The sequence below is a fragment of the Podarcis cretensis genome (genome assembly GCF_951804945.1).
Source record: "Podarcis cretensis genome assembly, chromosome: 2".
In the NCBI taxonomy this organism is placed as follows: Eukaryota; Metazoa; Chordata; class Lepidosauria; order Squamata; family Lacertidae; genus Podarcis; species Podarcis cretensis.
The window spans coordinates 69612819-69719161 of record NC_137171.1 but is presented as its reverse complement, the minus strand read 5'-3'; the positions used below and the strand labels follow the sequence as shown (position 1 = coordinate 69719161).

General features: G+C 47.4%; 1 protein-coding gene across 3 annotated transcripts; it reads right to left on the bottom strand.

Moving 5' to 3' along the window:
• Positions 1–25346: 25346 nt before the first annotated feature.
• FGFR4 (fibroblast growth factor receptor 4) lies at positions 25347–73430 on the bottom strand. 3 transcript variants are annotated; one of them, XM_079968209.1, is made up of 19 exons: positions 73159–73430; positions 72750–72874; positions 46728–46868; positions 38559–38825; positions 37054–37143; positions 36437–36603; positions 34881–35004; positions 33867–34057; positions 32754–32892; positions 31562–31755; positions 30982–31127; positions 29376–29497; positions 29147–29257; positions 28723–28913; positions 28017–28139; positions 27461–27531; positions 26567–26704; positions 26350–26455; positions 25347–26209 (listed from the first exon to the last, which is right to left on the bottom strand). In XM_079968209.1, the coding sequence occupies exons 1-19, from the start codon at positions 73413–73415 to the stop codon at positions 26063–26065; spliced, it is 2850 nt and encodes a 949-aa protein (XP_079824335.1). In that variant the 5' UTR covers positions 73416–73430; the 3' UTR covers positions 25347–26062. The 3 variants fall into 3 exon arrangements, with proteins under 3 accessions (XP_079824335.1, XP_079824337.1, XP_079824336.1); XM_079968211.1 differs by lacking the exons at positions 72750–72874; positions 73159–73430 and adding an exon at positions 72890–72910; XM_079968210.1 differs by lacking the exons at positions 72750–72874; positions 73159–73430 and adding an exon at positions 48285–48636.
• Positions 73431–106343: the final 32913 nt, after the last annotated feature.

Here is a 106343-nt window from a genome sequence, read left to right as displayed (position 1 = left end):
ATAGAGAAGCCACTGGTTTCCTTGTTGGCAGGACCAGCAGTCATGCCATCTCAGGAGCAAACCACTTCTAGGGGACAACCAAACTAGCGTCACATTCTTCCTATGTTACAACAAAACAGGTCTCCCTTGAAGGAGGTTTTTCCCCAGGAACCATTGTGACTGATGGATGAGGTTTTTGCTTTAAAGAATTACTTGGTCCGTTCAGCCTGAGTCTAGCGCCCCCTGGTGCAAACTATTAGAAGAACAACAAGGTTGAAATAACCCTTAAAAATGTTTGAATGAGCTATTGAGGAGGTGTGTGCAATAAAACCAGGAACGTGCTCAGAGCATGGGCTACCACCGGATGCTGCTTCCACAGCAATCCCCCCTCCTTCTTCTTATGGTTTCTTTACTGAAGCAGTAGCTCTCAAACCTGGTCCAGCCTGCTTCTTCAGCAGCTCCAGCAAGGCATAAGATTTTTTTTATTTTTTATTTTTTTAAAGTAAGAGTTGAAATGAAAACTCAGAAGAGAATATTGGCTCCGTAAAACAGAACTGGGGAAACTGAAGTTCTCTAATAACAATGCACTACTTGTGTTCCTTTGATTTATTATTGCCACTTCATGATTTCAAATGGTATTTATTTGTGTGTGTTCAGATTTAGGGGTCATAATTCATTTGCGTTGTGATTCCTCAGAAGCAAGCCCCACTTTTTCCAAGGGGTCTTGCTCCCAGAAAGGTACAAACAAGGTTGCTTCAGTAGACTGGGCTTTCTCCTCTCAGCAGATTAATTATTTGCTCAAGGAAGTGCTTCCCTTCCCCCCTGAAAATTGCATGGCTGCCTCTAGATGAGAGATGCTTTATTAAGTGCTAATTGCTATTGGGATGCAATAATCAGTGTGTCATGTTGCTGGCTTGTCAGAGTGTGTGTTAATTTCATTTAAGTTGCGTTAATGTGGCTCCTTCTGGCAATTTCACTTTAACCACCTCTGCTACTGCCAATGTGGCAATGAAGTTTCTGTTGAAAGTACACGTGGTGAAAGAAGAGATCGGAAGGAAGTTTTTTGTGGCCTGGGCCCAAACAGTCCTGCTCTTTCACACACATGTCCATTGACTACAATCGTTAACATGCTGGATATTGGAGGATTAATTACACAAGTGTAACTGGAAGAAACAACCACCACCAAGTATGTGAAGTTAGTTGTTGTTATTATTTATTTCCAGGGCTTTTGATTCAGCTGGAACTCAGTTCCAGCACCTCTCAGGTGGGCGCTGTTGCCATTATTATTATTATTATTATTATTATTATTATTATTAAATTTTATTTTATTAAAGATTTTGTTGATTTACAAAAGTGTGTGCAATGTCTCTCTCTCGTATTTTCCCCCCCATATAACATTTTTACAAATCAGTTTCATTTGTTGAGACATTAGGAAGAAAAGGGGGAAAGAGATAGAGGGGGTGAAAGATGGGTGGGGGTGGAGTCAGGTGGCGACGTTTCTATTTTACTTACTATATGTAGGGGCACCGTTGCCATTATAAGAGTGCAAGGGTGAATTCCAATACCTCTTTTTCTAGAAAAATATCACTGTTTATTCCTCATACTTCTTATACTCCTACCTGAAGAGCTGAGAGCGGCACGTTTCCCATACAGGAGGTAACTTTCAGGGCAAGACCTGCCTTAGTTTCAGCAGGTGACAATGGGAGCTCCACACGACAATGCAATTGCTCAGTTATTATTGGCTGCCAATGACACGGGAGCAGGAGCTGAACAGCAGGCCACACATTTGTGCTCCCTTCTCCTCAAGAAACAGACAGCCTCTTGCTCAAGAGGCTGTGTGTGGAGGATCAACATTGAGTCAAAGACAAAGCTGTGATGCTCCCCACATCCTGTGGCTTAGGAAGTGGGTGCTTGAAGAACCCAGCCTGGGAAGTCATCAGTATTTGTAGACATTCCGGTTCTCTTGCCGTATCTTGTTGCTAAAGGGCTGGCCCCACACCCTCCCATCGCAGAGCTCTTACTGGGGTGTGAGGGGATGCTGTGATCACAGTGCTGAGTGCTTGCTGAGGATCACAGCTCTGGTGACAGCCTGCATTTGATGGGGTCTGGGTGCTGGCATGAAGCAAACCAGCTGGCCAGGCTTCTGAGGCCACAGCAGGTCTCCTGCTAATGCCTCCCCCCTCCTGGCCTGCCCAGTTCTGACCTGGAGGGCTCCAGCAGTTGGTCTGGAAAGGAAGGAGACAGAGCTTAAGACCTGTAGATTCCCAGAACTTTGCCCATCAGCAGCCACGGGGAAGCTGGACGTGGCTGCAAAGTGAGCCTGTCCAAAGAGTGGAGCAAAAATACAGGAAAGTATTGAGGAGGGCAGGTTCTCTATGTTAAGAGGAGGCATTGCCCTGCCTCTCAAAAAACACACGCACCTTTAATTGATTAGTCGGCTCAATTAATCCGCTGAAACACTCTCTGGCTGACTAAAAAGACATTCCCAAATAGTGCAAATTAATTTAATATAAGTATCGATCATTAAATGCTAATAACAGCAGGTGCCAATTACCATTGTAGAAGAGGCAGCCCACTTTTGTTCTAATTTCGGAGGCTTCCTCTAGAATGGCATCCGCCATTTCAGAACACACACAAAAGCCTGGGCTCTGTCCCCCCCCCTTGTTGAAATATATTGTTTTATAGTCTTGTGCATATTGATTTGATTAATCAGTTCAAGGGGCTTTAGGTGAAAGACCACCCTATAGAAACCTGTGTTGTTAAAGTCAGGTAAAAGAGTGTGTCTTCAATCCAGGGCCCCACTCTAACCTGAATCTGTGTTTGATATCTGTGGACAGCGTAGCCATAAATGACAGAAAGATGACTGCCCCCTTTTTCTTTCTTGTAGTCTGCCATCCCCTTGCTAATGAGAGAATCATGGAACTGCTGAGTTGGAAGGGAGCACGAGGGTCATCTAATCCAATCCCCTGCAATGCAGAAACCCTTTTGCCCAACGTGGGACTCAAGCCAGTGACCCTGAGATTAAGTGTTTCATGCTCTGCCGATTGACCTATTGCAGGATAAGTTTAAAATATTTATTCTGAGCTGCTGTTTCAAATGGTAGCTTTAGTGGCTGCCATGTACAAAAGGGAGGGAAGTCCTCCCCTCCCCCAACATGTAACTTGGTAGTTTCACCCAAAGTGGTCTTGGTTCACAGAGAAAGCAAAATTGGACTCGGTTGTTGTTGTTGTCATTTTGCATTTGTGCTCCCACCTCCCCGTGTCTCTAACCAAATATTATATATTAGTCCCCACAGTGCAAAAGTCATGTGGGCTGCGGAATCACCGCTTTTGAAATATGTTGCAGACCAACAAGTGTTCATTGTTATAGCAACAAATTAGTATGCATGTTTGCTCAGTGCACTGAAATGGGAAACCTTGGTTGAAATCAATTATTGAAATTGGTCTCATTTAATTTAATGGTGAGTTAGACCAGTGATTTAAAATTGCCTTGACTTAAATGAAGCCATCTTTACAGCCCAACCTTTGGCAAACTTATATAAGAGTTAGTTGCCTTTTTGGGAGGCAGCATTTTTATTGGTTTTTGGAAACATGTAATGCAAGTAAATAGCATGGAAATGTAAATAATAATAAAAAGGAACTGAGAAAACAATTTTCCCCATCAGTGTTTTAATCAATTTGGTTGATTTAAATTCAAACATAAATTATTATCTTCACTTGAACCCCGACTCCCATGTTCATCATTATACCAACACTTTATGTTGTTTCATTGGTAACATAAGAGGAAAAATGACTATTACTCATATTTCATCTAAGCACAACCACAAGGACTCCTGATTAGGCGTTTGGCTATGTGATGTTGAATGCCATCCGTTAACTGTTCTATCCTGTTTCCCCTTTGTTATTATTTTTGTTTAAATCAATTCATGAACCAAGAACTTATACATTGGCCACCAAGAATGTACTGAAGGTATTACTGCAAATTTACTGTGCTATTTTTGTGATCAGCACATGACACGGCACTTGGTCTATTTATTTGTATCATTTAGTATTCCTATTATCTTTGTTTATAAAACCCAATAAAAAGTTATTTTTCAAAAAGGAACTGAGAAAAGTAGAGAAAAATTTCCAGTATATGGCTATCACAAATCAGATAAGAGTCAGGCAAAATGGGATGCAATGAGGGGTGAAACTTAGAAATCACTTTGCTGATGAGAAATAGGACCCGTGTGCCTAGGAAAATATCCTGTTTCTTTAGGCTTCTTGTGGTCTACTGTTAGTTTCTCCACTGATGTATTTGCCAGGTTCTCTTAAATAAGCTCTAACCTGTGCATTCCAGGGGGTTCTTCCAGTGTTTAGCCATTTCCACTCTTGCTGCTATGAGCAGGAATAACATAGGAACATAGGAAGCTGTTAGTATAAGTATCAGACCCATCTGTCCATCTAGCTCAGTATCGTCTACACTGACTGGCAGCGGCTTCCCAGGGTTTCATGCAGGGTTCTCTCCCCGCCCTCCCTGGAGATCCTGGGGATTGAACATGGGACCTTCTGCATGCAACACAGCTGCTCTGCCCTTGAGCTACAGCCTTTCCTTATAGCTTCCTCATATGGGAATTGATCGTGAAGGTTTCAAAAGACTGATAACAGTGCCAACACTGGGTCTAGGTGTATCAGTTGCTGCACCGTATCTGAGATAACGCCAAAAATCTATTCCCATAAGATTTCTATCATGGAACATTTGAAAGAGAGAGAAAGAGATACACACACACATGTGCTCATTGCACCAACTACAACATATAAGGGAGAAATATTTGCTTACATGATGAGTTTTACTGGAGTAAGGTGCCATCTGTGTACGGCTTTTAGGGATGGTTTACAAGGGGCTGCTGCTGACGTGTTTCTTATAGGCTGGTAAAACAAATGGGGTCCCATTCCAGGTCTGGTTTAGAAACCTGTTCAACTTTCCACCTGGATTCCAGTCCCTCTGTCTGACTGAGGCTAAGCCTTTCATTCAAGGAGTAGGAGTAAGGCTCATTGAATTCAATGAAGCCTACTTCCAAGCAAGTACATGAGCTGTTATGCTTTTCTGCGCCCTTCAAAGACCCATCATATCCAGATCAAGGGAAGTAATAGCTCAGTACTAGACTAGATGGAACGCCCTCTCTTCAGATGTCAAGGAGACAAAAAATTACACAACTTTTAGAAGACATCTGAAAGCAGCCCTGGGAGGTTTTTAACACTTGATGTTTTATGTTTTTAGATATTATGCAAGCTGCCCAGAGTGGCTGGGGAAACTCAGCCAGATGGGTGAGGTATTATTATTATTATTAGGACCAAGGGAATCAATAATTTAGAAGGGTTTTTCTTAAAGATTTCTGCCTTTATTCTGAGTGTCAATATTTGTGAGACCCCTGATCTCTGAGGGATGGGCACCATGTACAACAGGGCTGGTACAATACATTTGGCTGCCTGAAGCAAAGGACAAGGTGGCACCTCCCTAGATGAATCAACTGGCAGCTGACTCTAAAGGGACAATGTCCTCCGACCTGAGGGCAGCTTAGACAGCTCAAGGCGCACACAGCTTTGCCTTTGCCTCACAGCATCTGCTGCTTGAGGCAGCCTCCTCACTTTGGCCAATGGAAGGACTGGCCCTGATGAGCAAGAAGGAGAGAGAGATCTGCCTGCCTGACCTCCTGCTAGCAAAAAGTAATGTGAATCTGCCGCATAGTCCACAAGGGGTGCTATTTTCCAGATTCCAACCTCAGCCCCATGATCAGTGTGTCATTTAAAACATGAGAAGGAGAGGGGAGTCATTTCCACTTTTCACTCCAGATGAGGAAATGCCTAGGGCTGATGCCTGAAAGAGTATTTCTGAGCATTTATAAGGTGATCTACTCACTCGAGTCCAAATCGGAGGTGGAAATGGAAAAGGACATACAATAAACTGTTGTAGGGAGTATAAGCTGCCCCTGGGCTTTATAGCAACAGCAGACCTTGCAAAAATTGACCATCAGCAATGGTCCTTGAGGAAAGGACGCCTTATTATGCTCCCTGATCAGGGCTGATTGATGGGCCATTCTGGCAGGCTCATTATGTTGTGGGGGTGGGAGGGGAGGTTTATTCATATGCCAAAACCACAGCTCTGAGGCCCCCAGGGCAACATGAAGCACCAAGCTCGGTGAAAGGAAGGGCCCCTTTGCTATGCTGCCCTGGATGACAAAGGGCAGCTCTAAACATCTCCCTTATCAAGGCACAGTGAGGAATTGTCACTGAAGCAGACCTGGCAGCTGTGATCCCAGAATTGTGAACCTGGATTCACCTCCAGAAGCCATCACTTCTTTTTCAATGGCAGCTGCAGTGCCTGGAGACGGGCAGTCAGGTTGTGCATCCACAGCATGACCAGAGGAGGAATGACCGCTGGGAGGAGCACAGAGAATTGCAGCAGCACAACTGGATGCCCTCATCTGCTCCAGCTGCAACAAAACATGTCCCTCCCATATTGGACTCTACAGCCACAGCTGGCACTGTAACTCTTCAACAGTTGGACTTCACCCGCAAAGGAATACTTCTTCCATTGTCTCCTGAGACAGATAGATGCCAACTTTATTTAAAAATGGTATCTAATTATTTGCAGAGGATCCACTGATCCCTCCTCAGCAAGGCTTCTTTTTTATTTCTTTCTATAGGGTGGGGTAGGGACGCAGGTGGCGCTGTGGGTTAAAGCCTCAGCGCCTAGGACTTGCCGATCGAAAGGTCGGCGGTTCGAATCCCTGCGGCGGGGTGCGCTCCCGCTGCTCGGTCCCAGCGCCTGCCAACCTAGCAGTTCGAAAGCACCTCCGGGTGCAAGTAGATAAATAGGGACCGCTTACCAGCGGGAAGGTAAACGGCGTTTCCGTGTGCGGCTCTGGCTCGCCAGAGCAGCGATGTCACGCTGGCCACGTGACCCGGAAGTGTCTCCGGACAGCGCTGGCCCTTGGCCTCTTAAGTGAGATGGGCGCACAACCCCAGAGTCTGTCAAGACTGGCCCGTACGGGCAGGGGTACCTTTACCTTTACCTTTATAGGGTGGGGTGCAGCCTCAAACCACTCAGCTGGAAGGAAGCCAGTCCTTTTGCCACCCTACTTCCTTCTCTTCTGAGAATCCAAGCTCCTTCTCTAGCCATGGGATGGGATGAGGTGAGTGACTAAGTCCAGGCCTCTCTCTGCCTTTTTTGTCCGATTTCCCCAGCCACATTTTGCCTCACTTTGGGGGAAGCCTATATACATCTATTGCTACCATGACTCAAAAGGAGAACTTTGCTCCAATTGGTTGGCTGCTGTGGGAACAGGATGCAGGTCTCGATGGGCCTTTGACCTGACCCTGCTGGGCTCTTCTGATGTTCTTAATTGCTTTGTGCCACCAGAGAGACCCTTTCTCCCTTTCTCCTGGGGTGGCCAAACAGGGTTGGGGAGGAACTGTCTCCCTGTCCCCCAATTCCATGGTTCCTGCTTTCCTGCTAACTCCTCATTCAGCTTGACCCTCCTTGTTTTTCCTACCATTCTGTGGTGGGCTTCGCTCTTGCCTGTGTTGTGGGGTAGGCCACATCATAGTAGTGTTGCCCACATGTACCTGGACATTAAAACTTCAGCCATTTTAACCAACTGATCTGAGAAGTTAGGTCTGTGGTCTCATAATCATTTTTTTATGTTTATAAGCACGCACGCACGTGCGCACGCACGCACGCACACACACACGCGCACACACACACAGATGTGAACTTTGAGGAACGCTTTGGGTCAATGTCACCACCTGTCAGAGCTGCCCAAGGTCCCAGCTCGCAAAGGACCAATGCCAGTTCTTGCTATATACAAAAGTCTTTATTAAGGTTCAGTTTCCATTTCAAAGCCGCGGCGTGCAGCTCTACGTCTCAACCCTAGACCGCTGAAGCTCCATCTGAATCTCCTCCCCCTCGACACCAGTTCAAGACCCTAGCCTTGCTCCACCTCCTCCTCTGCTCCTTTCTCCTCTGGGTCCTTCTGCCCTCTGGGGTGTCGCCCTTTCTGGACTCTTCTGATGCTGATTCCCCGGATTCTTCCCCCTGCTTCCGGCGTGCTTTAGGACCTGGCTCCCAATCCGACCTCCCTGCTGTCCCGCGCTCCTGTACATTTGAACTTGGCGCGCGCGCCCAGCCGGCAACCTTCCTCCTGACCGTTACACTGCTCCTGTCACTGCTTCCCCCTTCGGGGGGGCTAGCTGGATCTGACTTCCCCTCCGTTCCCTCACTCAGTGATAGGGGCGTGGTCAGCCCTGCCTCATCTTCTCTCCCCACTGGAGGGGAAGCCGGCCCTGACACATGGGACTCTTCCCCCCCACTACGCCCTGGTGGGGAAGCTGGTCCCGATCTCCAGCTGCTGCTTTGGGAGTCGCCGCTGGCCCCTTGCCTCTGGTGCGTCCCTCCCGGGACCCCCCTTGCCCTGGCCATCGGTGCCCCCTTCTGGGAATCTTCCGAATCGCTGGAGAAGCTCATGGAATCTCTCGGCCCACTGTCATACTCTCCTACGCTGCCCTCGGATTGTTCCCCTTCGCTCTCCGCTTCCTCTCTCCCCTGTGCCTCTGCTCCTGAACCCCTGACACCACCCAACCCTGGCAATTTGTTACTTTTAAACTTGTCGGTGAGGCAAAGTGAGCAGATTCAGTCAGCTACTTAAGCTGCATGCCTTATTCTCCTACACTATTCGTTACGGTTAAAAGGGGCTGGATCTGATTGGACAATGGACCTGGTTTGGGATAGTCCGGACTCAGTTGATGTATATTTTTATGCTGGCACTTATGTATGCCTCCCTACCCTCTCAACTCCCCACTGTCTCCCCGGGGTTTTCCCTACAGTTCATTGTGTTTTATCTATATTATTTTGGCAAATAAAATGTCTTTGAAATTACAGATGCTTCAGGTTACAGACACTTCAGGTTACAGACTCCACTAACTCAGAAATAGTACCTCGGGTTAAGAACTTTGCTTCAGGATGAGAACAGAAATTGTGCGGCAGCAGCGGGAGGCCCCATTAGCTGAAGTGGTACCTCAGGTTAATGAATTAAGTTCTTAACCCGAGGTATCACTGTATTATTTTTTGTGATTTAAAAAAGGGAGTGGTACTGGAAGGGAAATTTTGGACAACTATTAAAACCAGGAGCCATTTGGGCACTATTTTCAGGTGGGATTCAACAAAATACTGGCAAAGCCAGCTTGTTTAATTAATGGAGTTGATGGCGTCCCTCTAGCATAGGGGCAGCCAGATGTTGGTGGACTACAACTCCCATAATCCCTGACCATTGGCCATGTTGACTAAGGCTGATGGGAGTTGGAGTTCCCCAACAGCTGAAGAGTCGCATATTGGCTACCTAGCTGATGTTCTTCTTAAGTTCTTGGTTTTCTGTGGTCATAAATCCTCTACAGGCCACTTTAGCTGCTGCCCACTGAAAGAGCCTTGAGAACCTATTGAAAGGAGGAGAGAGAGAGAGAGAGAGAGAGAGAGAGAGAGAGAGAGAGAAGGAAAGAAAGAAAGGTCCTTCTGCTTGGTGTAGGCACAGTCGCCCCTCCAGCTATGAAAACAAAAGTGTCAGAAATTGCTGTGTTTTGACTGGGGGGTGAGTCCTGGGAATTGGGCTGGGGTTACCTGCCCAAGAGAGGTCAGCAAGCCCTCACTCGGGTTTCAGGATTTAATTATTTAATAGCCACTCTCTCTCCTCCCTGTTGGGCACTGGAGCAGGATTAACTAACGGCTCTTTTTGCCAAAAAGGAGGGGGGGTGCCAGAGGCATAGCTGAAGCAATCAACAGCCTGTTGTCCCAGGTGCTGCCCGAGTTCAAATTTCTGCACTTGGAAAATAAAGAAATATTTCCTCAGATTAATGGCCCTGTTTCACCCTCCCCCGCCCCATTCCCAAAGAGAGCAACACAACTGCATCCTCCTCCCCCCACTACTCCCAATGCTTCCTTGCAACACAGATTCCTTGGGATTCAGCTTAATTCCCCTCCAACAGATGCAGACGTTCCTTTCGGTTTACTGCCTGAGTATCCAGCACAAGGCACCTACTGAAGCTGTGCCAAGAGGTGAAGGATGTAGGCATGGCAGGTGGAGGCCAGAGGCTTTAGGAGAAAGTGCGCAAGGTTTTTGGTTTTTTGCACGAGCGCAAGGTGTGGGAGAAGGTGGCTGCCTGGTGTTTGCTGCCTGTCATTCACAGCCGCATTGTGGCTCCCAAAGTCTGATTGGGCATCTTCTCGACTTAACTCTTGGCTCCCATCTGCTCAAGAAGAGCTGTGTGCTTTCTTCAGAGGCCAGCAGCTGTGGTTGTGCCTGAGGCACCGCTGGCACCTTATAAAAGGAGGAATCAAATGGTGAGCGGGGTCGTACTGAAACTTTGTACAAACAGGCTAATTGCAAGAAAGCCATCTGAGATGACGGCAGGGATATATTTCGACAACGAGACATGTGAAAACACTGCCGGAGCAAAGCAAGGGTAATAGTGCCGGCTGGCAGGCTCACAGGAACATCACTTGCACTGCGGAGAAATGGGGTGTTGATGAAGGAGATGCTATAGATCCAGAGAAGGCAAAGGAAGCCCAGGATGCCACTGGGGCAGGAGCTCCCTTTTCATGTCCTCTCCATCACAGCGGGGTAGAGCATGAAAAGCACAAGCAAAAGACAGGCTGCCTGCTACCTTAGAATCAAACTGGACCAGATCAGCCTCCACCAACATGGTGCCCTCTAGGTGAATCCACCTTCCATCGTTCCTCACCATTGGCTATTTGGCTGAGACTGATGGGAGTCGGAGACCACATTGGTGAAACCTGAACTAGACCAGGGGTCTAGCCAACATAGCGGTTTGACTCTGACTCCCATCAGCCCCAGCCAGCATGCCCAATGCTGAGGGATGATGGGAGCAGGAGTCCAGCAACATCTGGAAAACATTATGTTGGCTACCTGTGGACTAGACAGGTAAAGGTTGGTTTTTGTCAGAGATCTTTGGTGAATCCTTGTCTGCAGTCAGGTTGGAGACAGGCCACTTATTGTTAGTCCAGTATGCAAACTATATTAACCAATGAGGAAAGCTGCCCCAGCTAGAGAGGCCATAATGGCACCTGCCCTCAAAGAAGCTGGTTCAAAGCAAGGGTTGCCAGAGAGTTTCATGGACAGGACAGAAATGGTCAATTTCAGGGGAGGGCACCATATCCAAAGATGGGTCTGGAGCCAGGGCGACTGGTCTGCGTCTTTAAAAGACTGGCCTGGCCTATAGGCACAACCAGATTTTGCAAGCAGAATTCAATTTTATTACTATATTGACATTAGTAACATTTTCCTGGTGACCAATGCACCAGTCAAGTCGTAGAAGAGAGGCTTGTAAGGGAAAGAGCTGCTAATGTGGACGCAAAGCCTAATGTCATGCCACAAAACCCCAATGCATTTCTCACCTTCCCCAGTTTTATTTTCCTAGCTTCCAGGCCTCCAGAAATAGCCAAAGCGAAGACCTACTAAATAAATGGTCAACATTGGTGGCATTTTTCTGTGTTGAGGAATAATTTTGTACCTCCTCTAAAATGGCTCCTGATCACTCAGTATGGTGTCAGAACTGGCTGCACATCCTCAATTTAAAAAGACCGTCAGAATGAATAGGGTCAATTTAAAATCAGGAAAGAGACATTACAGTAGGAAGAAGCTAATCGGACTGGAAAGGGTTAAGCCAGAAAGGTGCCAGATGAGTATGTGCGTATGTGTGATGTGTATATGTGGAGAGCAGTTGGGACAATGGGCTCATTCACTAGCCGTGAGGGGCTGCTGAATTGTATTTGTATAGCTAGGTAACTGCAAATAGCCCTTCACTGATATGAGCACCTTTGCCCCAACCTCTGCCCCATTCTGGGGCCAAGCATCTATTCTGAGGCAGCCCCTTCACATTGCAGCCTGACATATGTACAGAGCAGGTGCTCGGAACCTCACTTTTTAAATTTTTACCTCAGAAAGTTTCACACCTGGATTGCAGAGAGGAACAGTCTTGTCTGAGAGTTTGTCTTTCTCAGTGTGGTTGATGCCTGTCTACAGGTAAGAGGTTTTTCGGGCTGATTGCACTGCATGGCATTGTTTGGTTGCTGACTGAGTGGACACAGCTGGAGTGTGGGTGTGGCCCACAGCCTGCCTTGGTGTAAGGGCAGGTGTAGTCCCTGAAGGGGCTGACACCAAAGGGTCTTTTCTCTTTGGACTGCCACCATTTTGTGGAATTGTGGACCAGATGTTCTGGGTGACAGGCCTATGAACCTTACTGGGGAAGAGGGGAAGTTTGGTTTGGGGCTGTTCCCTCTGAGTGGAGAGGCCTACCACAATCATGGTGGAGGCTTAGATATTTGTTTGGTTGCTGGCCACCCCCTGTTTCAGCCCTCCCATTCCTATGCTTATGAAAGACAGGTCAGTCCACAATAACACCATGTCCATCCATGTCTTGATTGCAGTTGAAGGGGCTGACTTGGCATGCATTACTGACACCTGGATGGGTGAGCTGGGTGGGCCTGACTTAACTCTGAGTACTTGGTTACTAAGCTAGACTTGGGCAGGCGGGCAAGGGGTGTGTGCTGCTATTGTCCCCCTTTACCAGACGGCCTAGAGCTTAGGATAGATCATGGACTTGAAAGGAGACAGATTGGGGATGCTACTGGTCTATCAACCACCCTGAGTGAGCTGGCTGAGGTGATCTCATGGGTGGACCATTACTTGCTGTGGTTTTAGAGGGCCCCCAGAAGACAACATCCACACAGAGGCAGCTGTTGTGTTGGCACAGGATTTCATCGGTTCCGTGAGAACCATGGGGTTGTCTTAAGTGGTCATTAGTTCAACACAATGGACAGGGCACCTTCTATTATTATTTATCAATGTATGGATCTGTATTCATCAGTGTAAGTTGTCCTACAAGAAAAATGCTATGTATGAAGCAGCCGTTTCCTGTTTTCTGAGTACCGTGTTTCTGCCTCCTTTGCTGACTTTGCAGTGATTTGGATGGGTGCCTGGGCCCAGCCTCCTGCCAAAAAGCTTGGAAAAGAGCTTCCTGCTGCCCAGGGGGTAACCCTGATTGATCGCCCAAAGAGCAGAGCGACCTAGTCTGTGTCAATGCAACCTATTTCTCAGAGAGCCCAAAGTACTTTCCTCCCACCCGCTTTCGCTACCCCACCGGGTCATCCTTTGGTGAGAGCTTTGAAATCGCAGCTCTGCTGTTTGCATAGGCTGTGCGTTATACGGATTGAAAATGGCTGCCCTGCCCACTGGCAGCCATTCTCTAGGGAAGCACAGCGTAAAAAAGCACACCAGTTGCTTCTTGAAAGAACAGATGTGGGAAGAGTCAACTGACACGTTGGCGGGCGTGATGGTGAAGGAAAGAGAGGGAAGCACACATAACAAAGCACTCTGTAGATTAAAGGTAAAGGTACCCCTGCCCGTACGGGCCAGTCTTGACAGACTCTGGGGTTGTGCGCCCATCTCACTTAAGAGGCCAGGGGCCAGCGCTGTCCGGAGACACTTCCGGGTCACGTGGCCAGCGTGACATCGCTGCTCTGGCGAGAGCCAGAGCCAGAGCCAGAGCCGCACACGGAAATGCCGTTTACCTTCCCGCTGGTAAGCGGTCCCTATTTATCTACTTGCACCCGGAGGTGCTTTCGAACTGCTAGGTTGGCAGGCGCTGGGACCGAGCAGCGGGAGCGCACCCCGCCGCAGGGATTCGAACCGCCGACCTTTCGATCGGCAAGTCCTAGGCGCTGAGGCTTTAACCCACAGCGCCACCTGCGTCCCACTCTGTAGATTACTGTGTGACAAAGAGATATATAATAAGGCCCAACCTCTCCCACTCCAAGAGCATCTTCTGAGAAGGAAGAATGCCTGTGGCCCTTGCTCTGTGGGGCTAGTGGGCATCGCTCTTCCCTTTGTGGTGGGCAGGACCTGGCAGCTGGGAGAGTGTGTGTGTGGGAACCCCAACTCAGGAAACTAGCTGGATTTACTGGGCTACGCTCTAAATCCCCCCTCACAAAAGATGCCTGTTCAGTGAGAACAGGATGCCGAGGATTCAGCTGCATTTGTTTGGCCAGTAGAGCCTGGTGGATTACGGACAATTGGTTCAGCCCTGACAGAAAATATCAGGAATGTTAAACAATAAAACGGCCTCCAGTTGTTGTGGGCTCGGAGGGGCCTCCCCCCCCCCCGCTGTCCTGGGCAGGCCCCACATGTGCCTCTTGCTTCTGCTTAATCTGTAGCCTTTCCACTAGGAAAGCATGGCAGCTTTTGCTCTTTTTGGTTTATTGATTATTTTGCTGAGTAGCAGCATGGGCTACCCTGGTGACACGGTTGTTGTCAGCCTCCAGCTAATCGGTGTGTAGCCCCTCTACCGAAGGGTTTGGGAGAGCAAAGGATTGTGAAAGGTATTGCTCAGACACTGGAGCCTTTCTTGCAAAAGTGGGACCTATGGAAGTGTTATATTGCGCTGAGAGAAAGAGAAGTGATTTTTATCTCCTCTCTTCTTCTTTTTGCTTTTAGAGGAGGAATGTGCACACCATTTCCAAGTGAACCCACACAAGAGGAGGGGTGAAATATGTCCCAGTATTTGGCAGGGGAATATAGGTACATTTATTTTATGGCAGGGTTCATTAAGTGGTAATAAGCAAGTCAAATAATGGGGTCAGGTTGCTCTGCTAGTTAATTTAGTTAGTTTATAGGTTTTCTTGACAACCCTGAAAGCAAGTATTTGTATTTGGGTGCCATAAATGTGTATATTCTGTAACAAAAGCTATAAAAGAGTCCTATGGCACATTAAAGGCCAACCAATTTATTATGGCATGGATACATGCCCACTTCACTAGATGTATGAAGTGCAATATTTGCTGGCAGGTTTATAAAGGAGACAGTTGTAAAGTGGGAGTTAAGCGGCAATGAGGTATAAAAATTAGTCGGTGATAACTAGAGCTTGAGTATATGTTAAATAGCCACACCTTTCACCCTTTACTGAGCAGCAGTTTGGTGATAATTGCTGAGATTAGTGTATTAAAAGCTGTAGTGGGGCAGGGAACCATTTGCAAAACAGTCATAGATAGCACCACTATCTTGTCATTGGTGTTAGCATGATAAAACAAAACTGAACTTCCTCATAACCTAGAATATGCAAATGTTCAAAGTTTTAAGATGCAGTACATGAGATTCCATTAGTGCTACTCTTTTTTTTTTTTAAAAAAAAAAGATTTAGTGTAACATTGTGAGAGAAATTCCCAGATAAAGCCGATAGTCAATTGTTAGCCAATTGTTTCTTGAATCTTGGTCATAATAATTAAACTGTGACTTTTGAGGCTAATTGTATAAAGCATATTAGTATGTGGGCTTCCAGATACAGATATAGCACAGTTTGTGAAGGTACCATTTGGTTGACCATTGGGTTTTTTTTAATACTAACAGCTTCCTCATAGGAACTGAAACAAAAAACAAAGTTCTCTTATGTCAGAGCTTTCTGAAAGACTAATATTCAAAACAAAGGCAGATCAAGAAGATAAGACACCCCTCCCAAGTTGCGAGCAACACGGGCAAATGGCTGGGAGAAGGTTGTGTGCTCACTAGTAAATTATTTGTAGTAGACTGTAACAAGCCAGGTCTGTTTGGAATCACTCAGTGGTTTCATGGGAAGAAATTCCAGCTGAGGCTAAAGTTTTTTGGGAGTTACTCACACCAACTAGTCATTAATTATCCACAGATTCTGTCTGGTGTCCTATGGCATCACTTTATTTCTGCTCCTTGCTTGCCTAAGGAATTTAGGAATAGCAGAATGGAAGTCAGAGCTATTTCAAGAAGGAGCTGAATAGTCTGGCAAACTTTTCTGCAGTCTTAGATTAACATAGACAACCACAAGCCTTTCACTTTCTGAAAACAAAATTAGGTCAGAGAAATGGTGGCCAAATGGAAGAGGCAGAAGTCACATCTTGGCGTTCTCATTTTCACGCCATTGGCCAGATTAGTAAACAGGAGGTGTCTTGGTTGCCTATGGCAAGTAGGATTTCTTCTCAGAAAATATTTGCCTTGGGTGGTGTATAAACTCTGATAATAAAATTAATACATTGTAAAGCACCTGTAGGCCTTGATATGCCTTCAGTCAGAAATGGGCTTTACTCTAAATCAGTGGAATTTAGATAGTAGGTTCTCTACTGGCTGATGTGGAGTTGCAGGCCCTTCAGTCATTACGGCATTAAGGCTCCATTTTGAGCTGCCTCAGAAGCGGCCCAGGATTTGATGAAACAGAAGCCCAGTCATCTGTTGTCTGTTAAACCTTGACTCAACACAGGTGTTGGTAACTTAACTGATTTATTTACAAGGTTATTGTTACATGAACCCCAGCCTCAGTGTGGTGAGAGATTTCAGAGGTGTTGGTGTATAACATGGGTTTGGTTTTCTCAAAAGGACGGACGCTGGAGAAAGTGGTGTGATATGTGGTGTATATATACAGTATACAGTATACATGCATACAGGCTGAGGCTGCATCCAAGATGGAAGGACTTGCAGCAATAACACCACAAAAGATACTAGCCCTTTGCTAGGTTTCTAGTCATCTGGATTCTGACAGAGAGCAAAATCAGGCCTCTGTGTTTTCCCAGTTCCAGCTGGAATGAGATTGGCTATTCTCCTTTCACTCATCCTGATGGGAAATTAAGCTCGGCCCTGATTCCCAAGTGGCCCTCTCCTTTCAGAATAAGTTTCCCATCTATTGAGAGGCATCTCCTTAACAAAGGAGGGGCGAGGACACACAGGAAGCTGCCTACCAGTGGTGCATCTAGCTCAGTACAGCTCACACTGGCTGGCAGTTGTTCTTCACGGGTTCCAGATGGATGCTGTGCCCCTGAGCTACACACTACTTTCCCAGGGCCATGGGGTAACCTCCAGCAGCTCTGCTTGTTCCATTCACTCTTTCCTGTCTTACAACCAAGAATCACAGTACTGTGAGCAATGCCTCAGATAACATCTAGACTAATATTCCCTATGCATCATATAACTATAGGTAAGGTAAAGGTAAAGAACCCCTGGACAATTAAGTCAAGTTGAATTCGACTATGGGGTGTGGCACTCATCTTGCTTCAGGCCGAGGGAGCCGGTGTTTGTCTGCAGACAGCTTTCTGGGTCATGTGGCCAGCATGACTAAACTGCTGCTGGTGCAACGGAACACCGTGACGAGTGTCAGAGCGCACGGAAACGCCATTTAACTTCCCACTGCAGCAGTAATTATAACTATAAGATATCAATGATAGGGCTGCTTCCACAGCCCTCTGCCCTCCAGCAAAGTTTCCTCTAGTCTAAGGGCAAGAGAGATGGGGTCCCCAAGAGCATATTCAGAGGCTGCAATCAGAGCTGTTGTGTGGGCGTCAGCATGGGAGGCCAAGAGATGGGTCCGTTTTTTTAGCGGCTCTGGCTTGGTTCTGGAATGCCCTTCCAACTAAGTTGTGTTTGGCCCCCTCTCCGAGCCCTTTTAGACGGAAGATGAAACCCATTTGTTTTGGCAAGGTTTTAAAGGTTGATTGATCATGTTGCTGCTACGGCCTCGGTTTCTAAGTTTTCCCCCCTTTAACATAACTTCAATGATTGTTTCGTTGTATTAAAAAAACACACCACAAATTAGTATTTTTCTGTTTGTTTTGGTATGCCACTCTTGGTGTGAATGCAGAAAGTGGGATGAAAATAAATAAACATTATAATGGCTACTGTGGGGCTGTACTTATGGATCAGTGTACCGTTTCCAGTGTGCCTGACTGCAAGCCACATGCCTTGGAACCATCTACTAGCACTGATATACAAAGGGCAGCATTTGTACACACACAACTTCCCTCACTCACTGACGAAAGTGGAGCATTTTCCCCACCCACCCCTTCCTGGAACTCCTGTGATGTTTTTTCTGGTATTCTAAGTTCTGTGATTCATTTTGGGTAAAATATTTGTCTGAAACTTCAGAATGCTTTTCTGATAGTCTGCACCTACCTAATCCTTCCTGCCTACTTTCATCAGGTTCTGCAGGCCAAAGTAGACAACACAAGAAATGTGTGATTGCATTTCACATGTCTTGCAATAAAGGAAGAAAGAAAACAGCAGGTACATAGGTAATCAGGATTTGGATCATGGCAGGCGGGCAGGTTTTGGTGGGGTTTTTTTGTTTTTAACACCCCTCTCTGCAATGCTGCAATTTTGATTAAAATCACCTCCCTCTGAATCTTGCCCAGGAAGAATGCTGCCATTAGCTACCCACATCCCAAACAGAGTATGGTCTAACTGCTGGGCATTTGGGCTTGCTATTTGGGCATGTTGGTGTCACATAAAGCTGCATTTAAGTCAGGCCTATGCAAATTATTATAAACTGGGTACCATTCATGAATGAAGGATGGGGATCATGCCTGCTGGCTTTGCTACTGACCTCCATGGATTGATTAGCTTTTCTGCAAACATGGAAGCTGCACATGCATAGCCTGTCTATGTGCGATTTGTACTCTGTGTATATAAACTAATCTATCTGCCAAACTCTGGAAATGAATAAAATATCTCCTGGTCTTTCTGTAGACAGGTCTTCTAGTCCCAGGCCCCTTTGCCCAACTCTGCTCTTATTCCACACAAATTACTCTTCACACCTCATTAATATTCTACAAAGAAGTAATCAGTGCCTCAGAGCAGAAACAAAGGAGAAAGTGCTTTGAACAAGGAAGCTAATTTGATGTCCAGCTTGGAGCAGCTGGGATTGCCTCCCTCCTGCCCTAACTGTGGCCCAGGGTCAGAGGGATTCAGGGAAAGAACATCTGCTCTCCTTTCTAGGAGCACCGGACCTGCTCTCCTGAGCTCCTATCTCAGAGCTCTGCCAACCACAATCCTGTGCACTCTCCCAGCTGTACTTGCTTCTTTAGAACAGCGCAGGCTTCTGGAATTTCTACCCAATTCTGGAGCTTAGTTGCTCCAAGCTGTAATATTTAGAGAGGCACCCAATACCACCTGCCTACCTTGGGAGCTAGATTGGATAATTCTGATGCTGATTCAGAAGCATTTACATACCCTCCAACATATCTCTGATGAAAATAGGGACGTCCCATCCCATAAGAATAATTTTCCTATTTATACCCCACACATCTTACTGGGTTGCCCCAGACACTCTGGGCATCTTCCAACATATATAAAAACATAATAAAGCATTAAACATTTTAAAAAACCTTCCCTATACAGGATTGCCTTCAGACGGCTGGGGGGTTGGATAACTCCATACTCTCCAACATTTCTCCAATGAAAACAGGGACACCCTAAGGAAAAGTGGGATATTCCAGGATCAAATCTGAAACTGGGACGGCTTCTCTAAATCAGGAGCGCCCCTGGAAAACAGGGACATTTGGAGGGTCTGCATTTAGGATTTTGCAACTGAACATTTTTGGGGGCGAGGCGAGGGGATGTAAAAAAAAATAATGAGCTGATTTGTAACATTGAAACATGAACACATGCTTTCTAAAACGGAGGGAGGCCCGAAAGTTTAAAATTAGCATTTCAAAATGGTTTTTAATGACCACGGCATTTGACTTTCTCTCTCTTCTAGTATGGAACCCTCTCTTAACATAGACTATTTGTATTTCTGTCTTTTGCATGTAAAATGCTGGCATATTTCTTTTTTTACTCCATAGGCTTTGTCACAAGGAAATCTATAAACTGGTCCTTCTGTTCCGCTTTGCTCTTTACAATCGGGACAAGGCAGAGGACCTGTGTTGCCAAAGTCAATACTTCACATCTGTGCCCATGGGGCAAGTTTCATGGCGCCAGCGGGGGCTTCGATAGCATTTCTATTCCTGGGCTGGTGGCAAACTGCCTTCTATTCTGAGTCATGGAGGCACACGGGTCCCATTTCAGTCCTGGCTGCCTCTGGCTTGGGTGGGCAGAGGATGCTGAGCAGCTCCCCAGTCAGTGGCGTCCTTTCTCCAGCATCACTCCTGAAAGGCGAGGTCTGTGTGTGCTTAAAATGGCAGGGACAGGATGGGTCTGAATGGGGAGTGTGTGAGCACAAGCCCCACACTCTTTGGTGGCCTGCAAGCTTCTCACACACACAATCTCCTCCTTGTCTCCCTCCACCTGGCTCGGAGCTTGCCTTCAATATTAATGAACTCTCCTCCTTGCCTCTGTAATTGACCATGGCGCTGTTTTCCAAGGGGTTTTGGCAAGGTGGAGAAAAAGGGAATAAGGGAAAGAAAATGTAAAAAGAGGGAAAAGAAAGCAATAACACAAACCAACAGGGTGAGCGGAGTGAGCTTCGAAAACCACATCCTTCCCCTGAAATAGAGATCATTTATTCACCTGGGCCCACGCAAAGCTGGGACAAGACACCATTGTTGGGTGCTGCAAAGGGGGCCAAAGATCCAGGCGGGGCTGGAAGAGGTGTGGCAACGAGAAGCTTAGGGACAAGGGCGCGATTCTGCAAAGACGATGCTGAATAAGATGCTATGCTGAACCATCTCCTTCCCCAATACCTTCCTCTTCACCTCCACCCTTCAGGGTTTAGTTTATTTATACAGAAATTTATAAAATGGCACAGAAAGCTTTAAGCAAACACCCTCGAGCCCCTCACCCCGCTCCCCTCAATCCGGAGTGCCTGAGGTTGGAGCAAGCTGTTCAGGGCTGGGCAAGAAAGCCCCTACTGGCAGCAATTTCGCCAGCTTTGCTCAATGGACTCATTCACTGGCTGTGATGAATGCATTGGTTCTGGCACATTAGCAGGCAGCTGGGCTTTTTCACTGAGCCACTAAGGCTGCTGGGGCATGGCAGGAGTCACACCTGCTGGTGGTCTGTCTGCTTTACAAGGGGCAGTGGGCGGGGGAGAGAGAAGGGGCCTATGGGTCTCCAGGCGAAACAGTTTCCAGTCCCCCAAGGTCCCATAGTATGGGGCCACTCCTAGGCAGAACAGGGCTGCAGATACCAAATACTTGTCTGATCACTAATGATGCTAAGCTGTTGCAAGTAGTTGCTCCCTTCACGCCTCTTCTTCTGCTTCTTGTTGAGTTTCTGCTCTTTTAAGAAGAATCTGCACTATAAACGAGCAGCAAAATTTGCAAGACTTGTTTACATGAAGCATGCAAAAAACACCCCCAAATGCTAAATGAGAATGGCAATTTTAAAATGCCTAGCTTCTGCATCACCTGTCAAAATTACCAAAAGGAAAAGCCTTGAATTTGTTAGTGGATTTGCAGTTCTATAGGTCAAGGAATTAATACGAATTGGGTAGTTTAATCACAGAGCATCGCCATGTTGCAGATTCTACAGGCTTCCCCACATACATGCCATAACCTCTTGTAGCAATGTGGCACAGCAATACTTTGCATCTAGGCAGAACCTGTCAGGATCTTAAGATGTTTATTGTGGAAAGTGGGCTTATAGAATCTGAAATGGATTTCTGTGTCTGTGTGTGTGTGTAATGTAAGGCTCTGGAGTAAAATCAATCAATCAATCAATCAATCAATCAATCAATCAATCAATTAATCAAGGTTCTTGCAGAAGCTAGAGAGTCCACCATTATCAGTTCTGCCAAAAGGTATCATAAAGCACATGGTGAAGGATCCAACTCTGCCTGTTTCACTCACTTGCCAGGAAAATTCAGAGGAGGGTAATAACGTGCTTTAGGCACATATAACCCCCTCACAGCTGGATGAGGACCTATGATTGATTGCACAAATATTCAAGTGGACCATTTGTTCAGGGGGCCCATGCCCTCAGCATTTGCACACCTCTGGTGAGAACTATCCAACCAGAAAGGGAAAGGTGTGCCATGTGTCTGACCACATGGCACAAATAGCTAACGCTCCATCTTGTGGGGAGCTGAAACTTGCTGACAAATGCCAAGTCTGGAATACCACCCAGGTGCACAGGTTCAAAGTTTTTGGTGGGTGGCATAAGCGTGTGAGTTCTAGGAAATCAGCTCTGTTCTGCCCTCAACCCTGGAGTTTTTGGCATCCTGTGCCACTCTATTCCAGCGTTTCAAATAACAATTTCTGATTCCCAGTGCCAGTGCTTCCCTTGCTTTTAACTGGGGAAACCCACCAATATATTGTGGTCCTCCTTTGGGACCCAGCTGTCAGTTCAAACAGGAGCAAAAGCCCCATTAATTCTTTGTGCTGAGCTATCCCAAACACACACTGCTTCCTGGTGGGTTGGCAGCTGGTTGGTTCCAATCGGCCTTTCTAGTGGCTTCCGTGGTTAAGAGGATTGGCATCGACCAGGGGCTACATACTCAACCGACTCCTCTGAATAGGTTAACATGTCTCTTCTACTACCGAGGGCAAAGAGGACGTCTGCCTTTCAGAAGCCCTGTCAGTTCCATTTCAGATTAGTTACATTGTTTTGGCAGAAAAAGCCATGTAAGAGCTGTCAACATCTCAGGGAAAAGGGCCTCCAAGGACTTGTTAGGAGCTGGTATGATCTGCGCTGGATGAGATGTGAAAAGTCACAGGAAGAGCAACCTTGCCAGTTGGATCATTTGCAGATCCCAGCAGCGAGTCGCCTGTTGCTGGCCCCAGCCTCTCAGCAAAGTGCCAAATCCCCTCCACACTGTAACCAGGCAGATGTTTGATAATTTGCCCCTATTATAGCTTCATTTTAACTACTTGTAGGTGCCTGGAAACAAGAGTGTGAACATCCTCTGGCATTTGCTGTACCAGTTCTGGTCGCCATTCATCCCCAAACATCTCTGACTCTTGCTGGTTTTCGTCTTGGACATCATTGAGACACACTTTGAGCTCAGCAAACTACTCGCCTACTGCAGCGGACTAGGCATCCAACCGTTTTCGAACCTGCCAGTTTCACAGCATACCTCCTCCTCCAAGGAGCAGCCTTTGACCTACTTTTCTGTCCCATTCAAGGCCAGTCTGTTCACGGGGGTAACCCATACATTTGCCCTGGATGGTGGCAGACAGCAGTGGTTTGAATAGGAAATAGCAGCCATGGGATAGGAAACCAGGAAAACACATGGGGGAGACTAGGCAGGATAGAGGACTATTTGGGCTGCATCCAAGTCAGGATTCAACTTAATTAAACCATTTGGTCATCATAAGTATGGGATGGAAACAACAATTTGCAAGTGTGACCACTTGGACGTGTTATTACTGCACTGGATATGCCAAACTCCACAATCAGGAAGTTCAGCAGTATAAAAATTAGAATTTAATAGAAAAAGCAACTTTTTGCACCAATGAAATTTGCTTCTCCAATTGTTTGCACCTGCAAAAATTGGCTCAAATGTAACTTAACTCTGATGCTGTACATTCCTCACAGGATCCGTTATCTGCTAAAGGGGATCCAAACATATATTATAATGGAAGTGTTGACTCTTTAAGAGCCCCACGAGTACTAGCTTTTTTGCACTGGAGTGTGTAGGATGAAGCACAGTTGCATCTGCACGTATTTCCAGACTCTCTCCCTCCTCCCTGCAGCTTGTCACCAATTAAGCTCAGCCTCCAATGTCATCCATGTGTCTTGCTTGGAAGATGGCACGGGACAAGCTGAAACATCCATCATGCTGGCTTACAAGAGTGAGCAAAGAAGCAACTGGATTAACATGCCTCTGGAAGCTGTTAGTAGAAGCTCAGGGTTAGATTTCCCCAAGTGCTGCAGTGGCCCATACTGGTGTACGTGCAGGACTGAGTCTGAAGACGGTAACAGAGGATGCTGACGGGATTAGCAAGGACTCATGTCTTTGCACCTGTCACAGCATCTCCTGTGCCCTTGGGCAAAAGCCTTTGTGCTGCCCTTTGGAGTCTGTGCCCCGAGGCCCATATACATGATCCAGCTGCCTGCACACAATCATGGCAGCAGCATACAGATGCATGCTCCACCTCATTCCAGCACACCCCCTTTGATGGGAACCAAGCGTAGGACGACAGGCAGCTTCTGGCGCTGTGTTTCTCATCCCTTCTCATCCCAGCTGGAGGGGGAACGATGGGCTACAGCTGGGAGAGAGGAAGCAGCGCAGGGGGAAATGGCCCATTGAAACCCTATCCCCACTGGGACAGCAGGGGTTGCAATTCCTTCACAAGGTCTCTTGTGAAACTTTAAACCAAGTGGATGGGGCAGGGTGGGGGAGACGGACAGCTGCAGCTACCTCCTGGGGCTGAGCCCATGCTTTGTGCATAGCTCAGGGGCGGGAGGAAGAGCGGGCAGGCACCGGGGCATCGCGCATGCAAAGGGGGCTGGAGTCGGAAGCAATAAATGGTCAAATGCTTCCCTTAAATATCCTTCTCCAGCTTCCTGGCATGCCAGATCCTCTGCAACTACGATGAGGCAGAAAAGGAGGATTCTGAGGGCTCCCTTTGAGATCATTGTGCTCAGACCAATAGCTTGGGAGGGGGAGGAATATTCCCACTGGGCTCTGCTGTATCCAGAGATAGATTCCCAGGCTCTGAAAGAGTGGCCAGTTGCTGGATCAATTTCAGGGAGATGCTGGTAGCAGAGTTCACGGTGGCTTAAACGGAACAGCGGTTAATGCAGAACAGATGGGGGAGTGCTTTGTGCATGAGCAAGCTGAGCAGGAATGGAAGTGATGCCCCTGCCTCCCCCCCCCCTTCTTTGGCCTGCTCCACGCTACGGGAGAAGTACACAGGTGCACACTCTGCATGCAAGCAGACAGTACAGGTGCCTGCTTGGGCTCAAATCCACCCAACCTTTGATGACGGACATAGAAGCTGAAGCAACATAGGCTGAATGTGTCGTAGGTTGTGCCAGCGCTCACTGCTAGGAAGAGCCAGCCACCAGCAAAACAGGCTTGCAAGGACTCTTCCAAGGGTCAAAGGCTTCATTCACCACCACCCCTAGACAGATGTGCTTATATTCCCTCCTCCTTAGTCTTTGGGGTGTTGCAAGCACTGTACTTCCTTGGTTTACAGCTGGCCCAAGATCTGAAGGCTTCGATGGGGCACTGAGAGAAGGATCCAACTGGCCAATCAACTTCTCTCTGGCAGTTATCACAGAAAAGGATAAGAACCACAGACTGTCCATCAGAGAGCACTTCCACAGCATCCACCTAGACAAAAGCCCAGTTAAGTTGCAGTAGTCCCACTTGGCCTTGACATACGATTGATGCAGCCAGGCAAGTCAAGACCCAAGTGGTCTGAGCTGTCTTCCCAGCCCTATGGGAGAGATGGTGGTACTTCAAGATCCACTTCCCTAGCATAGAATCATAGAATCATAGAGTTGGAAGAGACCACAAGGGCCATCGAGTCCAACCCCCTGCCAAGCAGGAAACACCAGCAGATGGGTCCCAGCAGAGGCTAACACTTCCTTGGAAGCAGGTCATACCTTTCCCTGGAGAAAATAAATGCCCTAGGCAGAAGGCTCTATTCCAAAAAAATAATTTATGGGTGTGGATAATTCATGTGCATTAGAAATGATATGTACATAAATATTTATCTCTAGGGTTATGTACAGGGGACAGCAGGAGCCAGGAGGGAAGGGCCACACCCCGCTCAAAACGTCTGTCCTTGTGGTCGTGTGTCCAGGTGCGGGTGGGGTGGGCCTGAGAAAGCTGGCTGGCTCCTGCCAAATAATGAGATTTCATAAAAATATTATTAAATTGGGAATAGTATCAAACAAACAAGCAGGGCGCCCCATGGCTGGGGGGAATGGTCCCATGGGTTGGGTGAAGGGGGAGCCCAGGCATGTCGAGAGTGCTGCTCTCCCTGGGATTAGGTTCCTCCCTGCTTATCTGGTCCTACTTCTCCTCAGACAGCTGGCAGCATCCAAGGCTCAGCTAGAGCAACGGCTTTGGGGGAACCTGAGATTATAGGGCAAGAAGGCACCAGCATGAGTGCTGGGAGCACCTGCAGCAGTTTACAAGGAAGGCATCCAGTCCTCGCCAGGGAACCTTTAAGTTGCGGGTGTCCAGCAGGCTCCAGGACCCTGAGATGCACCCTCAGCCCCTGCTGATATGGCTCCCAGCATTTTCTTCCACCAGGGACAATGTAAGAACTTCTGCTCCCAAGCTGCGTAATCCTCTAGGAATAGAGAGAGAGGAAATCCTGCCCTGGGGGGGTCCACTGCCTACTACTCTCCTCATGTCCGCACATTGTGGTAGGGGAAGAGGCAGGGGGTGATGGGCAGAGGGTCATGGGTGAAGACAGAGTCGTCGGAGGAGCAGGTGCTGGTCGTGTCCTCACAGGATGGAGAATACTGTTCAAAGGGCATTGACAGGTCCAGATACTGGAGGGAAAGAGAGAAAGGACACCCTGTCAGCATTCACAAGGGACAAAGGCTTGGCTCCCTCTACTTCTGATTCCGGGAACTTAAAAGGGTTTCTGAAACAGCTGCCTTCGTGCCTCTTCTTGGTGGTCTGAACCTACCTCTTCAGAGACAGCAACCAAGACCTTATCCAGTCCCTCTACCAGCTGCTTGAAGGTGGGCCGCTGGGAAGGCACAGCATGCCAGCACTCGCGCATCATCATGTACCTGTTTGGGAAAAGGGGAGGGGACATCTCAGGCTAGAGCATCCCATAATATGGATGCAGGTGCTGTGGTTAAGATCAAGCCCACAAGAGGCACACACATGACGGCACTTACAGTTCGTGGGTACAGTTGGAGGGCTTGTCCATCCGGTGACCTTCTCTCAGGAGCTTGAAGAGTTCTTCCACCGGGATGCCCGGATATGGAGAACCACCCAATGTAAAGATCTCCCACATCAGAATGCCAAAGGACCACCTGGAAGCACAGTTGAGGGTCAGGGAAAATAAAGGGGCAAGAAAGCCATAAAGAAATTCGAGGTGGATATGTCCAGATTAGCCCTACACTACCACCAAGCATCAGAAGGTGGACCTTGCCTCTGTGGAATGTGCACTACTTCAGCAAAATCTCACAAAGATGGATTTGTGACCACAGAGGTGGCATGTATTGAAGTTACATATGCTGGAGACAGGTTACAATGATGGACCACTTTACAGGGAGCAAGCAATTCTATGCTTCTTGTCATCTTTATGCAGGCAGGTAGGGCCATTGCACCCTGGCTTTTCCATGCCACTTATGGTTCATCTAGTAGGACTGACAAATAGGCCCATTTATTCTCCATACAGCCAGGATGGTTGGGAAAGGGCTGTAGCTTGCATGCAAAACACCCCAAGTTCAATTCTTTGCATCTTTAAATAAAAGTAGGAAAGACCCCAGAGAGCTAGTGTATGTCAGTGTTTCTCAAATGTGGGTCTCCAGATGCTGTTGGAGTACAACCTCCATCATCCCTGACTACTGCCCCTGCTAACTAGGGATGATGGGACTCGTGGTCCAACAACAGTCGGGGACCCAAGTTAGAGCAACACTGGTAGGCAGTACTGAGCAAGATGGATCAATGCTCTGCTTTAGTATAAGGCAGCTTCTCCCTTTTAAAAACACAGTAGCTCAGCTGCTCTGCCAGATATAGCTGTGTAGGCTGATGTGGCTGCGAGAGCCTTGCAGAGTCATACTTACACATCACTCTGGTGGGTGTACACCCTGTCAAAAAGAGCCTCTGGTGCCATCCATTTTACAGGTAGACGACCCTGGGGGGAGAAAAAAGAAAAGCTCTCAGTTCATTGACACTTTCCCTGGGCAATGTCTCCTCTTCTGAGTTCTACCCTCTAGCATCCACTGAGCAATAGCCACATATCCACTCCCATAGATGTGCTCATTCTAGTTTCCTACAAGACCCTGGATTCATTGAAAGTAAAAAAAAATATCTCTCTTCACTAACAGGGTAGTGTAAGAATGTGTGTATGCACACACAAAGGGCTATGAAGGTTTCTCTACTACTTTATACTACATAATTATTTAAAAGGTTGATATGCCACCTGTCAGTGTAGCTACCCTCCCAAGTTGGCTTCCATACATTGTTAACCATTTATTGTTAAGAAATACAGAGCACAGTAATTGCTCTCCCCCAGTGCCCACCCTTCTCTCTTTTTCCCAACTGCATTGCGTATTTCCAAAGCCTGTTGCCAATTCTGAGTCTTCCCCTCCTGTGCCTCTCAAATACCATCTCACTCACATTGCTGGTTTTCTTGTAGTAGTCAATGTCATGAACACCCCGGGCCAAGCCAAAATCAGCAATTTTCATGACGTTTTCTTCGGTGACAAGGACGTTGCGAGCAGCCAGGTCCCGGTGAATGCACTGCAGAGAGAGAGAGAAGAGATGAATCCTCTCTGAGGATCCGGAGAGCCCACTGCAGCCCAGACTGCAGTCCAGAGTCAGACACATCTGGGCTAGTGGGTTGTTGCTGCATCTACCATGAGAATCAGGAGGAGCTTCGCTGCCTCTCTGCCTTGCCATTCACTCATTCATCACATGATGGCTGCCCAGGCCTGGTACATACATACCCCTCTCCTTTGGTAGACCTAACCCTCATGTAGCTGACCCTCATGGGCCAGTTAAGAGCCCAGCAAAAGCTTTAGAGTGCCAGTGCCTGGCTTAGAGCCTTCACAGTTTTAGGGAAGCTTTTAACTATTGTATTTTAATATTTTGTTGGAAGCCGCCCAGAGTGGCTGGGGAAACCCAGCCAGATGGGCGGGGTATGAATACTAAATTATTATTATTATTATTATTATTATTATTATTATTATTATTATTTTCACTGTTGGCACTCCAACAGGACCTGCCAATGCTTCAGATGACACTTGCCCATTGGGCAAGTCATTTCTGCTTAAGTATGGATCCTGCTAGGGTTGGTGAGCCGTTTGGGCCAGGCTGCTCTTACCCGCTTGGACTCCAGGTACTCCATGCCACGTGCCACCTGGTAGACACAGGAGACCAAGTCTTTGAAGGACAGCTGCTCCTCAGGCATCTTGGTGATATCAAAGGTGTAGTCTGGTGTGGGAGGGCGACGGGCGCGCAGGTACTCCCGCAAGTTCCCCTTGGCAGCAAACTCCACAATCACATAGAGAGGCCCTGCAGTCAGGAGTTATATGTGAGCCTGTGCTCTCAGGTGCAGCCTTCATAAATCCCGCACAATGTCTGCTCCTATCCTAGAACATCAGAGCCTAGAACCATTGTTCAGTTGCAGCATCCTCCTATTGGCCCCACAAAGGTTCTAGTCTCTCCTGACTTCCCAAACGTCCCTGCCTCTTTCCTCACAGCACCTGGTATCCTCTGCTTCCCAGCCCAAAGAGGCAGTCACTTACCATCCTGCGTACAGACTCCTAACAGGTTGATTATATTCTTGTGTTGGTCCATCAGTTTCATCATTTCCATTTCTGAGATGAGGTCAGCCAAGTCTTTGTCAGTGGCATTATCTGGCAAGGCAACAGAAGGAGGTCAGACTGGGGCGTCCCATGATCTAGACTAGAATCCAACAGTGGAAGGACTGAAGCCCAATGATTCAGCTCTCTTAACCCTGTATATTGTGTTTACCTTTGAGCATCTTGACAGCCACAGTGATGGGTCGCTCTGGCCGTTCTTGATCGATGCCATAGGCTTCTGCTCTCACCACTTGCCCAAAGCAGCCCTCACCCAGTGGCTTGCCCAGCACAAGCCTGAGGAAAAAGAAGGGTAGAAAGCCTCCTTAAAAGGACAATCTCATGTCGTCATGGGTACAGATGCATTTGGGTGGGTGGGACCTAAACTCATGGCTGTATCCAAAAGCTGGCAGGTCCCCTGCAGTGGGGCAGAATCAGATGTTAGCACCAGGTGCATTTGCAGGGCCTCAACCACAACATAGAAATCTGACCCAATGTTCTCTCCCAGGCCCATGCATCAGCTATCCCAAGTTGTGAGGTGAGGTGATATGTACAAGCATCATTGGGGGGCGTTCATCAATGTCTACACAGTGCATTGACTAACAAATTCCTTTCATTTCCAAGAATTTGCTAACAAGTTCATTTCCAAGAGACTGTAGCAGCTGGAGTGGGAAACCTTTTCCAGCACAAGGGCAGCATTCCCTTCTAGGCAATCTTCTGAGGGCCATATGCCAGAGACAAAGGTCCATCTTGTCTGTGAGTCCTGGAAGACCCGCTCCCTGCTGTGTCTGCCCTTTCCACCTGGCCTGGGAAGGTGGGGCCCTGACTGACTCCAGCTACAAAAGCTGAGGCTGCTGAACAGACTCTTGGCCTGGAGTATTGTTTGGGAGGATGGTTGCTGCCATTAGTTTTTTTGTATTTTATTTTAGATTTTGTTGCATTTTATGTGGAAATTGTTCAGTTTGGTTTTGTGGTTTTTTATTGTTTAATTTATTGTTTGTGACTACTTTTGTTGTGTTGTAGTTATGTATTTTGTTCCATGTTGTAAGCTGCCTTGAGCATGGTTTGAAGTATGGAAAGGCAGCATACAATAAAATTATGTGTGTGTGTAAAAGTGAGTGAGGCAATGGATGTAAATTTTGCCATTGTATAGTAGCTGACGTACACACACACCTGGCCCCTCAGTCTGAGGTTCCTTACCTTTGTTCTACAGGCAGCAATTCAAGAGACAAACTGCACGGCTTTTGATACCAGACAATTTTTATAGCTAGCCCCTTAGTCACAGAGCTAAGCAGGGTTACAATGGTTTTGTAACCATTTGTTCTTTGAAGAAAGCAGTACTCTCATTCACTCTACTGCCTTCCCTCTTTGTGGTACTTGGCCACTCTACTTGCTGTGCTTGCCCTCACTTGTGAGGGGGACATAACATGTGAAACTGAAGCACGTGCGTACCAGGTGGTATGTGACGGCTGTGATGCCATTTTTGGAGCCACTGTGCTGGTGGGAACAAGAGTCCTGTGCAGCCAGGCACACGTGAACTTCCAGCTCACCTGGTGCTTCCTCTCTGTGAACACAGGCAAGCATGGCCACTGACAATTGGGCAGCTGTACCACATGTGGAAAGTAGCCCTTTGTGTTAATAAACACACATTTTGATACAAGTTTGGTGAGAAGGTGGTTTTGCCATTCTGACACTGGGCTTGTGTGAGTCATGTGAGAGCCTGGCCAGCATCCTCAGTGGCACATGCAGAAGAAAGCTACGCTGCACTTCACAAGACTTACCTGTCTCGTGGGAATTCCCACTTGGAGTCCAGAGGCAGCTCCACTTCCATGACCCCAGCCAGCATGGGTGTGCAGCTTGAGGAGAGGCGGGTGACACGCATCAGTGATGTGGTGGACTTCCCTGAGGAGCTGGATTCCAAGGAGAACTGTGGAGAAAGACCCAACATTCAAATAGATTGCCCCACAGACACTGCTTTACTCCAGAGCAAGAACGGACTAGACAAGGGCACAAAGGACACAATGAAACAAGGGACAGGGCAGAACATGCACACCTAACAGCAATAAGAGCCATCTACAATGCAAACAAGGTCCATCTAGCCAACCAGATGCTGCCCTGACAGTTTAGCTGAACTTGGGAGAGCTGTTTTCGGATATCTGCATGGTCTGACTGGGATTTTACTACCCTGAATAATTTGTTGTACTCCAAGGATCTGAGTACCTCACTTTGTCCATTGCTGACTCTTGGTCTGAGCCAGCAGAGAACATTGTGGGCCCTTGAAAACCACTGCAGTGGCACAATGGATCCTTCTTTAAGGTTACTGGGTACTTTAAGGTTAGTTCTGGGTCTTTCAGTACCTACCTGCCGAATGAGCGGGAATTTGGAGAGTTTGTGTACGGCCATGGGCTCCAAGGGCTGCTTGCTCGGCTGGGTTTGCATCCGGCACAAGACAACAATGACAATAGCCATCGCGATGGCTAAAGACCCCGAAGTGTAGATAATTATATCGGTATACTTGATTTCAGAGGCATTTGCCTCTTGCACTTCTTCTTCTTCTGCAATAGCAAATAAATCCACAGTTAGCGTGCTTCAGGGGGGTTAAACCTGCTTTGACCACAGCAGGTAGCCAGCTGGGCTGGAGGGAACATGGCTGTGCTGCACGGTGTGTACATTGGCCTGCAAAAACAGCCTGTCTGTACCTGGCTGCAGAGCCTATCAGTACCATAAACAAAATGCATCCCACTGATTTCAATGAGAGAGCCTAACATATGTTTAGATATGAGCCATCACATAGCCATTTTAAGGCAGTTGCCTTTCAGTGAAAACCTAGAGCTTTTGCTAAACAGAAATTTCCTAGCTCTTCCACATTTTAATTACATATACAGTGTGCTGTTTTCAAGCTCTAGCCATTCAAAGCCTAGGCAGAATTCATTTCATTACAATTCCCCACCCCACCCCACCCCTTAAGATGTACTTAGGCCTTTTTGTTTTTAATCAGTGGAATAATAGCTATGTAGGAGTGTTGGTCTACACAACTATTCAAGCTGCAAGGGCCCTGTCTGATTTTTCACCTGCCTGTCCTAATTCTCCATTCAAATCAAGGGACTTAAAAGTGGCTGGATTCTTCCTTGTACAAAGTGGGTCCAAAATCCAGTCTGTCTTTTCAGGATTTATACACTGAGAAGTGCAGCATCTCTTTTGATGGACTGAAGCTGTCATATTGTGATTGATATATTGACAAAAGACAACAGTAGATTGTTCTGTATAATTCTACAGTGAATAGATCTGTCATGTTGACTGATTGATTGGCAACTTAATGCTCAAGTGGGGCAGTGTGTCTTGCAATTTGTTTTCAGCCATTTATCTCTCTGTCTCTCTCTTTAGCACATTCATCTCATTGGATATTCTACAGGGGTACGACATGCACAGTATAGTCCCCACCCCCAAGCGTCTCCATTAGGAAAGGTAATCTCTGCTTCTAGCTCTGCAAAGGAATACCCTACTACCATTATCCATCTTTCCCCCCATCCAATCATCCACCGTCCTTTCTCACCTGGAAGCACAGTGAGCCAAGCTGACTGGTATGACAGGCCAATGGAATTCCCTGCCAGGCAGGTATATTCCCCAGCATCTTCCATGGAGACATTGCGCAGGTACAGCACTTCCACCTCCGAGCTGTTAATATCTGCAGTCTGCCAAAATAAGTTGCCAGTGGGAGGCAGGGAGAAAAACATTAGTTCTTGTTGACACAAAAAGGTTATTCAAGCTTCTCATTGGAAGGGGAACATCTTGCTTGCTGCCAATATATCTTTCAAGGGTGCATCTTTATCTCATAAATGCCTGATTAATGGTCATGTACCCCAATCTCTGGTGAGGATGCCCTAAATAAGTGCACCACAGCCATTGCTAAGTTTTATTGCTTCCAAGCGACTCTTCTACAGAAAATCATGTATGAAGCCTCTGGGCTTGAGACACAACAACTCTGCTGTGAGAATAAACAACCCAACTGGGACAGTGCTAGACTGATGATGCAGCTCTTTGTGTTTGCTTGTTTTCTGGACATATACTCTAAGCCACATCTTTCCAAACTGTGTGTCACGACACTCGACTGCAGTGTGTAGGTGTGATGTGCAAACACTCCCCATGTTCCTTCTGGGGCTGGAAAGGGGTTAGTTTAATTTCTGGTTTGCTTGTAAAACTGAATTACTTTGTCACATAATGATGCATGTCTAAAAAGTGTGTCACTAACATGAAAGGTTTGGAAAGCTATGCTCCAAGCTTACAGAGTTAGTGCTATTGAAAGTAGCATCTCAGCCAGTCTTGGACCTCCTCTCTTTCTTTGCAAATAAACACAGCAATCACTCTTGTAAAAGCCTTCTTTTAAGATAAACATTTGGTTTGAAAATGTTAGCTTAGGCGCATATTGCAACATGTGCAATTCTTAATATGGGTAATAGGCTATATATGCCCTTGGCTCCACAGACGAGGGGTCAGCAACTAGGGGCCCCTGGTCTAAATCTAGTCCACTGAAAGGTGCCACTTCCTATCCAGCCCCTGCTCCCCCCCACTCCGTAACCTCTGTTGTTTGCCTAACAGTGTGGGGAAAAGCGACCTTTCTGGCAATGAAAATCTCTGCAAAAAATAAAGGGGGGGGGCCTCTGGTTACCTTAAGCACTTGCACATAGGGGACTCCATCTGGGCCGTAGCTGCTGCCATTCACTTCAATGTGCTTGAGCCACTGTATGTGGGGCTGGGCGTCGCTGTAAACCTTGCAGAAGAACTCAACGTCGCTGCCCACCACTGCGGTGGTGTTGGCCGGCAGCCCGGCTTGCAAGATAGGCCTGTGCGGAGATCTCTCTGCCAGGAAGAGAGCAGGGAAAGTTGTTGTCCAGCACAGCTGAAGACTGCCAGGTCCCCCCCAGAGGAGCTAAGGTCATGCTCTACAGCACATAAATCACTGCACACGGAGCTGATAGTGCTATCACAGCCATCCGGGAGTGCAGAGGCGCAGCCAACTGTCAGGGAGTTACCCCATCTATCAAAGCGCAGCACTTTCTTCTCAAAGCTCCCTAGTACAGCAGTATATGCAGTCCCGCCTAAAGGCCTGGTGGGATCTGAATGTCTCTCTCCCACCCCCCCACCCCCCCACTGCCCGCCATCTCCTTCCAGCCCAGCAGATCTGATATTACTTAATGCCATGGGCTGAACTCCCACCCATGACTGGCTCCAGAGCCTCTTTCCGGTGATTACAAGTAAGCCCAGAGAAGACAGATAATGAGGGGCTGAGAGATAAGGGAGCAAAAGGCTTAGAGCTAGTCCTATAGATCTAGGCAGGGCTAATTAATTTCATCTGACTTTATGGCCTGGGAGATCTCCAACTCCCTTTGAAGTCAAAAGCGGGTTCGGGGCATTTTCCTTCTCTTTGGGGGTGCCTGAGGTCAGGGTGGCGAGCCTTGTTCCTTCCCACAGGAACCTGGCAGGCTGCCAGGGAACTGGGGTCTGGCATCCCACACAGACTCAGAAGCACTCATCGGCAAAGGAGTAAGGAGCTTTTCAGGCTGAAGGTGGGGGAGTGGGGGGGGGGCAGCCCACTTTCCTTGTCTTTTTTTCACATGTTGCTGCAGAGGGGGGTCCACATATCTAGATTTGGAGCAGTATGGCAGGGAGAAGGCCACCTCACCTAGCACATCCAGGAAGTAGCTGTAGCGGATGCTGCCAAACTTGTTCTCCACCAGGCAAGTGTAGTTGCCTCGGTCCGAAGGCACCACACTCTCCATGACCAAGCTCCAGTGTTGATGCCTTAGCTGGGTGGAAAGAGGAAAAGGCAGAAGCCAATATTATCACCTTCTTTTAAAAGGGCTGTCCATCAGGGCCATAGCTGTCAACGTTTCCCTTTTTTAAAGGGTAATTCCCTTATTCCGAATAGGATTCCTCGCAAGAAAAGGGAACAAAAGACACAAATCCTTTGAGCTATATACTAAGGCCAGCAAATATTTCTTCATTTACAAAACTATTTATATACTGGTGTATCATAGTAACATATCAAAGCTGTTTAGTATCTATATATTAAAAAACATGTAACAATTTAAAAAACAGAGACCATCAGCTAACTGTTGTGAAAAGATGTACAGTCATACCTTGGATTCTGAACGCCTTGGTACTCAGACATTTTGGCTCCCAAATGAATGTTCCGGTTTGTGAACGTTCTTTGAAACCCAAATGTCCGACAGGGCTTCTGATCGGCTGCAGGAACTTTCTGCAGCCAATTAGAAGCTGCGCTTTGGTTTCTGGACATTTTGGAAGTCAAACGGACTTTTGGAACAGATTCCGTTTGACTTCTAAGGTACGACTGTATTCTGAATTGCCTGCATAATCATGGCAGAATAAAAAAGTTTCCCACAGGTGTTTAAAGGTCGAGGCAGAAGCTGCCTGCTGAATCTGTTGGCAGAACACTCCACAGGCCTGGGCTGTTGACACTAAAGGCTCTTTTTCATGTTGGTGTCAAATGAGCCTTGCCAGTGCAAGGGACAACTAACAAAACTCCTGCAGCTTATCTCAGTGATTGTGCTGGCATACAAGGGTTCCAGCAGCCCCTAAGGTGCCCTGGACCTACGTTCTTCAGGGCTTTGTAGATTAATACCAATCAACCTTGAACCTGGCTCAGTAGCAAATGGGCAGCCGGTGTAGATATTTTAACAATGGTGTTTGCATTATGTGTTCATGCTCCATTGTTAAGGAATGGGGCACGTCCATAGGCTGACCTTTTTTAACAATGCACTGAATTGAGCTAGGGAGCAGAAAGAGGAGAAATGCAGGCAAAAGAGGTGGAAATGTCTAGCAGCTGCTCTTTTGATGGAAGCAAACTTTTGCAAATTAATATATTGATCTGGCAAGGCTAGGGCAGCCAGAGCAAAAGGGGATCAGGGGCACAGCAAGTCCTGAAGAGGGTCCTGGAGTCTTTGGACAGCAGGCTGAATTCCCCAAACTCACAGAGGTGACCCTTGGTTCTCTGCTGAGTGGCTTGTGCAATATTGTGGATTCCTTATAGCATATTCCCTTGTGCCCCTCTCTCTCTCTCTCTCTCTCTCTCTCTCTCACACACACACACACACACCCCTCAAATCCTAACTCATAAAAACCTGGTGGGCAAGGCAGCTGCGGTCCCAGCCAGGTGGATGAAAAGGGAAAGGAGGGCAAGGGGAGAGATGGCAAATCTCTAAGGGGCTGGGCACTTACCCTGATCCCTCCAATCCGGTGCTCCCCTCGGAATTCCCTCCCATTCTTCAGCCAGCGGATTGTCGGGTTGGGGCTCCCAGAGGCTGGGCAGCGGAACTTGACTGTGTTCCCTGCTGGGACTGCATACAGCTTCTTGTCCATTCGGTGAGGGTGCGTCCAGTAAGGTGCTGAAAAAGGCATCACACTATTAGCTCCAGCTTTTAATTCAGGCTCAGGGGAGGCTCACACCTGATGGTGGCAGCAAACCCTGGATTGCTCTCAGAGAAAGGATATGCCAATGGGATATGGGAGAGTTCAAGGGGAGAGCAGGTGTCTCATAGGGACCTAGGGATGTGCCAAAATGCACAACAGCAATCCTTCCACTGAGGAACCGCAACGTTCCACAAGAAATGAGTGTGCTTTGGGATATGCGCCAAGCTCAAGCAGAGCTCCCTAGTTTGCAGGCAACAATTTGGGGACACATCGACAGCAGAGGAGGCTTGGGAAGTAAGAAAGGAAGATGTCTGGCCACCGTGAGTCCATGTACTTACTAAGCACCCCTTCTTCACCCAGTTCCCTCTCCCAGCATGCAGCAGCACCCAGAACTGAGTGAAGCACAGCCAAGGAGGCATACTGACCTCGCCGGGTATGTATGGGCTCCTCAAGGGAATCGGCATGGGCACTCTCCACACCGCTGTCTTCATCGTCATCACCAGATGCCAATGAATCTGAAAACAAAATGGTAATTCTTTGTAGTCTTGCTTCTTAAATAACCATAGGGCACTGAACAAGTGGCAGTTATCAAGGGAGCACCTGACTACAGTGGACCAGCATTTTCTTAGCAGGAGTGTAGAGTAGCAGGCAAAATGCTAACTGGAGTGTGTTCAAAGGTGACTGGGGGGAGAGGAGGACAAACACTGTTGGCTGCTACAGTTCTAGCTCATTTGTTTGCTTATTCTTTATTTAGTACATTTAATTACGCGCCCTTCACCAAAGGTCCCTGGGCAGGTGGACAACGCAATACAAACAGTAAAATGCAATCAATAGCAAAAAATTAAACCACCACCAAACAATAAAAGCCTATACAGAAAGTAATCACCGTGCACATTTCCAAAAGCCTGCATAAAACCCCAGCGTTGATATCAGGAGTACATCAGGAGGCAGAGAGTTTGGGGGCCACCACAAAAAAGGCCTTCTCATGTGACACTGTCCCCTGGACCTCTGAGGGTGTCAGCAGACCACCACTGGGGCCTCTCCTGCTGATCTTAAATCCCAGGGCAGAGTACAAAGGAGGAGGCAATCTATCAGGGTTTTGTTTTGTTTTTTTAAACCAAAGTCATTTGGGGCTTTACATGTTGAAGACAAAACCTTGAACAGGCCCGGAAGTGATTAAGCAGCTCGCGCAACCTTCACAGAAGGGGTGTAATCTGAGATCTACCAGCTGTTCCAGGCAACCGTCTAGTTTCATTGTGAAAACCAAGGCTCATATTGTAGTGTCCTTTAGGAGGAGCGCCAAGTTAAATAAATTCTTGTTCCTTTGACCAGGGGACATGCGAGGCACGTGTGGCAAAGTCTGTGTTGACTAGGAGCTGTAGCAGAGCAGATGCTTTGAATGCCAAAGGTCCCTGGTTCTCTGGCATCTCCAAGTTAGGCGAGGATGGACTCTGGAGACCCACTGCCAGTCACTATGAACCAAGGGTGGCTGACCTGCGAGTTGTGGATCATGTCAAGCCCCAGAAATGTTTCCAAGTGGTCCCCTAAGACTTTTTGCCCTTTTTATTTTATTTTTTAAAACCCACCTCTGTTTGCTGCTTACTTCTCTTACGCACTAGTCTTTGCTAGCCGTTTGGGTTGTTTCTGGGTGTCCCTAACACTTCCGTCCCCTTCTTACTCTTAAAAAGGGACCTCTTCTCCCCTTGGGGTGCTGACATGGCAAGAATGTCATAGAGCTGTTTCCTCAGCTCTTAAGACCTTCCTCCACTGACACCGCTTCTCATTTTTCCATTCCACATTGGACTAGGAGGAGAGATCTTTGCCCTGAGGAGCAGAAACATTACTGAGCAAACATGTGCCATACAGCCTTCCCTCAAACAAAAAGAAAAGGGTTGCCACCGTTCTGAAGAGAGGCCGGAACATCTCTTACCCACAACAGAGATGGTGAAGTTGCGCAGGCTTTCCCCGGTGCTCTGCGCTCGGCAGGTGTACAGGCCCGAATCTTCATAGGTGGCTTCCACAATCTCCAGCATGCTCTGCCGCATGTGGATGCGCCCGCTTGGGAAAAGCTGCTTGGCTTCCTTATACCATATGATCGCAAGGCTGTGGTTGGTGCTGCAGTAGAGCTTCAGCAGACTCCCCGGGTCCAGTAGCAGGTGCTCCTCCTCCGTCTCCAGCATGTGGCTGTCAAGCATCTCTGTCCAACGCAAAAAGAGGGTCAGTGCAAATGACAGTGTGAGCTCACTTTAGAAACAGCACATGTTTAACACCCGTAACTCAAATGCTCTGGAATATGGGATAAGTAGGGACTCCCTTTACCCCAGACAGATGCTAGAAGACACCAACATATAACCCCCATTTCCTCCCTCGACCACCAGAAGGCATGCTTGAAAGTGTTGGAGCATGAGAAGAGTGACCCTCTAGGAGATGGTTGAATGGGTTGGTCTCACAGGCTTCTGGTTGTCCTGTGCACAAGAACAACCAGCCACCAACTGTGCCACCCCAAGGGCAAATGCCAGAGCTCAAGGCTGCCTGAATTCTCCATCCTCTGACCTGGAAGCTTCATCAAGCTTTCCCACATGGAACAGGATTGGTTTTTTCATTTGGGAGAGGAAAGTACTCTGCATATACATGGCAGCAACCATTTTACGTGCGTCCGATTGATGTGTGACCGTGCGCACACTCATCGCCGCAGACCCGGAAGTGGCCTGGAAATGGGGCACAATGGGGCACAACAGAGTGGGGCAGGCTTATGCTCGCTCTGCCTATGTACGCAGGCACCAGGAATTCAACCCCCCCGTGGAAACAGAGAGTTGCCAGTATGCCCATAACTTTTGCTGTCTCACTTGTTCTCAGAACACAAGTCGGTCAAGCCCCTTACAGGCGGATCTTCAGTGTTCCCATAGTGGGCTAGCACTTGGAAGCTGATCCAATTTGGGAGTGTCTGTGCACTAAGCAGACCTGATCAACAGGAGAGCAGCTTGCTCTGGAGCAGAAATGGGAAGGTCTGGAGTAAGGGGGGGAGGGGAAATTGGACTTTGCCTCAACTAGAAATATTAGTGATTTGGGCAGGGGAGCTCTATGTGGAATATTTTCACCTTCAACATGCAAAGTGAAACACTTCTCAAACCTGTGTTTTAAAATTGTTACACAGGCAGAATTATTAGATCCAAGATTTTAAAGGAGTGGTGCCACTTTCGACTGAATTACTAAAGAAGCAACACTGTAAGTTCAAACTCTCAAATGCTTCACAAAACAGAACGTGATCAGGTATTTGATGCAGGAGGGCAATCTGGGAACCTATGGAGCCCATCGCTTCTGCAACATGGTGGCGAGGCATTTGCACAACAAAGTATCTGATGTTTCCTGCTTCAGATTTCTGTATCTTCTACATTGGGAAATAAACTGCTGTTTGTATGTGGAAATACACACAGAACTAGCAGCAAAACTGTGTCGAGCTTTTCGCTTCAATTCCTGCAATTTTTCTGTTTTCTGAATATGACACTCAAATTAATTGAGAGAGTGGTTCCTGAACAGCTTGGTAGGTTTCTGGAGGAAACATTGGCTTTAGATCCATTTCAGTCCAGTTTCCGTCCTGGTTTTGGGACCGAGACGGCTCTGGTTGCCCTAACAGACGATCTCCGTAGACAGCTGGATCGAGGCGGGTCAGGACTGCTGATCCTTTTAGATTTGTCAGCAGCCTTTGACATGGTCGATCATGATCTTCTGGACCACCGCCTCGCAGACGTGGGGATACAGGGCATAGCCCATAACTGGTTGTGCTCTTTTATCTCTGGTCGGGGACAGAGGGTGGCACTAGGGAGGGAAATGTCGTCGTGCCACTCCTTGGTGTGTGGAGTGCCGCAGGGCGCAATTCTCTCCCCGATGCTTTTTATCATCTTTATGCGCCCCCTTGCCCAGATTATCCGGAGCTTTGGGCTGGGCTGTCACCAATATGCTGATGACACTCAGCTCTATCTGCTGATGGATGGCCACACAGACTCGGCCCCGAACACACTGACCAGATGCTTGGAAGCTGTGGCTGGATGGTTTCATGGGAGCCGATTGAAACTAAATCCTTCGAAGACAGAGGTCGTATGGCTGGGTCGGGATGGCATGGGGATGAGGGACCAACTCCCTTCTCTTGCGGGGGCCCAATTAGTGCCATTGCCTTCCGTTAAGAGTTTGGGTGTAATCCTTGACGCCTCCCTTTCCATGGAGGCGCAAGTTACAGCAACAGCCAAGGCGACATTTTTCCACCTTCGCCGCATCAAGCAGTTGGTCCCTTACCTTTCCCGCCCCGGCCTGGCCACAGTGATCCATGCGACGGTCATCTCCAGGCTTGACTACTGTAATTCGCTCTATGCGGGGCTGCCCTTGAAGCTGTCCCAGAAACTCCAGCGGGTGCAGAATGCTGCAGCGAGACTCCTCACGGGGTCCCTGCCATGGGAGCATATTCACCCAGTGCTTTTCAAGCTGCACTGGCTCCCGGTGGAGTACAGGATCAGATTTAAGGTGCTGCTTTTGACCTTTAAAGCCCTTCACGGCCTAGGACCCTCGTACCTACGGGACCGCCTCTCCCGGTATGCCCCACGGAGAGCCTCAAGGTCCATAAATAGCAACACCCTTGTGGTCCCGGGCCCTAAGGAAGTTAGATTAGCTTCAACCAGAGCCAGGGCCTTCTCAACTCTGGCTCCGGTCTGGTGGAACGCTCTGCCTCACGAGACCAGGGCCCTGCAGCATCTGATTTCTTTCCGCAGGGCCTGTAAGACAGAGTTGTTCCGCCTGTGGTCCCGGGCCCTTTGGCTTGGAGCCAATTTGATTCCCTCCCTCTCTTTCTTTTTTCTTTTCCTTCTCCTTCTGCGATGAGGCTACATTTTAATATTTTAATGTTTCAGTATTTTAATGTTGTATTTTTTAATTTTGTTTTTAAGTTGTAATCATTTAACTTGTTTTTATTATTGCTTGTAAGCCGCTCTGAGCCCAGCCTTGGCTGGGGAGGGTGGGGTATAAATAAAAATTATTATTATATTATTATTATTAAAGTAAGATCAGAATATGGATCGTTCAGACATTGATTCTGCTTAGAGAGATGAAGTTAAGTTGTCATCAATGATATGTTATGAACTGGGATGGAAACTAATAAATAAGGACAACTTTTTATCTACAGTGACTATGACTCTTTTAACACAGCCCTGTACATATTTATTCAGTCACAAGTAAGTTCAAAGGGACTTACTCCCAGGTAAATGTGCAAACAATTGTGTATGATAATGAAATAACATTAACTTCTTCAGTATTCTGGAAATTGCAGAATGTGTCTATCCAAATATATTGCTAGTCCTCAAACTGCATGTTACGGGTGTTTGTGTTCTCTAGAAATATGAGTTAGTTCCGTTTCTGCATGATAACGTCTAGATATTGCTCGAAAGTCCAGATAATAAAATCTATTTTTCATTTGCTCAAATGTTGATGTCATCCATTAACAACTTTTCCTATTTTCCCAACTGACAAAAAGATATAATGTACTTGGGGTGCAACAACTGCCAATGAGAGCTGTAACCTATAAATAATACTGTTATTGCCAAGGCATTTCATATATGTACCAAACAGCAGTATTTTTCATAGCAAGGTATATACAATATATTTTACATCCTTACACCACAGTCCTATTCATGTCTACTCAGAAGTAAGTCCCAATGAGTTCAATGGGATTTACTCCCAGGTAAGTGTGTACTGTATTGCACCCTTGATCCTTGGTGGTTAGGCTCAATATTAAAGTATCACATACCCTTCAATTTCCCCCTAAATTTCAGTTCCTCCCAAAGAAAGATCCAACTCTCCCTCCCCCACAATATGCACACGGCTTCAAGATTTCTGAAAAACTTGCAATTTTATTCGGGAACCTCTAGAACACCAAATTTACCAAAAACCATTAAAAGTGGGGCAGGGGCGCAGAGGAAGATTCTCCTGTTTCATCCCTGACCACTACTGACTCTGTGGGGAAACACTCCAATTTTAGGGGGATTTTAGCTTGTGCTAGAAATATTTTGTGACTGGTTGAACATAGGATGCCAGGTGTACAAAAGCCAGTGATTGTATGCAGATTCTATAAATGTTGATTTGGGCAGAGGAAGCGATATATTTGGGGCTGGTGCTCACAGGGTGTTGGCGGCAAGCGACTGCTTAAGACCGAGACAGAGAAAGAATGAGTGGGATTTCTAAGGACTAAGTAGAAATCGCTAAAAGTATGGACTACAGTTTGAGGGGAAATGCAGTCACAATGTGTGCTCCCCCCCCCCACCTGCCACCTTCCTGGGGATCCTCTGAGCCCAGCTCACAAGCCCCTTTGTCCAGCGCCCCCTCCTTTGCCTCTTGTTCTGTGGAGCAATGATGTCATCAAAGCCCCTCTCCTGCCAGTCCTGGACAGGAGAAAGGATCCTGGCGGACACTGACGCATGACTTCTCTGCTTAGCTCTCCCTCTCTCCCCCGGCACCACATGCCACCCCGCCCCTTCTCTCTCTGTGGGGGCCCTCGATTGAGTGGTCACTCTCAGCGCCCAGAGTGACTGTTTTGACAGATTCCAAAATGAACATGTCAGGAAGCCCGCGACCGCTGCCCCTCCCCCCCCCAGAGCCCCTCTCCCCCAATCACCATTGTCCCAGCCATACTGCTCCTTTCCCGTGCTCTCTCTGCCCCGACTTACAATAGGGGCCAGTCCCCCTTTCAGCAGACGGGGCTCTGCCTTTGCAGGATTGGGCGAACGGTCATGTGAGGGGGGGGAGCCGGAAGGATGGGAATGAGATAAGCAGCCTCCCCTCCACCCTCTTCGCCAACAGGAGACTCATTTCCCCTCTCCCCTTTTCATTTAGCTCCATTCCTCCTGCTCGCTTCTCTCATGCTCAACACAAAAGGCCTTCCCTCCCCATGGCATGAGTGGGAGTGAGAGGTTTCACACTCAGCTGACTCCACAACTTCCCACCTCCCTGTTTGTCTAACCTGGATTTGAACTATAATTGCTTTGGTGACCCATCCTCCTTCTCCAAAGTTAGCCTGGGTTGCGTGGGAGCCCTGCCAGCTCCCCCTTCTCCCCACCCCTCCCCACAATGCCTCGAACCAGCTCAGTCACAAACCAGACCCATTCTCCCAAGTTTGACTGATGCTAGGTCTTCCCAGCTGATGAATGCTGGCCTCCCTTCATGATGCTCTGGGACAGAACTCTGGCTGGGAGGTGGGTGGGGTACCCTGATAGGAAAATGCTGCCAACCAGCAGAGACAGCCATGAGAATGCTGTTATCATAGAACTGGCTCTTTCTTACTTTACATCCACCATCACTGTCCCTCCAGCAGCATCAGAGGCCTAGGTAACCCTGCAAATCGTGGACAGCAAAGATTCTTCTTTCCATCCTGAACCTTGGAGCTTCTTCATTTTAAAACAAACAAACAGCCATACCGGGCAGCTTCAGATGGCAGCTGGGTTAGATGCTACTTGGAAACTTCTAAGAAAAAAATGGTATGTGCAGGGGGACTCCATAGACACATCTATCTCCAATTTAGGGAAACTCTTGCACAACCAGGACTGGGAGGCTTTGAATCAGCAACTAATGCAACCTTGTGAATGTTACTACCTGGAGTGGACATCTCGCTTGCTTGCCTTCATCACTGACCCTGAGAATATGCTCCTGTGCAGAGACGGGGGGGGGGGATATGTTCCCCACAGCTGTTCTTTACTACCGAAGCACTTAATGTAATTGCCAAGGGTAATTTAAGAGTTTTCTACGAATATGGCTTCAGACCGAGAAAACCATTCTGATTGGAAGGGAAGCAAGCCCCCACCTTTAGGAGAGCTTTAAATAGATACAGAGCCCATTTGATTAGGAGTCTTTTAAGAGACCCATAGAGCAAACAGAGGCTGTTTCCAGAGTAGCATTTCAGAGGGCGAAGAGTGTTCAAACAACAAAGTTTGCATCCTGAACAAATCTGGAAAAGATTTCCAACTGGAGGACCCGATGGCGAAGATACCATCGTTTCTCTACCCTTTGTCAAAATCGCACTTGAGAATAGCTCACTTTAATTCACTGAAGGGTCTGCATCCTTCTAAACAGTTTGGTGGGCCTCTTGCCCCCATGAGAAAAATCACGAACAAATATGGAGCCTCCCAGTTCCGCAGGTATAACTTGCACAAAGGGTGAAGATATGCTAAATGTGTCTTCTAAAGGTTGTATGTTTAGCCCTGCCTCCTGTGTGACACAGCTCCTCCTATCCCAGGGGATAAACATCAGAAGTGGGGGGAGCCTGCCCTTGGACCATGGGGTTCTAGGTCACATGGGAAGCCTCACATGCCAAACAGGCTCCCCACTTCAGAAGTTTACGGCTCAGCATGGCAAGAGAAACCACAAAACTTTAGGGATGGGGCTAAACATGCAACCCTGTAGCCACTTTCACAATGCTTCCTTCCTTCACAGAGTAGTATCTGAAGAGCGCTTAAGGGAATCTAAATACTAACACCTGGGAAAAACACCCGGCCAAATTGACTTCAAGGAATTTCAAGTGCTAATACATAGGATAGGCATTTGAAGCCCCTGTCCAGAACATCACCCCCACTTTTCATCACCCACCTTTTTCTCTTGAGTATATATGGTGCCTTCTGAAAACAGAATACAGAGAATAGCCTATATGCCAACTGCTACAATAAGCTTAAGCCCAGGTAGCCAGGTAGGTGATGGTAGAGCATTACAGTGCTCAGGGTGACAGCAGGAGCAGGGGCACATAGGCACAAATAACAATATCCCCATCTGTTTGGTGGCAGGGCCAATAGCAGGATAAATGCCTTTTCTCAGGCATGAGGGATGGTGCCAAGTCCCTGGCTTGGCATTTTACCCTCACTCTGCCAGAGGATGCTGAAAGTACAAAGCTAGACCGAAGGATCAGCAGTCCTAGCAAATTTGATTACTCGGAAGGGGCCAGTCATCAAAAACGCAGACCACATTGGCCAAATAACAAAACCAAACTACACAAATTCCAAATGTTGCCTTTATTGCAGGGTTTATCTGACAAGTGGAATGCCTGCATTGTGTGTCTGGCTCCCTTGCAAGGGCTCCACAAAGCAGAACTGTAGTTATTTTGACAAAACACCAGATCAGACAACTTGTACAAGCGACATCAACCCTGCTATATATGTCTAACAACGTATTTGTACTATACTCCTATCATACACAAATCCATACACAGCTGTTTGGCTGCGCTTAGTTCCGTCTACTTAAAGGACTAGACAATCAGGAGGGGGAAAATTAAACTAGACCCAAGGGAGAACTTTGGTCCTGGTTTGTAAAGCAGGAAAGCACATGACAGAGACACCCAGGGCAGCCAAGGGGAAATTAGGCCCTATCAAGACCTTGCTCTCACAGGCTGGTTACTATGGAAAAATCTTCCCCTTCCCTGGCACAAAGTGTTCCCAGGGAATTCGGGCTAATCTGGAGGAAATTGGTATTTAGATTGTGCCTTAATGTACAAGTAGTATCTGTTTGAGGCTGGGATCTCTTATACGCTGGAGCACAAAGCAAACACCTATGTGAGCGCTCTTTGTGCCCCCTCCACCAGCACAAGGACAGCCTTTCAAACTGTACTTTCGACTCTGCAGCCATCACCGCTGCCTGCGCTCTGTGTAAGCTCAAGGAAGGGGTGGAGGGAAGGAAGAAGCTGGGAACTCAAAAGCACCGTGAGCCATTCCGATTGATTCCAAGCCGATGCTGCCGCCTACACACACCACTCCAGAATAGGGTGGACGTGCTGAACACACAGAGAAGTTAAGGCTAGCAGGTTAGAGGAGAGCAGGCTTGCAAGACATGGAGGCACTACACGTATAACATGAATTAGGCCAGTGTAGATGGTGCATTAGATGTGGGAGGGCTGGTTTCCATCTCTGCCATGGATCTCTCTCTCTCTCTCTCTGTATTCCCATGTCACGGCAAACACAGGAGAAAACCATACAAGCCTCAGAAAATGAAAAGTGTCCTATAAACACCAAACAGTCATAGCCCCTGAATAGATGGCCACCCTGACTCTTGCACCCAAACACACCCTAATCTTTCTGCTCACCTGGTTTCATCATTCCTTCAGCAGAAGCAGCTGCCCAAGCACATGTTGTTGCCACTGCCAGGAACCTGAGAAGGCCACACAGCAGGGCTGTCATCCTGTTGTCTCTTCTTGTCCCGCGGCTCCCACTTGGATCCTCCAAGCCTAGATTGAGAAGGGAAAGGGGTTGTCACTCCATCGAGTTTTCCATTGCAGTGCAGAACGATTGTGTATCCTATGTCCACAACCATCTAGAACTCCCAATAATACATTGGGGAAGAGGTAGTTATTAAGACAGCAGTACCTGTAGCCATTCTAGGCTGCTGGACATTTTCTTTGGAAGGAGGGAGTTGATTTGCCAATCAGCACAGAAGAATCTGTTTGCAACAATCCCAGAATATGCCCAGTTCTGCTCGTGAGTGAGCCATTGTACCTCAGTGGTAAAGCCCAGCAGCACCAAGTAGGGCTAGGAGAGGTTTCTGTCTGAAACCCTGAAGAGATGCTGCCAGTCAGTGTAAACAATACTGAGCTAGAGGAACCAGTGGGTCTGACTTTGTAAAAGGCAGCTTCCTATGAGATGCTGATGTGAAACAAATTCATTTCCTGGATAGAACACTGCCTACAGCATTGCACTAGAATTCTACAACCCTCATCTTGAGCATGAGGTGGCCTCCCAGGGAGATGCACTACAGAGGCTGGGTGTCACCTAGCCAGCTCTTCATGGCCAAAGTCCACCAGTTTATCTTAAGATAGTTCCTGCCTGGAAAAGACAGCCCCTTGCTGGCCAACTCCTGCTCCTATGCCTTTCTTCCCCCCAAATCTCAATGGTACAACCTTCTCATGCACTTTGATAATGACCCAAGGAGCAGAACAAACCATGGGGTGGGGAGGAGAAGAAGAAATACAAAGTGGGGCAGCGAAAGGAATTCTCGTGCAGGACGAAAGCGAGTTTAAGTTTGAACACGTGGTGCTTATTGGTAATAAACTCACGGCCGGAGCGTGCGTGCGTAAAGGCACTTCCACTGCCCAGCTGCACACAGCCCAAAGCAAAGTTAAGAAGCCGGTTTAAAAGTGCCGCCGAAAGCCACGAGGTTCGAGAGCACGGTTAGGAGCACAAGCCCCGTTCAATTAACGCAAGATTTCCAATTGCGTTTGCGGCCGTGGATTGGCGCGGATGGGCAGGCGCGTCCAGGGCGCGCGTGTCGGTGTGAACGGTGTGAGTGCGCCGCGCCTAGGGACGCGTGTCTTGCGTGCAACCTGCATATCTGGGTGCCTGTTCCCTGGGAAAGGAGCGTACGTGGTGCGAGTGCAGAGAGCAGCGCCCGAGGACAGGCTCTCGGGGGCAGCTTAATCTTTAATCCGAGCGACAAAAGAACCTCTGCGCGCCCGGACAGTTTGGTAACAGATTTACAGACCCTCCCGGTCAAAGTCCACCGCCTCCCAGGGCGCGGGGAGAACAGCCCTTCGCCCCGCCACACCCCGGGGAGCCTCCTGGGTCGCGGCGGACAAGAGACCCGGATCTCTCTCCCCGGGGGCCATTCCTAGCCCCGCAGCGGACAACGTAGACGGAGTCCACCTCACCTCTTGCCGCCGCCGCCGCCGCTTCAGCGCTGTCCCGCGGCTCCGTGCTGCGGCGCGCTTCGCCCGGGCTCCATCCCTCGCCGGGCAAGCCGGCTGGGAAAGGGAGCGAGGCTCCTCCACTCCCTCGCTCGCTCGCTCCCCGGTGCCGGCGAGTCGCGCGGAAAGTGGCCGAAGAATAAATCCGACGGCCGAGCGCGGCGGGCTCCACAAAGGTTCTTCGCCGGCTTGGTGGGAGCGATCAGCCCGGCCGCGCTTGGCTCTCCCCGCCTGCAGCCCTCGCGCCTTCTGTCGGCTCCAGCAACAGGCGCGGGGACTTTGTAGCGAAAGCTCTCGGGTTACACCCCCGCGCCGCGCGCCGCCGGCCCGCTCGGAGCCAACAATGGGCCGCGAAAAGAGCCAGGGCCGAGGGGGAGGGTCGCAGGGGCCCCGCCCCGCCCCTTGTCCCCTCCCCTCCCCCTGCGCCCTCCCCCGCCCGCGCCAGGGCCTTTTCACACTCACATTAGCTAAATTCTCTCCCCCAAAGCTCCGGCAAAGGGGATTAAGCGGAGTTCATTCTCTGCCGGGGCTTTGCTTCCTCTCTGCTGGCAGCGGTAACTGGAGACACCACTCATTAAACTCCTGCTCACAAGGAGCGCGTCGTGGAGAGCGTGGGGGGGCCCTTTCGGAAGACAGAAACGCTGCGCGGGGATGTGTGTGAAAATAATTAAAACCCCATGGAACCCGACGGGGCGAGGAGAGGCAAAAAAAAAAAAAAAAAAGGATTGTGCACTGGTGTACATTCAATAAAGCGTTTCTTAACTGCCCGCCAAAAAAGCAAGAGCTTGCATTTGTAGGCAGAATGGAGTTCTACCTGTGGAACTCACGGCTGCATGATTTTTATTAAGCAACGGAGATAAATTCGATTCTTCTGTCTTTCTTTAAGGGTCCTGGGAATATCCAGATTCCACCTACCAACTCCATAAAGTTTCTAGGTCTGATGGTAACCAGGATCTGTTATCTGCTGCTTGTGAGAGACATGAGTGTTATCCCATATGGAGAGATAGAGGCAACACAGAAAAGAAGCTCCTCAGCTTGATGCCAGGAGGCCAGCATGTCTCTGAACACTGCATAAAGTTTGGACCCAATTAACTACATCACTTAGCTTAGTGGGAGGATGTGTCAGAGATGACTTGTCGCATGTTAAGCCAAAAATCATTATGGGAACTTGGAAGCAGCTGCAGTTACCGGGAAGCAAATGGTTAATATGTATGCAGACAGCTGCACATGGACACAGCTAACTGATTCTTTCTGCAAGACCCTCTGTAACCCAACCAGGAATTCTAGGCTTTGGCAAGGAAGGGCTGGGAGAGTAAGTTCTGGTGGGGAAAAGATGCATAGAAGTTGTTTTAGTGCAGAGCTCAACACACACAAGAGCATTGTGTGTCAGAGTGTGTGAAGAATGCTTCCCCATTATTACAGCTACAATATAAGCGACTGTGTCTAGCTTAGTTGGAGTAGAAAGTGTGGTTTTTACTTTCAAGCTTTGGGCCTTCTTTCTTAAAGTGGTGTTGTGAGATATACCTCTAACCTACACCAAGGCTCTCATCATCCCTTGCCATTTGGCCATGCTAGCTGGGGCTAAAGGAATTTGGAGTCCAACATCAACCAGAGGGCCACAGGCACCCCACCCCTGATCTACAGGATCACAAATTGAGTTGGAAGGGACCTTAAGAGCCATCTAGTCCAGCCCCCTGCAATGCAGGAAACTCAGCTAAGGCATCCATGACAGATGGCCATCCAACCTCTGCTTAAAACCTCCAAGGAAGGAGAGTCCAGAACCTCCCGAGGGAGTCGGCTGAATAATACTTCCCTTGATCTGGACACTATACATCTGCTGACACAGCCTAGAATAGCACTAGCTTTCTTTGCTGCTGTATCACATTGTTATTTAAAATTCATCTATTGATAAGTGCATCACATTTCCTTACAGCAGCATTACCAATATCTTTGTTTCTGGCAGCACACATTATCCCCTCATTCAAAAATCTGGATTGGGCAAAATTTGTTTTGATTCTGATGGGCATGATGCTTTAAAACAGGGGTTGGCAAGGTTTACCGGCAATGGGCCGGATCACTCCCATGGAGATCGTCCGTGGGCTGGACTGGTGCAGCACAATGCCGGAAATCGCGTCTGCACATGTCTGCGGCGCCAAAAATTGCTTCTGCACATGCCCAGATGCCAGAAATCGCACCTGCGCAGAAGTGATTTTTGGCATCTGGACATGCGCAGATGCCATTTCCGGCGCCACTCAGCGAGTCCCCGCGCCGTGCTGGTTTAGCACAGCACACAGGGGACTTGCCGAGCGGGTGGCTCGGTTTGGGGGCAGCTCGTGGGCCGGTAAAACGGTTCTTCATGGGCCGCACGTTGCCGACCCCTGTTTTAAAAAGAACGTAAGAGCCTACTGGATCAGGTCAATGACCCATCCAGTTTAGCATCCTCTTTTTGCAGTGGCCAACTAGATGCCTATGGGAAACCCAAAAGCAGCCCCTGAGCACAACTGCCCTCTTCTCACTTGTGATTTCCAGCACCTGGCATTCAGAAACATACAACATTCGACAGTGGAGGCTGAACAGTGCCTTCATGGTTAGCTGCCACCAAAAGCCTTCTTTTTAATGGTTTCCTACCCCACCTTTTGGAGAATATACCCTTCCAAGGCAGATTCAAACAAATCAGTTTAAAAAACATTACTATTCCTGTTATACAAAATAATGGGGGGGGGGATTACAATGTTAAAGCAGCAATGGAAAATAGTTCTTTAGACACAACCACCATAAAATCATCCATGTGTAGACTGCATTTTTTTATATATAAAAAGCATTATGTGTGGTCCTAAAGAACAATGGAGAGGTGTGCATATGAATTTTCCTAGAAAGAGAGTTGCAGAGAAACTGAGACTACTACCAGAAAGAAGTCCCTGTCCTTGGCACTTCTGGAATAGCTCAGTCAGTAAAGCATGAGACTCGGGGCATGGGTTCAAGCCCCAAGTTGGACAAAATATTCAGGACCCTCATGGTCCCTTTCAACTCTACAATTCTATGATTCTCTAGACTCACCAACCTAACCACTTTCAGCAGTGGACCAGAGAGATACCTGCATTAGATGATCCTTATGGTCCCTTCCAACTATGGGATTCTATGTTACTCACCAAACTAACCACTTTCCGTGGTGGGCCAGAAAGATGGTCTCAGATGCTGAGCTGTAAGAACCATCCTACACTTGGGGTCTATGGCCAGGTGCTAATAATCTGGGATTCAGATGCATGTTTGGAAAGGGAAACAATGGGATGACAGTGAATTATCAGACCCCACCCTCCCCCCACCACACACAATCTTTTCAAAAGAAAAAGAAAAACACCAGCAGAGGCTTTCTCTGATGCTCTATCACACCAGGAAGCCTCCAGAGGAGCCACATTGTCTGTGCTTGTTATCACAATGTGGGGACGGTTATCCACATGAAGGAATTTGCCTCATTGCTCTTCCCAAACAGTTAAGCAATGAACCATCCATATTTCTCACCCCACATCTTCCTTGTGTTATAAAAAAACTAGGGTGCAGACATATAGCAGACACACACTCCACAGAAAACCAGTCCTTCACCCGTCAAAATTTAGGGAATACTCCCTGAGAGAAATTACACTTTATTTTAGCACACAGAACAATCCCCAAAAAAGACATATTGGCTCTCCTAGTGACTCTAAATATTTCTTCTGCAGAAGGAAATACCTTGGAGAAACCTTTCCCAATAGTTCTTTCACCCAACCTTTCCCAATAGTTCTTTCATTCAAATCCTGTCTTAAAAGCATATTTTGTGTATGAATAGGGTGGGCCTGTGACTTGGATTCAAGAACTAAAGTATTTATCATCTCAAAACAATAGCCAGACTGCCCAGGTAATGCAATCATTATCAGGTATCTTGGCAGGCAGGAGAGAAGCCTAACTCTCAATTTTTTGTGGTTGACTGCCTCTTTCTGTGATGCATGCATGATGCTTTAAGGGTGGTTCTTGGCAAAAGAGTTGGGCAATGTCTAAAGCCTTTAAAGGTTCCTGCACACTTTGTTCTTGTTCTCTCGCCTCCTTGCAAGGAAGGGGGGAACTCTATTGCAACAGAAAAATAAAAATCTGCTTTGCTTTCACTGGATCCTGCCTCCATCCATTCTTCTCTGACCAATCATGGACTTGGGGGACTCAGAGTCCCTTGATGGGAAGTTGGGCTGTAAAAGCCAACCCCCATTTTTCCTACAACACTCGCACTGCATTGTTTGGCAAGCACAACTTGGATGGATCCACCCAGTTTTGGGATATATATAATCTATCCAACAGCAGCTCCGAAGCTTCCAGGTTGGCTGTAGGAAACACCCTTTGGAGCAACTTGCCAATATGCTCTCTGCTGCTGCCTTTGCCCATTAGCCATTGTCTTTTGGTGGCAAACTGCAGATGGAAGCACTGGTGGGGACAGAGGGAACAGTAAGGCTGGTTAATATAATGAGCCAGGGGCAAGCTGCCCCTCCCCTCCGCTGTTTTGTCATGGAAAAGCTATCACAAGATAGCTAATTAATCAACAGCAGTGGCAGCCTCCCAACTCAGTTTTCCATGCTGAACAGGGGCTATTGAAACTGCTGATTAAATCTCTCCCTTAAAGTGAAGTTGCATCCAAACAAACTCACATTCCAAACCAACTACTCCCCCCTCCCTCACCAGCTATTCTTCCTGGGCAGATCTTCATCTGTGGAGCATCCTCCTTTCAGGCAAAGCTTTCCATATCAATAGGCTCCCAGAATGGGGGGATTAGCTATGGCTCCCCAGTCCCCAGGTAACTGTGGCCTTTGAGCTTAGTGGATGAGCTTGCTTGCCGCACAGCCTTCCTTGGGTTTTCTTCCTTCCTTTCTTAAAGGGTAAGAGCAACTGGCGCAATAGTTTTACCTGGGGTATAATATGGGGAAGATGTCCTCTACCCCTTTACACCCTCTTGAGATCAGGGAAGGGTTGTATTCAGGCAGAGATAGCTCAGTTGGTTAGAGTGTGGTGCTGATAACCACTAAGGTTGCAGGTTTGATCCCCATATGGGACAGCTGCATATTTCTGCTTTCAGGTGGTTGAACTAGATGAATCTCAGGGTTCCTTCCAACTCTATAGTCCCATGATTCTATGAAAGAGGGCAAGTGCAAACGCCTCCATCACATTATGGGTTACAATTTTTAGGTGTGTCTGTCTGTGAATTAGCATGAAACGTTAATACTGAGTCTCAACTGCATGGGTAGGTTATTGCTGTTGTTTTGCTGCAGGGTTATATACACCCTAGGAATGTGAGGTCATTTGTGGCTTTCTGTCACATGCACAGCTTCATCACCATAAACAATGACATCTTGCGTACTTTTCCAAGGGAATTCAAGGTGGCTAACAATCAGAAACTACAGCCACAAAATATAAAGCAATTCACAATAAAACATGAGCAGAAAACCCAAAACCCAATAATAATTACAAAACAGCCATCTGAACGGAAAAATCCAAATACTGTACCCTAAGGAGGAAATATTCAACCAAAGGCCTTTTTAAACAAACACATCTTCACCAGCCATCTAAAGGTGGAGCTCACTTGGCAAAGGCTTTCTACAGGGTGGGGAAAGGACAGAAAAGGCCCTAGCCAAGTAGGCCTCATAGTTGTGAGGGGTGCAGAGCTGGGGCAGGGTATCCCAAACTTGGGTCTCCAGCTGTTTTTGGACTACAGTTTCCATTATCCCTGACCACTGGTCCTGCTAGCTATAGATGATGGAAGCTGTAGTCCAAAAACAGCTGGAGACCCAAGTTTTGGAAACCCTGAGCTGGGGGATGATTGGAGCAGGTGGAAGAAGGCTGTCATTCAGTGAAACAGGTCCCAAGTGACAGAGGGCTTTGAAGACTAACAGCAGCACCTTGAAATGAGTGCAGAAACAACTCACCAGGCAATGCAGGTCACAGAAAACTGGTACAATAGACTCAGTGCCTAACACCTGTCAACATCCCACCCGCAGCATTTTTCACTAGTTGCAGTTCCCAAAGGGCAGCCCTATGGAAAGTGTATTGCAGGTCACTAGGGGATGAATGACTCTAGCAAGGTCTGACATTGTCAGGAAAGGTCACAGCAAACTGGCTAAAGCTTGGAAAAGGCACCCCTTACTACTAACACTACTGGCATGCCTAACAAGAGCGCCAGGCCATGGAGTATCCCCCAAGCTATGAACCTGATCTTTCAGAGGCAGCAGAACCCCTTTCGAGAGTGTAAACGCAAACCTATGGCAGATGGTTCTACTGCCAACAGCATTTCAGCTTTGTCTGGATTAAGTTTCAGCTTGCTCAGTCCCATCCAGTCCTTCCTAGCTACCAAGCAGCCATTTGGCTTTTGACTGACTCCCTCAGATCAAATGAAAATGAGAGATAAGAGCTGAATGGCATCAAGTCACATGCACTGAAGACCCTGCAGGTTCAGCCCTGACATGTTGTGCAATCCATGTGTGGGTTTTAACCTCCTTTCTAAGGAGAATTGCTTTCCATGGTGGAATTATGGAACACATGAAGTGATTTTATCTGAGAGGAAGCCTGTTGGGGGAGAGGAGAGAAGGAAAATAACCCCCCTTCTTCTAGACCGTCCAGCCTAAATGTGTGATATTGGCCTCCCTGAAGGGGCCAGAGGGCTTAGCCCTGGAATCTGCGGCCAGGGCTTAACTCTGGAACATGCGTAAAAATCGTAATAATGCCTCTGAGTGCCCAATGTTGTAGTGTGTTTCTTTCACCATTGAGTAAATAAGAGCAGTCATCTGGGATTAAGAGGGAAAACACTTCCAGGTGAGACCAAATTGACTTGCAACCTCCAGCACTTTAAAACTTTTTTTTTTAACCCCTCTGTCTGGAGAGTTATCTGTTCCTCATAATCTTTTTGCTAGTAAAAATATGCTGCTAAACATGGGCTATGGAGTCAGTGGCAAAACTGCATGGCATCTTGTGCTGTCCCCCATCAACTGCTTCTAACAGGTCTAAGCCCTTGCTGCTGCTGCTGCTGTTTTTTAAAGAGCAAAACATTTCTGGGTCTTCTGGAAGTTAAGAGCTTTCTTGATGCGAGTCCTGAACCGCAGCAGCTGCCTGATGGACATGGATAGGAGGCAGAGGGGATTGTGTAATTAGGCAGAGAAATAACAGAGGCAGAGAAGCGTATAATGTGCTCATATTCATCTCCAGGGCTTGTGTTTGCCGCTGGAACTTCCATCGCGTCCGGACAGCAAAGCTTGCAGGCCTTGTTCTGAGGCTGCCTTCTACATTCCAGCGTAGCCCTGTTGCTCGCATGCTTTGTCCACTAGCTCTGAGAGCAACCTGGATTTACAATGCAAATTACCCCACGGGTTATGCAAATCACGTTCTTCATAAAAGCCACATACATTGCCCTGGGGCAATCCGAGCCCATGCTTGGTTTTGCTCTGATCCCACAGGAAGTGCTGCACTGCCAGTAGGGGTCTGACACACAGAAAGCAATTCAACACAAGCGGCCCTTTATTATTATTAACAAACATTATGGCAGCTCCGAGGGGCCTCCGCTGAGATTGGCACTCAAGTGGCAGGGCACTGCATGCTACAAAGAAAGCCAAACACAATCCCTACCTCAAGGATCACGCCAGCAAAGGACAGAAAGGGGGAAGGGCAAGGGCAAGGGCTGAGCATAAACTGCGGCTCAGGGAGGGGACACACATGGGTCAGCGGACACAGGAGGTTGGGGATGGGATCCAGAAGCAAATGACAGTGGAAAAGGTGGAGAGAACACCAGCTTGCAGTGTTACTCCTCGGCTTAAGCAACCCGGGTGGAAAAGCTCAAGCTATATAAACTGTTTGACACTGGCGCGGCACAATCTCTCAGCAAATGCATGTTCCAAAACAAAAAGTTTATACAGTGCTAAGTGCTATAATTACTTTGAAATTCAGGAACTCTTACTCGCACGCAGACATCGGGTGCGCACATGCTCTGCCGCGCTCTCCAGAATAGAAGCACTATTTACGGAAATGTCCCAGACTCTGGGTGTTAGATAGGAGAGTGATCTGTGCAATCTCTCCGCTGGGTAGATGGTGCGTGGTGGGTTGTCCCTCCCCCCCCCCCCCGTGATCTTTAAAGTGCTGTGGCCTGACACACCAAAAGCACTGCAGTAAACAGCCCTGCTTTGTTATTATTATCAGACATTATGACAGCACACAGGGCGCCATCTGGGCTTGATACACTGCATGGGCCTCCAGTGAACTACTCTGAGGCTAAGCACAGAAAGGGCAGGAGCACAGTCAGTCAGTGCCAGATGCAGGAACGGAGATATATATCTCCATATATATATATATATATATATATATATATATATATATATATATCCCTGCATATATATATGCGCACATGCATGCCTTTTGGGGCCATAGCTTCAGCATTCCAGCATACTTTTATCCCTGCAGCACACTGCCCGCTTGCAATTACTGTATCAGTTACAAAACCATTATTAACTACGTTTGTATGTTATCGTACATCACATATTATTGTCATTTCATGCATTTTATTATATGTTATTGTACTAGCATCATGGTCACTAGCTTCCACTGGGTGGAAAGGTAGGATACAAATTTAGCAAGCAAATACTCAAATGCATGGCTTCAACCATAGCTCCTGTCCCTGAACAATACCCAGCAGCATCCTGCGAGTGCCGCCCTTTTGGTACCTATCGCAATCCTAATCTCAGACTCAAGACTATATATTTCCAACCCCTGGTCTGCTCATGATCATATAGTTCTGCAAGATTGATGTGTGTAATGCATGCTGAGTGCCCTAAGCATATCAGTCCATGGATTGGGATCTTAGTTAAACTATGGAACTCGCTCCCACAAGGAGGCAGTGATGGCTGCCAACTTAGATGGTTTTAAAAGAAAACTAGAACTGTGTATGCTGCCTTCAGCTCATTGGAGTAAAAGCTGGGACATAGATGCTGTCAACCAACCAACCAACCAACCAACCAACCACTCCAAGCGCCATCAGGTAAAGCAGAACAAACCCTGCTCTTTGTCCCCTGAACATCTAGGAGAAAGGCTGGGAACACAGGAGGTTGCTCTCCACCAGATCAGCCTGCCTGTCCAGCTAGGCCAGTATCATCTCCTCCACTCTGACAGGCAGGGTCTTAGGCTGAAGAAGTCTTTCCCCTCACCACCTGATGCCAAGTGCTGAACCCTGGGACCTTTTACATGCAAAACATGGGCTCTGCCAGTGAGCTATTTATTACTTGCAAGGAAATCTCCGTGCCCCAGTTTTGTTATATAGGAGCATTCAGAGTGTGATTCTCCCACTTGCATTCCGAAGTGGTACAGTCTACTGCTACATGACCATGTAGTGTGTAGACCAGGGGATGTCTCCTCCTTTATCTTTCCTTGCTTTCCCTTTTCCAGTGGTGGACTTTGGGGTCTCAAATTTTAGCAGTGCCCTGTGTGACGCCAAAATTCAGCACCCATCCCGCCTCGTGCCTCCCAATCTTCGTCATAGTTGTGGTGCTCCCAAGGCTCTGCGCCCAGTGCAAGCAAACCAGTCACACTCCCCTAAATCCGCCTCTGCCTTTTCACTTTCTTTGCTCTGCTCTTGGTGTTCTGTTTTGTCCTCTATTGGGCAGGGCAGAGAACCCTATTTGCCTTATTCTCAGTGTAGAACCCATCTGATTCAGCAGCACTAAGGAGTTCATGGAATAAATCCATTTTTTCCAGATTCTCCCAGGACAGCTATCCCTGGATGGAGGGTGGATGGGCTATGGACAGTCCATGCTGATGAGATGAACTCTGCACATGCCCAGGGGCCCTCTCTCCACATATTTCAGGGCTAAGGCCTAGCTTTGAAATTACATTGTGTGTTAGCTGAACCGCAGGTCACCTTTAGCTCTGCTCTAACACATGAGCATTTTGCTCCACAGCCAATACAGTTTTCTCCAGCCTGGGAAAGAAGCTGCTACTAGCAGAATAGCAAGAAAGGTGATCTGGGAGGGAAAGAGCACACTGTTCACATTATATCTGTCTCTTTGCCTTTGCTCTGATTCAAGGTCTTGCGCATCAGGTCTACCTATCCTTCCTGTCCTTTATGGCGTGCCCTGTGGTGGAGGCAGCTTGTTTGCAAATTGCTGTTGTAAGTAGCTGGGTGTTATCACTGCCAGCAACACCATAAAGTGGCTGTGACCCTCATTAGAGGGTCTTTAAAGACTGCCATAAAAAACTAGGCAAATGTGGGAGCCTGGGGTTAAACAGCTTTAATCCCCCCACAGTAAACACATTGAGGCTGATTTCCTGTCATTGCAGTTAAAGCTCGGAGCTCTCTGCTTGGGCTAATTGGACGCAGCAACCCCCTGGACACCACCTAGTACCATCAGGCTCGTGCCTCTAGTCCCGCCACCCAGACCAGGTTTCCCTTCCATCCTGCAGCATCTCAGCTGCTGTCGTGTAAAGCAGGGAGAAGAGCTTGCTACTTATTCTAGCACACATGCAAGGTGGCAAGAAATTTCTGTTTGGGGGTTGCTGGGATTCACATAAGCCGATCCTACGCATATTTCCTCGGGGGGGGGGGGAACCTCTCTGGTTTTGTTCAAGCTAGCACAGTCTTGGAAGACACCATCAAAGTGATTGCTTTCTACCGGTCCCTTTTCAGACGCTCAAGACTGGAGATCTCAACACCATCCGTCTCCTCTCAATCTCCTCTTTTCCACTATACCTTATGAGCTGCTCAAGTTCAGGTCTTTGACATCAGCAGCACTGCAGCCTGCAAGCAAACTTCACTCAGACTTTTCTAGCTCCATCCCCTTGGTGGTGGTGGTGGTGGTGGGGCAGTGGCACAGGAGTGTCTGCCCTGAACCAAGAGCCCCGTAAGATGCCTAAGTATTTCTGCCTCCATAGAGTCTGAATTTCTACAGCTGACCAGTTTCCATCTGTACCAGGTAGCAACACAACAGTCTGTGTTGAATTTGTGTCAGTCCAGGAAGTACAGTCAGGATATGAAAGACCAGCTGGACAGAATAAGAGGAACATGGAATTGCTGCAAAGGAACAGCTCCCAGGTGGAGGATCTGGACATGCACATGTTACACCTGATTCCAGCCACTTTCTGCACACCATGCATAGTCTTATACACCTTTACCACTGTCCCCTGTAAACTAAAAAGTCCCACGTGTCCTCATAGGGGAGTTAGTTCCTCCAGTTTGGATATGTAAGGGCATCTCAATCAATCAGTCAATTTATTGTGCATAGCCAAAGGCCTTTACAATGTACTGCAGAGGGCAAGACAAGGTTTTCCTCTGAAATTGCATGACATACTCTATAAAAAAATTACAGCTTAAAAAGTTTACAGTATGAAATTTTAAAATTAGAGAGCATTAACATATTCAGAAAGGAGCTTCTTAGCTGACAGAGCAAATTTGGCTTCCAGGTGTGTAATCTGTAGATCTTTATCAGCTATATCAGCTAGGTGCTTGACTGTCACCTCCTGGGGGGAATCGGCCTGAGAGGCAGTCAAGAACAAGTGATAATTTTTTCCCCTCTGGGCATTGAATATAAGGGGCAAAGGAGCAGGTAATGTAGGACATCCTCAACCTTTCTGCATCCATAAATGCACCCGTATGGGGAATTCCCAGGTATCTCCCCTCTAAATATGCTGAGGGCATCTGTTGGAACCTTAGTTCAACAAACACCCTACGCACCTGTGGGAAAGTCTGTGTCTCAGGGTAATGTTGCCTTAAGTGGTTGATCTTGATCTGGGGGTACCAAATAGAATACTGGGCAGCCATAATGGATGCTCTATCTTGGTTGGTTGGCGTCCTGATCAAAGATCCAATTTCTTAAGTCATGGGGACTGAGGGAAGGGCATCTCAGAAAGGATCCTTTCCTGGAGGTGTGGCTGTTTAAACTGAGAGTGGGCCAAAGCCCTGCCATTTTTTTTTTACTGTTCCCTTAGCCACTGTTTTGAGAAGGCTGGGTGGGGACGGGGACATGATTTAGCTAAAATTGTCGGAGTCAGGTGAGGCTTTCAGATTTCACAGAAGATGCCTTTGCACAATCTCTGTCTCCTTTAGTGACCTGATGTCCACACTCATCTTATGACGGCATGCATGGTGTGGGTTGCCAAATTAAAGGGAAGCAGTAGCCTTGTTTTTCTCCCTGAGAATCCTATGCATTTTGAATATCTGAAGTCATTGGCTCATGGACTTCTTGGGAATCAAAGAGGGGCCTTTCTAGCAGCATAGCTAGCCGCTTGGTCGTGATGCACGCCATGTAGCCTCCAAGGAGTCTGTCCACCGCTTCCCCCTTAGCTGTAGGATGGCTGAGGTGGAGACGGTGGGCTGATGCAAGCCTCAAACTATCTTGGGCAGTGCGGAGCCTGCAGGCACCGAAGCCACCACGTCACTCCCAGGAGAGATGTGTGGCTTGGGTGCACTGCATGACCCATGGTAAGTGCCACCCCCTAGTGTACCCCCCCCAACCCCTAGCTACGCATCTGGGTCTTTCAGCCTCCTAGCAGAGGATGGTTGCCACAGGAGAAAAGTGCTGCGTGAATGCACCCTAGAGACATCCAGCTCCTTCATTCTTTCCTTCCTTGGTAAATTCTTTATCATTATACTCATTCTTTGTGGTGAAGTCTCAAGTAATCAAAACGTTCAAAATCTGAACAGAGTACTGCAGCTGTGGTCTAACCAGTGCTGAGCAGAACGGAACAATCTTATAGGAGGATTATATCCGTGGGGCCAGACGCAATAATAATAATAATAAAAACAGCCTCAGAGTGGAGAGCACAAGGAATTATAGCAAGGATCTAATGGGATCAAGCTAGGGTTCAAGAAGTTTTAGTCCTGGCTAGTGCCTGTGATGTTTGTACAAAGGGGAAATGGGCACATCTTTTTTGCACGTCTGGATATTTCAACTTGAGTTAGTCTCTCTCTGTGTAATGTTCACCTTGAATCATCACCACACTAGTTGTAATTGCATTTATATCCCACTTTTCCTCCAAGGAGCTCAAGATAGCATGCAAGTTTCTCCTCCTCTCCATTTCTGTATGTTGTAGGTTTCACAGCGGCTCCATTCATACTTGCGGGGCTGTGTTCCCAGACTAGCTCTGTCAGTTATGTTGTGGGGTGCCTCAGGCCACTATTTTGACTCCAATGCTATTTAACATATATAAGAAGCTGTTGGGATCAGTCATTAGGAGATCTGGGGTGTAATGTCACCTATGACACTCAGCTCTATTTCTCAGAGTCAGTAGAGGTTGTGCATGACATGAGCTGTTTTCTGGGTATAGCGGTGAGATGGATGTGGTGAAGGGAAGCTGAATCCTGGTAAGGCTAAATGCTTGTGGCTGGGTGGTTCATAGATCTGGAATTTGGGAAGACTGTTCAGGATGCGGTTACGCTCCCTCTGAAAGCGGGTGTCTGGGGGTGCTTCTGAAACTATCACTGTCACTAGAGGAGCAAGTAATCTCGGTAGCTGCAAGGGCCTATTACCAGCTTCAGTTGGTGTCAAAACTCTGCTCTTACCTGGACAGGAATAGCCTAGCTGCTGTGGTTTGTGCACTGGGAACTTCCCATGTGGGTTACTATCACATGCTGTACATGGAATTGCCCTTAAGACTGGTTCTGAAACTGCAGCTAGTGCAGAATGCAGCAGCAACGGTCCTGTGTGTTGTACCTGGCTGTACTTGCATGTTACACTGTGGTGGCTGCCTGTCAGCTCCTGAGCCAATATTCAGAGGAGGCCCTGTTAGCGGTACTGCATTTTACAATATGTTGCTTGGCGACGACACAGAAACAGGCCTTCCTGTGGTGGTGCCCACTCTCTGGAACACTCTCCTCACCCCCACTTTACAGCAGGCACCCACAGAGAACACACTTGTTTACTCAGGCTTTCCCAGACTAGGTTATTGGCCCATTTTAGATATTGGCTTGTATCCAACGCCGGTCCTACTCAGAGTAGACGTGCTGAAGTTATCATACATGAGAAATTTAATGTCATTAATTTCAGTAGGTCTACTTGGATCAGACAAGCATAGAAGGCGATTCATTGTGCATCTCCCTGATGCTGTTTATTGTTTGCTGTTGATTTTATGTATATTTCAATACTTGTTTGATTTGATATGCTTTTAACATGTTAATGCTGGAATTTTATTTTGTAAACCATTTCAGGATACTTGGATAGGAAGTGGTCTGCCATCGAGCTTAATAAGCAAATATATATATGAAAGTTGCAGGAGCCCCACCCCCCACCGCTTTAAGTCTCTGAACTGGCTTCTGTTTCATCCTTGATATACAAAGTGGGCATACTTTCAAACTACAGTGGTACCTTGGGTTAAGAACTTAATTCGTTCCGGAGGTCTGTTCTTAACCAGAAACTGTTCTTAACCTGAGGTACCACTTAAGCTAATGGGGCCTCACGCTGCTGCCACACGATTTCTGTTCTCATCCTGAAGCAAAGTTCTTAACCCAAGGTACTATTTCTGGGTTAGCGGAGTCTGTAACCTGAAGCATATGTAACCCGAAGCGTATGTACCACTGAGGTACCACTGTATGCGTATGTACCACTGAGGTACCACTGTAGTTAACTGGTACAAATGTCCATATGGCATTTCCCCTATTCTACGATAGTTCAGTTGTTAGAGCAAGAAACTCTCAACCTCAGGGTTGTGAGTTCCAACCCCACGTTGGGCAAAAAGATTCATGTACTGCAGGGGTTGGACAAGATGGTCCTTGTGGTCCCTTCCAACTCTATGGTTCTATGATTTGAGATGGCAGAGAAGGCTGTGGAGAGTGGATGTGTTTCCATGCTCCATTTCAAGTTTCAACTGCAACATTACGAGGATGTTATGTGGGATGGCTGCAGGAGCAAACATGGACCACTTAGATATTTGTAGAAAATGGAGAGGTATATACACGCTTTTCAATAAATAAAATAAACAAGAATTACATGACTGGGGGTTGGCTCGTATTCTCTAACAACAGAAGAAGAACTGAATATCAGACCAACTGCTTGCTGGTGAGACATCGTAAGACAGGGCTGCCTAAGGGAAACCTGCAAGTGGGACATGAGCACAAGAGCCTTCTCCCTACTTGCTCTTTCCAGCAACTGGGATTCAGAGACATGCAGTCTTTGACAGTGGAGATAGAACATAGCTATCCTGGCTAGTAGCCATTGACAAACTTATGCTCCATGGATTTGTCTAATTCTCTTTTAAAGCCATCCACGTTGGTGGTCGTCACTATGTCTTGTGGCGGCAAATCCTATAGCTTAATGCACCCAAGAAGAGGCCATCACTTTTGTTGGGATACTACAAGAAGAGTTGGAGAAGTGAGCACCACACAGACATAGGGACCCACCTCTAAGTTCTTCACTGTCAAGTCCTGTCCACTTTTCAAAGCTTGACCTTGGCAAGCATTTTTCATGGTCCAAATTCATCTTAACAATCCAGTAGGTCCTTCACAGGACCTATTTTCTAAAACCTGTTCGGTGAAGTCCTGGGAAACTGGGCCCTTCCAGGCATTCACAAAGGCCACGCAAAGCTTGCAGGAGGCCTCCCTCCTGAGTGTTTAACAGGCATGGAATTTGTTTGATTCGGACAGCTCAGTGTAAACAACCAGGGAGGGGGACAGTGGGGGGGATGGGTAGGGAAAGCACACTCCTTTAACATCTCTCTCCCTGATCTGTATTTATCTACACCCCATTGGGATGAACACAAGGGGACAGAGTGTGTGAGGGAATGCAGGGCCTAGTGGATAATCCCGGGGTTCAGCTGGCTTTCCTTCTACAGCAAAAAATAAATAAATCAATGGACCTCCCAAATATCTATGTGGGGCGGGGAAGATAGATAAGATAAAAGGCTTATAGTGAGTCAGACCATTGGTCCACCAACTCTGTACTGTCTTATCTCTCTGAGGTTTCAGGCAGGAATCCTTCACAACTTTACCAAGGTTGGATCGGGGGGCCTTTTGCACACAAGGCATCAGCTCCGCCACTGAATCAGTCATTCCCAGCAAAGTTGAGCCAGTTTAGGAAGCTAGCAGGCCACTCCCAAATGGGAACAGAAGCCTTCCTAGGTATCTGGGATGAGCCACATACATGTTAGATGTATGTGGGATATTTTTTTTAAAGCAGCCTCAAGAGATGGAGGAGTACAGGGGAAAGCTACTTATAGAATCATAGAACTAAAGAGCTGGAAGGGACTCTGGGGGTCGTATAGTCTAACCCCTGCAATGCAGGAATCCCAACTAAAGCATCTGTGTCAGGTGGCCGTTCAACCTCCGCTTAACCTGATTCTGCTCCGAATGCTGTCTCTGGATCTCTTTCCCCCACCCCTCCCTCCATGAGTTACTGGAAACAGTTTTAGGAATATAGAAAGCCGCCTCTCACAAAGTCAGTGGTCCAACTAGCTCAGCAATGTCCACACTGACTGGCAGTGGCTCTCTAGGGTTTCAGACCCGGCGCATTCCCAGCCCTACCTGGAGATGTCAGGGATTAAACCTGGGACATGCTGTGCATGCAGAAGGTCCCAGGTTTAATCTGCCACTGAGATGCAGCCATTCCCCAGACAATGAACACCCTTCAGAATGTAAGAAAAAAAGCCCTGCTGGATCAAGTCAAATGCCTGCTTCACCCAGCATCCTGTTCTCACAGCAGCCAACCAGATGCCCATGAGAAGTCTGCAAGCAGGACTTGAGCGCCACGGCACTCGCCCCACTTGTGATCCCAGCAGCTGGTATTCAGAGGCAACCTGCCACCAACAGTGGAGGTGGAACAAAGACATCGTGGCCAGTTGCCATTGATAGCTTTTATTCTCCATGAATTTGTCTACTCCTCTTTTTAAGTCAAGTTGGTGGCCACCACTACTTCTTATGGGAGCAAGATTACGTGCAGCTGTTAAGCAGCCTTCCCTTTCATCCCCGCTCTCAAAATGGCAAGTTTCTGAAGCTGCTTTTCAATTAATACTGTATATAATTTGCCCCTCTTGCTCTCCCCTTTGCATTATAGTCTGGTGTGAGTCCCTTCATCAGCCCATTCTTTGCAATGCAGCAAATTGGTCCATCATGGCTCCCCCAAAAGTATAAAGCAGGACAGTATGCACTAAGAAGAAAGAGTTAGTGAGCCAGATCCCCACATCATGGGTGTGTTTTAAAACCCAGATTTTTCCTTTTTTTCTGAGGATAAAGATGTGGTTTCTCTTAACACTCCTTTCCTCCACTGTTCCAAATGTGGGTATCAGTTACAGTATTATTAAATCTTCCTGATTTAATGTGAGGGAGGTGTTGCTCTTTAGTTCAGCACTTACTACAATAAACATGTTTTCTTTTCTTTTAAAAATTCAGCTTAACAGAGCGAGGCTTCTGCTCTGACTTTTTTCCAGCACTCGCTTGATGGGACAGTAGCACTCAGTCCCAGAGAGACTCTGCTACTGTTTTCCTGTTGGCAAAGGTTGGGAAACAGTCAGAAAGTGGTAAGAAGCAGGTTCCCCTCTGTTCGTCCAAAGTTTCCCATCTGCTGATCCTTGTTGAACATAAGTGTTTAACGAGCACTTTGTTCCTGTTGCCAAGCAGCAGATTGAAATACGATGTTATTTTCATGCACCATGATGTCATCATGGTGCAATACTGGCGTTGCAAACTCTTGTGATATTAGCACACGTCTAGAGTAATTTAATGTTTCTGTCTTTCCTGGTTAGACAAGCTGAGCACAAATCAAAGGAGCAGAAGCTCAAAGCCAAAAGCATCAGCACCCTAGTCATTAATTCCCAGTTCTGAATGTGAAAGGTTTTCAACCACAGTTCCCCAAAAGGTTGGGATTGTTCCTGCCATGTACATTTTCTGGGGCTGGAACTCTTTTCTGTCCCACAGATGCTGCTGGGCTGCAAAGAGACCTGGGTGCAGTCCAGCTGCAGGACAACAAATACCATTCTCGGTTGCTTCTCCCCCGCTCCTTTTTAAAATGAAAAATAAAATCATTGCTTCACTTTCTTTCGGGCCACGCAGAGAGCAGCAGATGTGGCCATCATCGCCCTAAGCCAGCACTCTGACCTCAGCAGAGCAAAGGGCAGGCAGCTGCTGTGACAAGTGGATGGGATGGGGGTGGAGGGGGGGGATAGTGGGAGGCACTTCAAAGCCCTAAGTTGTTGGCGATCTTCAGAGGCGAGTAGGGCTAAGAGGAGGACAGGCTGCTCAGGGAGGGTCTGGCTCAGCATCGTCTTCTGGGGTTTGTGCTCTCAAGCTGAGGCATAAGGGGAAAGGGTTTAGAAAGAGCCTGGCCTGTACTCTGCCCTTATCCCTGCCAGCCAGCATCCATTCAGAGGAACCCAGATCCCTTTGCAACACAACAGCAGCAGCCTCCATGTGCTCAAGAGCTTCCCAATGCACCTTTGTCCACCAGGGATCCCTGAGAGAGGTCCCTCCTTTCCACAAAAATCTTATGGCAAAAGGCAGCCCATACATCAAGCCATGTGAACAGAGAATGAAACGCCACAGAATAAGAGCCTGGGGGGTGGGGGTGGGGGGAGAGGGAGACAAAGTCAGTCCTGACCAGGTCAAACCACAATGCCTTTGGAACTGAAACTACACTAGGCTACACCCCTCGGCAAGAGATAATCCAAGGAGCTTTGTTAAACATTAATCAAGACCTGCACATCTAAGCACAACTCCGTTCATTGAATCTAATGGGTGCACTGGCAGCTCTCAGTCTCTTAGCTCTGGAGCAGGCTTTTAGAAAACAGTAGGCCTGCTCTGGAAGGGTTGGTTTGATGATCACAGCTGGACTGAGGCTCTGCATTTAAAAGGATGTCATGGGGAAGGAGGGGACACTGTTTATCAGGCCAGGAAAGAAAATAATAGGTTTAAACAGCAGGAATGTAGATTTAGCGAGGGGAGACCTCGCTAAATAAGGCAGGTTTAACTGCAAAAAAAGCTACCTAAATGGCGGTTGTGGGATGTCTTTTCTCAGGTCTCGAGAAAATGCTGGACTCGCACTGACATTGGCATTTTACTTAAGAAACAGAGCCAAGCGAGATGACCACTGTAATTGGGCTTGACATCATTAAAGACATCACATGGAGGCTTTCAACTACACCATCCTGAGGCATCAGTTTTCAGAATTAAAATAAAATAGATGCAGCCTGTGTCCTGGTCTCTTGAATGAATGTGTGGCTCTGGATCAAATGACTTACAGGGATAGTTCCCAACTTTTCACAATTGATCCTAAAGTCACCTTTTAGTCGAAAGTCACATTTTACCAATGCTGTCATTGTGTGATGGAAAGTTGATTTTTACATGCACATATGTACATCATAGTCAGAAGAGCTGGTGCATTCAAATTACAGAAGCAGGAAAAGATGCTTGAAGACTACAATCCTTTGGGAACACTTAAGTGGGAGCAAGTAAGGCCTGCTTTGGAGTAAATGTTCACTGGATCAAGTGGTGCATGCCACTTGTGAAAATGACTTCAGAGTACTAGGTGGCAAATTTGGCTCTCTGGTTCCAAGAGCAGTGCTACTCGTACCTTGAATATGCTGGAGACTTCCACCTGACTCCTACAAAATGCCATCCTGGTTGACACCAGCGGAAGGAAATTTAAACCAGCGGCAAATCTAGCACTTTGCCAGCTATCCGAGCAATGGCAATTTGGCTAGGCATTTCAGCTTATTGAATTCGTGGGCAAAGCTGCTTTGCACCAGGTGTGATTACAGCCCAACTGGCATGAGCTGAAGGTGACAAGCCTTTCTTTTAGGTAAGCAATGACCCCCTATTCATTACAGAAAGAACACTCCCTGGCACCAGGGGGTGGTTTAGCCTGCCTGCGGATGTAGCCATGCACTTCTGGATTACAGCAGCTGCTGGGTATGAATGTTATCTGTGCCCCTGGAGACAGCATTGCATCCTGTGATTTGCAAACTGCACAGTTCGCAGAGGGGCACCCGCAGCCAAGCCGTTGTGTTCAAACAGATAATTGGGGCCTTTACACGAAGGCTCCCAGTGCAACCGCCAACTCAGGAGAGGAAATTAAGGGAGCACAGCTATTTGGTGGGGAAAGCCAAAACACAAGCCAGCATCTTTTCCATTGCAATTGCCGGCTCAGTCACCCTGTGGCTGGCTCCGTCTCTGCCTAGAGGAGGATCAGAGAGTCTTCCTTCTCTTTCGGGAAGCTGCCAGCAGCTCTTGTCTCTCTCCCATCCTGGATCCAAGTGGCTCTCAGCAGGCGAGCCCCTCCTCCTTCCCCCTATCCAATTATAACCAGCTTTCTAATCATTTGTTTGGAGCTGAAGCCAGGCGCCTGTGGCTGAGCTCAGGGGTGGGAGAGAAAGGGGGGCGCGCGAGGAGGGGAGTGGGGGGGTGCTTTCCCCCATCTCTTCTTTTTCCTGGATTGCTGCTGCCCACAGAGTGGCTGAGTTTTCTCTTGCCTGTTCCTGCATGGCCTATGCCTGCCCCTGGATGGGTACTGCCACTCTGGCTGGGGAGGAGCAAAGGGTCTGCTCTTTGGGAATGGGAGACGAAGGCTGCTTGTGGCTCTGGAGTCTTTCCTTGGACCAGCCAGCTCTGGCTACTGCTCACTACCCTTAGGGCCTCACCCCAGTGGGACATGTGGGCTCCCAGCCCAGCTGCTACCATCCTTACTAATTTTTCACTCTGTGATGGAGAGCCTGCTCTAAGCATTGCTGCTGGCCTCTCACCCTGGCTTTACAGCCAGCTAATGGGCCATAGTCAGAAGCAGTGGGTGATTTTAAGGTAAAGGTAAAGGTACCCCTGCCCGTACGGGCCAGTCTTGACAGACTCTGGGGTTGTGCGCCCATCTCACTCAAGAGGCCAGGGGCCAGCGCTGTCCGGAGACACTTCCGGGTCACGTGGCCAGCGTGACATCGCTGCTCTGGCCAGAGCCAGAGCCAGAGCCGCACACGGAAACGCCGTTTACCTTCCCGCTGGTAAGCGGTCCCTATTTATCTACTTGCACCTGGAGGTGCTTTCGAACTGCTAGGTTGGCAGGCGCTGGGACCAAGCAGCGGGAGCGCACCCCGCCACAGGGATTCGAACCGCCGACCTTTCGATCGGCAAGCCCTAGGCGCTGAGGCTTTAACCCACAGCGCCACCTGCGTCCCTGTGGGTGATTTTAGACTCCTTTAAATGAAAAAAATTGCCTCCAATTTAATAAACACCCATGCTGGTGGGGGGTGGCATAAAGTAGGAGCGGAAGTCCATATTCCCCAAACTGTTTGTCCATGTGACTGTTAGGGCTTGTTATTCCCCTTCCTGAGCTGCATAGCCCATCATGGAGGATATAGTCGCTGTAAAAAGCAGACTTAAAAAGAACATCATGACTTTGCTGAATGTAGGGTTGCCAGCTTTTTTATTGGCCTCTGCTCCTTGCCCTGCAACAGCAGCTTGCCCTGCAAACAATAGCAGGAGGTCATGCTTAGCTCTTCACATTTCTGCAGATCAAACTGCTGCTAGAGTACAGGAGCTGTCTAGGCAAATTATGCATCTGATCAGTTGGCAACCTTAACTGCAAGAAATCTTTTGGGGATGGAAACCAGTCTTCTATATATTGTTAGTTGTAATGGATCCATAAAGAAGTAAAGCAAACTTTCCAGGTGGGGCAAGACTCTTCAAAAGGGTGTGAGACACCATTGGCTTTAGTATGTGTGAACGAAGACTTGCTGTGCCTAATAATGTGGGTGGGTGGAACAAGCTCATAATGTGACTGATACTGCTGTGAGCTACTGTATGAATGCCATGGGAAAGAGTGTGCAGATCCCCTTCCCTGCAGTTCCTGAACTGCCACTTGACTTGCCAACCCCTGGCATATAAGGTTGCCAATTTTTTTGACTGGTCCCTGATCTTGTGACATTAACGGCTGCTTGATCTGCAGACATTAGCAGATTATCATCTTCAGCTTTGTCTGCTAGTTTTTGGCAACCCCACCAGCATACTCCCTTTTGGTATAGTGCCAACAGAGTCCCTCCTAATGCCATTTCCTCAGCTCTGCAATGGGTTCTCCCTCAGCTTAGGCATCCCATCTGTCGACAGCACACTGCGTTGCCGAGAACCTCTGCCTCCAGGCCACCCAGCGAGGGTCTAGCAAAGCAAAGGGCCTAGCTCTAGATGCTGCAGGCTCAGGGCTTGGATGTGGTCTCTTCCTCTCTCCTCCCCTGCAAGAGGGGCCAGGGCTGGGGCATTGCTCCTGATTTATAGTACATAACTGCAGTCAAACAAAAAGCCCTTCATGGCAGCGCGGCAAGCTTGCTGCCTCCCTGGTTTCAGCACATACCAGCGTCACCACATCCCTCTGACCACAACCCCCTTCCCGTGCACCCCCCTGCCGTGTCCCACAGCTCAGCACAACAGGGAATTGTGCACTGAGACCCTCCATCTACTCTCCGCTCTCCCCAGATGCAAACAGCTAACCCCACCTCGCAAACAAAATACTCACTGCCGCTACACAAGCTCCATATCCCATCCAAACATCAGCCCTCAAATACCAAACACTCTCCTCTGACTATCCAAACACTTTCTAGGTTGTCAGACCTGCTACTTCCCAAGATGCAGCCAATCCTGCACTATAGCCTCACATTTCCTCCTTGAAATACAAACACAAATCTCATATCCCGATCTATCATTCCCTCTCCCCCCCCCCGCCCACCTAAATAACGTTATGGTCCAGCACAAATTCTATGCACCTCTGTCCCCAAACATCTCATAAGTACCTCTGCTCACACACATATTCTTTTCAGTGAGAACTCTCTCACTGCCAGAAAAAACAAACAAATATAAACAAATAAATGTTTTCAGATCTGAAAATGCAGAGCCAGGGGGATCATAACTTTATTGGGACTAAGGCTGCAGTTCTATTCCCACTTGTCCTGGTAACTCAATGGAACTTTCTTCTGAGTAGACAAGTACAGAGTTGCCATAAATAATGTTGACAATACAAGTAAACTTTAAAATAACACATAATCCTTTGTTTAGAAGGATTTCAAGGAAAAGAAAAAGCTACAAATGAATTTTCATGTGAAAGGGTTGCGCTTGGCTCTGCAGTCCAAGGTGAGATACCTTGTGGGTTCCATAGACCTTAAGTGTCCTGAAATCCAGTATGTGATCAATATTTTATTTCCAAAATGAAAGTTGCTAGGGCTGAAACCTACCTTGACACCGCTCCTTTGACCTTGGATGTATGGAGGGCAAAGTACTCTGCATAGGCTCAAAGACACTCCTCATAACTACTTCACAGGCTCAAGGACTGATAGGTTCTTCCTTTTCTCTACAAGTTAAGGGTACACCCAATCAGAAATGAGCCCACAAACTGCTTTAGTTACCCTGTTGTTTTACTGGGAAAAGTCCAGGGCAAGTGTGACCACATACTCTTTGACAATAGCTTGTGAAACCATCAGGCATGCTATTTTTCTGCATAGGTTGTTTGGACTGGACACACAGTCCTACCTGCAAGCCAAATTCTAGAACGTGATGCTAGGTGGTTGCTGTTTGGCTCTGTAGCATCCCACAGGGTTCTATCTCGTCTCCCATGTTTTACAACATCTACATGACAATGCTGAATGAGGTCATCTGGAAATTTGGAATCAGGTACCACGGAGTACGTAGCAGATACCTATTTCTCCTTTACATCTGATTTAAGTGAGGCAGTGGAAGTGCTAAATCAGCATCAAGCATCAGTAATGGGACTGGATGTGGCCTAATAAACTGGCAGAGAGAGCATTATGGGTCATTGTCTCAGAGAAGATGCATTCTAGACAGTGTTTGACACATGAGTGTTTGATCAGTGTTTGACAAATCCAGCTGTGTCACTGGAAGCTCATGTGCCTTTCATGGGATGGAATGCCTTCCACCATCTAAAGCTGGTACAGTCCATCCCAGATAGAGAAAACTTAGCCAAGTTAAGCCATGTGCTACAAACCTCCAGATCAGACTACTGTAATGTGTTGCAAATGCATTCTTTCCCCCCTAGCTAGAGTTCAAGGTGTAATAATACATAGTTCTCCATCTTCTTAATTTGTATCTGCAACAACCCTGTGAGGTAGGTTAGGTTGAGATCCTGCAACTGGCCTAAGGTCACCCAGTGAACTTCATGACTAGTTGGGGATTTGAACCTTGTCTCCCAGGTCCTACTGTGACACCAGGGGTGCCAACCTGAATAAAATATTGGGGGCGGGGAAGCAAGCCCTGCTCCACGTAAGTGTTCACATGCCACGCTGCATACACACCATTTGAAAGGCAATGCCCATAAACTGGGGGGGCAGCCCCCCAAATATTTTATTGGGGGATGCGAAGGGACCTCGACTGCTAGGAGTTGGCTCCTATGTGTGACTCTCTTAATTACTACTCCTTTTAAGCCTCTTGAAGACGGTATGTTTATTTCTCTCTTTCCCCCGCAAATGCTGCTGTTGTACCTGCTGTTTTCACTTCCGACATCGTTTCTTTCTCGGCTTTATTGATTTCATTTGCGATTGCTGCCTGTGGGCCGCCGCTCTGGAAATGCTTGCATTGACTGGAGGCCGACGGGGAGGAAATAAATCTGCAAAATAAATACCTCAGTCAACGAACCATGCCGGCGCGCCTGCCTGCCTGCTCGCTCGCACATCCCGCCCACGCCTCCTCCTTCCCCCTCCAGGCGCCCGGTCCCCGCGCGAAGGACGAGCCCTTGCTTCCCCTCCGTCCCCTCCTCGAAGGCCTCGGCCGGCAGCCGCGCGGGATTCCCCGCGCTAGGGACGCGCTTGGGCCGCGCAGGCGGGAGGCGGGCGGGCTGGCAGCGTCTGGCCGAGGCCTAGCTGAGGATGCTGAAACGCTTGTGTCACTAACCGCGAGAGACACGGCGTCTCCAGCACCGGAGGAGTCGCAGCCAGGCGCCTTGTCGTGCGGGATGGGGGTCGCTCGGAGGGGACTGGCTTCGCCTGCCACCCATATGGGGAGGAGGAGGAAGGCCCAGTGCGGGAAAAGGGGGGCGCCAAAGCGGAGAGATTTGGCGTGGGGGCTCTTGATGAAACCCAGACCGACGGTTCTGAAGGACAAAGTTGGGGGTGTTGCGGATAGGTGGGTAAGGCAGAGAGAAGCTCCATTCCGCGTTTTCTTTGCGCCAAATCGGGGCCCTTGCCCACCTCCACTCTGCTAGGGCTCCTCCGTGTGCATCGCACAGCGGGATCCTGTGCTCAGTGAGGCTTTTCTTTCTAGGAAGGGTGCTTAGGGTTGCAGCCTCTGCAATGATTGCTCTTCTTGAGGGCAGAAGTGGGAGGGCATTAGGACTTCCACTCGCTCAGCATTTCCCTCCCGCTCCAATCCCCAGAAAACAGCTGCAGGCAGAAGTTCAACACATGGTGCAACTCCAGCCTGGGACAACTACACATGACCAATTCCCCCCTGCTTTAGTTTTCGGATGGGGGTGGGTCAGGGAAACAGCCTGAAGGCTGAGTGAGAGGTATGTGACACTTCATGCTTGCAGGGTGAATTGTCACCCCAAAGTAATACAGGGTTCTGGATCTCATCCTCCTCAAATTAAGCAGTGTTTTTTCTGTGGCAAAGACATTCCAACTCCAAGGGTGTAACTGCAGCTAGGGATTCCTGCAGGCTTCACCTGCAACCACTTTCTGGTACCTTTCCTGTGAAGCTATTCCGAAAGGGGTGCCTTTGAACATGTGATGAGTGCTTTCCTACCACCACTGCTTAAACACAGCCAGCCAGTCCCACATCTGAGATGAAACACTCTCAAGGATGACTTTCTCAGCCTTACCAAGTTACGCCTGTATTGGCTGCCTGCCCATGGTGTTCTGGTTGGGTGCTGGCATAAGAGAGCACAGGGTTTAGCTTTGCATGCCAAAGAGAGCTTGGCAGTGGTGTGTTAAAAGCGCCAGTGTATGGTGGCAGTTACAGACCTGGCTTAACCACATTAGAATTCTCTTTAAACAAAAAACAAAAGAAACCCCATAGAATTGTTAAAGTAATGAATTTAACTGGATTTTTTCTTTTTAAAAAATCAGTACAGAATAAGGATGTGGTCATTATTCCACTTTAACTAAAACATAATTATAAGAACATGACCATGTACATATATGAGTATCATAAGTTAGATGTGGCTTTATGCTGGTGTTTCTGTATGTATGTGTATATCTGTATATAAATGCTCCTGTGTATCATCATGAAAAGGAATAGTGTTTTGTGTGCAGTTGCGTGTGTGTGTGTGTACATCTCTGTTCAAGTGTACACATACGGGGGAGGTAAGCACAGCACCCTCTGTGGGGGTGTATAGATGTGTGGTGGTGGCCTAAGTTAGCTTGTATTTGATGGAACAGCAGAGGTGTGTGTGTGTGTGTGTGTGTGTGTGTGTGTTTTATTCAGATCAGTATGCAAGGGGAAGGCAGCCTGGAACAGAGTACTGTGGGGGGGGGGGGAGGGGGCTAACCACTCAGCCCTGCCCCTGTACAGTAGGGCCTGCCCCCAGCTATGAAAGCCCCCGTGTCTGGCTGCCAAAGTAGCGAGCCTGCCTGGTGCCAACAATATTTCTCTTGGCCAGTGGCCGGGCTTCAGGGAACACAGAGCCCTTGTAGTAGACTCACTCCGGCTGCCTGTGTCCCTGAATCCCACCGGGGTTGCACCTGTAGGTGGAACAGCGGCACTAGAGGGCTCTTTCCTTCTGGAAGTTTCTCTTGGCGTCTTCTGAAACCCATTGTTTTTAGGCACAGGCTCTCTTTTTTGGTACCCAAGTCAGCCTCCTCATCCCCCATCACCTCATGCCTTTTCATGCAGCATGACACAGGGCAGCCACAGTCCTCTGCATCCCAGAGAAGAGACAGCTAGCTCTCAAAGTAGGGCTCAAACCCCCTGTTGGAGTCGCCAGCACTTTTTCCTGGCAGAACTCCTGCCTCTAGGCCCAGGGGGGACCACCTTGGTGTGCCCTCCAGGTGATTTGGAGTACAACTCCCACCATCCTTAGCTATTGACCATACTGGCTGGGGCTGATGGAGGTGCAGTCCACAACAGAAGAGGAAAGGGTGCAGGGAGGGAGGAGGAAATGGCTATCCCTGCTCTAGCTGTATTTGGAAGTTGTTTGCTCCTGTATTGAATGATGGGGGTGGAGAGGAGGAATGTATTTATTAATTTATTACATTTGTATACTACCCTTTATTCACAGATCTCAGGGCAGTTCGCAACATAAAAATACAATAAAAGCACAAAATCCTTTACAAAAACAAGAACAAAGCACACACACAAACCAGTGACCCACTTCCCCTCCAACAAACACATTTAAAAGGGGCATAAGATGCTAATCAATCAAAGGCCTTGTTGAAGAGGAATGTTTTCACCCAGCACCCAGAGATAAATCATGAAGGCACCAGGCGAACCTCTCTGGGGAGAGCATTCTACAAATGGGGAGCCACTACAGAAAAGGCCTGTTCTTGTGTTGCCGTCCTCTGGACCTCTTGTGAAGGGGTCACATGAAAAAGGCTCTCAGGTGACAATCTCAGGGTCCGGGTAGGTTCATATGGAGAGGCAGTCCTTGCGGTATTGCTGTCCTGAGCCAAATGGGGCCATGCTGAGTAGCCCCTGCTGTGCATGCCTTCCCAAAGTCTGCATGTCTGATGTAAATGGAGGAGGCTCTTGTGCATATAATTGTATGCAAGAAGGCTTCATATTCCAGGGAGGATTTTGAGTGTGCACCTATACATGTGAAGGGTCCCTGCTTTAGTAGACATTCTTCTTTGGTGATCACTCATAGCCAAGTAAGATTGTCTTCCATGAATATGGTCTTAGCAGTGTGTCCATAAAGGACTGTGGAGGCCAGTTCTGGATCCGCACATCCTTCCACAGTGGGGAGACATTAGCACAGTACACACAGGTGTTGGAGACAGGACCACTTGGTGTGGCCGCACTCCTTGCTCCTGTGTTGTTCAGAATGAGAACGCCCCAGTAGGGCTTTTATAGCAGCTGCATGACAAGCTGAAACCCAGCAGGTGATGCTTTGCATCTCCCAACTGAATTTCTGTTTACAAAAGAGTCCTACTAGGAAATAAACAAAAAACAGTTGGCAACCATATATGCCGTTCTTCTGGGAACCCAAAATGTTTCTCCACATCCTGTCCTTGAACATTTCCATACTTTCTGTCACTTTGTTCCTTCGGGTTGCTGTAAAAAGTCAAGCCGTTCCTAGAAGCGGCTGTATTTCCATGCATGGTGGTCAACAGGGCTGCCAACTCCCCCCACCCCCGTGGCAGGCTTCTTGCGCCATGACGGAAACCCCTGGATATTTTTAATACTGACAGTACTCCCGATGACTCCACCTGCACAATTTGAAAGGCTGAAGCTCAGGGGTAGGACATCTGGTTAGTAGGCTGAAAGTCCCAGGTTCAATCTCCAGGTTGGATTGGGAATGTTCCCTTGTCTGAAACCCTGGAGAGCGCCTGCCAGTCAGTGTCAACAGTACTGAGCAAGATGGACCATGGTCTGACCTGGAACAAAGCAGCTTCCTAGGTAGGCCCTGCTCTGGATCCCACCGCTGACTGAGATACCATGGCTGGACATGCAAAAGAAGGACCTTCTTGGTGACTGCACCTGTCTTTGTGAACTCTTCACCTCCAAGTATCCATTTGGTTCCTTTCTTATCGGCCAGTTTGGAAGATACATTACTATTTGAACATTCTTTTGACATGTATGGAAGTTGATTGTTGGATTAATTTTATTCTGATTATTTTTACCCCAGCTGTCAGGGCCAAGATCTTGGGTTCCCTGCCTAGGTGGTTATGCTTGATTTTGCTCCTCCTGCTGTAGAATTGTGATTTCTTAATTTTTTTTTTTCTGATTGGTATTTTTTATATGTAAGTGTCTTGAAAATGTTTTTGTGAGAGGGAAAGAAATATATAGAACATGTTTGATTCATTGTTAGTAGTCTTGAGAATTCATAGACAAGGTGAAAGTCCAATATGGTGGAGTGGTTAGAGTGTCAGCCCAGGAATGTACTCAGCCATAAATCTAATTGGGTGACCCTGGACCACTCACTCAGCCTAAACTACCTCACAGGGTTGTTGTAAGGGTAAGAGTGGAGGGCAGTGGGGGAAGAATCATGCACAGTGCTTTGAGATCCATGCGATAGACATGTAAGTAAATAAGCAAGCAAGCAAGCAAGCTGCTCCATCAAAAACTGTGTGACAGATATTCAATAGCTGAATCTCTTCCTGGTTTGGAGATGCAATGATGGGGTGAGCTTCACCTGTTGAAATCTACAACCATGTGATTGTTCGCTTCATCCTGAGTCTTTTTCACCCAAAAGCAGTTGAATGTGGGTGTAGGCTGAGTTGCAAACTATGATGCAGCCATCCCACTCATTCAGATCTGTTCAAATCATTTCCCCATCAAGCTGGTCTGCACACGTGAACCGGATCTATTCCTTCCAGTCTTCGTGTTGACATTTCCAAGCTGAGGAGGAAGACAAGGTGAACAAAAATTTAGCTACAAATCTGGATCCAGAGTTTGCACCCACTGTTTGAACTGTTCTGCCACAGGGACTGAGGCCAATAAAATTTGGAGTCTGGTCATGCGTCATGAAAAAGGAAAATGAGGGAAATAGATCTGGCATATCCCAGATCCCCTACAGAGATTAGCTGTCCCTACCCACTCGAGCAATCAGGAATGACGCAAAGGACAACTTAATAGAATCAGGACTACAATCTTTTCTTGGGTCTGCACCCGCTAGAGAGATGCCCCTTTGTCTGCTGAGGGCTGTGTGCCTTTGGCTGCCCATCTGTGGGACCCCTGTCCCATCTGTTATGGTTGAGGAGACACAGGCTTCCCATTTGCTCCTGGGATGGCCTGGTCCCCCTGGTGGATCCTTCATGGACCCAGCTCCTTACGATCCAGGCAGGGCCCAGCTCGGGCTGCACGGGTGCCTGTAATTAAAGGCTCTAATCACAACCAGGCGCCCTCCCCTGCACACACATCTGCACGCAATTTAATGCTGGCGACGATGAAGCCACAAGGGACAGGAGTGTTTCTGGCACACTGTCCCGTCTGCAGCCCCCGCCTCTCTTTGGGCCCCAGCTTTGTCTGCCAAGAGGGGATAGTGTGGTGGGAGGGCCTGCTGCCATCTCACAGGAGCAGCAGCGGTTGTCAGACAATGAGCCAGAGAGCCCACTGTCCCTGCTGGGGAAGCTTCATAAGGCCGCCTAGGTCCTGGGTGCAGCATGTTTTCCTTCCTTTCTTGTTCCTCAGGAAATTGGCAATAATTCTTGCAGGCCTGAGGAAGGGGAAGGAAGCCAGGATGGGGACCTGGACCAGATTTTATCTGCAGGGAATTTATTGGTTGGCTCAGATTGTTGACTTTGCGAGCCTGGGTTTGTCATTTGTAAAGGCGAAGATCCGATTGCTTAGCAAACTAAGCTAACGAGCAGCTTGCCCCTCCCATCTCTTGATTTGTAATACTTTTCATTTTTATGGAGCATTTAATGCAAAATACTCTACAAGGTTCACTCTCATGACTCCGCCTCTGGCAAAGGTCATCAATATTCCCATTGTGCAGATGAGATGGGAGAAACAAAGGCAGAGAGACAATGACTTGCTCAGATTTGCCTAATGAATTGTGAAATGAGGGAAGAATTGAACCCAGCACTTCTTCTGCCTGGTCCAGGTTCCTACCCATCAGAGTACACTTGTGCGCTGAAATCTACCTGGCTGTAGACTCCTGGCTAATGCAACCTGCCTTCCTGCTGCGCCTCACAAACCCAGGCCAAAGTAGTGTGGGGTTTTTGCCCCCCACACAGAGCAAGGCTAGGCATGTTTACTCGGCAGTAAATCCAGCTGTGTTCAGGGACGTACCTATGATTACAGCTATAGTCAGTTTTGATATCATATTCAGAGGGTGAGTGAGAGAGAGAGAGAGAGAGAGAGAGTGTTGCATTGTCCTCCACAAAGGAAGCCGTATTTCACCACTGGTCCTAGAGATAATCCTAGGGTCAGTGTCATCAGAAACGGCCCTCCTCTCTTTGATGGATTTAGCTGTCAATAGTCAAAGAGAGTAATTTTCCAGAAGCCACTTCTTCCAAGACGCTTCCCGTACAATATCAGGATCAGCCCCGACCCATCTCCCCCCACACTTTCCCCTCTATTCTTTCCCCACCCACCCCAACCTCCTGACCCATCTCACCCATCTCCAGGTCCAGTCCGCATTAAGCACAAAGGCGCCTCTCCCTATCCAGGCCTGACAAGTGTGTGAATTCCCTGCCCAGACGACCAGCTGAGGGAGTGGGGAGGGGGCTCTAATCCATGACGAATGGCTGCCCCAAGGTACTGAAAAGCTCCGGGGATGGAGGTTGCTGTCTGCTCCCCAAACAAAGCTGGGCGCGGGGAGAGTTGAGGGGGCGGGAGGGGCTCTCTCTCCATCTCCTGCTCATTGAGATGTCAAGCTGAAAAGCCCCCATTGTTCACCCGTCGCTCTCACCGGAGATGGGACCAACATGCCTTGCAACTCAATTTAGCACTGGGGTGAGAGGGGGTGAGAGTGGGAGAACCTATCTCCCCCCCCCCCCACTCCGCAACCATATATACACGAAGCAAATAGTCTCCCATGGGTCCCAGGCCTGACTTAGGTATTTCTGCATTGCTGAAAGGAGCTTAGCTCCCACAGAAGTGTTAATCCTGCATTTGTGGGATACCCACAAATTGGAGCACGGAATCTGCTATCACAGTGTGCAAGCCTAGTTGCTTGCTGGAAACCAGTTAGCACAGAAGGCTGCGAGCCTTTCAACTTGGGCAACTCACGGGGCATGTATCTCTCATGCAAGTGTTAAAAGGATATTCGTTGGCTGGTAGTTCATATCTGAGCAGGTACTTTGAGGCTGTCAAGCATCTGGTACCAAAAAGAATTGGAACCCTGACTCCCATATAAACCAGCTAATGTTTTCACAAGATTACAAATACACACTACAAACACATATGTATTTCGAATACAGTTACATATTTGACTTCCCTCTGACCTCCTTCTGTGGTTACTTTTCTACTTTAGATTTTTAACACTGCATATTCCACTTTATTCCAAGTTATTCTTCCTTTTGTCTTAGTAATATTTTTAACTGCTTGTTTTAAATTAATCCTACTAATGAACTTATTTGTATGCCAGAACATTTCAGATATTCTACGATTTCCACCCATTCTTTCATATCCCCCCCCCCTTTCTTGGTTTTTTGTTACACCTGTTAGTTTTGCCATTTTGGCATAATTCATCAATTTAATCAGCTGCTCTTTCTTGGTTGGTATAGCATCTTCTTTCCACCTCTGGGCAAACACGATTATGGCTGTTGTTGTGGCATACAATAACAAATTTTTAAGGTCCTTCGGAATCTCTATGTTCACAATCCCTAAAAGAAGAACTTCTGGTTGTTGTTGTTGTTTTTTTTACTAAAGTTTATCTTAAACATTTTCTTTAATTCATTATAAATCATTTCCCATAAGGTTTTTGTTCTTTTACAGGACCACCACATATGAGAGAAAGTGCCTTCCTTTTCTTTACACTTCCAGCATAAGTTGTTTTTTATTTGTACATTTTTGCAAGTCTCCTAGGAAGTAGATACCATCTACACATCATTTTCATATAGTTTTCTTTCAGTGTGCAACATGCTGTGAATTTTAAATTGATATTCCACAACTTCTCCCACGCAACCATTTCAATATTATAACCAAAGCTGATGTTCTCCTTCAGTTATACCCTCCATCTAAGGAGTAGTGCAGGTGGTGATTAAGGAGGGGGCATTTCCAGCTAGAGGGCCCCATGAGGACTTGCCTGCTGGCCACCTTGATATCCTTTTTGAGTCAGGCATTTTTATTTATTTCCCCAAGCTGCTCAGGCTGCTGTCTTACTGCTTTCATGGTAATTTTATTTCACTCAAATTCATTCTGTAAATAGCCCTGCACGAACATTATAAACAGTCCTGCAGATGTTATTTTCCTTCAATTTAAATGCATCCTCTTAACACAGGGAGCCTGTGGTGCTCCCAATATCCCTCCCTGATGGTTAGCCATGAGAGCTGGGGCTGGTAGGTGCTGGAATCCAACATCTGGAGGGCCACACATTCCACATCCCTGCTCAAACACTTCCTGCAACAAGAATGCTGATTGAAATCAGGCAGCTTATAGCCAATCTTAAAAGAGAGGAGAGTTTGAACTCTGAGACGCTCCCTGTCCCAGTGTAGTAAATGCAGGAAATAAAAAGGAATGCAGTGTCAACTGATCAGAGTCTGCACATCATTTTTCTTTTAGAAAGTGGTGAGGAGAAACTATGCTCAGGATTTGAAGTTCTGTTGCTCATGTGTGCAAAAAAACCACACAAGCAAGTGATTGTCCGTATGTCCTCCTGGGATGGGGTAGCACATCACCTCCCCCAGGTATGTATATGCATGGAGATGTGCAAACACACCCCTTTGATAAATCCCTTTTCACAAATAATACACAACAGTGTATGCAGCGGTGTAGCTAACAATGGCGACTATTTTTTTAAACATTACTGTGTCCCAGCAGGTGAGAGATGGTAGAGAGTTTGGGTTCCTTTACATAGACTAATATACACACTCCACACTTCTTTCATGCTATTCCCAGTGGAATGATACCAGATTTAGGTATTCACAGATGACCTTTCTCCCATAGCCCTCTAAGTTTTTCTTCATTATTTTCTTATGTTGCCCAGGTCCACTGCCTTGAGCGTTCCTTGATTGCTGCTGCTGTTCCCAATTTCTCCCTCTTCTTTCAAGGCTGGCTGAAATAGCACCAAGGTTCTGTGTGACCGTCTTCCCAATCTTCTTCAACGGAGTCATAAGAGTTGGAAGCAGGTGTGCCAAGTGCTGAGGGCTGAGGAGTCTTCAGCCCCTCCAAATTTATCAAGGAAGGGGCTAGGCTCCCCCACAATCCTGTGGCCCTACTCCACTTCCTCCTCCCGGATGATGTCATGCAGGGAGGAGGGGCCTAGTTCCACGCTCCCCATTCCCCACCTGGGGCGCGAGTGCTGGCATTGCGGCAGCAGGACGCCCACGTGTCCCAACCCGGCGCATGAGCACTCGTGCACTAGCTGGAGGCAGGACACGTCACGTGACATGCACATTGAAGTGTCATGTGATGTTCCACCACAATGTGGGGAGCAAGTTGGCTCCCTTGGTTGGAAGGGACCTGTGGGTTATCGAGTCCAACTCCCTGCGATGCAGGAATCTCCACACACAGTCCCCCATCCAATCTGAAACCACACCAAACCCTGCTTAGCTCTGCAAATGTGCACAGAAAGGGAGCACAGGGTCCAGACCGACGACTTCCCAGAGGGGAATAATACTTAGTGGAAGGACTGTAGTTCAGTGGTAGAGTGAAAGCAAAAGGCCCCACCTTCAGTCTACGGTTTCTCCAAGTAAGGCTGAAAAAGACTCCTGTCTGAAAACCTGGTGAGCTAGATAAACCAACAGTTTTGTTTCCACCTGAGAGTTCTATGAGAGTTATCTAGCAATAACCCTGGTTCTTGTAACACTGAAGGCTGTCAGTAAGGTAGCAAGTAATTTATTGATATTGCTGTACGACACATTGCACCTGAATGCCTGAAGAATAGAAAAAGCTGTTTAAATTTTAGTCAGAATGTCTATTGCTGTGCTGACTAGCATACTGGGTAACTGCCTCCCCACCAAAACCCAGCAGCTAGTAAATAACTGCATTTCACTTGCTGAGGCAGCCACCATAGTTCAGCTTTATTCTAGGGTAGCAGGGTTTGAGCAATCAGCAATTCCACCATATCAGAAATGCTTGCTGAGCTGATCATCTGGCTGATTTAGTGACAGTTACACAATCCTCAGAAGCATAAGCCACAGAATCTGGAAAGGCCCAGTTTCATATGGTGTCTGGCACATTGTAAACACGACCTATTTGTCAAATAGCAGTAACTGTTATCAGAAGGAAGAGCAAGGGGAAGAGCATCAGAGGGAGAAGCAATGTGCAGCACAGTTATAAACGGAGATAGCCGGAAGGCAAGGACATAACCAGACATTTGGGGAAGATTGTTTGCTTCAGACTGATGTCCATTCCAGTCTACAGTGGGGGTGTACTGAACCAACAGGGGACATTTCTTAGCTGTTTCACCTACCTTGCGTGAGGTAGAGAAGTGGAACAGCTGCCATTTTGTTTCCCCAGAAATCCCCGTTCTGTAGGGTGTGTTTTATTTTTTATTTTTAGGAAAGTCAAAATGGCCGCACCACAAAAAATGGTTGCCTCTTTTAGGCATATCTCCTAGGCTTGATAGGGAAAGATATACCACAAGTGGGAAAAAAGAATTTTTCTATATGCAACTACGGCAGCCAGGGTAGTGATTGCTTCTAAATGGAAATCTCAAATCTTGCCCTCAAAAGAGGAGTGGATTTGCAAATTAAATGAATATTTAGAACTGGCAAAGCTAACCTCAATCATAAGATATCGGTCAAATCAAAAATTTAAAAAGGATGGGAAATGTTTCGAAGATTATATGTTAAAATATTGTTCTAAGAAAGATATGCCAATATGCCTAGAATAAAAATGTAAAGTATATCTATGAATTGGAAAAGAGAAGAGATAACAGAAATACAAAGAATAATACATTTGGAGAATGCAAAGATAAAGGTGGAAATAGAGATTCAAAGAAGTCGAATTGTGGCGGAGGGAAGCTGCAGGTGGGGGGGGGGAGAGTATTATATGATAAGTATGTAATATTTGCTTTCAATGTTTTTGGATTGTCTTTTATCTATTTTTCTTTTTTTTCTTTTTTTTCTGTACTACTTGCTTAAACAAAATAAATAAATAAAATTTGAAAAATAAATAATGGTTGTCTCTTTACCACCCCCCTAGAGTCCATCCTTATAAAGATCAGCTGCTGATACAGAAAACCATTTTTACAGAGTGGGTAGATCATTCCTCTAGCTAGCACTTACCATTTTGATTGAGTGGTGCAGTGTTAAATACCTCTCCAAAAGAAAGAGAAGTGAATGAAGCAGGCTATTTTTCAGCTAAATCACTGTGTGCATGGAATTACACCCATGAGTGCAATGCAATGTCCCCTTTCTCTCACCCCCCCCCCCGACCCCCTACGACTGCTCTGGAGGATATAGGACACCCTCTGATTAAATTTGGGGGACACAGGGAAGGAGACAGAGGTGAAATCCTGCTGCGTTCATGGAAGTTATTCAGCATGCACAATGTTAGTTGGATACAATCCATAGTCACAGTATGCTGCTCCACGCCACACTATTTTTGAAACCTGAAATTGTACGGGGTGGGACGGGACTTGTATTGCCTTTGGATTTTGAAAATAAAAGAACGCCTTGCAAAGCCCCAAAGATAACCTTATCTAAAAGCAGATTCCAAGCTTTAAAAGGAGTTCATTCCCACTTTTGGGATGTGTGTGAGAAGGCACCAGCTGCATATCGAATCAGCAGTAAGGCCCATTGCATTCAATGAACTTGGTTCCAAATAAATGTGAGTTGGTGAAATGCTTTAGTGAAACAAAGTTGGGATGATTTCATGAAACAATTGCTCCTCAAATTAAAGGGTCACTGTCGTATTTTGGGGGACAGATCACTCTTTCACGCCAGCTCTACTCTACTGTGTAAAAAAAACCCCACAATAACATAATCAGCACCATCAGTGCCTGGAATGCTAGAGAATTAAGCTTAGGCAAGTACAAAAAGTTGATGTCTATACAATAGATAGCCTACCACGAGCCTCAGATACAGCCCTCAAACGTCCCTCATTGCAAGGTACTCTTCCCTAAAGCTCTTTCATTACAGTTTAATAGTCTTTCCCTGTGTGTGTTCCTGTATTGCTGGCTTTACAGAGCTACAGTTAATGGTAATGAAGGCCACTTTGGGGCCTGAACCATCAACAAAGTGGCTGATGTCCAGCAGCTTCATTGCTATTTAGAGCAGAAAGCTCAAAGGAAACAGGAGGGATATATTTATTCTATGTGCCTCAAGTTATCCCAGAGGTTTTGGTGTTCCACTTACTCAGCCATAGTTCCCAACTGCTGTCAGGTGCAAGACTCCCCTTTAAGTAGGGAGAAGGAATGCTGAATGCATACTCTCCAACATTTCTCCGATTAAAATAGGGACGTCCCATTCCATAATGGTAATTTTTCTATTTATACATCCCACATCTTACTGGGTTGCCCCAGTCACACTGGGCAGCTTCCAACACATATATAAACATAATAAATCATTAAACATTAAAAAAACTTCTCTATACAGGATTGCCTTCAGATGGCTTGGGAGTCAGATAACTCCATATCCTCCAACATTTTTCCAGTGAAAATAGGGACATCCTAAGGAAACATTCCGGGATCAAATCTGAAACTAGGACGGCTTCTCTAAATCATGGATGTCTTTGGAAACTAGGGAAACTTGGAGGGTCTGTGACATAGCTGTCAACTTACAGATTTGAAAATAAGGGACCAGCAGCCTTGAAAATAAGGGACCAGCAGCCAAAATAAGGGACCTGCAGCCTCATCTGTTCCAGGCACTCCAGTCTTCCTGTCCTCCTGCAGTCTGGTCAAACGCATGCTGGTAGCTTTGAGAACACTGTCCAACCAACTTTGTAACCAGAGGTTCAACTGAATAGAATCACATGCACCACAAGGCCTATGCAGCTTCAACTTAAGATGGTGTAGCCTGAACCTTGTCCTCGCCAGGGAATCGTTTGCCCGCGTCCCCAGTACCGAAGAGAGAGCAAAAAGCACCAGGAAAGATTCTTCTTTGGAGAAAATAGTTTATTGTAATCTGTGCACAGAGACAACCAGCAGAATAGGTTCTGAAAAACTGGTTGTGAAGCAAGACACTTCAGCAAACTTTCTTATACTTTTCTGAACATTCTCCCCCCTCCCATTCCTTCCCCAAACTTCTCCAATCAGCTGGCAAATGTTCAACTTATTCCCTTATATGGCACATCTATATTGCTTGCTAAACACTTTACCTTCCCTCATACATGTCTTTCTGCTGGCTAAGCACTCCCCCTCCCCTTTTGCTTATACGTGTCTTTTCTTATCTTTGCATTACTAAGGCAGGAAGCGCAAGGCAAGAAACGGCCTCCTTAACAGGCCTGGTTAAATTTGCAAACAGCTGCAGTTTCTTGCTAGCTGACAAGGCAGGAAATGGACTCTTGACCTGCCAGACAGATTTAGCAAGGCTGTGTGCTAACTGTCTGACCACAATTGCAGAAATAAGATTAGCACAGGATTAGCACAGAAATTTACTGCAGATAATATTTGAGAGCAACCCTTCTTAGGTACAAGGTACAAATATTTGAGAGAAATCCTTCCCATCTCCCTTCACTCCCTCCTCTTCTTATGAACAACCTAATACCTAGGTTCGTTCTGGGGTAGGGGTCTATAATCTCTCATTACAGCAATCACGCGAGGTCCCATCGTGCGGGATATCATCTTTTCCATCATATGTTGCATACATTGCATCAAGCAGGGGATACAAAAGCAGAGCAATAATAAAAGCATTAGAGGCCCTATCAATATCATAACAATACGCCCCATCCATCCCCCAGGAAAGATACCATCCAGCCAGGACATGTCCCACCCACTCCAAGTCTGCACGGGGACATGTGCTACCTTTTCGATGCTGGCTGCTAAATTGCGGATGGCTTCTCCATGATCTGAAATGTTAAAACAGCAGGCTCCTCCAGTTAGATTGAGGGCTGCACAAAAGCCACCTTGCTTTGCCAGAAGAAAATCCATTCCCAGACGCAATTGGAGGACGGCCATTCGGGTTTCATCTAATTGTTTGGCTACCAACCTGAGCGCGGTGGCCGTGGCATTGGCCACAATTTCCACTACCACCTGGAGTCGGATGATTCGGTTAAGATTATAAATGGGCTCCCTGGCGCCAGTTACCAACTCACCAGGGTTCCAGGAGGCCGGATCATAATGGGTAATTATTCGTTCAGGTGGCCACTCGTCCTTTCCCCAGGTTTGCTTACTGCCTGAGGCGATCCCTGATATGTCCACAGAGCGGCGTTGCCGCCAGGGCTTTTGAGAAGGGGACAAAATCCACATGGGGGGTAAAAGAAAGGCAGGGAAGCAAGTCCCATGCCAGGGGTAGGGCAAATCATGATAAGCAGTGGTTCCACAAACCCAATAAAGACCCAATTTTCTCTGGCTTACACCCTTCTGCGTGATCAGGATTCGATTAAGGATTTCTATCAAAGCCTGGCACCTTCCATCACACCCTAGATAGGTGACCCTACTGTTTCGTGATGTCACATTGCCTGGGTCACAAGAGCAGGTACAGTGGGACATTCCAACAAAAATAGGTGAGGACTGACTCCTTTGCTGCGTCACACACAACTGTCCACGAACCCTATGGACTCTTAAAGGGGATGGGTGGTCCCATTGTGGCCAGAGCTCAGAATCTGGGAGCTTGGAGAAATTCCGGATGGTGGAATAATTGAATGGCAATGGGAGGAAAGGTAAGCCTCCCAGAGCATCCGTTGGGGCAAGGGTGCATACCAGACATTTCGTCTTATTAACTGAATGGGCCATCATTTCGGCCATCTGTAACCACCTATTGTGGGGGCTTCTGGCTCCCCAATCATATATTTGTTTGGTGACATTGGCATAGGAGATCTTGACTCCCTGTCCTGGGGTGATGGTGCCATCAGATCCTTCTGATAAAAAGAGGATGAGTATCATTAGGGGTATGGCTGGATTACGCTTTCTCCCACAAATTCGGCCACGCTCATGCCAACAGAAATAAGCAAGCATCCAAAAGATCAGAGCTGTACAAATCACCGCCAGCCACCAACCCCAATAATTCCATGGTTCCTCCCACCACAGATCAGTCATGGTATGGGTCTGGAAGGGGGTTGGGGCTCCCCGGACGCTCGAGTTGGTTAGGGAAACAAGGTCGGGGATACCTCCAAGCGTCGAACCCTATGGTGTGGAGATAAAACCCCTCAATCCCCGGGGGATGGTGGTACCCCTGATGGGTGGAGGACAACTTCGCCCCCCAAGGAGAGGATACCCATGGTGGATGGGCCACTACACACCCACACGAATAGGTAGCCGCCTGTAAACGGCAAATGCTTGGTGTCAAAATCCCCACTGCTTCCTCCTCACACCATATAATGCACACTAAAGTTCGTTCAGGGTTCTGAACGTTATCAGGGGACAAAGGCTGCAAGGCTGGAACGTTGGAGGCACTCCCGGTGGGCGCCCCTCCCATCCAATTCTTCAGCTGTGCGTAGAGATATCAGCTTCCGGTGTGATATCAGCAGAGCGGTCGTCTGCCAGGCGTCTGGAGATAGTCAGCCGAAGGGAGTTCTCTGGATCTGGTGTAACTGTCCAGTCAGAAATGGCTTTCTTCACTCGAGTATGGTGGACCCACGGGGTGATGCCAGCAACCTTCACAGCAGGAGGTGTAGAAAGTAGCACAGTGTATGGTCCCCTCCAGCAAGGCTGTAGGGGGGCTCGCTGCCAGTCTTTCACCCACACTTCATCACCTGGCTCGAACTGATGGAATGGTTCAGTTAGCACACATGGGGTGCGAGCCTGGGTCCACCTGTTGAGACAGGAGAGAACTTGGGAGAGTGACTGTACATAGTTATTCAATTGTACATCGTGGCTAGCATATGGAGTTAGCATTCTAACGTATGGGACTGGTCTCCCAAACAAAACTTCAAATGGTGACAAGTGGGTCCGCTTTGACGGGAGACTGCGGACCCTGAGCAATGCCAAAGGTAACATTGCCACCCAATTAGACCCGGTCTCCTGCGTCAGCTTGGACAGCTGATTCTTTAGAGTTCTGTTCATTCTTTCTACCTTTCCAGAACTCTGGGGTCTATAAGCAGTATGCAGCTTCCAGTTGATCTGGAGCGCTTTTGCCAGTCTCTGTAGGACTGCATGAACAAATGCTGGTCCATTATCAGATCCTATGGACCTTGGCAATCCATAGCGAGGGATGATTTCCCTAAGCAGGCACCTGGTTACTTCAAGTGCCTTTTCAGTCTTGGTGGGCCATGCTTCGACCCACCCGGTGTAGGTGCACACTGCTACCAGCAGGTAGCGGTACAGTCCACAACGGGGTAATTCAGTAAAGTCCACGACAAGATCTTCCATAGGTGCAGCTCCAATGTGCTGAATCCCTGGGGGAGCCAGTGGTCCGGCTCTGGGATTATTCTTTTGACATAGCAGGCATTTCCTGGAGATCTGGGCTGCCAGTTGGTAGAGGTGGGCTATATAGAAGCACTTCCCCAGCTGCTTGGTTGTAGCATCTGGTCCTATATGGGTTGAATCATGGTATCTCTGAGTTATCTGCCGAGAAAGAGACTCTGGAACCCATATCCTGTCATCAGGGGTAAGGTACCATCCTTCTTTGGACAATGTCAGTTCCTGGGCGTCTGCAGTGTCTCTTTCCTGCTTTGTGTAAGCTGGCTTATCCGCGGTGCTTAAAATCTCTTCTGGGACCAGTGCTCCGATAACTGAGGTGGGGGCCAGTTCCCGGGCTGCTTCCTTGGCCACTCTGTCTGCCAATCGATTTCCTCTGGCCACTTCCCCTGGTCCAGTCTTGTGGCCATAGCAATGGATAACTGCCACTGCCTCGGGCTCCCATACAGCATCCAGAAGGTTCAATAGAGCTTGCGGGTGGGCCACCTGGTTTCCCCTGGAGGTAAGCAAACCTCTTTCTTTCCATAAGGCTCCATGGGCATGTAAAGTCAGGAATGCATACTTAGAATCTGTATAAATGTTTATTTTCTGTCCCTTTGCCAGGCTCAGGGCTCTGGTAAGCGCAGTTAGTTCTGCCAGCTGCGCCGATGTTCCAGGCGGGAGTGACTTTGCTTCGATCACCTGGTCTTCCAGGGCCACCACTGCATAGCCCGCCTTCCGCTGCCCAGCCTCAACAAAACTGCTTCCATCTACAAACCGTGAAGGCCAATGGGGGTTTGCCTCATCTTTGAGATCAGGTCTGCTGGAATATACCTCGTCCATTACTTCGATGCAATCATGCGTCTGCTCCTCACCTTCTCCTACTGGCAACAGGGTAGCTGGGTTGAGGGCGGTGGTAACCTGGAACTTCAAATGTGGGTGCAACAACAGCATCTGGCACTTTCTCATCCTTGCTTGGGAGAGGAAATAGGTACCCTTCATGTCGAGCAGAGCTGGGACTGCATGCGGGGTCACACAAACAGTGTCTTGGCCAAAAGTAAATTTGTCTGCCTTGTTCAGTAGGGTAGCTACTGCCACAACTGCTCTCATGCATGGCGGTAAACCTTGTTCTGTAGGTGTCAGGCGTTCAGATAGGTATGCCACAGGCTGTTGCCAGCTTCCCAATTTCTGGCATAACACTCCCTTTGCTGTTCCCTGGTCTTCATCCACAAACAGGGAGAAAGGCTTTTCTGGATTTGGGATACCCAGCGCTGGTGCTTGCTGCAATGCCATTTTCAAATCCTGGAAGGCATGTTGCTGCTCTTCTCCCCACACAAAGGGGTCCTTTTCCGTCCCTCTGGTTGATTCATGCAGAGGCTTGGCAATTGTGCTGTAGTCTGGTATCCATATTCAAACAGAATCCTGCCAATCCCAGAAAGCCACGAAGTTCTCTGCGATTCTTTGGTTCTGGAATCTGGATAATGGCTTGCTTCCTTTCTTCCCTTAGGGTCCGTCGCTGATAGGATATATCAAATCCAAGATATTTCACAGTGGGTTGGCATATTTGGGCTTTTTTCTTAGATACTCGGTATCCTGCTTCACCCAGATGGTTCAGCAAGTCCTTAGTGGCTTCCATACACGTGTCTTTGTCTGAACAAGCCAAAAGAAGATCATCCACGTACTGCAACAAGACTCTGCATGGGCTGGTGGGGAAGCTAGACAGGTCCGATGCCAATGCAACCCCAAAAAGGGTTGGAGAATTCTTGAAGCCTTGTGGAAGCCTCGTCCACGTGCATTGCACCCTGGTGCCTGTTCCTGGATCTGTCCATTGAAATGCAAACAGGGGCTGACTTTCCTCTGCCAGGCAGCAGCAGAAGAATGCATCCTTCAAGTCCAATACTGTGAAACAACATGCAGTAGGAGGTATTAGACTCAGCAGCGTGTAAGGATTGGGCACATTGGGGTGGAGGGTTTCCACGGCCTGGTTGACCAATCGAAGGTCTTGGACCGGACGGTACGCGCCATCTTCCTTCTTCACCGGCAAGAGTGGGGTGTTCCACTGAGATTGGCACTGTCTCAGGATGCCATGGTGAAGTAACCATTCCAAATGTACCCATACTCCCTCCGCAGCTCTTCGGGGGATAAGATATTGGTTTACAGCCACAGGGTTGGCGAATGGTTTGGGCTTGACTATTATAGGTGGGATGTTCTTTGCCATTCCGGGCGGGTTGCTTTCTGCCCACACACCAGGGTTAACTTCTTGCAGGAGGTCCTCTGGAATAATCCCCTCCTCTTCTTTTACCATCATTAAGCGCCAGTGTTCCCTTAAGGGTACCTCTAAGGAGAATTCCCCTGCTGGCCCTGTGGTCATTGTTACTTCTCCTGTTGGTTGGAAAGAAATCTGGGCTTGTAATTTTGATAGCAGGTCTCGGCCCAATAATGGGATGGGACACTCCGGTATATACAAAAACTTGTGTTGGACCACTTGGCCGCCCAAGCGACAGGCAACAGATTGCAGGAATGGGGCTCTTTGTGATTTGCCTGTAGCTCCTATTATATTAATCGTTTGCTTGGTGGGCTTGGACACTGGTACTGGCAAAACAGAGTGGGCCGCTCCTGTGTCAACCATGAAGGGGATGGTTCGGTTCCCTGTTTGTATTTTGACCATGGGCTCACGGGAACCTAAATCAGCTGGGCCCGGTCTGTCCTAATATACTTCTTCTTCCTCTCTCAGGCTCATTGCGCCGGGCTGTCTTTGGGCTGGGGGGTGCCAGGGGGGTCCCTGTCCACGTCCTCTACCCCTGCCGACATTCGCCGATGTCCAGGGTCTCAGTTCCTGTCCAGGTCCCACGGGGATTGGCCCTGGGACTCGTTCTCCTCGTCCTCTTCCACCTGAGTGAGCCTGTGGGCATTCTCTTTTCCAGTGCCCTTCCTGCAGGCAGATGGCGCACTGGTTCTTCCCCAGACGGCCTTGCCCTCCTCCCCGGGCGCTTCCCTTTTCATGAGGGGTGGGTGTGGTAGCCTGCAACGCCATCAACTTCTTTGCTTGATATTTCTCCTTCTTCTTTTGTGCCTCTTCCTCCCTCTGATTATAAGTGGTTTGAGCCAATTCTAACATCCACTCAAGGGTGTGGCCCATGAAAGCCTCGTGTTTCTGGATTTTTCGGCGGACATCGGGTGCTGCCTGAGCTGCAAAAGCAGTTTTTATGATAGGGGCATTGGCAGCCTCATCTGGGTCCACAGGGGTATACTGGCGGTAGGCTTCCTTCAGCCTTTCCAGATAGGCTCTTGGGGGCTCCTCACTCCCTTGCATTATCTCCCTGACCTTAGTAAAATTGGTAGGCTTCCTGGCTGCCCTCCTCATGCCATTCAATACATTCTGGCGATAGGTAGTGAGGGAGTTCTGACCATTGGTAGTTTGGTAATCCCAATCTGGGGTTTCTGCCGGGTATAAAGTGACAATGTTGGCCTCCTGAACTTGTTGCTGTCTCAGATGAGTTCTAGCTTCAGTATGTATCCTCCTTGTTTCTTCTGTTGTTAACAAGGCGTCCATCAAATATTGGACATCATCAAAAGTGGGATTATAAGTTTTAAATATTCCCTCGAACAGCTTAATGATTTTGGCAGGGTTTTCTTCAAATGAAGGGTTTTGGTTCCTCCAATTACAAACATCTGCACTAGAGAAGGGGACATGTTGAACTGTATAAGTTCTATTGGGCACCACTCCGCCAGGTCCCGCGGGGGCCGGAGGGTCATACACTCTGCGGAGAGGCATCACTCTGGCCGTGCCCTTCTCCCGTGCTTTATGTGCCCTACGGAGGGTCACTCTTTTCGCTGCCCTTCCCCACTCTCTCTGCCACTTCCTTTTCTGTTGCCCTGTACATTCCGCTGCCTTTAACAAATGGGGGCTAACATCCACTTCTTTTGCATAAGGTTCCACATACTTCCTCAAACGTTCTGCCTGTTCCTCTGTCCATGTCTTATTATTATCTGTCAACTTAACTAATCTTTTTACAAATTCTTCATCCTCATCATCCTCTTCTTCTTCTGATTCATCAGTCTTGGGTTCGGGCTGGGGGCCAGCTCCTCCCAGTGCCTGGGGACCTGGGCCTGGTGGATTTGCCTGAGGGGCAGTTGGTGGAGCATAGGGTGGAGGTGGTTTAATGATTCCTCCCTCCTCATCTTCTGGGTCTGGTATCACTGGGGGCCTTTCTGACTTCCCTGCCGGTCGAACTGCACAAACAGTACTTCGTGGGGCGTTGCCTCGGCAGGCTTTCAACCACGGTGGGTTCTTTTCTACATTGGTTTTCCAAGTAGAAATATAAGGGATCTGGTCTGGGTGGACATTCAAGATATTCTGGTATAATGGGCTGATTAGTTGCAAATCAAAGCTCCCTTCCGAGGGCCAATTAACTTCTTGCAGGGGCCAATCAACTTCACACAATGTCCTCATCCTCTGTCTTCTCAATTTAAATCCCCAATCATCATGTTTTGTAGCTGCTTTCCAGTTGTTTAAAAAGCATTCCAGGGGACTACATTGGCTTGCCCCAGACCCCATTTTTCAGATACTCCGCTCCTAACCGGGTTGTAAATTCTTTCACACTCCGCACAATACAGATTGTGGCCTGCACGAGGTCGCCCTGGCAGAAAACGCACAACCCTGCAATCGCACTAATACCCCGGCCCACACTTGACAATTCAATCACTGGAGTATCTGACATGCAACACACAACATACAAATCACATCAATATAACTTCCCCTCTGTTTCCCTTTTATTTAACCTTACTGGCGGCACCTTATTGTCACGGCCAGTCCCTTCCTGGCGGCACCTTATTGCCACGGCCAGGGGAGGTTGATCAAGCCTCCTGCCCTTTCCGTCGGGCTGCCCTTTCCGTCGGGCTTACCTTTTTCCGCTGCGGACCTGTCCCCTCGGCGCCATCCTCTTTTTCTCCCTCAACCAGGTGTCTCCACTCCGGGACAGTGTGGCCGGTTTCCCCCACGAATCTGATGGGGTGTGCGCTGAAGCCTGCAAACGCTGCCGAGCTGTTCACCGTGGTTGAGCCTGGCCCTCCCCGGTCCTCTGGGGCGGGGCAGAATTCCCGGCCAATGCACCAAGCTGTAGCCTGAACCTTGTCCTCGCCAGGGAATCGTTTGCCCGCGTCCCCAGTACCGAAGAGAGAGCAAAAAGCACCAGGAAAGATTCTTCTTTGGAGAAAAGAGTTTATTGTAATCTGTGCACAGAGACAACCAGCAGAATAGGTTCTGAAAAACTGGTTGTGAAGCAAGACACTTCAGCAAACTTTCTTATACTTTTCTGAACATTCTCCCCCCTCCCATTCCTTCCCCAAACTTCTCCAATCAGCTGGTAAATGTTCAACTTATTCCCTTATATGGCACATCTATATTGCTTGCTAAACACTTTACCTTCCCTCATACATGTCTTTCTGCTGGCTATATATTTGAGAGAAACCCTTCCCATCTCCCTTCAATGGCTCCCCGGCCTGGCTTTGCACTGCAAAGTTTGCAGCAGCACGTGCAACAAAATGGCGTCCAGCATTCAAAAACCTCCTCAGCTTGCATTAACTAGCCACACACAAGGCATGCAAGCTCCACCCCCCAGTCGTTCTTAGACTTCTTATTGGGTGAGCAACACAGCCAAACAACACAGTTGGAGCCTCCCTCCTCCCTGGCCAACAGGGAGGGAGGGAGAGGAGCTGCTTCCTTTGAAATTTAAGGGACATCATTTAAGGGACATTTAAGGGACATCCATCAATAAGGGACAGCAGCGGGACCTGACGCTGGAATAAGGGACTGTCCCTTCAAATAAGGGACACTTGACAGCTATGGTCTGTGAATGTAGGGCTCTAACCGAGAGTTCCCCCCTCCAAAAAACCCCTCCACTTACTCTGCCAAAGGCCATTTTACATTTGTCTTCCAGTGTGATATGCCTTGCCTGGCCACAGGATACATACACTCTTGAAGGCCCACTGTCTGCCTTCCTACACTTTCATCAGACATTAGCAGCACAGCCATTAATCTCAAACAAATGTCATACACACCCCAAATGATATGTTTTTAAATCCCTCCCTCTCCCTCCCTCCCTCTCCCCCCCCACATTATTGTTCTAACATGTGTGTGGGTTGCCCTGGGCTCTTTTGAGAGGAATGGTGGGACAGAAATGTAATTAATTAATTGTGGTGATGCAAGTATGCATCGTTGTGCTTTGTATTTCTGTTATTAACTGGAAGAGCGTTTCAGCCTTTTTGATGTATTGTTTTTGAAGAGATTTCTAGTCTGCTTTGTGGGGTGGAGTGAGGAACCTAAGGCCAGGGCTGAACCTGACCCCTCCAACCCCTCCATGTGGCCCTTTGGACTTTCTGCAGCCTCACCCCTCAGCTGTCCTTCTTTGCACCCTCCTTGCATGTTTTTAGCTGGAAGGCACCCTGTTTGCCTGAATGGAAGACAGAGGTGTTGTGTGTGTATAAACTAGCCTATTGCAGAGAGAAAATTAGCATTTGTTGCTCCACCCACTTTTGGCTATGGTCCCACCCACCAGTGGCATGTGGCCCTTGGAAGGTTGACAATGTGGCCCTCGGGGATGAAAAGCGTTCCATTTCCCTTGTGTGTACCCTCCCCAAGCCAGGCTGCACATTCCTCTATGTCCAGCAAACTGCTTTATGCAACCCTTCACGCCAAGACACAGAAGGGAGCTTTATGTTCCACCTTACACCGTACACAACACCATCCTGCGAAAGCCAAAGACTGGCTCCATCTCTCCAGTCACTGCAGCCACAGTCCTGGGCCTCCGTAAAGAGGAACGTTTGAGGCGGAGAAGCCTGGAGTTGGCAGCTGGCAGAGTGACCTGACCTCTCCCCGTTTCTAATGGACTGAGTGACTCAGAGTGACCAGCAGCCAGCGGCACCTCTTGGGCTCCTTATTCCACATGCCTGCGCTGATCTGTGCCTACCCGGGAAATGCTGTAGGTGATTATGCTAATCCCTCTTCCCTCTCCCACTGCAGAAATGGCCAGAAATTAAGAGCTTGTTCCATTCCTTCCAGGAGTAGCTGTCAGGCCTCCCCATTCCTAGTACTGCAAACCCCAGCCCATCCCCCTCCCAGCCAAGCCGAAGGAATGTTTAATCCAGGCGGCCTATTCTAGTCACGGACAGGAGCAGGGGTTGTCTGATCCGTCTCTGGGAAGAGGTCAGGCAGGCATGGGATGTGGGGGTGGGGGGGCTTGTGCTCCGGGATGCTTTAGGGTGCTGAAAGGAGGCAACAGGAAGGGTGCACAAAGTTCCAGAACCAAGACAAAAGCATTATGTGGGCTCAGTAGGCACTTGAAGGGCTAGGGCTTGGGGCAAGCAAAAGACTAAGGAGATAGAAAGAGGCCGAAGCAATTTAAGACTCCATTGCAATAGCACAATGTGAGAGGAACACTAGTGTGGAAAATGGGAATAATGAGGACCATGACCACGATGGGACTCAGCTTGCGGCACAATAAACGTGCATTTACTGTTTATTGTCTGCCCAGGGTTTTACTGATCTTGCCTTGAGGTTTCTACTATTGTGGTGGGAATACTGACTTTTCAGAGCGAAGTGCAGCAATTCATACCTGGAAGCTCCACCTTGCCCATCTGTTGCCATTAGCTCTTATCAGTGACATGTGGCTGTGTGAATTATCAGTAGGACATAACACTAGCGAGGAATCGTTAGTGAACCATGACTGCAAATTCCACAGTGGGCAAAATGGCAAAAACCTATCACAGGCCAAAGTGAGCAAGTGCTTCATTGCTATTTTGGCTAATATATATGGCCCTCCTGCAGTACATCTGGCCCAGTGGAAGTTTTAAAGCTTCCTATTCACTAGCTAGGTCATGCCCTTGTGAATACAGTGGTACCTCAGTTGAAGAACGGTCCGGTTTAAGAACGATTTGGTTTACAAACTCCGCAAAACAGGAAATAGTGTCTTGGTTTGAGGATTCGCTTCAGGTTGCAGACTCCGCTAACCCAGAAATAGTATCTCGGGTTAAGAAATTTGCTTCAGGATGAGAACAGAAATCGTGCTCCGGCGGTGCAGCGGCAGCAAGAGACCCCATTAGCTAAAGTGGTGCTTCAGGTTAAGAACAGTTTCAGGTTAAGAACAGACCTCCGGAACAAATTAAGTACTTAACCCGAGGTACCACTGTACTCATAAAAATCTAAGAACCCTGTGGGATCGGACCAAAAATCTATCCAGTCCAGCATTCTGTTCTCAGAGGCAGCTATCAGATGCCTCCAGGAATCCTACAAGCAGGGCAGGAAAATGCAACAGCATTCTCCCCATTCATGATCCTAGGTATTTAGGGAAATTTAGAGTACTGTCTGCCCAACCTGCTAAGAGGTGCTCAGCATACATAAACCTGACAGTCCAAAGCTTTAGTCAACACCACTTGGGATTTGACACAGGCTGAGCTAGAGAGTTCAGCTCACTCCCACTCAGTTTTTGAGGTTAGAGTATTAAGCAGCTGCATTTCTCACTGGCTCCTGGAAGTTTTCAGAGGCTGGAATTTTGTGAATGAAGCTCAGAAGGTAGGACAAAGAGTGGCATAGTAGTGGCTGAAAGTCACATTGCAGCTGCCTGGCTGAAAAACACAAACAAAAACAGGAAGCGGTCCCAGGCACCAGAAGTGGAAGCATTTAGGTGGAGTAAAATGCAATCTGGAGGGACTGCTTGAGTTAGACAGTTACGGACTCACACGCAAGTCTCTGTTATTGTTGTAAATATCCATTTAGAACAGTGTTAGAAACTGAGATATGAAAGCTAGGAGCTAAATGGCCCCTTAAACCTAGGTTATGTGCACAACAACAGAATTCTAGGCATGCTTTTTTATAACAAGAATACAAAGCTGGAAATAAACTGCAGCTAAATATTATGTTCATTTTTCACATGGTCTAGTCCTTCCCCTGCCCACCCCCCTAATATTCTTAAGAGGGTCTCTTCTCCAGCCTTCAGAGAGTAGCTGGAAGAGTGGAGGCAGAAAAAGGTCCTCCTTTCCTTCCACCCTGCAGTTTTAATCTGAAATCTTTGGTGCAGTACTTCGCCCAGAGCTCAGAAACTGCTCACACTAATGAAATTCCCTGTCACAAAATGCGCCTAGAAAAATTGGAGTTTCAAACACTGATTTAGAACCAACAGTATGCTAGGTATTGCATTACCTTTACCAAGTTTACTAACATGGACACAACCAAAATGACGATGGCAGATGTGAAAATGTTAAGGCAGCAAGAATATGAGATCCTTACTAGATCAGAACTAGGGCCCACCTAGTACAGAGCAGTGGGTGCAGGTAGCAGCCCACTAATGTTCTTCAAGCTCTTGTTTTTAGATATATACTGTCTCTGGATGTGAAGATTCTCTTTAGCTATGATGGCTAAGAGCCACTGATCGATCTATTAATTTAATAGTTTTTCTATATACAATTAATTTATATTGTTAAAAGCCATTTAAGCTAGTGACCCCCCCTCCTTTTGGAGTGGGTGTCATTAGCTATAGCTATGCTATTATGTGAAATAGGGTTTCATTTTATCTGTTCTGAGCTGGTTGATTTAACTGGGTGATCCTAAGTTCTAGTATTGAGGGAGAAGGATCTTTAACCACTTTTTCAAAAACATTCCTAATTTTGTAAGCCTCTACTATCATTGATGCTATTTTCTAAACCGGAAGGATGCAAAATACTTTCTTTCTTCAGAGAGTGCTGCGTTGCGCTGAAGAGTGTTATTAACTGCTCTTTTCTGTAACTTTCCAGTACAAGATTATTTTTTAGAGGTGGAGTTATCAGAATTGAACACAGTATTCCAAATGTGGCTCCGCCATAGATTTATAAAGGCATTATGATATCAACTAGCAGATTTAAACCCCTTTCCTAATAATTTCCACACTGAGTTTGACTATTTGACTGCTCTGCACAGCACTGGTTTTTTTGTGTGTGTGTGAACTGTTTATCGTAACTCCAAGATCAGAGAGCTCTTTTTGGAGATCCTGGCAGTCTGTTGGAATTTTCACCATCCTGATAACTTGGGTATCATCTGCAAACTTGGCTACTTGAGTGATCACCCTGGCTCCACAACATTTATGTGTAATCTAAATAGCACTGGTCTGAAGACAGGTCTTTAGGGGAACCCCACTGCTTACTTCCTTGTGCTCTGAAAACTATTTAATGACTGCCCATGTAATAACAGGGGAGGTAAAGGCTTAAGTGAGAGCAAACATTGTAGCTAAGTTGAAAGTGAAGGAGGAAAGGCTTTGTGGAGAGGTGGATGCCAAGAAGCAATTCAGAAGCAGAGAGGGAATTAGTTTCATGGAGAAGAAGAGGAAAGCAGCTCCAGGAAAAGGGAGGGGCACTTGTGACAAAGGCTCAAAAAGAGTGGATGCAGCCCTCAGTCCATGTTGCCTTATAGAAAAAAGTACTCATTCTAGACACATGGTCAGGTGACTTCCTTATTTGATGCAGGAGAACATTGCCAACCAAAGACATTTTGCTGCCTGACCTGGAGCCCAATTTCCCCATCCCCAGATTTAAAAAAAATGCTGTCCTAGACACAAATCCTTTTCATATATTCCGCCCACCACTTTTTCAGGTGGCATCTAAAAAGCAAGTTCTTTCACCCTGCTTTATGGAAAACCTTTATGGTAGCACTATGTTTTCACATAACAGCAGTGTGGTTCCCTCTCTGCTGGGGTGTAGGGCATTTGTTTAGCCATTCTTGGTTCATCAGACTTTTTGGAAATATGTTTCACTACCTGTTTGCGTTTATTTTATAACTCTTGAGTTGCTGTTGTTTTTAGGATGCTAGACCAATATGATATTTTGAATGTAACAACTTCAGATCACATTTTGTGGTAATAAACTGCCTTGTGTGTCCACTGATTGGGAAAGTGTGGAGGAATAAATTAAATAAACCTTTTGTGAAATCTAGCAGAGGAAAGGTAGGTTCATTCAGAGCCAGAATGTATGGTAGGGTGGCACTTTTGTCACAGTATGTGGCTCCAACCACATATGCAACAAAACTGCCCTAGGAAAGTCTTACTAATGTTTGACACAAAAGCATTGTTATCTACCAACCCTGCATTTCTGCAAAAGAGACTCCATCCACATGCCTGCTGAGCCAACAAGCACGTCCACCAGATATGCATGGATCTAACTATTTACCTGCAGTGTCCACAATCTTTAGTGTGTATGTCACTAACAACAGGAAACACAGCTGGAGCTGCAGCAACAGTAGTTAGGTATGTGCCAAAGCTAGCAAAAAGCAAGAGGATGGGGCAAGAGCACAGCAGAGGAAGTTGCCTTGTGAGCAGCTCAGACTGTTTGCCCATTTAGTGCAGCGTAGTCTGACTGGCAGTAGCTCTCTAGCCATTATAACTAGAGATGTCAGGGACTGAACCTGGGATCTTTGGTATGCTTTGCCACTGAGCTGTTGTCCCTCCAATGACATTTAAGTCACAATGTCAGATATTTCTAGAATAAGGTTACCAGATTTTTTTCAAAGAATCTGGGGACACTTTTTTTTTTTAAGAGAAAAAAAGTTATTATTTCTTTTTTTTAAAAAAGAAGTAGTATCTTCTCTTCTGTGGTCTCCTCTGTTGCATGGCCTTCATCTGGGCCCTGGCCTGGTTTCTTGTAGCACTAGCCACCATGGAGTAGGCTTGGTTCGGGCCTGGGCTCGGCCACATGTCCTTGCCCACCCGGTGCTCTCCTACCTCTCTTCCTCAGCGGTGGCAGTGGTGCTGCAAGGTCAGGGCTCCCCTCTTTTTTCTCCTTCCTCTTTCTTCCTTCTCCTTCTCCTCTGCTCCTTCTCCCTGCGTTGGCTCTGGGGTTTTCCTGACCCCGGAGTGCTGCTGGGCAGTCGGTCAGGTGGCTGGGTGCTCTCACACCTGGCTCGATTTGGGTCGTGGGATGTGTGTGTGCGAGTGGTTCCCCCAGTTGATGCGCCGGGCGTCCCCGGTTCCCCCTAGGAAGTGACGGCAGCAGCAGCAGTCTCAGTAGCTCGGAGCCAGCCTGGTAGCGCAGTTGGCTCTGGCTAGCTTCAGGAGCTGCTCGCTGCCATGGCGCCCGCCATTTTACCTCACCGGAAGTCCCCATATGATGTGTCTTGTGCCGTTGAACCAATCACGCAACATTAATTCCCTACTAATAAATCTACAACACTTAAACTATAAATGCGGGGACATAAAATGAAATTCTGGGGATGGATTTTGTCCGGGGACAGATTTGTAAATCTGGGGACTGTCCCCAGGAAACGGGGATGTCTGGTAACCATATTCTAGAAACAAATCCAGAGACAGCACAGAGGACCAAGCAGCTTTGTAAAATGGAGAACACATAACAAATGCCTAACCTGCAGCACCTTCCCCCTTTCCAGTCCCAGCTTACTCACTTCATTCCAAGAAAGAAAACTGCAGCAATGAAAAGCACAACTACATTTTATGAATCATTGAGCTAGTCAGTGAGGAGAGTGCTCCATGCAACAAAGCCAAGGAAAACAGCCCACATCAGATTAGGAAGCTAGCACAGCAGCAAGTTTGTTTACTCCACAGAAGTACATTGAAATCAATGGTGCTCATTTTCAAGCATGTTTTGGATTGCAGTTTTAAAGCTGTGGGCGACTGAATGCTCCTTCATCACCCCCGTGTGGCCAGAGATGTTAAAAACCCAGAATTCGGTATTTATTCTTCTGTTCAGGCAGACGGAAAGCAGTTTAACACATGGTATTCTGAACTCAAAACATGGTTTGGGACTAGTGCTTGCCAAGAGATGAGGAGGTGGTAAGCCTATGAAGAGACTCATCGGCAAGAAATGGAACTGATTTCAGATCACAAACATAGCCGTATGGCAGAATGCTCTCTCTCTATACACAGAAACATTCTTTTCTATATGTAGAGTAGTCAATTCTGTAAGCCCCCCAGCTGCTGCATGAAGTGGAACAATGTAGACAGAGGCATCCTACCTCATTTGCTTTTTGTGAGTAGGTCCTAGTTGGAAACCATAGTTCTGTTTTCCGAGTTTGTAATAAGGCACAGAAGGACAGAGACACCAAAGGCATTCCCTGCCCCTTAAAACAGAGAGGAGGAAACTGTTGTTCTTTCAGATCCCATCATCTGAAGTGAGCATAGCCAACAGCCAGCAACATCTGGAAGACCCGATTCTCCCACCCCTGCTTTAAAAACACCGTAGTAGACCAGATATTTCTCTCCTACCTCCCCTTTTCCCTATGTGGTTCTTCGTCTGATAAAATAGCTCTTATGTATCACCAAGCTGATGTTCTGATGTGTTTGTTGCTTGAAGCTTTGGAGGGCCTGAAATAAGTCAATTTCTGGTCTGCCTTATTCACCAGGGAGGCGCATGGAAACCCAGGCATGTCAAGGAAGCAACACTCAGCTTTCAAGGGCTGAAAGATCACAGGAAATAACTTTCAAACTATATTCAGTAAGTGACCCTTACACAGAGCTTATTTCACATATTACACAACAGCAAGACTGTGTTTGCCACCGTATCTACATATTAGAGGGGGCCACAGCCAAACTGGGCTGCCACCAGTGCATGTAGGATAAACACCTTGTGTTTGCTTTTAGGTGTAAGCTGCCCCCCCCCTTCATGTGCTCCTAAAAACTGTAACAGATGAACAGGAATGACTCCAGCTTTTTATCAAGCTCCAGCAATGGGGATTTTCCCTTGAGAAACCATGTTTGTCCAGTTGAATATAGACTTTATACACACACACCTCTGTCTCTCCAGGAGCCCTTTACAAGAGGCCCAAAGACAAGTTGCAAAAATTTTTTTAAAGCCTGAAGACCTGTTCATAAGTATCTCATGACTCAGACCCTATTGCATGATCGCTGAAAACACATTAGCTTTTCTTTTTTAATTTTGAATTTGCAAATGCTAAGGAAGACCACATTTTCCTAAGTTAACTCACACATTTTACGATCTAGGCCCTAGATTCTAGGCGTAGTCACAGAAGAGGTGTGATTTGAACAGGACAAAATTGAGTTTCACAAGTTTGGAAAGCAATGAAGTTCAACTTTGTTCAGCTAAATTAATAAAAATCTAGTGCTAGCAATAAGTATTCCAGATGTGTACAAGACTTGAATTCAGTGAGCAAGTCTGGTAAATTTAGTGTTTGACATAGGAAGGAACCAGTGTTCCAGTCTTAAGAGGACGTCAGGTAGGCAAACATTATTTCCTCCAGGGAAAGATGTCCAGGTCCTTTGCAATGAGGACCTCTTCCTCCACAGAAAAAGCTGTCACACTGAACTCCTAAGCACAAGGAATGTTGGATGAGAAAACATGGAGGCTCCCTACCAGGATGTAGGTACCATCCTGTTTGCACTCAGATGTACAGGAATAATTGTTATTCCATGCCTAACTGGTATCTGTTTATATGCAATAAAACCACAGTCAACTTGTTTTTTGAGGGGCATCCAGCTGTCTTTCCTCAAAGTATGCTTCCGCAGCAGGACCGTCATATTTTCTCAGCACTCACAATTACAGAATTGTGTCATTCTGAAAATGTATTTTATCTACACATCTTGCATCCATGTGGAAACCCTCTGGGAATGCCGTGCTACAGCAGGTTCTACAACATGGATGAAGTGCTATACAAAGGGCCATGCTGTGCTTCCAAATCATCCTTACACTTCAGTAAGCTTCTGTCATTCCTGCTGTTTCTCAGACAGAAGGGCTGTGTCCTTGAAATAGAATGATGATATGGCTACTCCACTCTGTGCAACAGCAGCCTTGAAGATAGGAGTATTCATAGCAGACCCACAGGAGTACTCATAGTAGACCCATTGACATCAGTGGATGACTTAGGTTCATTAATTTTAATGTGTCTACTCTGTGTATCACTTAGCGAAATACAACCAAATGTATCTGTTCAAGCAGACAGTCAAGTTATGCTATGGGCAGAAAGCTTTTTTCTTGAGTTTAACAGCAACAGAAGCCAGACAGACCATGGTTTTTAGCTTACAGGTACCCCAATAGAGACGGATGCAAAATCCTCCCTGATCGCCCCCTGCTCTGACTCTTTCCCCTGTAATCCATCTGGTCTAATTCCTGGGATGCACGTGATCTTTGCTTGTCAATTTCTCTCTAAATTGGGAAGTATTTATGGTTACTTGGGGAGATTCAGCAAAGATCCAAAGATTCCTTCTCCGCGATTAAATATGACACAGAGAACCATGCATTAGCAAGGCTTTGTGCTGCCACCTGATGGTAAAGCTCCATTCATAATGAGGAAAACCTGCCCCAGGACATAATATATGCAGACACTTTCCTCTAATTTGCAGGCACATGAAATATTCAGGGATCTCAGAATATATATATTTCCACAGCAGTTTCAACGACGAGTGTCTATTGCAGGCAGAGGAAACACCACACTGAGGAACAGCTAGGTTCTTTGGTACAACGGAACAGCGAGTTTAGTAAGCGACAATATAACTGGGTCCTTGAATCTAGTGCTTGCTTTTACCAAACTCTTAACCATTTCAGAACATATGCCTTTGCTGTAAAATATGCTGCTTCTCACAAACTTTGTTTTTTCTTCCTTCCCCCCATTATCCTGAATCTTTACACTTCTATCATAGCAAGAGCATATATTATCTGATAGGTTTTTTTTTTTGGGGGGGGAGTTTATTTTTAAAAAAGGACAAATGATTAGGACAAGTGATTCAATTATTTCTAAATCATATTAATAATAAAAACCAGAGAGGGAGAGAGGAAGCAAGCAAGTACTAGACTAACCTCAGGCCCCTACATTCTTACAAAGTTCATTTACTTGTGTATCACTGGAAAAGTTAGGAAAGGCACAGCGAACCCTGCAGGAGTTTTACCTGCCATAAGACAAGCTTTTTCACATTTAAGGAACTATTCTGCTAATAATCATAAACTTCTTTGATTTGAATTTGACAACTTGTATCTTTGGTTCTTGTTGAAGATACTCCTTGAGTCTCTATGCATCAAAATATGAATTTGCACTGTAGTGGCTAGTCTTCTGCTACAGAAGCAACCAAGAAGCAGGACAATGTTCAGGTAGCTCACTGAAGTTTCTTGAAAGCCAGAACTTTAGCAGTGTTTGTAGAGGACATTGTAGTATCCAGACAGATGAGAAGTTTCTTGGCATCCTTCAAATATGCCACAAACATATCAACAGGCCTTGCACTGCCACTTCTATACTGTCAGTAGTTAATATTGTCAGCAATTCTGTTTCAGTTCAACTCTATTGCACCTCATCCCAAGCCCTCAAAACAAAAACCCAATAGGTATCTACTGTTACTAGATCATGGTAACCTCTTTGCATATTGTGCTGAGAAGTGGATCTTCATGGGCTATAGCACACACTGCCATAGTTTCACTTCTATGCATGCTTTAAAGCAAGATTCAGCTCCAGTGGCTGTGGCTAAAAGTAGTCTCTCTCCCTTCTCCCTGTAATCCACAATGCAGCCCCAAGCAAGCTGTTCAAGCACACACAGTGCAATTATGGTATTTATGCTAAGTTCTCATTTTACATAATTTGTTTCAAGTGCAGAATTTGGGTTTTCCTGGAATCATGTTAAGACCAGCCCTGTATGTTGATACCCAGCTCCTAGGGTAAAAACTTGACACAAACCGAAACAGAACATCTACTGTTAATATGAATAGAAAAACAAAACTTTAATCTCTAGAATAAGGCGGAGTGTACCTGGCTATTTTTATATACCCAACCCAAATAAAAGGCAAGAGACAAATGACGCTTCCATATCAGGCTGAGCCAGCATAGTCATCATGTTCATGATGTAACAGAGTACTTACTGAGCTTTGGACTTGCCAAAAATATCTGTTCTAAGCAACTGTA

What these genes read in the sequence shown, in the direction of transcription:
- FGFR4 (XM_079968209.1), bottom strand. Translation starts at nt 73,415, where the DNA reads ATGGAGCTTCTCTCTGCCTTACCCACCTATCCGCAACACCCCCAACTT. An exon ending in GCCCATACATACCCGGCGAG is followed by an intron (nt 36,604 to 37,053) that starts GTCAGTATGCCT and finishes TGCCTTTTTCAG; the next exon opens with CACCTTACTGGACGCACCCT. An exon ending in CCTATGTGCAAGTGCTTAAG is followed by an intron (nt 32,893 to 33,866) that starts GTAACCAGAGGC and finishes TTATTTTGGCAG; the next exon opens with ACTGCAGATATTAACAGCTC.